Here is a 142,616-nt window from a genome sequence, read left to right as displayed (position 1 = left end):
GATCCGTCAGAACTTATGCGGGGGGGGGGGGGTAGTGTACAGCCTGAGAGCTGCAGAGTTACTCACCGACAGCAGATTGTGATTGGATGTGTGTTTGTACATGTGTATGTGTGTGGCTTTTTTTGGCTATATGTCCTACGTGCTGTCACAAACGCCCTCATGTCTCGAACATACGCCCTCAAACACATGTCCTATTAAGCCCTTCTAAGATGTGCAATTGTACTTTAACACACATCAATGTACAGGCCTGATCCTCCCACCCCAACTGCACCTTTAAATATACATTGCTAACATGATTTAGCATGGTAGTTCATCTTTAAACCCTAAAATATGAGTCTGACAACAAGTAAAAGAGAATTCCAGGTCCACTGTTGTTTTCAAGATTGTTCTACATTACCCAGGTGTGTCAGCATGAACTTTATCCCAATATGAGTTCAGTTGAAGACAAACAAGTCATCTAAATTGTCTGAAGAAAATTAAACAATTCTGAAAGTTCTAGGAAAAGTGATTTTACCTTAAACTTTTTGTAAACTACTTAATTATTTATGGAAGATGTTGTGGTTTCTGAGGTAGAATTGTCATTTGAATGTCTGTGCTCCAATCTAATCGTGTGTGAGTTAAACTAGTATGTGAGAGAGGGAGTAGAGAAAATCTGTTTACACGAGTCAGAAGAGTAGACGTAATGTATGTGAGATAGGGAAGTGAAGGGTGAAAGAGTATAAGAGAGGATAGAAGTGGATGTGACACACTGACAGGACTGTGTTAGAAAGTTTATACCAGCGATATGAAGCTTTATCTGTTTTGTTTGTACTGCACATGCAGCTGAAAAAAGCCCTGAAGAACAGGACTGCAGGTAAACAAACATCTACAAACAGCCTGGCTTTTAACACATCAAAAACAGTGGTTTTGCAAATGCAAGCTCCTTGAGACTCAGGAGAACTTTAACGTTGTCTCATCCAGACGCATGGTAACAGTTGGAACATGATTGCCCTTCTCTTGTTAATATTTGCAACGTGAGGTGTGCAAAACATGTCAGATAATATTTACTAAACTCTTACATCAGATGGCTGCTTTGTTGACAAAACAAATAGAGTGCAAGAAAAGACAAAACCTTTTAAAGGACATGTGTTAGTTAGACCTCCAAAAGTGTAAAATAAACACTGAATGTCAACATCATTTCTTAGACTAAAATGAACCCAAAAAAGAACAGTGGTTTGATCAGACAAGAGTGTTCACATTCTCCAGTCCTTGCAGATGTCTTCAAAGCAAATTGCTTGATAGCCTGCAAACAATCATCTTTTTCAGGCTCCAAGGAATTTAAATCAAGCCAAAGCTGCTTTTACAGATTGTTTGACGTTTTCTGAGAGCGGCAACAAGGTTGTAAGAGTTTCTGATCATTTAGGACCGTCGGCCAAAAAAACGTACATCATCCCTCTAACTTGACACAGTGTGACCCTTTCTCATTCCCACTTCTCTTCTCATGTACACAGTCATACAGTGTTGTTCAAAGGGGTTTAATGCGTATGTGTGAATAGTATGTTATAAATGGTTATGAACATCAGAGGGAAACATTGTACATGTACTGTAAGAATGTATGGATTTGTGTATTGTGTTGTTACATTATTATGGAGTGTGGAAGTTTCAGTGAACATTATTCAGACTCAAGACTGACACACAACACAGTTAATCTGATTTATGAATCAGATTGTAAGCCAACACAGCTAATGATAAATAATGTTTATTTTGGCAAGCTGATCAGAGAAACACATTTGTATGCAGGGTTAAACTGTAATGGCGTTACTAATAGCGAAGTAAACAGTTTAACTACATTTTTCAGAAGCTCGATGGATGATTTCAGCAGCTTAGCTGTTTTATTGTCAAGTAGTGTCATATTGTTTCACTAAAATGAAGTTTTACCACAAAAGTTTGCTGCACAGCTTTCTGTTCCAGTCTGAACTCAAACTGCTATGACGGTGACATTGCTGTCTAACCCCTCAGTGTGTTGGTGAATGTGCACACACAAACATTTATTAACTTAAGAGAGACACACATGCAGGTCATTCCTAATCAACCCCTATTAAGTTACAGTAATTTTCTCCAGTGCTGTCTGCAAACACCAGCTAGCAACTTGTCACTGTTTGACACGTTGGGCCGATGGGTTAATTGATCCACCTCTGGTTTCAGTGAGCATATTTTCTGTTCTTACTTAAAGAAAGCTTAGATCACTTATTTCCAGCTGTGATGGACAGAGAAACAAGATTTAAGTATTATTTACACATACGAAGAAAAACAGTACTTTGGCTGTCAAGCATTTCATTATATTAAATGTCCAATACGTAAGATATTTACTGAATTAAATCAGTTAAATGTGTTGCCCCTCGCCCTTCACTTTGTCAGCTAACAGCAAACCAACAGGTGTTGCAGCAATGAAAGCGAACTGGTTCAGATATAACTTATTGTACCTTACCTAAAAAGCAGCGAGGAGGGAGCAAGGGGAGACAGCTCACTCCAATGTTTAGAATTTGGACTGCAGTACCCATTTTAAACACTAGGTGTCTGAGTTTCATATTGCTCCTTTAAATGAATAGTATGTAAAATAAATGTATCTAAGCCAATTAAACTAGTTGTTAATTTTACATTAATGGAGTTAAGTTTCTGTACTTGTCTAAAGGTATCTGCTTGAAATGTTTGTGAAGAAGTGCTCGCTATTTTTTACAAGTGTGCACAATACTGTTTCTGTGCCCTAGTACCACTCAGTGTTTGCATATACAAGCTCATCATTATGGGTGCAAAACTGTTTTTTTAATCAGCAAAGTTTATGATTTGGATAAAGTTTGATTTACTTTGAGAAAAGATAGTGCTCCACTGGGCTCTGTACCAGAAACCTTCAAAACTGCAGGCTCATGTGTTGGTTTTACCAGACCCAGATGGCATCAGGAGACCTAATCTCCCCGAGTGTACAGACAAACATGGCAAGAAGACAACATTGTCTGGATCCAACTCTGTGTTTGAATAAGAATCCCCAACCTCAGCAGAGCACTCAATCCTGTACATGGAAACCAAATCTCTGTTATACAACATCATTGTTTATGTTGTTGTTTTTTTTGCTAGTTTACTACTTTATGGAGAAAAACATTGTCAAAGAGAACAGGAATCCATTCTTAACAAGAACAGATTAACGTTTTGGAGGCTGACATTTTCCAAAGGTCATTGCAAACATTTCATGGTGTCTGCTACAACCAGTTCCTTCCTATATGTTCCAGAAGCAACTAAAATGTGGAAATCTACCATTACCACAACTAAAAGATACATGCATAATTGTGAGGGAGGAATCACATTAAGTGCCACTTCAAAAGGACATTTTGCCTTTCAACCAAAAAGCTACTTTCCTGATGAATACACAACCTTTATGTAATGAGAGAGAACACGGAGAAATGTTTGAGGCTGAAAACCGACACTGTTCAGGCTCAGCATGCATTATGTGATTGATGAGAATTTACTAAACAAACAACGTAGCACTGTTGGGTAATGATTTAAATCTCAACTCAATTACAGCTCCAGACTGATGACTACCATGGTGCACTTCAGTTAAGTCAGATTTAATACTGTGAATTCATCCCCTTGAGGTGTACAATGTATTAGCAGTCAAAATTCACTTTGAAGAGAAATGGTACTCTTTGGACACATTTTCTCTACTCTCTGCAAATTCTGACAGTTAAACTGATCATGTTTGACGATAACACTTGTTAATTATATATTAGCTGTCAGTCATTGAGAAAGTGAAAGCGAGTTTTGTTTTATTTTATTTATTTATTTATTGCACAAAAAAAACCATAAACATAATAGATCAATGGAAAAACGGACAGTACATAGACAGTACATAATGATTAGTTAATTAACAAACTATACATTTTGAAAGAAATGTGCTGGAGGAGGCTTGTCGAGTGGCCCTCTTGATGGTTGATATTGCAGCTCTTGTAGTTGTTTTTTTAGATACAAATCTTTCACAAAATTTTGTTCCTTTAAATAAAATAATAAACACATTTGACTTTTATGACTATAACAATTTATAAAAGAAAATCAATTTTTTCAAATTCTCAATTTCTTTATTTTTTCTCCTGCCCCTTCACCTATTCCCCTATCCAGCCTGCCCTACAGCTTTTAGCTTTTGTCTTTCCCTCTATCAGTGCCAGTTCGTTTTTTAACCATTTGCTAAGCCTTTCAGACATTCCCAGTGTTTAACCAAAGTTTTTTTCTTCTCTGTTTCCTCCAACAGACATTGCTTTTCTTGGACTTCAGATCTTCTTCAAACCGTGGATTTATTCACCTGCACTGAACTGTTTTCCTGGATTTGCCCCTTCCCTTCCTATGGTACGCTAACAGGCTTTGTATTTTTACCTTTTCATTGCAGAGGGGCCTTAATAGGCAGAGATTAGAAACAAGTCTAAATGATACTCTGAAAAGTCTTCCACTAAGAACGAGTCATTACCATCTCAGTTGTCTTTTTCTTTCCCAATGGATAACCCTTACTGCCTAAAGACACATGCCAGCACTCACTATGACGCATGAAACCTGCATAGAACAACCAGGGGGTTGGCAGGCTGATGGTTTCCAGGCTGTAAATGGAAGCCTGTTGTTTTCATAGCACAAGATATTTTTAGTGGCCATCCGTTGACAAAGTGCGTAAGTGTGAAGATTGAAGGGAGAAGATGTAAAAAAAAAAATAAAAAAAAAAAGTGTGCTTCAATCTCATGTGCTGCTCTTGGTTTTATCCAAAACCCTCCAGGGTGGAATGTTAAAGAAACACTAAATTAAAAATAAGATGGTTCTTAAAGGAGACAAAAGATATACTAAATTGTGGGGAAAGCCTCTTAAATTGAACTGTAACCCACAGTTTTTTTTCATCCTGCTCTCTGTGGGGCTCTGGGGTATGCAAATGATATTTTATCCAAACACATGTTGATTTTACACAGTTCTTTCTGCATATTTGGCTTACTGCCTCATCTAGACTGACGTAAACGGAGCAAATCACGTTAAAATTGAGTACCCCAATCAATGAGCAAACCGAGTTGTTGTGTATCACGACTTACCCGCCTTCATGATGCTCTTAAACCAGTCGCTAATAGGGTGCCAGTGATAAAATCAATACTAAAGTTTGTCCAATGTATTGACTGCAGTGAAAAGTTTGTGAGGTGTTAAGAGGTCAAACTGAAGTATTGGTCCACTGCATATGACTGTACCCTGAGACCGAAAACCAACTAAACTTAAGAAAAAACTCAATAAATATGTATATTCATTAGTTACATCGTCATCACATCAAACAACACATCAGCCTCTGTCAATAAGTGAACAAGTGGAGCTGGCTTCGAAAACACTAATTACTTTTTCGACTTTATTTTCTGTATTCATCCCCTAAGAGGCAATTTGGAGGAGGCTGAACAAAACGTAAATACACACCAACAACGAGTACAAAAATGGACATGGTCTTGAATTAGAAAATGTGGCAGTTCAGACTTGTTCAGTCTTCTTAAATACATTTGAAATTCAAATTATAGGTTTGGAGAATGAAATGTATAGGTTAACTACGACACTTTGCAGTTTGTTCTTCATACACCTATTCATACAACATGGTGACCGGAAGATTCACTGCCTCACCCCAGAGATAAACAGTCTTTATCAGCACAGTGATCATGCACTGCAGAGAAAATGTCCTCGCTTCTCATTGTGTCCATGTGCTGCTTTCTGATCATTAATTGAATCATCTCCCTGATTACCTCTCCCTCTCCCTGATTAGAATAAACTTAACTGGTTGTGCAAACCTTACCACTTTGAATGACTTTAGATGCCTATAGGCTGTGCCAGGAGTGTGCTCACTTTTTTAATAATTAAGTGCAGTTAGGTTGATTATGGAAATAGCATGTACTTTTAACAGATTCACAAAAGTATAGACGTCACCTTTTAAAACCTTACATTTATTTGTAGCAAGAGATTAGTTGAAATCAAATTATTATCATGAATCTATGATCGTTTACTAGATTGTATTGCTCCCTGTAACGTTAATGTTTCTGTTTTCACAAAATGTACTGTAGATTGGGATCTGTAGATTGATTTACATGAAGACTTTTATTGTTTAAACCCAAATTATGATTTGCTTCCCAAACCAAGTTAGCCATGTTCATTTAACAAAGAGAAAAGTTAAAAAAGTTATTTGTAAAAAGAAAAAATAATTTAATGCTCTGCCAATAATTAACTGAAGCTTGGGCTTCTTATCTTGAAAAGCCCTGCCTATCCAGGGTAAGTAATGCTTTTTTGTAGAATGTCCAGTCAATGCAAGTATGAGTTTCTCTTCAAATTAGAGGCCAATTGGTAAGGCCTTTTGTCCACTGAGGCTGGAAAAAACATTAAGTGTGAACCATTTGCAAGCCATTTACAAGCAGGGTCGATTAGAACGTACTTATAGGTGGCCTGTCGATATTTTCCTGGTTTCAGTGTTTGAGTATCATATCATCTCAGCAGACATCCAATGTCCTAATGCTAATAGGGGGGAAATGCTAAGTAGCCTTTTTGATCAACAATTCAGACTCTCCTGCTTTGATCCCCGGGTTACTGGCCCTCCCTCTCCTCCCTGTGGTTGATCTAGCTGCCCTCCTTGTCCCTCCCTTCCCCTCCTTCACTCTCTGTACTTCACCCACATTGAGAGTCTTTTCTCTCACTGACCTCGGCCTACATGTAAGTGTGTACGAGCGGAAGTATGTCCAAGTGCCTGGCCGGGTCAGGATCAACAAAGTTCACATGGCTGCCCACTCTTTGTTATTAGGTTTAGTTGCTGACCTCCAGGCAGCAGCAGAACTGTTGGGTCCCTCTGAGAATGGCCGGACACGGCAAGCTGAACAGCACCACTACTTACTGAGAGAGACTAACAAAAAGCGGTAGAAAGAGAGGTCCCATTAGAATTGAGGGAACGAGGTAGAAAGAGGTAGTGAGACAAAGTGTTATTCACTCCGTGCCTGCTCTGCCACTATCATAATTAAGCAGGAGAAAATGGCATAATAAATACAAATTGCAGCGGAATACATTAAGCCACACTGAGCATTTGCTGAGCAGACAATTACACACACAATAATTGTGGTGATGTGTTTTGTTTTGGGAGCATATATGGCGGTGTGGGAGTCAGACATTAGAGAGCCTGTTGTGTTTTGATCCATGTGACAAAATTGCAGTCTTCAACAAACTTCTTTTTCATTTAAATGTTGTCTTTGTGCCCACCTCTTCTCCGTGACTGTGCTGTTGAATACAAACTAAATGCTGATTAGACACAAATCTGGCACTGTTTAAAACCGTAATATCATGCAACTTGTGTCTACATTTCATACTGAGACCACATGGTTGTCAGATATTTTGTTGAATTATTGAATCTGTTTAGTGTCTATTCAAATGAGTACAATCTGTGAGTTCAATCTGAAGAAATCAGTCTCTAATATTGTAATTAATAGCTGCCTTATTTTCTCTAATTAAGAATCCGTGCCATAATCTTTTAACACGTCCAGCAATAGCAAAGAAGACTTTCCCCCAGTCAAACAACACATCCCACACTTCCTGGTCTTGATCCTACATTTTAGTACGTTACCCCAAGTCATCTTGTTTATTACCACTCTTAACATACTCTCAAAGATTCTCATCTTGTTCTTGGACCACCTGCTCTCACTTCTTCTCTGTTGAATTCTGAAGTCTGAGCAGGCTCTGCGGAGAGCTTCAGTAATTAACAAAGGTTAAAAAGTATGTGTTGTGTGTATATTGGCTGAAAAAGTTTTGGTTATGAGTGTAACTCTGAGCATAAATGTATGCAGTTTTGAAATTCAGTGCAAGATGGAACACAGCAGAGGTCATGTGAGTCAGAGATTAGCTGTGAAAATGAGGAACTATGACCAATTTAGAAACATACGCAGGATGAGGAGGGAATTGAACTGAGAGTACTGAGTGCTAGTCGGGGGGAGGGAAGGGTGTTTGTTCTGCAAGTGAGTATGAAGGGTGAGTTTACCGGATATGCAAAAAGGCTATGGTCACCAGGAACGTGTTGAGTGTGAAGGTCATGAGGGAGTGTGCAGATGTTACAGTGACAGACTACATGTACCCCTTGTGTTTTGGCATTTTCTAGAATTTGAGTCTTTCATGACTTTCAAAGGTCACATAAGCATTTCTCAAAGGAAGCTATGACAACTGAATGTTTTTTTTAATGATCTTTTTTGTTCATGTGCATCAAAATCCATTGGATATATTAAGATTTGAGGAAGGAAATACAAAACATGTACAAAAGCAAAAACTGATGTGTAACAGAATCTCTTTCACCCAAATCCCTTGGTAAACTTGTTTCCAGTGTTCAGTTGAGACACAAAGTCAGTAAGACTTAAGACATCTTGTTCCTTGATGAAAACATCTAAATGTTGGATCTTTGCTACTGCAAGGTGACACACAAGCATCTCTTTTTAGAAAGATGACACCATCCTATTTGTCTGAAGCCTGACCTAATTGAACCTAAAGTTCAGCATGTACTTTGTAGTAGAAAAGGTCATATAAGCAGATAAACAGTGCGTCACATCTAGTGTTCAATAACCAAAATGTATTTCTCCCCAAAGAAGGTTGGCAAAACTGCATACCACTGCAGTATTAGTCAGACCAGCTGTCTCTGTGTGACAGTGTTGGCCTCTGTTGTTTGTGTTCCTGCCTCTCTTCAGCCACATTTCGCTGTTACCCAGCCCATTCAGTGTCATACTCACCTGTCCACTGGATGTTTTTAGACTTCCCTTTCGCATCCTGTCATTCAAAGTCCACATAACATTCTTATTCCCCGTCCACCTGATCTTTCCTACCCATTTCCCCACCAGTGCCTTATTCCCTCACCGATCACTACAAACAGGAATATCATCTCCTTATCCACAGTGAGTCTGCAAAAATGTTATTTTAAAGTTTGTTTAGTCACCCGAGCCTGTGTCCTGGGCACCCATTTGACCTGTTTGATTGTTTAGACTTGGAAATTGAATTACTGCCGGCTCCTCGTTTGGATTTGCCTCTCTGGTTGTCGTCCTTGTCATCTTAATGCTCTTGTAAGCTTTTGAATCGTATTATAAATAAAACCTCGCACTCCCCTAACTCTATCTCCTTCATCTGCATTTGGGATGTATGCCTGTCTACGGTGAGATACTGTACTTCCTTTCAACTCGTATGAATCAATGAAATCGCAACTGCATGGATCAATACATAAATATTCAGCTGAACGTTTTTGAATCCAAACTTAATTAATGCAACACTCTCTAAATTAGCAGATTGTTTAATATTATGTGTTGCCGCCCAACATTTCTCTCCTGATAAATGACACTGAGATTCATTTCAGAAGTTAGGATAAGCTCTGAGGCTTAAAATGGTAATCATCATGCAACCTTACAGAAGACATAAACACTCTTCTTCCATCATTTCTTTGAACCTTTCAAGTCGCCTGTGGAAAGAACTGAAGACTTAGCAGATTTCACTGTTTACAATCACAAACAAGATAGAATAATTGCCTGAAAACACTTGTCCCTGACAAAAGCAGTTTAGAGAACTAGCTGCCCTGTAGCTTGTTGGGATTATCATTGATTCCAGAGTACAGAGAGCCTAAGAGTTGAAGTCACATTGTGCCGTCAGGGGATTTAATTAAGAGCGACACACTCGACGACACAGGTTTCTGAACTATCAAAGGGACTCTTGTCCACCTACAGATGCCCTGACTCAATTGTCAGAGACCACAACTCATCTTTGAGTAAGCAGTCTGTGATTACTCTGTGGAGCTGTTTGATGAGAGGTTTAAAATCCCATTTGCACTTTCAGGTCCTGCATAAAATGTTAACAATCACTGTCCACAAAGAAAAGGAGGCAGGCAGAGAGTGAGCAGGTTGGGTTGATAAAGAAGTAGAAATTGATGAGTTAGAATTGTTTTTGGATAATCCCTGTCTCCAATATATCCAGTGTCCCTCCTCCCTATTAAAAGTATGTTACTTATTGATGACCAATCACAAATTCATTATTTTAGGCAACAGTTATTGATTCAAGATAATATAAATGACTCCTCCAGAAATAGTCTGCATAATACTGCAGCCAGTAAAGTAATCGGCATTCAGCAGCTTTCATCGTCAGATATCTGGAACAGACAAGTTGTTAGGAAAGCAAAGTCTATCTTGTCCATCTCTGACCGTTCTCTCTTAGAGGAATTTGTTCTTCTCCCCTCAGGTCGGAGGTACAGGCTGCCCAGGGCTAAGGCAAACAGTTGTAAAGTTTCATATGTTCCTCGTGCAATTAATGCTCTTAATCTTCTTTAAATCCTTGACTGCACTTTCAAGCAGAGCTATTGCACTTTATATTTATTATATTTATTTATTTATACCATTTGAGTGAAACTTCTTAACGAACAGTGAGTTTTATATTTTATATATTTTGGTTGTATTTCATCAGGTTGTGTTGCACTGAAGATCTGTGTTCTTATGTCTGTTTATCTGTTGTGTTTTTGTGTCCAAATTTCCCTACCAGGTACAATAAAGATCTGAACTGAACTGAACTGAACTAGTGCTGAAAGGTTTTGTGACGCTTAAGATCAGAAAATCAAAAGCTGTCTAGACTGAGCTATTATTTATGAGGATTGCATCTTTATTTGAAAAAACACAAGGCTTCAATTGTTCAATAACTGGCGTTAAGTGGTCTAATCAGAGCAATGAGAATCTCTCTGTCACATCATCGTCCTCACACTACGATCATAACATGACTAAAGCTGGAGGGCAAGCTTTCCTTTGAATTGACAGGAAATAACATATTGCTGTGTGGCTCAGGGACTCGGTTGACGCCATTCCGACGCAGGTGCATGGCGTTGCCATGGCGATAAAGGGATTTCCTGTTCATCCACTCGGAGCAGAGCACACATCACAATCTGAAGAGCTCTGCACCCACACAGGTGATCCCTTGAAAAAGTCGCCCCCCCACATTCACATGAAAAAACAAAAGACACCCTCAACTTATGGACAGTCCCGGTTAGCTGCCATGGAAATTATGCTGCCAGCAACAAACAACTTCTCTTTAAATGCAATGCTTTACCTCCTCTTACTGCAATCTTTGTGGCAGAGCAAGGTCATTAATCAAACAATGATTTAGTTACTTTGCTTTAGTCATTCCTGACAGTTTAGTCATTCAGCTCTTCACCTGTAGAGCTCGCTTATAATTATAAAGGCAGAAAATGTGTTGATGCACTTTAAAAGAAGCCACATGTGACTGTACAAAGCAATGCATACAGATAAACCCTGAACAAGAAGCCCAACAAAATCCAGGTCAGCAACATGGTAACTATTAATGTTCACTTTCTCGAGTATAATTTTGAGATTCTTGTCAGGTACTCTCCTGTCTGACAGCTTTTAATTATTCTCCAAATCAAGGTCCTACATAATCAAACTAATGCGATCTAAAACATCATGCATTGTGGATGAATAAAGCGGGGTTATGGCCTGTAACCATGTATAAAACAGACTTTGTAGCTGGCTCTCCTTGTGTCAGATCAACAGTTCATGAGTAGTGAGCCCATCTACAATCGACTTCCTCTCAAATGGTTTAATTAATAAAGGTTATTCTAAATTTTAAAAATCCTGATGACAGTGAAGCAAAATTAAGTAAACTATTACTTGGTTTCCACACATTTTGTATATATTCTACCCACTTTAGTTTCTCCATTAAAGTGTCTTTAATTGTTGCATTCAGGGTTGACATTCTAATAAATTATGTCACTGTGCAATTTTTTAAGATAAATGAATACCTTAAGGTTTGAACATTTAAGTGCTCTGTGGGGATGTGATACCGTTTATTTTACAGTATGTGATTTCAGTGTAGTGTTTCAGCTTTTATTCAGAGAGGTTTCAACATTCTCACTGTATGCAGGATAACAAACATGTATCATTTCGGGCTGCCTCAGTCTACAGTAAGTAATTGGACAGTTTGCTGTTCAGCTGTTCCAGCAGGTGTGTGTTGCTCCGTCATTAGTATATGAGCAACTCAGCTGGTACAGAGGCTCGAGTTGTTTTTGTGTTGAGCTGGAGTGTTGCATATTTGTTTGGAATCTGTTTCTGGTATCGGCAGAGTTGACAAATGAGCTGACAGTTTCAATAGAGAAGGCCATTTTGAGGCTGAAAAGTCGGAAAACAATCAGAGAAATTGCATAAAATTGCATCAGGCATATCTTGGAAAGCATCAGTAGAGCAGGACAAAAAACACCTTATGTGACATGCACTGCAATTGTCCCTCACTCTAGACAAATCTTTTTTTTACATCAAATAATCTCTATGCATATTTGTGTTAAAAACCATGGTGATCAGACAACTTCTTCAAATTATATTTTGAGTTAAATGCAATTTTACAAATTACTTTTTTTTCATATTGCTGTTATTTATTATGAACCTAAAAAGACACTGCATGTTGGGGCGCGCTGGTGGCGCAATGGTTAGGGCACGTGTCCCATGTGTTGAGGCTCTCATCTCAAGCAGTAGGCCCAGGTTCACTACCACCCATGGCCTCCTTCCGCATGTCATTCCCCGCTCTCTCCCTGGTTTCCAACTCTATCCACTGTCCTATCTCTGCATTAAAGGCACAAAAAAGCCCCCCCAAAAAATAAAAAAGACGCTACATGTCTGGGCTGAAAGCAAAAAAAAGTTAAATTTTTTCAATCCATTGGGCCGATGTACAGAACTGAGCTGACTGATTATAAGTGGTACTTATTTTTTTATGCCAGGCTTCAGCTTGTAATGATGCATATTTTAGTACTTGGTTTACTTTGACTGAAGATCTGAGGGCTTTTTTTTACACACTGGCAGAAAATTAACCTTGATCCACAGGGAAGTATCTCGACTTATTGCATCACTTTAATGGTCATGGATTTTAATCTTTACGTAACAAAGTATTTGCATGCCAAGATGTTTTTTTGTACTTGTTAAATTATGTCACAGTAAGAACGCTCTTTTCCACGAAAATGTAATTCTACTCATTATACTGCTTAGCATAAACTTAGTCGGTCATCATGACGAGAGAAAAGTAACCGGAAGAGAGTTATTGCATGCAGCTGGATGACACATGCAATATTTTTTCTCTCCTTCCCTGAGCCCTTTATTGAAGCAGTATTTCATTTATGAAATAAGAGTCCACCTGAACACTGAAATTGGATATATAGTATTCACTATTCACATCCTTCTCTATGTATGTCATATTTGGTGATCAGTCCTGCAGTCATTTCTTGCTTCTGCCCTCATTTTGCAACAACCATTAACATTAGACAGAGAGAAAGAAGCTTCTTTTGACATTAAGGGGCATTGCATAAGACTAATACACATCCAGGGGGGTGATGTTGTGGATTTTTATCAAAGATGTTGACTTCGTGCCGGCCAGGATGTAGGTGTCATAGTGGTACATCGATACACAAGATCAGAAATGCTGAAAACCAGACAGTGATAACAAACACTTGTCTGCCCTGTCTTGCAAAGGGGCAGACACTAATGACCCAGCAGAAGCCAGGCCACTCTCTCTTTGTTGTCTTCTCATTAAAGGCCTTCTTGGACTGCTTTTTGTTTTTTTCACTCAACATCTTTCATCTCTCATCACTTCCACAGTGAAACTTATATTACGTTGTCTTTCCTTGGTGTAGATTCCCCAGAACACATTTAAAATGTCTCTGTGAGAGGGAGTTGACTTTAAAGCATTGGGTTCTTTTATTCACAACAAAGTATGTTCTCTTCTACTCATGCACTGTGGTTTCATTTGCAGAGTTTAAGCATCTGCAATAAAAATACAACAGAGAGGAAAGAAATTTCATTTTGTACGGCTGAACTCAACAGCAGGCTGGTTCTCTCTGGAAATAAAAAAGGGTTAGCGAAAAATCCCTAAACTTTAACAGTCATATATCACTTCCTTTCTAAATGTAAGCAGAGGTCTCTAGAAGTATATGTGAAGAGTTGCAAAATGCACCAGAATCACTGTTGTCATCGTATGTGTTGAGTTAATGCCGCTCACATAATTACAAATGTACAAAAGAAAAAACTTGGAGTTCAAAACCCACTGAGAAATATCAGATGCCTGCAGTATTATTCATTTTTATTAGAAACGTTACCATCTTTCAGTTAGCCCCACTGAACACGACCTGCTCATTACTAAACAGCAGACAGATAACACTGACATCTAACTGGTGAACATAGTGGCTCATTTAGCTGCTGACTAGCCGATCTATATAACCTATAAAGCTTAAGAGCAGTAGAATATAGGGGAATGTAGAAAGCAGACTTACATTAAACCAGTGGCCAGAAACTTAACTCAAAAAAATATCTCAACTCTTAAATCTTAATATATTTCTGCTGAACCTGAAAATAGGCAACTATTCATGCCATTTGAACATTAAAGGGATGCTTTTTCATTTTTTTAAGATTTAATTTTGGGCTTTTTGTGCCTTTAATGGATAGACAGGACAGTGGATAGAGTCAGAAATCAGGGAGAGAGAGCAGGGAATGACATGCTGGAAAGAAGCCACAGGTGGGAAGTGAACCTGGGCCGTCCGCTTGGGACGACAGCCTCAATACATGGGGCGCGCACCCTAACCACTGTGCCACCAGCGCCCGGGGATGCTTTTTCATTTTTATTTGCTGAAATAAAATTTATAATTTTGAGTTAAATAAGACAATGTAAATGACTATCATTAATATAGTGTAATAAAAAGATATAGATCATAGAATTAACCAGTAAAGATTGCAGTGAGGGGGCACACTGGTGGCGCAGTGGCATGGCGCGCGTCCCATGTGTTGAGACTCTCATCTCGAGCGGTAGGCCTGGGTTCACTTCCACCCGTGGCCCCTTTCCACATGTCATTCCCCGCTTTCTCTCCCTGGGTTCCAACTCTATCCACTGTCCTCCCTCTGAATTAAAGGCACAAAAAAGCCCAAAATAAATTTAAAAAAAGCCCAAAATAAATTAAAAAAAGATTGCAGTGAGAATAATCAAACTGGTTTGGATGAAGATATCAATATAACGGGACGGGACACTTGATTGCTCCAGGATGCATCAAATAATTTGATTACATCTGGTATCTGGACATATTACCATCCACTGCCTTACTTAATGGGACTGATCACAAGTGTCAGCTGTCAAGCCCCTAGAGTGTACTATTTGTTCAACACCATGCTGACTGGTCACCATCAGCGTTATCTAAATGTTTTTCCTGTTGACCTGACATGAATGTAATTTGGTATACATGACTTGCAGTAGCCCGTTTTAACCATATCGGAAACTGGACAGACCCTTTGTTATTTTTCACCCGTCAGCAAACATGTTTACCTAAAGTGCTCGTCTGAGAGACGACGTGATTCTTCCCGTGTTTTGCAGAAAGTTAACTTAGCTGTTCCAGGAAGCTCTCCTGCTGACTCATATCGTCATCAAGTTTTATTTTTACATTATTTTTGTTCCAGGTTGTCTTAGCAACTGGATGAATAACATCCCAGCAGTTATTTTTAATGGACTTACCCCAGTAGCATTATCATGTTGCCAAGCGAGAGTTCATAAAAGGGCAGATCACCAGATGAGCTCTCTCAAAAGTCTCAAGTTTCCAATTGTTGAATCTTTTATATCAAGTAGTACATCTTACCAGCCCTGTTAATGGAAACCTCTTTATTAAAGGACATTTTGGGACACTCTATTTACGCAAGTTCCAAATTTAAACACCAAATAGAATTATGAGGGCTGAAATGAAACAAATATATTCATTCAGCACTTACTGTACTGTAGAGCAGCGGTCCCCAACCTTTTTTGCGCCACGGACCGGTTTAATGTTAGACAATATTTTCACTGACCAGCCTTTAAGGTGTGGCGGATAAATACACAAAATAAAACGATACGACCGGCATAAAAACTGTGGTATTTTCTAAATATAATAATAAACGTGAATCCACTGTGTACTTTATTAGCAGCGCCCTCGTTACATCGCGCCAACAACATAACATGAGTAACATCCTCTCTGCCCCCTAACACTCTCTGGTCGCTATGGTAACGTTTAAACATGCCTTCAAAATAAGACACAACACAACTCACAACTCACCATATCACTAAATCAGTGGGAGCCCTGAGCTTGTTTCTCTGCAACGAGACGGTCCCATCTAGGAGTAATGGGAGACAATGACACCCGAAGTGTGTTGCTTATGTCCAGTCTACTCCGTAATTTTGTTTTGGTTGCTGTCACTGCAGAAAATCCCGCTTCACACAAATAGGATGTCGGAAATGGCAACAGGGTTTTCAGTGCTGTTGTGGCGATCTCAGGGTATTCTGCTGTGACTTTAATCCAGAACACCGGCAGAGTTGTTGTTTCGAACATACTTTTAAGGCCGCCGTCATTTGTGATCTCCAGCAGTTGATCTTCTTCTTGCATAGACATGCTGGATTCCCCTGGTTTGTTGACAAATGGGTCGCGGATCCATTCCTTGGCAGTTCGTGGGTCTTTTGTGGTTGGGAAGTAGCGCTCAAACTCGTTTAAAAGCAAAGACAGGTGATCGTGCACTCAGTCTCTTCCAAAATCCCCGCGAATGTTTGAAACATGTCAAATATACCTCTGTTCACGCGCCGTCCCCACAAATCCAGTTTGGCTTTAAATGCAGCTACTTTATCTGCTAACTTGAAGACAGTTGTCATTTTCCCCTGAAGTGACCGATTGAGTTCATTGAGCAGGTTGAATATGTCGCACAAGTAAGCAAGTTTTGCGACCCATTCCTCGTCACTGAAATGTGCTGCCAGCGGTGACTTTTTTTTCTGAGAGAAATCTCTGCAGCGATCTCCCTCGGGATAACCTTCTTATTTCTGTGTGTAAGAGAAGGTGTCTGTACTCCGCGTCCATCTCCTCACAAAGCTGCTCGAACAGGCGCGAGTTAAGGGCGTGTGCTTTGATGTGGTTAATAACTTCAACCACATCATTCAAAACGCTGTTAAGTTCCGGTGGTATTTTTCGGCTAGCCAGCATTTCCCTGTGAATGACACAATGCATAGACTCACATTCAGGTGCAACCTTCTTAATCCGAGTAGTTAAACCAGACAGCCGTCCGGTCATGGCAGCAGCTCCGTCTGCGCATATGCCGACACAAAAGGACCATTTCCTGATATATAATCATCCAGCGACTTGAATAGTTCTGAGGCTGTGGTTTTGGTTGGCAACGATAGTGCACATAACATATTCTCATGCACATCCTCCTGATAAAGATATCGCACATAAACAAGTAGTATTGCCTTGTTGTCAATATCTGTAGACTCGTCAACCTGGAGTGCGTACCACGGTGATGTATTAATCCTCTCCAACAATTGTATCTCAATGTCCTCTGCTATTTCCTCAATGCGCCGAGTGACGGTGCTAGCCGAAAGAGGCACCTGTGCTATCTTTTTAACCGCAGCCTCTCCTAGAAGTTCACAGCAAATGTCTTTAGTGGCGGGCAGGATCAATTCTTCACCAATGGTGAATGGCTTCTTAACCTTAGCAATACGATTAGCCACCAAGTATGATGCTTATGTAGTATGATGTCAAGTATGATGTCGCGATAAATCCATATTTTAAGCAGGACTCCTGGTATTGTCTGTTAAATGCAGCTTTCCTTTTCTTGGAAGTCGTAGGCTCTTCTTCCGTCTCCTCACTGGGCCTTTTCCCCTTCGCAAAGAAACTTTCCAAAGACGTTTGTTTTTTACTCATTTTGCTAGCTTGTGGGTTTAATTTGAGCGGCAACGTATCGCGTTCAAAATTAAAATATCAAAATAAAACATCGGTCATCGTTTAATAAATAAAACGGAAATAATGTAAGTTATTTATTCTTTCTCTGCGGACTGGTACCAAATGATGCACGGACCGGTACCGGTCCGCGGCCCGGTGGTTGGGGACCGCTGCTGTAGAGGACTGCCCCAGGATAAGACTCCTATAACCCCATTTCCTACAATGTGGGATGTTGTTTAAAATGTACATTTTTGAATTTAATGCAAGCAACATATTTACCACTCTGTTTCATCACTTTTTCTTTTAACAACACTTCGTAAGGGTTTTGGGAATTGAGGAGAAAACTGAGAAACTGAGTTCATGTCATTTTAAAATTTACCTGCTGGACCATTCTTGCTTACTGTGCTTTTTCCTGCTGTTCAACAGTTCAGGTCTCCTCTGTTCTTTTTTATGTTTACACTGCAGGAAGGCCAGTTTATCACCCAGACTCTCATACTAATGAGTGATTGTAATTGGCAAATGGACTTGAGTTTGTATATTTCTTTTCTAGGCTTCTGACTACTCAAAGTGCTTTTACACCCCATGTCACACCTACACATTCACACCCTGATGGTAGTGATCTCTATGTAGTATTATCCATCAGAAGTAACTAATCCCATTCATACACCACCACTGAAGCAATTCAAGGTTAAGTGTATTGCCCAAGGACACATCGGACATGTTGCCCAGCTGGGGATCAAACCCTCGACCTACTGGTTGAGACCAACTGAGCCCCAGCCGCTGTTACAATAGGTGCAGAATGTGGTTTTGTGGCTTTTCCCTGAAAATCAGCTGTCTGTGACATAAATATTACACATGCCCATTTACAATAAAGAAGGCTCATAACTTAAAGTAAAACAGGAAAACAGAGCAGTTAGGTACAAAAATGTTATTTACTTATCTATACTGCACACAGAAACAACTTGATGATCAATCAACAAAAACTGAAACGAGGCCACTGTCAGTCAAACATCAGACATGGTGGCATATCCATTATGATGAGTCATGATTTATTTGAAGCAAACAGGCCAATATTTGTCTTTGTGAATAATATGACAAAGAGTAAGATCCTAAATCTGCTCGTTTGTAAAGTGTCTTGAGATGACATTTGTTATGAATTGGCACAATAGAAATACAGATTGATTGATTGATGAAGATTGAAATCTGTATAAAGTTATACATTTAGCACTCCCATAAAGCTGGAATGGAAGGATCCCTGTTTCATAAACACGTGTTCAACTGATGATCGTCAGAATGAATCATAGAATATTCAATGATTTGGGATCACCCCTACTCTTAATATGGTCCTTAACTTTAAAACAGAAATATGAATGAAGTTTTCCCTTCACAAACCATGAACTGCAAAGACATCTACTGACATGTTTTCCTTAAATAGAGCCAACAGGCGCATTAATGCTCCTCAGTATGATATTATTTCCAAATTGTCATACTTAAATATATAACTGTAATCAAAACTGTAGGAAATCTGACAACAATAAGACAGTGCTGGTTGGGGACTGTACAGAGTATTCATCTTTCTAAATAAAGTTCCCTATTGGTAGACTGTATATCTGGGTATGTTCTGCTCTGGTGTGAATCCACATAATCGGTACATGGGCTTAAAGTGTTATTTAAAAAATCTTGCTACCCTTCTAATAAATGAGCTGTGAAGGTTTCTTATTATTGGATGCCATCTGTCCCGTTCACACTTCAAGCTTCCAAAAGAACATACATTTATTCATTCTTTCTGTAAGATTGCCAACAGCACGCTGTAGCCCTTGTGAAGTCGTCATGGTGACATAAAGAAAAAAATGAATTATTACATTGCATTTGAATTCAGAACATTGATGACATATCGGGGGGCAGGGAGGGAAGAAATTATTAATCACAAGGAAGCCCCCATTCTGCTGTGGGCTGAAATGGTCTAGAGCTGTGAGGGTGCATTGTGATGTCATTAAAAAAAGATGACATCACTAGGAGATTCCGTCATGATCAGCAGAAAGTGGTCCCTTCCCTCCCACTGCCTCTTTGTCTCTCTCTTCCTGTTCCAAGTGGTACTTCTGCTCCTCCATGCTGATTGCTACATAAGAATATAATCGCTGTACTTGTTTGTGCCCCCCCCCACCTGACACCAAACAAATCAACCTTCATTAATCCTGCATCATTTTTAATGCTTTCTCACCTGTATTACAAGTTTAAAAAAACATTTATTCCTAGCAGAAAAATGCAGAATTTTTTTTTTTACTTTCACTTTAATTCCCCAAATCTATTGTATGCACAATAGGTCACACCGCCTGTTCTCCTTGTGTGTGCCAGCCTGACCCCATCACCTCCGCTATTTCCTCCTCTTCTCCGCCTCCTGCTATTTGCTTCTGCCCGGTGATTCCCGCCCTCACACTGTACAGTGGCACCTCATGAAGGAGACCCACACATAAGCCACGATATAGTTAGCAGATATCTATGACGAATCGCACAGAGAGAAAAAAACACCTCATGACAAATGTATGAATGGAGGAGTGTGAGAGAAAGAAAAATAGATAGATGTCACCCTAGATTTGATAAGAATCTGTTGAAGCCGGATATTTCTTTGTATGGTGGGCTCTCCTACACACATTCTGCTTTTGAATACAGAATGACTCGCATGTAGCTGTGTGTGGGAAAGGAATCCTGAGTAACTATTTTAAGTATGTGTTTTAGATAAATCAAGAACTGCCTTACATTGAATTTAGGAAGAAACAGAAGCATTATGTAATGTAAATAAACTGTTGACCTACAGTAAGTAGGATGGTATGTTTGATATATGGCTGGTCCACATGGCTGTTTTTATAAATGCTAAATTTGTGCACTCTCGTAAACACAAACGCTTTGATTTCCTGGCAGTTTTATTTACATGTGTTTATATATGTTTTTTAAATAGTTGTATTTGGGATGGGACAGAATATTGATGACATTTCATTATCCTGACTGCAATGCAATTATCAAATCGCTGCTGCCAAATATTGATATCGAAAACATTTTTAAATATGGCCAGAGAAGAAGTTGACTGGGGGAATGAAGAAAAAGAAAATTTGAAATTTCTGAGTTAAGTGTGACAAGTCAAGTACAATGAATACATTTACTCTGCACTCGACCTTTTGAGGGGCATTTTGTATTTTTCAGTTAAACAGATATCAAGACTTATCATTATGTGGCTGTCTTTTAATGTAACACGTCACCATATATCAACATAAACTAAACACACTGTCAGTCACGCTCTTTGGAAACAAATTTCTATATTTTTAGAATTGATTTCAAACATTGATTTCAAACAGTACAGAATAGCTGCTCAGTGTCTGACAACAAACTGAAAAAACGAACAAGCCACATTTAAAGAGGAAGCCATTAAAAGTGAAACTGTAACATAAAACTTCTAGATGTGTGATGTCTGGTGTAGATTCTTTTTTAGCCTTACATTTACTAAGAAGTCCTCTCAACTCAGTACCTACATTTCTAAAACATCAATTTTTTTTTAAAATGGATTCAGCTTTTATATCAAATGAACGTAAGCAGCCTTCAGTAAAGAAATGCTGTCACACAATGCATCAATACACCAGCTTCGCTCGTAATCTGCATATCCTCAGCTGTCTGTTTTTGATGCACTCTCCCTTGTTCATTGTAACGTCCTCTGTGATGCATTTGATACAGTCAGATCCATTGTGAGTAATTAACCAATCACAGACGATGTTGAATTGGCAAGCACAAGTGAATTCTCCCAGCACTCAGTAAAGGATTGACTCATCATGTACTCATAATGTCACAGTGCGCATTTTACTGCTGGTTAAAGCAGACGGGAGAAGTAACTGTCAAACTGTGCTTTTGATGCACGACACACTGCGCAAGCTTACCTCAAACTGTTACGACCTGTTCTCTGCACCCACAACTCAGGAAAGTGTGATCTCTTTGACACATAAGGGGGGTGAATGTTTCACAATCAATGTCGAGATTGGACTCCTACCAATGCTGCTTTAGACAGGGGCTTAACATTGAATTTATTTACTTTTAGGAACTGTCTGTGTTGATACAATCCATCTGATATCGTGGATACAATCAAATAAAAATGTAAGCTCGGGGCACTGGTGGCACAGTGGTATGGCGGCTGAAGCCTTCCAAGCGGGCGGCCCAGGTTCAAGTCCGGCCTGTGGTTCCTTCCCACATGTCATTACCCACTCTCTCTCTCCCTGATCTCTGACTCTATCCACTGTCCTATCTCAACATGCCCAGAAATAAATCTTAAAAAAAAAATGTAAACTGACAAGATACACAAATCTGGATTTCATCTGGAAACATATTTTTTCAATAAAATGGACACAAAGTCTAGCCCGTCAGTCTAATAAAGCTCTGTACACCTGGTTAAACACTGTAATATCTGTCCACAGAGCTGCTCCACAGAGGTGGAAAATGCAGTTAAAGATACATTGGGCTGTGGCTGCACATAACATTGTGTGTAAACGTTATCAATTTTTTTATGTTTGGCCACCTCTGAGTATTCAAAACCATCTTCAAAGATAAGTCATGTCAAACAAAACACTGAAGTAAAGAATCTAGGGTTTCTGTCAATCAACACAATGAACACTGAAATTGCAGTTTAGTAAAGAAAGTTATCAACAATGAAGTAAATAAAGTCCTAATTCTACAATTCCAAGTTGCAGTGCTTTGTTACGGCTTGTTCTCTGGGTAAAGTTGCATCAATTTTGAACAGTATCATAACGAGCTGACAGAGTTATTATCCGTACATTAAAATTTGAGTCCCAAACTGAGAGTGAGTCAATAAAGCAGCAGATGTGGGTGATTCATTTATTTTATTATCAGGTTTTCTAGCACTGCACTTCCTTCCCTCATTAGATCTTGTTAGGTAAGACTTGTTTTGTCGGTTGCACAGGTCACATCACAGCACATTGAAAGTGTTGAGCGTCTTGTGCTATTGGTGCTTTTATAGAAGATATGTAAAAATAAAGCAGCAGTGATGAGTAGGTTGGTTCAAACATGTGATGTCAGGAATATATTGCGGTATGTTACAGACCGAAGATGCAGTTAAGAGAGTACAATATTGCCGAAATGTAACACAAGCCCCGGAATAATGGATATTAACCCAACAATTTCCCAATGAAAAGCTAAAATCAATATCAAAGACTTAAAGAAACACTTTAATCACAGACTACTTAAGGCAATTTTAAGGAAAGTACTTCCCGTGGAAAAGTGGATCGTGATTCTCGTGTAGAAAAAAGCAACACTATCACAAAAGGATCATGTGGGCATCACAAAAAAAGACTGAAGTCACGAGTCCGGGGGCGAGTATATAACCAGGTGTCATGTCAGTACAGGTTTTGATAACAGCAAGGCAATCTGTAATTCAAGCACACAAAAGCATCATTACAGGTAATCTTGGTTTAAAGCTCCGGGAGCCGCCCTCGCCAAGTCGACAATCCACCAATTTGTACACCTTATCTCCCAAGAAAAGAAAGGTAATCATCAGAGCTATTGATGCTGAGGTTATTTGGTACATCAATTTCATAGTACCGCAGGAAATTCAAGAGAAGAATACCTGATATAAGAGTTTAAGAAATAAACATATTTTTTAGGCTCACTTAACTCCCATTAGCATGCTTCCTCATTTTGCTACTCAAAGTTTTTTTTATCCTGTCCTCTATCTTTATGGTTTCTGCAAACTTGACGATCTTTTGTATAACATCACTGTAGCCTACTTTGAGAAATCAACTTCCATCCACACTTCAACTATGATTCTGGAGAGAGAGGGTTTGTGCAAGGGAGAAAACAGAGATCAAGCGACAACGAGAGACTGAGCAAAGAAGGGCAGCAAGCTGTGGAAGGAGCAGAAAGGATTAAAGGGATTACAGTGCTAAGCGGAGTCCAACTGGTTCTTCTCCCAGTACAAACAACTCATCAAACTAGCTATTGCTTTTGAATTTCAAGGGCCACGTTTTTTTTGCATGAGTGGGTGTGGGTGAATGTGGTAGATAGAACATGTACGGAGGCCTGCACAGGTGTGGGTGTGCAGGTAGGTTTGTTTGCATGCATCAGCTACCCTTTCTTTAATAGAATAAGATCAAAGCCAACTTGAGAAAAGGGGACGGCTGATCCTCTATGTGTACTACTCTTCAGTTAGATCATTGTAATTTATGTAATGATATATTTCTAAGAATTAACCCACACTATTGGGCTACCAGACTGTTTTGAATGCACTCACAACAGACTTGGTTTTGTGGTTGTCGTTTTAGTACATTTATATGTTTGTGAATCTCTGGTGTATTTTCAACTGCGACATGAAAAACAACTACGGCAGCCTGTATTAAAGAAATACTCTCGGGCTTCCAGACTGCTTTGAAGGTAGGTTTACAAGTGTAAGAGTCAGAAGCCTGTTGAAAACATCTAGCTTAACTGTTCCCACCATTTACAGTGTTAATAAAAAAATTATAAAAAATAAAATTGCAGTTAAAAAAAAAAAAGTCAGTTTCTCAAAACAGAGCAGAACATGTTAGAAATCAACTAGCACTGTGCTGTTTCAGGACATTAACTAAACAAAGCTAGATGCTTAGCTAGCTTCTTAAAACAGTGTTCCTGTTTCCAGTAGTTATGGTACTAAAAAGATGGCTTCTAAAACAGTAAGCTGTCTCCCCCCTATTTTCAGTGATATTGTTAGAAAAAAAGTATCTGCTAAAAGAAAGTTTGCTTCTAAAAAAAAAACAGCTGGCTCTCCTGTTTCCAGTCTTCATAATAACAAAACCCTAGCTGCTAAAAAAACATGCAACTAAAAACAGCTAGCTGCGTCTTACTAACTGTTTTAAATCTAAAAGAAACATCTCGCTTCAGGGGAAACATAGGTTAGCTGCACTCTGCAGTATGCTAACTGTCTGGCTTAATTCAAACATGAGTGTGTGTGCCATTTCAATCTTGACAAGTAATAGAATAAGAGCTTTATCCCAGACACCATGTTTGCATGTGTCCATTAACACCATGATAAAGCGTAGGAAACGCACAAGGTGACTCCCTGTGACGTCCTCTCTGCACAAATATGTCCATATTGGGACCATTCATCGTAACAGTGTGGGTGGGAGATCCTGCCATTATGTGCCAAACCAACTGATGATTCAAACCTTATGGCACTTTCTACAAAGAGGGAGACTAAGTTGGTTAGACCTGCCAGCCATTAGCGTCCTGCTCTGGGCAGTCGGCCGAGTTATCACTCACAAAGCATTTGCACCCGTTGTATCATACAAGTGGTTCTCTGGCTGGGATGGACAGTGACAGTCAGGCTTGAGCTTTGTGGGAGGAGGTGTAAACTACATCATCATAAACTCCCTGCTGTGGTGTTTAATCACCACACAGCGTCGTGGGGCAGACATCTTCGTCAGTGGTTGTCTGAACAACAGTCTCAGGACGGACATGTTGTTATTTTTGGCAGTGATGAAAGCTTTATCCATTTACATACTGCACAAATAAAAAAACAACAGTATAGGAGGAGGGAAGAAGCAATGTGATGATCAAACCACCTGGGACAGCACATTGTGGGGAGGACAGATCCGGGGTTCTGGAATTGTGTCTGAAAAAGTAACTCAAATTTAATTTGAAACAATACTCATATGGTTCAGTTATGTTTGCTTTAAAACTGCAAAGATGGGGCAACTTGTTTTTGTTTTTTGGACAAAAAACTAGCCTGTGAACCAGACAAATCTGAAAATCCTGGATTTACCTGCTATGACATTAAGTGTGACTCCCTTGCTGTTCAAACATATTTTCATTCCTAGATCAGGTGAATTTCAATCTCGCTCCATGGGACTTAAATATGCCAAAGGCAATCTGAAAGCTGGTTTAACTTATTCGACTCACTGAGCAGCTTTTGTGGAATTGAACTGAACCACTGGTCCAAGTCTGCATCCAGTTCTCCAAAGGTCCATGATCCAAATGCATTTATACTTCAACCTTTTTGGTAAAGGAACAGACCTCTTCCACTACATTATGATCAAAGATGTATAATAAACACCAGCCGAAGGAGTTTCCTCAAACTGCTTGCCTAATATTCATTCTTATTAAGGCTTTTATGTGTATTAGCAAATATTTTGTTAAAATCTATTAAAAGTCTTATTTGAAAGTTCAACTATTGTATCAATGGAGGTCGGTTTGATGTAAGGTTGCTAGTTGTTACACATGTCTGTAAAAAAAAGAAACCTAATAATTCCTGTGAGAGTAGAGAACCTATTATACACTAAGAAAATTTCCTGAGATCGCAGGTTAATTTCTTCATCATTTAAACACAGCAGCATAAACACTGGAAACAATGCACAACATTCTTTGTTTATATATATATATATATATTGATATATATAAACTCTGTGTTCTGAAGTGGTCCATAAGCCTCCACATCAGGTCCAAAAGTACTCAACACCTGACTGAGCTGAGAGAAATGTTCCTTTCTCCCACAGAGAGCAGACTGCAGCATCCTGATTGGAACCACTAGACTGATTTTTCCAAAACACAGAAGGAACAACCCATTCATTTTTGATATCAAATCAACTCATATAGTTCAAACAAATAGGCATGATATTTTTATGATTACAAGCAAAGAACATGAAAACTATATCTTTATGACTTTTAAAATACATTTAGTGAGGTGGCTGAAGAAGATATTATTCCCATTAGAAAAAGTCTACACATAGTTTTGAAGCTTGCAATCAACGGCTCCTCCAAAACATACCAGCTCAAAGAATGTAAGATTGTGAAATGTATCTAACATGTTGATTAGTTCGGTCCTTTGTACATTTCTATTGGGAAGGCAATACAAGATGATATAAATTACACATTGCATTTATAGAATACACTAAATGCTTGTCGTCATGCAGTAACAGCATGGTGAGTAAAGTGTATTTTTAGGAATACAGCTTGATATTGTATTCGTCGAGTAAAAGCAGCAGACAGATCTCCCTCTGAGAAACTGTATGAGTGATATTGAAGCAGTGCATGTGTGTGATATTGACCCACCTGTAGCTAGACTACTGATCAATTCTTTGGCCTTTTAAAGTGTCAGAGGATCAAGGTACCTTTACAAACATGTTTGGCTGGGTTGTTAAGTGTTTTCTCTGCATGCGTCGGACTGAAAGTAAAGAAAGAAAGTTAAAGGACTAAGTGCCATCTTTACTCTTAACCCCATATTTTGATTTCATAGAAACAGGTTTAATATGGAAATAAAATACAATGTGACAGGAATGTTAACTCAGTTATTATTATTTGTTATTAAATGCTTTGGAAATACATTAACACAATCATGTCAATAAAGCTTACTGAACAGAATTGACAGGAATATTTAGACCTGAAAATAACACCGTCTGTAAGTGCGTCCATCCATACAAACATATGTCAGTACAATATGTTGATCATTTCAAAGTGTTATATGATTCAAACAACCCTACCCACAGTTACCAAGAAGAGCACTTGTGGATTCCACCTGTCATGTACAGGCAAAGAGCTCTTTCCTTTTTAATAACAAAGGCTCTGACGCATGTCTCAATGAGTTGATGATACCTTTTAACGCAGACTGTCACGGTGAGGAACACCTGGAAGCTGAAGTTAATTCCCTTCCTGGCTAATTTTAAGATGCTGTCGCAGTAGCTCTAAGTTCTGCCTCATTGAAGAGGCTTTAATGGTTGTAGTGACTACCATTCTCTGAGAGAACATGTGAGTAAGGGAGTAATTGGATGAATCAGAGAGGGAATTTGAGAGCTATCAAAAGGGGGAAGTACACTCAAGACTATGACATTAAAAAGGTTTTATGGGTATATTATTGGTCTCAAATGGTTTTTGAATGCATAGAGGATTTGTTTGTGCACTTGCTAACTGACTCACCTTTTTTCAACCAAACTTCACTGGTCACTTGTTGGTGTAAGTTTTAATAGTATACAGTAATAAATGGTGGTACAGTAATAAATAGTATTTCACAGTTTTCTTAGTTGTATGATTATGACATAATGAGGGACGCAATGGATGGGGTGAATTCTTTCAGGTGTCCATTTGCTTTCTTGGTCCTTGACGTTAAAAAGGCGTTATAACCTATGACCTTAATCCTCCTGAAAATAAATTGTGGTGTGAGTGACCCTGTTCAATGTAGGCCTAATTAAGCTGTGTTTTTATTTTATTTTATGTTATGTTAATAGAAAGGTAACAATGTGCTAATATTCCAGGCACTAGTTGTTGCAGTTTTTTACTGGGAACTTGAAGGTGGAGGTCAGGTGGAGCCTATCAGCGTAATTGATTTGCAGCCTTAGATCATTCACACATGTCGATATTAAACATGTCGGTGTCTACAGAAGATCAGAAAAAATAAGTCCGACTTCAAGCCTAGTTGTCCATTGAAGATGTGTTTGTAATAACAATGCACGCTTGTTTCTCCATTTTCTCTTATAGTCTGCATGCAGGCTGTGTCTGCTTTTCTTAATCATAATTATTAATGCATCATGACATGGTTGAGTGATGAAAAGCTCTATTGAAATCAAGGAACAGTGGCCTAATAAATGCAATTATACTCATTTCAACAGATGGTCGGCTACAACTGTAGAGCTACAGAGCATTTTTCAAAAGATGATTATATGTATTTTTTTTTTTAAAGCATCAGTCCCAAATTGTAAGTTTTAATAAAACACTTTTCTTTTTTAAAATTGTATCATCAACATCTAATATTCAAGGAAGGCTATGAATAAAGTTTTTTTTTTTTTTTTAATTCTGTTGTCTCACACAACACATGGGAGTTGCCATTGATTTACAGACAACATGCTGAGCTGGGAACAAACACAGATGTTTGTCTGTAAGTCCTTGCCCTGCAACATCCTCACATCAAGTGCTTGCTGATGTAATAGAGAACTGTCGCAGCCTTGTTTTCCCCCCGTTTGTTCACTTGACATTTTTGCATAACAAATACTGTTTTGATACCTTGACAGTTTTGTTGTTTACTTGGCGTTGCGTCTCCTCCAACACTGAACCATGTTATCAGTCTTGCCTGTTTCAAGAAACAAGTCCCTCTGAGAAGTATACAGAATAATTGAATTGCCACCACTTTGTGCCATCAGCAGTAATGTTTGTTTTCGCTCCTGAAAATAGCCGCTTTATAAGTCGGAGGAACATTACGGAGAGCGGTTGGCTTTTCAAGTTCACTGTGACTGAAGTGACCTTGGTTCAGCTATTCAGCGGTAAACAATTTGAATGAGTCCAACCTTACTTTTGCATCTTAACCATATCACTCAATTTATACTTCTTAAAGCTATCTTTTCACAAATATATGGGAAAAGCTTGCAAACAACCATCTAGGAGATCCTTGAAGGATTCACAGCACCTTTATGAGTTTTTTTATGTTTTCCCTTTTTAACCAAGCTATTTTCATAGAGTAGAAATGACCTTTATTTTTGTCTCAGAACAATTGCAAAGACACCCCCAAGCTATATGAGGCATTACAGTGCTGTCAAATCAATTAAGCAAACAGTTCAAGTCACGATAACCTCAAGCCAAGCTGAGCAGGAGAAGCCTGTGACATCAAATAGCAGCAGCCAGTGAGCAGGGAATGAGAGAGACCAAGATTGAGAAATAAATAGTTTAGCTCAGCGTTGAAGCAGTTTCTCTTTTTCCACACCGACTTCACACTGGTATCTGTGAGTGGGTTCTGGAAGTGACCAAGACACAGCAAATTATATTTTTATCACACAGACGCAAAATGATCTGATGACTACATGTGATACAATCATAATCAGGAGACTGATGAGTCTGATTCCAGGATTAAGACTTTCTCTCTGTTATTATGTTGGCTATGGAAGGCTTTATTACTTCATGAAAAGTGTTGAAAATACACTTTTTGTCAAACAGAGTTCTACCAAATAGCCTCCACAGCCATGTCACTGGGGACAGTGTTAGAGTCCGTACTCAGAAGGCCGACTGCAGGTCATCAGCTGTCTGTGGGGTCCATCAGCTTATTCACAGTGTTGGCTTTAGTAGACCCTTTTCTTCAGCCTTTGAATCCTCGATCACAGCCAATCACGGGCCGGCTGAGGCTCATTTGGTAGAGTTGGTTGTCTTCTAACCGGAAGGTCGAGGGTTCGATCCCCAGCTTCTGCAGCAACATGCCTGATGTGTCCTCGGGCAAGACATTTAACCCCAAGTTGCTCCTGCTGCTTCATCAGCGGTGTACAGTATGAATGTGTATGAATGGGATTAGTTACTTCTGATGGTTACTTTACATAGACACCTCTGCCATCAGTGTGTGAATGACATGTGGTGTAAAATAGCTTTGAGCAGGCAGTAGACTAGAAAACATCTTGATTGACCCATCTGTCACATAACTGCATTTTACTTATCATGTTACTTGAGCATCTTTTTCACTATTCACCTCTGCACTGTTTCATATTTAGTCATGTAAATATTAGTCTTTTCTTATTATGTTTATTTTTGATATTTAATGTTGTACCTGTTCATAAGAGAACACAGTTCACCAAAGTTAAATTCCTTGTGTGTGTAAGCATACCTGGACAATAAATCTGATTCTGATTCTGATTCTGAAAAGCTCTGTACAAGCTCAAGTCCATTAAGTCCATTTACCATCACTGACAGTTGTCAATCCCATTAAATCTTCTATCACACTTATCCGTCACTGGAAATACTAAACATACTTTTACCTTTATTACTGTCATTGTAGCTATAAATCTATTTTATTCAATGTTGCTCAATCTCTTCCTTTGTCTCCCTCTATCCCTTCACAACTCCTGCACAGTTTCTGCAGACGGCTGTTCAACATGAGTCTGCTTCTGCTTGAGGTCTATGCCTGTTAAAAGGCCATTTTTTACCTTGCTGCTGTTAAAAGGACTTGTTTAGCTCAATCAGTTGTTTTTTCTCTAATGATCCATGTGCCTTGTTTCAGAGAAAGCATCAAACTGCCGTCATAGAGGCTTCATTTAAACTTTCAATTAGTCTTTAGGAAACTGTTATTTCTCAAGAAATCAATGGAGTTAATTAAAGATGAGGTTTAAATCTTTGAATTTTTCCAAACCCTGTATGAGTTAATGTGGCTTAAAAGGTGATTTTAATCTAGCACTGTGTTTAATCCCTGACCTGGAGACTGGCCAAAAGTTAAAAAAAAACATGGAAACACGTGAGAACTAAGATTTCAGAGTCCTGATTATTCCTGTGCAGGGGGGCGTGGAAGATGGCACCTTTCCCTATATGATATGAACTCAAGTAGAGCCATGTAAGTCAAGTAATGTATGTAGCACAATTTAAAAATCATTAAAGTGGCCTCAGGGGTCTTTTAATTACATCATCTTCTTTTCAAAGTACTCTCATCTCATTTCAGCCCCAGCATGCCTTTATACTTTTTATACCAGAAAAGCAGACAAGATAACAAGAAAGACCAATGAAACATTTTTCAGTACAGCCCAAACCTTTTTTGCATAGCCACCATCCTACTGGGATAAATGCATCAATGAGAAGCACTTCATCAGGATCTGAGTTGAACAGATCATTTTACTCAGAAGTATCAGATCTGCAAAAATCCTGCTTCTAACTAGGAAACAAGAAAAGAAAAGGTAATAGATTGAAGCAAAATTACATTTTAATTCAATCTTTCCTACACATTTTATTGTCAACCTTCTCATGTAGCACAGTCAGAGAAGGCTGGTATCTGTGTCACCTTAGGTTATTTATCACCACAGCAGCAACCTCTCTGTTGGCTACATGTTGTGGATATCTGAAAAGCTCCAGGAACAGACGAGCTGCAGGAAGTAGGGCAAACCTACAGACACACTATTCAGAAGGAGAGAATCTTATTAAAACGTCACTCTGTGACACAGTGCCCTCCACAATGGAAACACCAGTGTATCCCAAATATAAAACACCCAAAGGGCTGATGCTTACATGACATCTGAGGAGGTAATGGTGCAGGCAGAGGAGGTCTCCAACCATTCAAGACTTTTAATATTTGTTTTTCTATGTATTTTTTTTTTTTTCTGTTTTTCTTACATTGTATTATATATCCTGTATGTGCACAAACACAATTAGTTCATCATATGGCCTGTGTGTGTTTTGATATGAGAAATTAAAAGTACTCTTATGTCTATGCATATATCTGAGCATATATCTGAGCCTGATGGTTTACAAATATGTTCCCTGACTAAAGAAAACTCCAAATTACCCATGTAAAAAAGGCTCATTTTCTGTCCTTGTGACGATGAAAACATCTCAAGGCTCAGATTAGAGGTCCTTGTTTTCTAAAATGGAAAACACATAAAAGAAAACAGAAAGTAGAAAAGAGCTCATCCTGTTGTCGCTGCATTGCCTTCTCCTCTCCACTGCACAAGCACAGAGCAAAAAAAAAGAAAAAAGTGTTTCCGGGCAGCCCAAATATGGCCAGGCAACGATGAGGTGTGCAACAGATGAGTCATCGTTCAGACTCCCACACTCCCATTCTTCGCATGTGTGCAAGGTGGAGAGGGAGAGCAAACCGAACGAGACAGCAAGAGAAAAAAGAAAATAAAGAAATAAAAGCACTGCAAAAAAATAATGATAATAACGTGTAGAACTGCCCTGCAGAGCAAATAATGGTGCTCACATGTTAACGTCCACCAATTCCACTGAGGGTATAACAGCAGCATTGACTGTGCATTATATTAGTCATAGAAGAGCTTTTCCTCTCTTCAGATCCCTGCATTGTTCTTCCCACAAGCACTATTAGTACTACGAACAAAGGAACCTACTCTGACCGTTTGTTTGGTGTTATGTGTCATGCACTTGCATTAGGATGCAGAATTACAAATGATACGTCATTGTAATAATAGAGACTATCGCATGCTCCATGAATGAAAGGTGCAGATGGGTTATTTGATATGCCTAAAACAATCAGACGTTTGCAAACATGACAAATATTGTTCTTAACACACACAAAGCCAAAAACTTTCAAACAAAATTGCAAAAAAACATATTGTTTCACCATGAGGTTGTCCCCGGTTTATTCCTTGGAGCAGTAACTTCCTGGAGTCTCACTGGTTGCCTGGCAACATCACAGTTATGGCATTGCTCCAGGATTTTGAATGCCTTAAATAATAATGATAATTATCCTACAGTCATTTGGTCTGCTCTGAGCAAAACTAAAATATAAGCAGGTTTATCAGAATCTTCAGCACTTGCATTATTATAAAACCCTTTTTAGTGAAAAAATCACAGCAGCAGCTGAATGAAACAGTCATTTGTTAGCACAAGGCTTGTTCAGTTTTATCATAAAAAGTTTTTTACTTTAATGTGGCCGCGTGTCTTTAGGTTTGCACTGATTGCCTTCAAGGAGTATTTTGGGTTGAGATTGCCAGTTTTTTTGTCTATCGAGAACTTTGTTTATTTTTACCTGTCACAAGATTCATTCTCTGGAAATCCCAGATGTCGTGTTATGAACAGAAAGGTAAGAATAAGAGAACATCAATGCAACTGAGCCCAATAGGTAATAATTAGTTGCTGTTCTTTGAAAAAAAATACAATCCTCAATTTGAAAATGGCCACTTATTCTTTTTGACAGCTGAGTCACATAAGTAAGTGTGCCTCTTTTTGAGACAGGAATGAATGTTTTCCCTGTAAGCCAGAACAGCTTGTCTCTGCTGTCTGTGTGTCTGGAGGCAGGATGTGTTACTGTTCCCAAAATGAAACCAAACGGGGACATGTGTCCTCAGGGTGCATTCTCTCCCAAAAGAAGAATTCTACTACAAACCGAACAAAAACAACATTTAGGTAAATATTTACAACATCCCTTTAACTCCACTTAAGTGCATTGTTATAAATCTTTATCTTATTTTAATGTTATAAATGTTCTCTCTTTAACTTTGTAAAGAGTTGCTTTATGTATGAATGGTGCTCTATCAATGAGCTTGCCTTCCTTGCCACTGCTTTATAACCCACGCCTTAGTATACAGATATGCTATTTAAAAACAACAACATGGAAAGCTGTCATCCTGTTATTTCTCTTGTCTGTCTTTGAAGAGGACAGTCACTCATATCTTTTTATAGATAGGTGAGGCTGAAGGGGCAATTCTCACTAATGACATTTATTTCACACATATACATCTAGATATGACTATTTTATATTGTAAGCATGCTGTATGATATGCATTGCCAACTTATAAAAAGGCCTTTACTTTCCTGAGTACACACTGTAAAAATGTAATTCACATGTTCCCAACATATAACACATTGCTAACAACACTTTGTCAAAGTAAACTCCTACACATGTAGACAATGTGTGATGTTAGAGTCTCCTTTTCTTGTAAGATCCTCTTCAAATGTAGTCATTCATAAACATACAAGGCTGCAGTCTCTCATAATCATCTTTCAAGTTGAACACTTAGAAGTATGCATAGGTCACGTTCTTGAGGACAGTTAAATAAGAAGATTTCAGTCTAATGTATGGAAAATATGTACTATGTTAGCTTGTGTTGTTATTGTAATGTTAGCTTAGCATTAACCCTCTTAACAGCTAGAAATAGCTAGCCTGGTTTTTTCGAAAGGTAGGACTTCAACTTTTAACTTTATTGTCCCCAAGGGGGAAATGTGGTTTGCAGCCAGGTGAAAATAATACAAAAACCATTTGGAAACAGAGACACATAGACTTAGACAATATAAACAACATGATGTGAACAACATTAAATACGTAAACACAAGAGTTCATCAGGTAACAACAGGAAACGGAATGTTTTTAAAGGCCATAAAACCAGAAAAAAAACCCGTCATCAGGGTCAGGAATACTGCACCACCGCCGTCATTATACCAGATTTTCAAACTTCAATATGATTCTAGGAAAAATCCAACTATACTGGTGATGCCAAGGCAACACAATTAGAAGTCCTAGGTTCCCAGTATTGGGTGATTTTTTTGTTTAAAAAAGAAAAATGCAGGTAAACTCCTTCACACTGTCTGAATTGTACAAACACGTTCAAATTTTGACAACCTTAGTAACTACAGCACCTATGAAAGCTCACCCTTTAAAATATATGTTGTTAGTATAGTCTTTGCAAAAGCAGAAGGTAACATAAAATCATAACAACAAAGACAAAATCCATCACTTAACTCCAAACAGTAAATGTGTTGTTTGTTTTGGTATGGATTAGACAAAGTAGTTACAATGAGTTGATTAGTGAACTTTCACAGTAGATTGTCTTGTCCTTTGTATTTTGGTGACTTCTTGTTCACGTGCTGACAGTGACATGTCAATTCATTTTTCCTATTATCTCTGTTGGAGTACAAGTCAAAACATTTCTGTGTCAGTGAGTCTTTGATTCCCAAAAGCTTGTGTCACTCCTTTCAAAATTCTTAGAAATGACTCACAGCATCAAGGCCAGCTGACTTCAGCTTTGTCCAGATTCTCGCTGCTTGCTCCAGTTGTTTGAGAGTTACGGAGTACCCACAGGTAAAACCATGTATGTCTTTCCGGCTGCTGTGCGAGTGAATTTCCTCCTCGGGAACCTGTTGTAGAGAGGCCTTCCTCTGGCACTCAGTGCAGCGAAAACTCCTCTGAGTCACTCTGCCTAATGCCTACATCTCTCTGTCTCAGTTGTTTATTTAATTCACACCACCTGCCCTGTGGATTACTAATGAATTTCATCCCTTTTACAGACATGATGATGAATAAGAACATTGCATGCTGTTAGCTTGTTGTTGTTGTCTTTGTTGAAAGTGATGGAACAGCAGGGAAGCCTCTGCTGGATTAAAACAGGCTTTGTATTCTTGGCAACCCTCAACACAAACACAAATCAGTAAGAAACATTTGTCTGTCTTGTTACATTTTACTCTGCAAAATCAACTTCTTTCCCAACAGCCGAGCTGTGAACTTCAGCTCCACATGGCAAGGTGGCCTCATTCCAGTGCTTATGAAAAAGTCAGGGGGTTCATCCTGCAGAGATCTTTGCTTGATGTTGCTTTGGAAAAAATCAATTTCCTGCCTCACCTCAAATGGCAGCATTTCAGAATGGGCAGACTTTTCCTTCTCAAAATAATTGGGCTGAAACCAAAGGGTTTGGGACGCAGGGATGAATGTATGGCCTTTTGATGATCTCTATCACGATTAATCCAAGCTATTTGGTCCCTTATTGTTTCCGCAGTGTCTCCTTGAAGAACGACACTGCTGCTTTCTTTGAATGTGTCATTTCACTTTCAAAAACTCCCAGACAGCACAGTTGAAGAGTCAAAAGTAATATCCACCATATGACATCACACATATCACTTTTTTTGCTGTTGTTTTTAGCTACTTTGATTTACTTTTTTTTTAGTTCCTTTTTCTTTGGATAAGTTAATGTCGTAACCCAGAGGTGCTGACTTTATTTAAAAATAAAAGCAGGTTCGATATCAATCAGCAGGTAAGCTTGAGGCAGTACAACATTTGAAAATAAAAGCCTAACATTTTTTTTTTTTCAAATGCAAAATAACCAAATTTCAAACATGCAATTTTTAAAAGGCAATTCATCGCAATGAATAAAATGAGGCGACGCCTGCAAGTTAGTTTAGGCAAACAACTTGAGCTGCACTGATTTCACACTTGACACGCTCCATTATCCACAATCACTTGACAACACCTCCTTTCAATTATAGCCGTCTATTTAAGCTGCAAGATTTCCCGTCTCTCCCTCTGCTCCTTCACTGCCGGCATCCCAGCATCCACCTGTAGGCTCCGACTCGGGGGACGGGGGAACAAACATATGTTCTGCTGCTGCAATAAATATTTAAACAAATACGAACTTCAGTTGTCTGGCTGAACTATTGAAGTGTTGTTATTAATCAGGATTGTAATTTGATAGCCCTAACAAATCCATACAATGCAAAAAAAATAACAAAGTAAATTAAAATGTGATGGTAATAGAATCATTTGTCTTAACAATTGAGACCTGCGTCTAGCAGTGTGTTAGTGTGCACCATGTTGGGACCAGGAGAGTTTTAATTGTGGGAGCAATTTTTTACCAACAGAAATGACTCACAGGCTTTCAGTTCATGTAAGTGTTGAAAGAAGAGAGTGTGATGTTTCTAGAGAGATTCATTTGAAGCTAAAAGACGGTCTGCCTCACACATCAGATTCGTTTTTAATCACAACCCAGTACCTGAGCTTTTTTCTCTCATGTGTCAATCACTAGCTGAGAGATGAAAGATGAAGGAGGACTAAAGAGGAAAACACAGCGAGAGTCCTTTAAGAGGAGGAAGGTGTTCCAGGATAATTGGGAGACTTATAAAACATTATTGTCTGTCTTTCACATCGTCTGGCATACGGTCTCTGTTTTTTTTTGTTTAAGTTTTTTTCCAATATTACGCTGACTCTAGCCTGTATTTGTAAAAACATTGTGTCTATTGTAGTTTAATCTGCAGTCCCTTTTATATGTATTTATTAGTTAAATTATGTCATTGGTTGACTTCTGCTCTTTCCTTTCATCTTCAATCAATCCATTTTTATTTGTATAGCGTCAACTCCTAACAAGTGTTATCTCGAGACACTACAAAAAGCAGGTAAAAGACCTTACTCTTTGTCTGTTAACATTACAAAAGAGCAGGTAAAAAGACCTTACTCATTGTTATGTTACAAAGACCCAAGAGGTCCTTATCTTGAAATGAAGATCCAGGGCAGCCTGTACTCCATACAATACTCACCTATTACTGTGACTCCTGCCACCCTTGAAGCTGGCTGACTTAGGTTGACCACAGGAGGAAGAAGTCAATAAGGCAAGCAGGAGGTCATTTAGTGAAATCTTGACATTTGGCAGTGGTTTATCGTGTTCTCGAGTTTATGTAACATAATTTGTCTGCACCATAACAGTTACTTAAACCATTCAATAAAAAACATAATACAACATATTTTTGCAGTGGCTAAATCCATGCCAGGTTGGAGGACTAGTGAAACACCTGCACAAACTTTAGTTTCACATTCTGTCTTTAAACCATACTTATGCATAAACACAAACTACATCCGCCCATGTGAAAAGAGAGAGCTAACACCCTGTCAGTCCTCAAGCTACAAGTCCTGCTAATGCTAGAAATGAAATCAAGTTAATGCTTAACAAGACTACAGGCTCACATTAATGATGTTCTTCTAAAATCTCAGAAACTATTTGCATGATTGACTGTCTGATTAAGGGGAGATGGATTTCTTTGTTAATATTTCCATAATGACGAGCCTTAGATTCATTATGATTATGTAACATCGTTTTTAGACTTCTTAGTAAGTTAATCAGGATGACTTTATCAGGAAAAGGTTCAGTATCTTAGGGTTTAAAAAAGAAGTGGACATAGCTTCCAGGTCTTCAGGAAAGGAAGCCAATTAAGATGCTCTTTAATCCTGCATTGTGTCTAATGGTCAGCAGGGGGAGACTGTATTGGTTTAACCAGTAAGCCTGTCTAACAGTCTATGATAAAATGACAGTACTTATTGTTTTATATTACCTAAGTAAGCACTTTGCTACTGCATTGTGCTAGAAGCTCATTTACAATTTTCTTAAAGGCTTTATATGCGATATGGTATATCCTCTGAAAATAAGTCTGTGAGTCATGACTGTCTACAATGGGTGTAATACCCGTGTCCCACTGTCTGTGATGCTTTCAGAGTCCTATCTTCAGTTTGTTTACATCGCCTGGACGGCCGGCTGACTCCTCCCCTCGTGTATACAAGTTGTTTAATTGAGGGACTAGAGAAAAGAAGAATAACATACTGTACTCACTGCTTAACTGTGTTTCTAGATCACGCTCATTTCAGGTAAATTTACATGCAGTGTGAAGATACGAGCATAATGAAGATCGCTAGCATTAACATGCTAACACAAACAATGCAGCGCAAGTTGTTTTGGTTTCATGCTGGTGCTCAAGGGCGACATCTGCTGGATTAAAAAAATCACATAAAGCCTTTAAATACATATGGCAAGCCGTTCAGGAAATTAATATATTGAATAAAACTCTGAATATATTGAATGAAACTTTGAATATATTGAATGAAACTCTGAATATATTGAATTAAACTTTGAATACATTGAATGAAACTTTGAATATATTGAATGGAACTTTAAATATATGGAATGGAACTTTGAATATATGGAATGAAACTTTGAATATATTGAATGGAACTTTAAATATATGGAATGAAACTTTGAATATATTGAATGAAACATTTAATATATTGAATGAAGTCTGAATATATTGAATGAAACTTTTAATATACTGAATGAAACTTTTAATATATTGAATGGAAGTCTGTAGTGTTATTTCAGCTAACAACTCAGAGACTAAAAAAATCTGTAAAGATGGATGTACAAAGTGCAGCAGCAATGTTTTGTTGAACATTACTACTCATAAGCAGTAAAAGTGTTTCAATCATTGAACTATGATCTTCAAGTTGATGCATTCTACATTCCATATTATTCATATCATTTTGAATATGACCAGCAACTTTTCAAAAAAGTTTTGACGTTCAAGAAAGTATTGTTATATTTCAGCTGATGTCATTTTGCAAAACCAGCATATTCAGCAGGGTGTCTTTTGGATGACAACAATGAAACTGGTGGATTTGGAGAATTTAAATCAGCTTCAATTCCGTATATTCAGACGTCATTCAATATATTAAAACTTCATTCAATATATTCAGACTTCATTCAATATATTCAGACTTCATTCAATATATTCAGACTTCATTCAATATATATTCAGACTTCATTCAATATATTAAAACTTCATTCAATATATTCAGACTTCATTCAATATATTCAGACTTCATTCAATATATTCAGACTTCATTCAATATATATTCAGACTTCATTCAATATATATTCAGACTTCATTCAATATATATTCAGACTTCATTCAATATATTCAGACTTCATTCAATATATATTCAGACTTCATTCAATATATTCAGACTTCATTCAATATATATTCAGACTTCATTCAATATATTCAAAGTTTCATTCAATATATTCAGACTTCATTCCATATATTCAAAGTTTCATTCAATATATTAATTTCCTGAACGGCTTGCCATAAATACAGCATGAGGTTTATTTTCTAATTTATAGTCCAGAGTGAATCAGACATTTAAGTTAGGTATGTTGGGGCGTGGCTACCTTGTGATAGACAATCAAACCTCTCAATCATGTTAAACCCCTGGCTCCAGAAAATAACTACTAACAAAACAAAACAAAAAGATGGTGACACCCAAAATCTCAAACTTCTGGCTTGAAGAACAGTTTAGTTTTTGATAAGTATGAAATGTCTGGTAACTTTGGTTTATTCAGAATCAGAAATACTTTATCAATCCCAGAGGGAAATTCGATCGTTACAGTTGCTCCAACATATACGATATAGCAGTATTATTTAATGAACACATAATAACTACGGCCACTCTACCTTAAAGGAAAGGATGAGCTGCTGCAGTTCATCAACAGTTTACAACCACCATGACTGAAAGCCTCTTTAACAGACTTGTTTGTTAGCAGTGATTTGCAGACACAGGTCATGGGTAATTGAAGAAACATTGACCCTGCCGTTTCTTCTCTGTAACTGTGTCTGCCCTACTTCTGCTCTTATACCGCTGAAAAAGCAGAGAAACCCAGAGGCCGGGAGTGGGAGCCACCAACATAATATAGTGAGATGAGATCAGCTCTAAACCACGTTTTCTGTGACTTCTTCTCTCTCTTCTGCAGGCAGCAGGTGTGTGGCACAAAACACACATTTTCAAGAGGCGCCTCATTCTGTTTGATATTTCGTTGTTCATCCCACTCATATGAATGACTTTGAGATACACAAGCACTTGTAGGGTACGCCGGATGTTCTACCATGAAAACCAAAACTAATTATCTTTATCCAGTTTAATATGGAGACATATGAGGGTCATCAGTTACATCACATTGTAACTACTTAGCCTCTTTAAGCCTCATTGTGTTCACTCAACAGGGGCAGGTATGAGTGCTTTAACATATGCAGACATCAGACTGTGCAGGATTTTGGGGCAAATTCAACCCCAAATCTATAAAGTACATTTGCAATAAAAGTGAGAACACAAGGGATTTGGCATGGAATCATTTATAAACAAATCACACTCTTTCAGTATCTTCATCCATACTGTGATAAAAACTGCCAGCTTTGTGTCTTGTTACACTGTTATTGTATGCATACATTATAATAATTTACAGCATTATCTCTCTCTCCTCTCTGCAGGTTTATTCATGATTTAAAAAAAAACTGGCATAACTTGCTGCAGCCTTGCCACTCAGAGCATCTTCAAAACAGCACCATCTATGGTCCAGATGGCCACATAGCTGCAAAAAGATCATGCTACAATGAAGGGAAATCAGGTATGAGAGATTGGTCGTATCACTCATTTTGGTGAAACTCAAGAACAATGTGTTCTGAAGGAGTCATACAACATACACAATGAGGCGGAATGCAAAAAATAAACTGATATCACGTGGAAACAAATAGTCATGGTGGTTAAAATAGTAGCAAAAAGGAAGTCTGTGGCAGCTTTTATTCCCAAATCAAACCATCCCTGAAACTCTCACCCACCTCAGCCAGAACACTACATCCTGTGATTCAGCTGTGTGCGGGGATTTGCCTCTCTTTGAACGTGATATACCTTTTTCTGGGCCTAAGGGTGCTTCAACCTGCCTCTGAAATACCTGCTGTGAGAGGGCTGTCCTGGATACAGGAGTGTGTGGAGGCGACGGGTGCAGAGGTGCAACGGTGATTCCTCAAAACTTTGTTGTTTCACATTCACTTATATGGGCATTTGTTTATATAACTGTGCATGCAGCTGCCCACGCCTGCCTCTTCAGTCAGTTCTGGCAATGCACAGACTCAAGGTTTACATGAGCAGGTACAAAAACTTGATCATCAGTCGTTTTTTTTTTATTACTCCTATATAAAGTCCATGCATGCACGTGTGCAGACAATTGTAGAATAATGAACTGAATGTCCTTCAGTTTCATGTTTTAAAAAAGGGACTTTAAGAGATCAGTGAATGTTGAAAATCCCCACATCGTCTGGAAAGTGCACGTCTTGTTTGTGCCTGTTATCCACTGTGCAAATACATGGGGGGGGGCTTCTAACAGGTCATTTGATTACACAGTCAACCAGTGAGAAGCTCTCTGCTCAAACACGGGTTTACAGAGTAGTGCAATATGAGCTAAGATTGCCTTGAAGATTTCCTCTTGTCCAGTTGAATGATGTCCACTAGAGTTGAGTTACAGGACCTACTTGAAGAATTAAATGTCTTACTTCTGGCATGAACCCCTGTCATTTGTTTCCATTTACATTATTTATGATTATTTACTATTTTCAAAAAAAGTACAAGTGTTCTCTTGTTAGAACTTAATGATTGTTTAAAAAAAAATCTCTAACCATATTTTTAAATAATGTGATTTCGGGTCTGGTATTGGCCCCTAGGGAACTCCACAATTCATATCCATTCATCCATGCGATTTAAGTCAGTTTAACAGATTTGACACATGTTGCTCATTCGTTTATTAAACCTGATCAAATATCTCATGGCTGATAAGTTTTTTAATGTAAAAGAAGAAATCATGGTGAATGTTTTCACACTCTAAGCTGCTATAAGCGCACCATGGCATCTGTGACAGCAGCATGAAACATCCTCTTCACTTACAGAAACTGGGACCTGTACATTTACAACAAAGACATCAAACCAAAGTTTGTGATGTCAAGAGAGAGAGAATGAGAAGCCAGCTCGAATACCCAGCATGCCCAGCGCACCCAGGAGCATGACATCAAATAAAGTGGCTGCACCCCTCTCTACCTTAAAGGCAACCGGAGGAGCACTGACACATTCAGAGGCCATTACATCATGTACATTCTGGATCAATATAAAGAGTCACAACAGACTTAATCTAAAGTATGACAGAGTAGAGGTGTGTGTGAGTCCTGCTGTGTGACAAGCAGCTCTTCTTATGTGTGACATGACTTGTTGTTGTGATGCACAGGAAGTTGTTTTGTAGTGACACATTTCTCTCTGACAGTGTGCACAAGCGTAATGTTACACTAAAGGCTGTCCTTGTTTCATCGTGATGACAGCGTCATAGACCCTGCTTGTTTACTACAGTCCAAACAACTACACACCTGCTGCAGCTGCTCCCATAACTGCTTGAAAAGTTATTAAGAGCTCACGCTGGTTCGCTTAGGGGATCTGTGCCTTGTTCTCTGCACGATCAAATAGTGCAATAAAGGAACAGGACAGAGCACAGAAAACTGACTTTTCCTTTTTTCTGATCCTCTAACTGTTTCATTTTTTAAAAAGTCAACTTTGTAAAATTAAAGTAATATAAAATGAAAGTCTTCCCAAAGAAAAGCATCATTTGACATTTTATCATAGAAGTAATGCATTTAGGTTTTTTAGGAGATTGAGTTGACACCTACATGGCTTATTTGTTAAATTATATAAAAAGTCTCAACAGCAATCATCCAACATAACTTATACTATCCATGAAGCATTATTTCAAATGATTTCCTACAAGAATAGATTTTTTGTTTTGAAATACATTTGTCTGTATCTTGACAGAGGAGAGTTTTGGACACTTCTGTGGCCCTCTGATTGAAAAAATAACAAAACGTTTAACTTGTTAAGAAAATAGAGCATGTTATGTCAGATTGCATACAGAGATAAATATAACCCCTGCAGGTCATTTTAACCCCCTGAGCTATAAGGTGAAGTTATTCCCAGCCCTGGAAGAATACGCAACCTGAATCTGTTGCTTTTAGTGTAACAGGCAAACTAATTAAAGTAGGTGCCAATTAGATTGTAATGTTGCATGGTTGATCATGTACTTCGGTGTCATGGTAATTACCCACAAGAAGTAGTGGGATCTAAAAATTCCCAGGGCACCACAACACATCACAGTATGACTACCAACTCCCACCACTTTAAGGCTCTGTTTTTCTTGAGGAGGGGCAGAGAAAATGATGAAGATGCTCCCTCATAATCAGCTCTACTGTTTTTTACTTCCTGACTCATGTTTGGACAGATATTACATTTCTCTCTCTCTCTCGCTCTCTCTCTCCCCCCCTCTCTCCCCCTCTCTCTCTCTCCTCCCCCCCCCCCTCTCTGTCTCTCTCTCTCTGTCCTCCCCTCTCTCTCTATCTCTCCTCCCCTCTCTCTCCCTCTCTCTCTCTCTCTCTCTCTCTTCCTCTCTCCTCCCCTCTCTCTCTCTCTCTCCTCCCCCTCTCTCTCTCCCTCTCTAATCCCTCTCCCTATCTCTCTCTCCCTCTCTCCCTCTCTCTCTCTCCCTCTCTCCCTCTCTCTCCTCAACCTCTCTCCTCCCCCTCTCTCTCTCTCTCACACACACACACACACACACACACACACACACACACACACACACACACACACAGTTAGTTGAGGAACAGTGCCAGTACAGCAACAGGCACACAACCCACGTTAGGTTATCCCTTTCACACTTTTCGAGAACTACCCAGATCCACCCACGTCCCCAGAGAGAGAGAGAGAGAGAGAGAGAGAGAGAGAGAGAGATTGGGAGGGGAGGGAGTACGCCTATTCGTGTGTGTATCTGTGTGTGAGCGTGTATGTGAGCGTGTGTTTTGTGAGACAGACAAACACACACACACCGGCTGTGTCATTTCTCTCTCTCCTGCATTACTGCACTGTCTGCCCCTTGCTTCAACTTTTAATTGGTTGTGTGGAGATGCTGTTACTATGACAGCAACCGGAACCGGTGCGCGCGCACGATGGTTTCTGCACAGCTGAGTTAACTGAATACCCCACGTGCCGATTTAATAAGTGCGATTGCCTAATTGAAGCTTCAAAGGAAATGATCCCTCCACGTGCAATCAGTGAACTTGCGGGAGAGCCTGCATCGATGCATATAAGATGTTAATGAACAGTTAATGTATTAACTAACATGTGGTTTATCATAAAAAGCTTCATAATTAACGTAGCCTATGTCCACGTTGCCATGGCTTAACCCATGTGTGAAACGTTAGCACACTTAATATTCAGTTATTCATCTCTGTCTTTCATTCCGCTGATCCTCTTTCCGGTACCTTTGGCTCTGCGTTCATATCTGCGTAGTTTGGTGTTAATAATCGTTTGTCTCTGTCTCCCTGAACAGACCCCTCCCCTCTCCTTTAGACTCACCCTCGTCCTTCCTCTGCGCACACACAAACACGTCTCCCCCGCACACTCCCCCCCTCCCCTTCGTCTTGGTTTGCTGTCTCATTCACTTCGGTACGCCATCCACGCACTGACTCCGACTCGGCGCAGGGAGGGGGGGGGGGGCGGGGTTGGGTATATACCTCACAGAGCAGGCCACGAGCTACACTGAGACTGGACCCACTTGCAGTGCAAGGACCACAAGCAAGAAGACTCCGAAGCCGGGAGTAGAAGTACCAACATTTGATCCTGGAGCTTTGAAAGAAGAGACAAGCGAGAACAGCGTTTCTGTTTCTACGGACTGTCTGCTGGAGCTCCCATTTTATCCGATTTGTCACTCCGCTATACGCCAGTTTCTCTGGATATAGCAGCTAAACTAAGTTGGTAGTAAACTCTTTGGAGTTTGGTAAGAGTCACTTTATAATTTTCTTTGCTTGTGAGAGTGGACTGCACTGAAACTTGGGATCGACCCGTCTGGGTTTAGGTCGGTTTTTGGACCTGACGCATCCTTTAACGGCGAAAGTTTTGAGCAAGAGCGTCGAGTCGACGTCAATCAGCAGCTGCTACCCGAGTACAGAGCGGATAGACAGCCACTGACGAGACTTTAAAGAGAAGTTAACAGGTAAGAGAAGACTTGTATTTTCAAGTCATTTAAATGTGTGTGAATGAGTTTCCGCAGCCCGTGTCTCTGTGTCGCTGTCCGTGGTGCTGAAACTTTCAGCTGACTTCTGCTTAGCGGCAATGTTTGAGCAACGTGGATCTACTGCCTTGTTTCCTACATTTATTTCAGCAACTGATCGGTTCCATGATTATGTATTTTTTCTTCCGGATTAACTCCAGAAAGTCTGCATAGTCTGCAACCAATCAATCTTTATTTTGATAACACTTTTCATACGGCGATGTAGCACAACGTGCTTTACATAAAAAGAAAACAAACAGCAACAATATGACTCCCACCCATGTCCCACAATCCATAAACAAAATAGGAAATAACTGGATTAAAACAGGCAGACTACTGGCGGACAGAGAAATGAAATACAGTGCTGTACTGTCGTACTTGCAGCGTCATCAGCTGAAAGTTAGATCGCGACAACAGGTTGCTCGCTGGAACTTTCTTGGTGCATTCATTGCTGACATGGCATCTTGTTACTGCGGGAAAAGAGACAATATTATGACATGCATGGTGAAAATTGCACTTCATGCATACACTGCCATATGTGAATTCCTTTGCACCTATGTCTTCACCATTGCATAGATGTGAGAGATGCTTGTACATGTTTAAATGAAACACTGTCTGCCCTCACAAAGTTGCACAGACTGGGTTTCATTTACTCTTTTTACTTCTGTTCAAGAATGGGAAGACCCTAGCATCAGATATTCCAACAATCAACCGTCAATATAACTGCATGACTTGTGGAAGCTTTGTACTGAATCCTTGTCTGAATCTTAAACAAACTCAGTCTTAAGACTTGCCCCAGTCCCAAACTGCAGGGAGTTGCTGTCAGCAGTCTGCAGTGATTGTTTTAGTTTTGCTGCCCACTGTTTTGCTTTCACTTAGATTTTGCAGCAAAGCTACAAAGTGTTTCAGTTCTTGCACACATGGACAAGTTTCTGCACCCAACAGGGCAAAAGAAGAGGCGTAAGCAATTTATGGAAGAAACATGACTTACTCTGTCTCCAAAGCTGAACACAAGCAATGGTGATCACAAGCCTTACCTGCATGGTTAATTTGGTAAAACATCACATATTTATTGTCATTCAGGGGGGAAAAACATAATTGTTAAAGTAGGTCTGGCTTAAAAATTAAAAGGCTACTCTACCAGCCTTCAAGGTATATGCATTAAATGAAAGAAGGCAGATGCATGTATATTTTTTAAATCTTTTTTGGTTGTCATGCAAGTCATGCAAATGACTTTGTCTGCAGCTACTGACAATATTACGTCACATTCAATACTTGCACATTTCATATTGCTTTACATATTAGTCTTTCTTCCCTTTGTCACACACTGAAGCAGAGTTATGCTAAGCTTTTTGTATCTGTCATGAGATTAAATACTTCAAGTCTGTGCACTCCAGCATAAACAGAGAGCATCTCACTGATGGTAATTTTGTATTTTTCACACTGATCTGCAAAAAAATAAAGAGTGTCTCCATAACAACTAATGTCCCACTCTTCAGGCTGCCTGCTTTGCACAAATGTTGTTGACGACAGCAAATGGGCAGGCAAGGAAAAGGGGACCGAAAGGTTTTGGGAGGGAGGGGGTTAGGAAGGACAGCAGAGTTCTGCTACTTACGACAGCTGGACCTCTTTCTTTTCGCTGTGTGCCTCATCAAATGCCCATTCATGGAGCTTCCGGTTGAGAGGCAGAAGAGAGACACCCACCTACACAAAGAAGAGGTCTTTGCTGTGTTGCTCACAGATGGGGGGGGGGGGGGGGGGTGTAGAGGGAGGCGGCATTATGTGAAAGGAGATGTGAGGAAGGTAATTATGAGTACTCTGCCTGAAAAGTGCAGGTGCTTCTCACAGTGAGTGTCTCTACAGGCATCACATCTACTGCCCATTTCTGTGTGATTAACTTTTCTTTATCAGTTTAAAGTACAGGGATTTATTACTAAGATGAAATATTCCCTCCACATAGACATTACATCCCTTATCATGCCCTTGGCTTGTATTAGCATTAAACAAGAGAAAATGAGAAAAAAGTCAAATAACCCTGCATGCATGTGAAAGATGTTGCTGAGCAACAGTGTCCTCCTGCAACTTACAGACAGACGGGTTTAGTTTTGTACCTTGATATGTATCTGCACTCTTTCTCAGGGCAGTCTGCAATGGTCAGTCTCCACATATTATTATTGCATTTAGTTTGCATGATGAGTACCTTTGTTAAATCTCAACTTAGTTTTGATGAATTTGAATGCATGCAACACTTCTGCAAAATATCATTCAAATGCAACATTTGAGTAGTTTAGATGTATATGCATGCATTTGCATCAACATGCAAAAAGTCTCATTGGTACATTTGGTTGGAAATATTCCAAGAGCAATTTTTGATGCCACAGAGGTGTATGTCATCACACTTAGCCCTGGACATGCAAGAACCATTCCTCTTGTTTGGCACTCAATAAGAGGAATGCATTGCACAAATAACAGACTTAATAAGCGTCTGTGGTTGCCAGTGGCAATGCTTCTATGGACGTCAGACTGACGCACATGAATTGCTGTTCAGTGCGGTGTGTGGGAGGAAAGAGCAAGAGCTCTGAGATACCAGCCTGCTGTGAAGGACTGTAATTGCAGAGCAGGAGCAATTATGTCCCAGAGAACTGGGCATTTTGGATCATTGAATCTGCCCTGAAACACTATGATACTGATCACAGGCAAATCCCTGATGCATGAATGTTGGGTCAACAAGGGGTCCAATTAAAATGCATCACATGAATACAGTGAGAAAAATGCATCTCATGTGGAGAAAGCTTTTATCCTGCATATTGATGTCTGATCTTTTTTTTGTTTTTTTGTAGATGTTTTAGCATATTTACAGAGTTTTGTCTCTCTCTATTCTCTTTTTTTTCTGCAGCTCGCTCCCCTGTGATTCAGACATGACAGATTGTCTGAGGCACTAAAGTCAGAGGGATCAATTGAAGTCAAAAGATCAAGAACAAGTGTAGTAACTTGCAACAAAGAGCTCATCCAAACAACTGCATTAAACCGCCGACCAGAGAATAAAGAAGAACACCATCCTAAGCCGACCCAATGGCGTGGTCAGCTCTCATCGGCCCCTGTGTGGCCCTCGTGCTGCTCTTCTTCGGTTTGACCTCCTGCACTCCCTCAGGCCCCGCCTCCGCCACCTGTGCCACCCTGGAACAGAGTCGCTTCTTTGGCGTTTTCTCCTCTTCAACCACCCTGCACTCGACACCATGCTCCTGGACTCTGCAGAATCCCGACCCTCGCCGCTACACCGTCTACATGAAGATCACCAAGCCCACTGAGTCCTGTGTGCCTCGCCAGATCAGAACCTTTCAGTTTGACTCCTTCATCGAGACCTCCCGCACCTACCTGGGTATGGAGAGCTTCGAAGAGGTCGTGAGGATGTGTGATGCGTCGACCACAGTCACCTACTTGGAGTCCAGCAAGCAGTTCCTGCAGATGCGCAGAGTGGCCCCGAGGAATGGCCTGGAGGTCGTGGCGGAGCATCACGATGTCAACGAGTTCAAGGCCGAATTCCTGGTCGTGGGGAAGAGGAACCCGAGCATGCCCGCCTGCCAGATGCTGTGCCAGTGGCTGGAGAAGTGTCTGTCCAGCAGCACCCATGATTATCCCTGTGGCATCATGAACACACCCTGCCAGTGCTGGGAAGCCCCAAAGAGGAAGCCAGGAAGCTGCTACAGAGGCGGGGTCTATGTCGAGAAATGCCTTCCTGTTCCAAAAGACAACGGACGTGATGCTGAAATTATCAGTAAGTGTGCAACTTTATTAGTTGAAGGGTAAACTTTTTAAAATGTAAAAGAAAGCATAAGAAAAAAGGGGACTATACAAACATCTCGCCTCAGTAGAAACAAACAAAAACAGTGTGTTACCTGCTGCTCAGTTGTGTTGTTTTGTAATGTTCTTCAGGCCTCTGCAGGCAGTCTGCAGCCCAGGAGCTGCTGAGGCTAATGATCCACGTCTGCAGAGCCAGTGGAGAATGTGTACTCTTCTGCTGCAAAGTAATGAGTAGTAAATCAAAGGTGTTAGAGACATTTGTCAGAGCATTATTGGCAAGACTGCCTTGAGCGCACACCTCGGCAGCTCCCCGTTCTGTGTCAGGCAGGCATGTTGGGTCTAATGGTTGGCTAGGAGTGGGGGTTAAGAAAGAGGGCATGGCATGGCTGGTTTGGGTGGGGGGGGGGGGGGGGGGGGGGGGGTGCAGACTGAAAGGGGCACAGAGACCTCACAGTCAGCTGGTGTCGGAAATCGAAGTGCAGTACTTGTGGTCGTCATAGCAACTCTCCTGCAAGCTTCACCATCATTCACACAGAGCTTCTCTGAGGTGCAAACTGAGTGATTAAAAACAAACAATCACCATTTAAGAGAGAACATCCAACGGTCTCTGCTCACAGAACTCGTCCTTGCTCAGTCGCTGCACATTCAATATATATTACTCACTTCCTCTTCTCATATATGAACTCTACAAAGAAGGGCAAGGTTGGTTGAGTCATGCTTTTGTGCACTTCTTTATGCACAAATAAGCTCGACCTTCCTAAGTTTTGACTTGTTGCACAATTTTCTTTTTGTCCAATATTCCAACATTTCTCCTCTTTTTGTTCCTACAGAAGGCTGGGCTGGATGGGGTCGCTGGTCTGTGTGCAGCCAGGAATGCGGTGGTGGAGTGCAGGTGCGCAGCAGAGGCTGCCAGCCTGAGGACAGTGTGTGTGAGGGAACGGTTGAAGAAGGACGGGCCTGCAACCCTCAACTTTGCATTGGTAAGCCCACCTTTCATCTCGTCCTTTAGTGTGGAGCTGCAAGGCGGCTCAGATTCCATGCTATAATCATGCAATCTGTCAATTCTTTTAGGCAAAGAGCGCAACAGGAGCCAGGGTCTGCGAGCTATTGTTGGTTTGAGGAGAGACAGTGCAGATGATGCCACTCATGGAGTTGTTGCAACCCAAACAGGTGAGACAGGAAGATGACACACTGCAGTAAAATCAGCTTATTATTCAAAGTACTACCTTAACCCTTTCAAGTGTTTGGAGCCTTGTGTGCTGCCACTCTAAATCATTATTATTTCCACAGTAGATGCCAAAACAGACGAGTGGTCCACCTGGAGTTCTTGTTCAGTCACCTGTGGAGAGGGCTGGCAGAGCCGTACCCGAGTCTGTGCTACTTCTCCCTTTACCACCCAGTGCACCGGACCCCTGCGTGAGAACCGGCCCTGCAACAACACAGCCGTCTGCTCTGGTGAGTGTACCTCTCTATTGTGAGAGTGAACGGGGGAGATAAGAGGAAAACATCAGGGACACTTTGTGTTTTTTAAAACAAACAGTGAGACAAGTTACTAAGTTAGGTATTACTGAACTTTCACACACTCAGATTTGAACGGGTAAGAACAGCTTTTGCATTTAGTGGCATTTATGTGTTAGGGATTGTGTAGAGGAATGATCCAATTGCTGCAGGCAAAAATAAAGCTGCACATTTTAAACAAATAATTTTTCATTAAATCATCCCTCTGTGTTTCCAATGTGTAGTTGATGGTGCTTGGGATGAGTGGACCCCCTGGAGCCTGTGCTCCTCTACCTGTGGTCGGGGTTATCGTGACCGTACCCGCACGTGCAAGCTGCCCCAGAATGGAGGAGAGCCTTGCCGTGGCCCTACAAGACAAACCAAGTTCTGCAACATCGCTGTCTGCCCAGGTGAGACAAGAGTTACAAATACACACACAGTGTGGCAAGAGAAAAAGATAGAAGAAGAAGATAAGAAGATTTACTTTATTGATAAAGTTTTTACACTCTGTAGTCATGCAGAGTGTAAAATTTCAGCTGAGTTCTGAAGTTTCAGTTTTTACACTCTGTAGTCATGCAACACACACATAGGCTGAAGTATATACACATATGCACACAAACAGGATCCTATGGACATGCAGTAATGGAGAGATGTCAGAGTGACGGAGCACAAGACGCACAAAGCCTTACAAATATATCTATATTCTTTTGCTTCTACACTTTAAAATACTTCACAGCTGACTCAGGCTGAACCACTTGACCCTTCAGGGAAGTGATTTATATATGAGAGGTAATTAAACCTCTTATCGGCATCCCCACCAGCCCTAAACAGCAGCTGCAGTGACAGGATGACATTAATGTGACGCATCCAGGGAATAAAAAGCCTCTGTGGGCATTAGTCAGGGGCTGTACAACAACTACCGGTGACTCACACACTGTGCGCATGGTCACTCTCTATATATCACTCCTTTTCTGCCACCTACTCGTGTGCTGAAGCTCACTTTCTTAAATATCAGCTGCAACTTGCACATTACATTTTTCACACCCTTTCCACATTGAGTTTAGTGGAAAGTATAATTTCAAAGAATTCATTAAGTGCTATGTATGTATGGCTTTTTGCAATGCCATATTGCCATCAGCAAGTGTCTCGATGCTCTGCTGCTAAATTGCTCTTAATGTCTGACAGAAGAAAGGCTGTGCTGTTAGGCAGCCATTACTGAGAGATGATTACACATTTCATTTGAAACATAAGGGCTTGGAAAATTGAGTCAGCCTTAATAACCCTTTTAGAGTTTATCTTTCTGACTATTCTAACTTAATCTTAAAAAGTATTTTAATTAGTCGATTTTTTTTCTTCAAATCTTTACAAGGCAGTTTTTTATTGCACAAATGAATGTTTTCTAAGGCTTTTATTCCCCAAATTTTTGAGGATGAAAATTGTTTCCATGAAGTCAGCCATTATTCCCTCACGATGCCTATATGCACTTTATTTTTTTTTGAAAAGCCTCATATGGAGCACAAAAGATCCAGATAACTGAAACTTTTATGTGAAAAAACTTCGCAAATACATTCAACACTGCTCAAAATGTCCTTTAAGACATAAACGTGTGTGAGTTTTTTAAGATAGTGAATGTTTTCAAGTAGAGGCAGACTTCAGAACTCAGCTGAAGAAGGTCATGTGAAATATGTGTATCATCAGTGAGGGTGGCATCAAGGGTGTTTGCACGCGCTGTAACTGTCTCGTGTTTCTGTGCCGCCCTCTAGTGGACGGATCCTGGAATGAGTGGTCTGCCTGGAGTGTTTGCTCTGCTTCCTGTTCCAACGGCACCATGCAGAGGACCAGGGAGTGCAACGGGCCCTCCTATGGGGGCTCTGAGTGCCATGGTAGCTGGAAGGAGACCAACAACTGCTTCCTTCAAGAATGCCCAGGTATAAAAAAGACGCTTAACTTGCACATTTTAGATTCTTTATCCCAACAAAAGAGAAATGAGTTAGACTGAATATTCTCTTTCTTCAGTTGATGGACGCTGGCATGCATGGACATCCTGGGGAAGCTGCAGCAAGACTTGTGGTGGAGGCATACAGCAGAGACAGAGAGTGTGTGAAGGCCCTTTCTTTGGTGGAGAAGCTTGTCCCGGTGAAAAGGGAGAGCAGAAACGTTGCAATGAGAAGAGATGTCCTGGTAAGTTACCTCAAGAGAAACTGAAGATGGTTAAAAAAATATCAGTTAGGAAGAAAGCTTACTCATCCTTTTTTTCTATCCTTGTAACTTTATAGAGCCCCATGAGATCTGCCCTGAACAGAACACAGGAGATGTTGTTTGGAAGAGAACCCCTGCAGGAGATGTGGCCGCCATCGACTGCCCTGCTGATGCGTCAGGTACAACAACAGCAAAAATGTTAAAACACCTTGTCTGTTTTTACCTTGCATATCTTTGACTTTTTATCAGCTCCCAGTCAGCTAAACGAAGGAAATTTATCTTAAAAACAGGATTGATTCTGCGCCGATGCACCCTGGACGCTGTAGGCCTTGCCTCCTGGGAGACCCCAACTCACATCAAGTGTGTCTCCAACAACTATGAGAACATTCAGACACTGGTGAGCACCATCTATTTTGTCCTCATCAGTCTAATTTACCAGAAGTAGAGTCAAACAAGCGAATGTCAAAGATTCACAGATTAACTTCTCGACTCTTCTTCTGTAGTCAAGGGACTACATCTCCAAAGCACAAACAGGGCAGAGTGTGGATGGGATCGCTGAGGTGATTTCACGCCTGAGATTCTCCTCCGATGAAGGGGCCAGGTACAGTGGTGACCTCTTGGCTGTCATGGAAACCATGAAGAACACCACCGAACTGTACCACGGAACCAGGCTGAGGCTGAGCAGTGCAGATATTGAGGTAAGATGAATTCTTATCGATGAGAGGCCCAAATGCCAAAAATTATATCTCACTGGTAAAAAACAGTTTCTAATCAAACTGTGTTTTGTGACTTCTAACACCTTTGCCTCCATTTAATGATGTGCAGAACTACGTCCAGACCATAAGCAACCTTCTGAAGGAGGAACATCGTGACAAATGGGAAGAGGCTCAGCTGGTATGTGATAAGAGGGTTTGTGTGTGTGTGTGTGTGTGTGTGTGTGCGTGTGTGTGTGTGTGTGTGTGTGTGTGTGTGTGTGTGTGTGTGTGTGTGTATATATATATATATATATATATATAAGTGCAAGTGGCCCGAGGAGGGAAAAAAAGGGTCTTTTGTGCTAATGTTCTTGTGATGGGATGAAGTGTGCAGGACAAATTCAGGGTGTAAAGTGTGAGAAGTTAGTTTAATAAATGTGAAAGTGAGGGTATGAATGACTGGTGTGCTTGCACTGATTAACACTCCAAAATGCTTTTTTTACCCACCCAAACATCACATAAGAATTTAATAAGTTTATTCTGCCAAGAGCCAATAATGTGTGAGACCCTCAAAACAGGAATAAAAGCATTAAAAAGATGTCTTGAGAGGGAATTATCATCAATTTTAGACTCATGCATGGATTAATAGAACAAACAGAACAGTGATTTATCTTCAAGAAAAAAGTGAACACTTCAAGGTGACAGAGAGAAAGAGGGTGCGATTGAATCAGGGAGAATCACTACAGCCCACTTAGCAATCTGTGATTGTCCATGTCATCCTACATACCGACAGCAGTTGTAAGGGGACACAGACAGCACATAGCATACACACACATTGCGCCCACATCGCTGCAGTTCTGCGTCAGAGACACGCAAGTCATGCAGCCCTCCCTCTCTGCCCAGCGAGAGATGGAGGACAAAAAACCTGAGTATGAATCAACAGCCTGCCCATTTATGGTCTTAAGGAAGTTCTGTGGTTGCATAGCAGCAAGAAGTGTTTTTCACTCACATGCTGAGAGCTCTGAAAGAAGAAGTACAATCTGCACTAGCATAGGAGCAAGAGATCTATAAATGAGCCTAATTGTATTCAAATGTAAAGTGTATTTAATGAAAGTACATGAATGTGACCCCTACTCTTTTTAGCTTCTTTCTGACCCTTCTTTTTTTCCCCTCCTTTTCTTATTGTCCTCCAGATGGGTGACAACATTAAGTCGTTCCTCCGCCTCGTCGAGGACTTTGTGAACATGATCGGTGTGCAAATGAGCGGCTTCCAGGACATTTATGAAGTCACCGAGAATTTAGGTGAGTCCTAATTCCCTCTGCCAGCTGCTCCCTGCTCACACCGAGCAGTCAGGGATGATTTGTCCTCTCTCCAGCCGGAGTGCATCAATCTTTATCGTGTTGTGGATTTGAGTCCATATAAGCAGCACAGTAGAATATATCACTTTGACAGAGAGTGTCAAGTCCTGTGACATTTTCCATCCTCAAGCAAATATATCTGGCACAACACATATAGGGCTTTCATACTAACTTATCAGTCAAACAGGGAATAAATGTAATGTCGACAGTGAATCAGTCTTTTTGTGACTTCTGTGAATGGTGAAATCCAAACATAAATTAGCACAGAATGATCACTCCGCACACTCGCATGACGAGCGAAACCAAAATGTTCTCTGCATTTTTGATTATTCAACCAACTCAGAAGAAAGTAGAAACATGCAGTGTATTATATGACTGATTAAATAATAAAAACTCCTCTCTCTGTCTCTCCATCTTAGTCCTGAGCATCCACAAGCGCCCTACAACCACAAGCTCCAACTTCACCTTCCCTGTGAAGGGCTGGAGGGGCATGCTGGACTGGGTTCGGACCTCTGAGGAGAAGATCTCTGTGTCTCGAGATGCTCTGTCCGTTGAACAGACTGGTAAGATTAAATCTGTTTTTATAGATCGTCCGATGTAGAATGTATCTTGGGGATTTGAGTCTAAGCAGCTCTCCTGTTCTTTGCAGATGGAAACGATGCTTTTGTGACTGGCATTGTCCTCTACAGAAACCTCGCCTCTTTCCTGTCCTTTCAGAGGTAAGAACCTATTTTCAGCTTTTCATGCAATGTGATTCCTTGCCACAAGATGGCGCCCTTTGTTGAAAAACTCCTTGATTCATATTCTTACTTGCCAGCATGTTTTCATTATAAAACCATACCAGTATGTCACATGAAGCCTTGACTACAATCACTTAACTATAATGTGTAATTTTCTGTCTCCATAGCAACACGACCCTCCTCAACTCCAAGGTCGTATCAGTCATCGTCTCGCCAAACCCAACCCTCCTGTCGTCCCCTGTTGAGATTGAGTTCCCCCACCTCCACAATGTAAGTCCCTAATGCATCCCCTATCTAATGGAGCCTTACACAACACATCAGTTCCCCCCTCCGGGTGTTTGCTCAGTGCCAGTGCACAGAGCCTGACATTTTGTTGACATTTTCAGCGACACTGTGACTTCACTAAAAAAAACGTGTGTGAGCTGCTAAGATCACAGCTGCTGAACCAAGCGGTCAGTCGACGCTGATGAGGAATCACGCGCAGTAATTAAGTCTCTTGCAGCTGAGAATGAGCTGTTTTTAGTTTTGTTTTTTTTGCACATGTATTACGAGGGAGGGGAGTGAGAAAGTGTGGGCATGTGACAGGTCAGCAAGCTGTTGCATCTCACACGTTTTACATCCCAGCCCTACATGTTGCCAATTTTCTGTGCAGATATTCCTCATGCTGATTCTCTCTCTCTCTCTCTTTCTTTTTTTTTTTTTGCAGGGAACCATGAATGAGACATGCCTCTCATGGGACGAGAGTGAAACGTAAGTGTTGACCACAGTTGTTCCTCTTGTCAAGCTATCACTCACATCTAGTTCTTCTGTCCCAGGTGGCCTTGTTGTTGTTTATTTCCTCACTTGTAGCCTTGTTGTAATTTCAGTTATGCATCTGTCACTGCATATGAACATTCAGCCCCCCCCAAACCAGATATATACACTCCCCAAAAACAAACTGATAATGTCTCCCAGACAGAAGCAGCAGGCCTCTCTGCTGTCTGACACACTTAACTGTACTCAGAGTTAAGAAACGACAATCTCAGTGATCATCAGCTGAGTGACACTTCACAAACCTCATTACATACATCAGTGAGTAAATTCACTGCAGCCTCCCTACAGCTCACACCTCAGAGTGTCAATCCGGAGACAATGACATCTCCAGCTCCCTCGCCTCAAGTCATGCTCATGTGTCAGCGCCGAGGTTAATGGCTGCGGTACGTGGGACTTTTTAAAGATGCCTCTGAGTGACTTATGAAAGGGGCTCTGGCTGGATCAATCAGCCTCAGGCCCCCTCTGCCCCCTCCTGAAGAATACACAGGTGGACCATTTGCATTTAGATAGATTTGTACACTTGTGGAGGGCAGATAAGAAAATGAAAATGCACCTCAACACTAACACACACATTTTTTGCATTAGCCACAAACAACTCGAGTCGTTGCATAAGCAGAAAGAGGAATATATCGCAGGAGAGAGTGAAATCAACTCCTTTACTTTCAGAGGAAGATGTGCCTCCAGTCAAATTAGATTTATTTCGGACAGCAAATGTGATTAACTGCAGGAGAGAGAGACAGCGCAGTGGCAGAGTGTGGGGTCAATGCATGTCTGCAGTGTCTGATCAAAGGAAGTGCATGAGCATCTAATCTGACAATTAACTTTCCTATATGCATAAGCTCAAATTTTCAGCTTTTGTGACAAAAACTAACAAACTAAAGGGCCTTAAATGCCCCAACATTAGATCTACATGATATGACAACTCAATCAGAGCACATATGAAACTCTGCAGCCAAGCCTGCTGATTGATGCCATCCCAGGTGGTTTTACCCCACGGCCGTCCCCTCCATGTCACTCTGCACCAGCCCAGACCTGCTGGCTACGATGAACCCTCTGAATACACCGATCAGTCAGCGCCTCAGGGTGCTGCTCCTTGCCTGAAGCTCCTCCGTGCTCCCTGGCATCTGCTACTGATGTGGCTCTGCTTACACACAAACATCTTACATTCGTCACTGAACAAATCTGATCTCAATCCTTAGCAGATTTGTTAAAGTTGATTTGTCATATCATTTGAAACATTGCCCTTGTAAAGCACTCATTATTGATTTTACTTCTTGTTTGTACTGTGATTGATTCATTGTTTGTTTGATCAAGCATGGCGTGGTATAAAATCGTTAAGGCTATGACACCATCCAGTTTGGTTAAAATGTCATTTTTGTTTTTAGAGAGGACAGATACAAGTGGAAATCAATTAGAGGAATAGGATTCCTCACTTTAGATCAGTTCTCTGGATTCATATTGTCCTCATATTCCCCCCCTGTTCCAAAAGAGGGAACACTTTGTCCTTTTGTCCCTAATGCTGTGGGCAAAGGTTGCCAGTGATCGTGTGTTTTATTACAGAAAGATTTTCCCTTTACTAGAAATGACACAGATTATGATAAAATGAGATTGAGGGAGGCATATAATTGTTAATCATGGCACAGATGGCTATTAATCACACACACACATGTAAAGCATCATTAAGGCTTTTGTGAAGTTAATCTGAGCACCTCAGGATACATAGAAGGTATAATAATTAGTTGATTCATGCTGCTGGGTCATAGAACTAGTGTTTGAATGTTATATAAAATGCAAAAAATGCATGTAAAGTTTCTCTGGGTTTTGCTGTTTTAAAATGCAGCCCTGATTGACTCAGAAGCAGAAATATGTTAATGTTTTATTTTCATCATGAGTTTAAGAGAAATCTCATTAGAAGGCATTCAGATGAGACATTTGTCAGATCTCTCCTCTCCTAACCCGTCGCTGCATCCTTCTCTCCTCCTTCCTCCTTCAGTTCGTCTCTGCTCGGCTCTTGGTCTGCGCGTAGCTGCAGAGCTGTGCCCGTTCATTCATTCAGGACCAAATGCGTGTGTGACAGCCTCTCCACCTTCGCCATTTTATCGCGCGTCAACTTCGACTCGGTAAGTTTCCTGTCTTAATGCAATGTTTCTTGTTTTATTTTAATCATCCATTCTTGGGGTTTGTGTTCCGTGCAGTGTGTGTGTGTGTATGTGTGTGTGTGTGTGTGTGTGTGTGTGTGTGTGTGTGTGTGTGTGTGTGCGTGTGTGCGTGTGTGTGTGTGTGTGTGGTGCAGTGTGGAGGTATCGATAGGCTACTTGTTGTTTTCGAGCGGTCTGCTGCCTGCCTGCATCTCTTTGTCTCCGTGCAGGTAATCGGAGAATTGCAGGCTGTTTTTATTGGAGAGAAATAACCGAGCATTGTGTAGACATGCGGAAATTGCATTCAGATTTTAAAATCGAAAATTCGCCTATTGGCGTTTCGATTGTGCACGAGCGTGTTAATTGGATGCGTTTACTGTCAATCTGCTGCGTAATTGGCAAAATAAATACGATCGCATCTTTTGGAGAAAGCTAATGTTTTTTTTGTGTGCAAATATTGAACATTAATCACAAATGATTCATTCTTTCACTTTCATTGACTTTCTGATCGTTGTGTAACCTAGTTTTGCATCAATCTTTCGATCGTGCACGATGTATTTAATAATGCAAATAAAAGTAGGCGTAAGCAGAGTGGGTGCAGAAACTTGTTAAAAAACACTGGATGCTTTGATAACCAAAAATCTGTCATAACGCATCGAGTGTATTTCATGCGCAAAGACTGTGTGTATTTTTCCTCCCTGTAGACTGTTGCCTCCAAAGCTGCTCGCTCTCGAGTTGCCATGGCAACGGCTTCTGCAGCGCGAACCGGCCTGTGTGATTTTTGATAACTGAGAGGGAAAAACACATACACACACACACACACACACACACACACACACACACACACCCCTCCTCCTTCCTCTGTTCTCTGTGTGGCCCCCCTCAGGACAGAGGAAATGGCCTGTCCATCTCTGTTGTTCATCAGATTGCTGCTGCACGTTAAAGTGCAACCAACAGATGGCTATAAATATAAAGATTTGTTATTTTATATGTGCATTTATCTTAGTTAGTTTTTTGTGTGATTGCAAAAGAACTCATACATTTAAACTGCAGTGATCTTCGGTTTTGTTTCCTCTCCTGTCAACCTGTTGTTTACATCCCACATTTGATTTTCAGTGGCCAGTCTTAATAGCTCTTTAATAAACTAAGTAATATGCTGCACATTCTTTCAACCTCCCGCACACTCAAAAAAAAAAAAAAAAAAATAGGCTGCTGCGCCAATCATTCTGTCTGCCAATATCTCTGAATTCTCGATTATGTCCATCCCCCACTACCTTCTCCTTCCTCTTCGGACACAGCACAGAGTCTGAAAATGCCAGAGAAAGAGAGGCAGACCAATGAGAGACAGACGTCTGGTCATGCATAGATGCCCCCGCTCTTGTCCCCCCCTTCCTCCTCCCCGCCCGGCCTATTCTTTGATGTGTACCGTGGACATTTTCAATAACGTCTTCCTGCTCACCATACGAGATAGAGAGAGAGAGAGAGAGAGAGAGAGAGAGGAGTGAGCAGATGTGGGAGAAAAAAAATACACAAGATACTGCAGCACTCATTCGATGTGCTCTGATTTCAGGAGCACTCTAGCATCCTGTGTGTTGGAACATGAAGGTCCAGCAGAAGAACACCATCATAGTTAGAGCAGCATTTGCCCTTGACGGCCGTGCTGATAAAAAAGATGGGGGATTATTTTAAGGTTATCTGCATATGTTTCTTCATCTGATGCATTTGAAAGAGAACAGGTGATTGTATGAAGGACAGGCAGGAGACAAGTGTCATATTTAGGTCAAAGTGGTTTATTCGATCTCACTCAGAGGCCCTGGGTGCAAGCATCAACCCAGATCTAGAAACTGGGGAAGAGAGGGAACAGAACATACTGTATCGCTTGTTATTTTTTTGCTCTCTCCAGATTCAGTATATGCTAAAGCTAAAAAGACAGCTCACCACTCTGTTATCTGCCATCTGTTTTTGGGGCGCTTCTGATGTAGCTGGAGAGATTTTGAAACAAATTTGCCACACTGAATTAGTGTTTGGCTGCTGTAGGCCCGGACTCCACCAGCTGTGCTTTGATTTGAGAAAAGCTTGTGTGGAGAACATACTGAGATGGAGACGCACAATCCTTCAAGGCTATTCTGAGACCCGTTCCACAATGGCAAACGTACGCTTCACATGGGATTGAAATATAAGAATTTACAACCATCATGAATCAAAACGGAGGCCGAAGTGGAGCATTTCTTACCCTCTACCTTTAATTTAATACCTTTAGATTTACTATATTTCAGGACATTTTCTGACTCACCCTCAAGAGCAACTTAGCTTTCACTTGCCTTTTTCACCTTCAACACGTAATCAAAAATGTTATCACACCATTTGTCAACGCGTAGCCCAAACTCTTCTCCTCCAGCTCACACACTTAGTGGTGATGACAACTTGATTGGAGGTGCAAGAATAACTCCGAGACCTTATTAAACATGAAGGTTTTTTCAGATGGACAAACCACACGATGAGCTGCTTGGCGGTTCATTAGCCCGGGCAGCGAAGGCAGCTTTGTGGCGCCTGAAGGAGGTGAAGATTTGTGTGTGCAGCAGTGACCCGTTGGCCCCCGCAGGTGAACAACCAGCAGGAGAGGCAATCTTTCTCTGTTTCCTCCACCTGAGGTCTGATGCCAGGGCGGGTTTGAAACAAGGGACAGTCGTGCCGCTGGCAGTTTGGGCACTAAGCTGCTGTCACAGATCAGATGGGCAGGTGGCGGCAGATTAATGCACAGGTGATAATGGTCCACCTGTTCATCGCTGCAGGGACGGGCAAGGAGCGGCAGGTTGGTTCAAAAAACATCAAAATGCTGCTAAAGGGGCACAGAGTACAGGTCTGCCGATGATTTAAAGCTCAAACTGATGACAGACCACAGCCTGAACACTCCACTGGGAATTGTACACCCCCCCACCCACCCCACCCTCGCTTCATTGAGCGAGATATATGTGCAGTATCCTCCTCGCCTCATTTGCTGACTCTAACACTGGATGGAGAAACGCACTGACCCTGACCGTTTGTTTGGTTTGCCACTCCATCTTTCTGACACGTTCACCTTGGGGTCACCTTGCCTCAGCCGTGGCCTGATTGTGCCATTCAACCATTCGCCTGCAGGGAGCTGTCTGCTGCTCCAGATAGCGCACACACACACACACACACACACACGCGCGACCAGAGGCTTCATCTTGTGCGTGCATGTGTGTGTGTACTTGCTGGTCTTCTGCAGGAATATGTCTGTGTGTGTGTGTGTGTGTGTCTCTGTAATCAGCTCTAAAAGGCATGTTCGGTCTTGTCTCCTCTCTGTAGATCATGGACAAGGCACTGCTCCCGTCCGTGACTCTCATCGTTGGCTGTGGGGTCTCCTCGCTAACCCTGCTGCTTCTCATCATCATCTATGTCTCCGTCTGGAAGTAAGTAACTCTACCAGCAGAGTCTGCCCATGTCAGCTTTACATTTCATGTTACGGCTTCTATTTTATCGACTTTGTTTTCCACATCTCTAAATCTTTATTTCCTCTTCTCCTACATTTCCAGGTACATCCGCTCCGAGCGCTCCGTCATCCTCATCAACTTCTGCCTCTCCATTATCTGCTCCAATGCTCTCATCCTCGTTGGACAAACTCAGGCTCGCAACAAGGTAAGACACTCTTTTTCCGCCATGATTGCAGCCTCTCTTAAACTCACTGCTTTTTGGTGATTTTGGAGTAGATGCATCTCAGACTCAACTTCTCCTTTTCTCCTCTTCCTTCTGCTCTATCACAGGTGGTGTGCACTCTTGTTGCTGCTCTCCTGCACTTCTTTTTCCTCTCCTCTTTCTGCTGGGTGCTGACCGAAGCTTGGCAGTCGTACATGGCTGTCACTGGTCGTCTCCGCAACCGCATTATCCGCAAGCGCTTCTTGTGCTTAGGATGGGGTACGAGAGTCTGTCTTATTGTCATCTCTCCTTTTATTCCCACCTTTGTCGCTTCCCTTTCTCCCTTTCTTTTTTTTTGCATCCTAAATGTTCCTTCTTCTTTGTGTGTTTTTCAGGCCTTCCTGCACTTGTGGTGGCTGTGGCTGTCGGTTTCACAAAAGCTAAAGGATACGGCACTGTCAACTAGTAAGTCTCCCCTGTGGCTGCCATATTTTGAGCCTCCCCCCCTCCCCCTGCAATCATCCAGAAAAGCTCCTTTCTTAGCTCACACATTAATATTCTTTTTCTCCTTTCTAGCTGCTGGCTGTCTCTTGAGGGCGGACTCCTCTACTCCTTTGTCGGCCCTGCTGCAGCTGTTGTTCTGGTACATATCCTGCCTTTCACATCCCGATCCATCACAATACTTGGTCTGTTTTTAGATGCATTACCCGCTGTTAGATTGTCTCATCCATTTTTTTTTTCTTGCAAACAGGTGAATATGGTCATTGGTATTCTGGTCTTCAACAAGCTGGTATCCAAGGACGGCATCACTGACGTGAAACTGAAGGAGAGAGCCGGGTAGGTCTTATTGATCTTCTCTGTACGCCCATGTGTTGTGCTTATCGCCCTCATCAGCACCATGACAGGCGTATCGATGATCTGCTTTGATATCAAGACTCAAAATCAAACAACAGGAGTGAAGAGAGAAACAGAAGTGTGACTTTAGTCTGATTTCTTGTTTGTCTTTCCTCTGCAGGGCGTCACTGTGGAGCTCCTGTGTGGTTCTGCCCCTCCTGGCCCTCACCTGGATGTCCGCTGTCCTTGCCATCACCGACCGCCGCTCCGCCCTCTTCCAGATCCTCTTCGCAGTCTTCGACTCCTTGGAGGGCTTCATCATCGTCATGGTTCACTGCATCCTGCGCAGAGAGGTAAGGAAAAGGATTCATTCAGGGGTAAAGTAACAGGAATATGAATAAAGGGGAGTTTTTTGTTTTACTTAATAAGGTTACATGAGCTGATTTTTTTTTTTTTCCCCATCTTCCATTAGGTTCAAGAAGCCGTAAAGTGCAGAGTAGTGGACCGCAAAGATGACGGCAACGGAGACTCTGGCAGCTCTCATCACAATGGCCACTCCCAGCATATGGTACATTTCTTGGCATAATGCCTTTTTAATGTCTGGAGTGCCTCCTACATTATATCCATGAATGAATATTTACATAGAACTGTTTTCTATTCTTTTCTCAGCCGTCTGATAACGAGAAGGATGGAGATTCAAACAGACAAGGTGAGACCCTTTTACTCTGGCTCCTAACCATTTTTCCATTTTCATTTCCATTTCTTCCTTCACTAAAACGTCTAATGGAACATTTTTATTGAACCAGTTGTTTTAGATGGTGGTGGGCTTCTTTCTTGTTTTTTTAACCGTTTTCTCTCCAAAGGAATGAAGAGCTCCTCTGAAGAGAAGATGCCTCCTCCTCAGATGCCTCTCCCGATGGGCTCCAACTTCCACACCCTCCCATCCAACCCCAATAAGAGCCACATGCAGGCCGTCCCCGAGTACTCCAGCCACACCCTGACCCTGAAGAGAGAGAAGAGCCGCCTTGCGATAGGAGTCGACCCGTCCTGCGGGAAACCCGTGTACGTCTGCGAGGGCGAGCTCTTCCAGCAGCTGGACGCAGATCTCGCTCGGGCTCAGGCTGAGTGCGGCCTCTCTGACGGCAGCGGCTATGTCCTCATGCCCAACACCACTTCCACCCTGAGGACCAAACCTAAGGATGACCCTACAAAGTACAACATCACCATGGAGCAGCTGCCTCAGGCCCGGTTGATGCACCTCAGCGGGCCCTTCGCAGAGCCCCAGGCTGCCTTTGGGATGAAGTCCATCCCCGCCGATCAGGTCAGCGTGTCGTACTCTGAGAGAGACTCGCCCATCCAGAACATCCACAACATGTCCAGCGAGTCTCACATCACGCACAGCAGCCTGGAGAACACTTTCGAGTCCATGAACTCCATGATGTCAAAGAGTGAGACCATCTCCACTCTGTCCATGAGCTCCCTGGAGGTAAGGGAGGGACAGGAAACGGGACCTCAGAATGTGTTTCATGCATTCTTCTACCAGGTTTATTAAATGTATCTAAAACTAAACCAACTTCCCTTTTCTTTCTTTTTTCTAACAGAGACAGAAATCTCGTTACGCTGAGTTGGACTTTGAGGTAAATGTTGCTTGACTTCTCTTTTTTAAAGGTTTTATATGAAACTTTATATATATTTGATGTCACAACACTTACACTGCCCATCTTACTTGTATGAGAGTTTTTGTTGTTTTTAGCTATGGATAACTGTATGTGTGTGCACTTTAAGGTGAAGCTGTATAATTTTGTTGTACGTTGTATAATGACACTAAAGACTTTCTATTCTATTCTAACATTTGATTTTGAGTCTAAACCTTTTTTGTGCGTCTTTGTCATCTCCACAGAAAATAATGCACACAAAGAAACGCCACCAGAACATGTTCCAGGACCTGAACAGAAAGCTTCATCACGCTGAGAAAGACAGAGAGTCTCCGGCGTCTGACAGCAAGGTAGCTTATTGTGATTTGACGCTCGTCATCCATTTCAGAAGATGCCATTTTTTAAAGAAATTAAGAGCTAAAAGATAAAGTGAAAGATAAAAGAGGCAGCTTTTTGGATGTAAGAATGACCCTTCAAAACAACCAGTGACCTGTGTATTGAACTTTGGTTGTGTTTACCTGGAGGTCATTTAAATAAGGCTGTATTTTCTTCCTTCCTTCTTACAGTCTGTGAGATGGAGTGTGTCATCAGGAGGAAGTGACAAAACGAACCACAGTGTGAGTGTTTATATACAACCTCACAGTCTCAAATTTTACTGCCTATAGACGAGACACACCCTCAGATATTACACTTGCCTCAAGGAGGACTAATGTCCCCAAATGACAAAAGTACTTTCATTATTAGAAAATCACCTCTGATGTAATGAAAGCCATTTCATTTTGATTAAATCAGAATTGCTCAGGGCCAATGGGTGGCACCAGCGCTAAAGTGGCTCCTCTTTTTTTATCCCACCAGGACAAGCAGCAGGCACCGATGGAGAGGCCGTGGGAGGGAGTCCGGGGGATCCCGCAGTCGCCCCCTGCATGGGTGCGGAAAGACCTGGAGCCCCTTGCTGCCTCACCTCTGGAGCTTCACTCTGTGGAGTGGGAGAAGACCAGCACCACCATCCCTCTGGTGGGGCAGGACATCATTGACCTGCAGACGGAGGTCTGAGTGGGGAGGAGGGGGGCTCGAGAAGCCGCCTGATTTCACCTTGGTCACCTTTTTTGGTTTAGGAATGGGATCCAGGATGGATAGAGTAGAAGAAAAAACCAAGAGAGTGAAGAAGTTGGTCCCAGAATCAATGTCTTCAAACCCTCAGCCAGAGCAAGAAGAGAGATGGAGTAGGAGATGATGTGAAAGGGATGATTAATGTAGCTTCTCTGTGTGGACTTAAAGCATCTTGTGACTGAGTGCTGTGAAGGGCAAGGGTTAGTGGAGCGATTAGTGGTTTCCATGGACCAGGACTGGTAAATGGTTCCATTAATGCTCCATTGGGAGTTTCCTGAACCCCCTCAGTTTGGGTTCAGAAGATGTGGTCGACATGTCTGTGCTTATTTTTTTCCTTCAACTCAACTTTGGAGAAAAATTAAATAATGATGGTGCGTCCTCCCTGCTTCTCGGGAGGACCAATCAGAACCTTTGGCTGCTCCTCTTCAAGCCAAGCTCACTTCCAAACTAAGACAAGGCAAAGGAGCAGAAAGGGGCCAGTTTCACACTTGGAGTCCAACACTCTGCAATTTTTGCTTTTGTGCCGTGGGTTATTTTATTTTTTCTGCTTTCTGCTTCACACTTGGAACTGCTTCAAAAAGCCTTAAAAGAGACTCTTTGATGAGAGAACACATCTCCTTTCTGTGAGTGCAGGCTTTTTCACGCTGATAGTTCTCACTGCTGTTATCAAACCTGGTTATTATTATTCCAGTAATTAATGCTATTATTGTCATTTTGGATTTATTTTTACTTTCTGTTCCCCACATGACTGTCAGGCACAAGATATATTGATTATTTTGCAGTAAAATTTTACATTAGGCTCCAGAAATGACTCAGTGCATCTATAATGTGTTGCGATGGACTGCATCGGGACAAACACGCAGAGTGGTGATGGAGGGGATCGCTACGTAAAATGTCCTGGTTACTCCTTGATACCAAAACACCAGCACCAGGAAAAACACGAGACTCTTACACAGGAAGAGCAGTGCACTCTGGGTAAAACGCTGGGTTGGAAAATGTGAAGAAATGTGTGATTCCTCTCAGCTGGCGCAAGATGCAGGCTCTTCCATGTTGTACATGAGGATTGGAGGGTTCAGCGAAACCTTTTAATCATCGCTCCTTATGTTTTTGCTCAGCCTTGCAGGACTCTTGGACCGATCGGAGGCTGCCTGGCGCCGCTGTGACTTCCAATGCAGCGCCAGCTCCTCGAGAATTCAACACATTTGTGTTTTCAGCCATCAGTGTGAAATAGTGCAATATGATGGGCGCTTGATGCTCAAGCAAGACTGATTTGATTTTGGCAGTATTTTTCTTACAAATGTTTTCAAACTTTTGTACCATCTTCCTCATATTTACAAAGCAGAAAGATGTTTTAAGGGAATATTGTTCAACAAATCTGTATTAGTAATTCAAGGAATTTATTCACTAGAGATTTGTTAGCACAGGACTTCATATTTGGAGCTCTAAGTGACAGGTAGATTAATGTACTTCTATAGAGCGCACATTATATCGAATGAATGGTATCTAAAGTCTGCTTCAGGATATTTGTGATTACTCTTCGCTGTGTAGCGAGGCGTATTCGAACCTCATGTCTTCTGTAACAGTGTGTTTTTGATAACCTTGTCAGTGACTCAGTAGTATGTACTACCAGCCAATCCCCACTTCCCTTCAGAATCCTGCGTCTAGCCTGATTCAGCCCTGGAGTTACTCGTGTCAGAGACCCATTTGTATTCTCTTGTCACAGCTTTGTTTTTATTGTTCGGTTTTACCTCCTGTAAATGTACAGTTTTCACAGCACAAAATGAATGTGACTAATTTCTAATAAAACACATGTATATTACATTAAGAATGTGGTCCTCCTGCATACATTGTAATGAAGTGACACAACTTTAAATATCTTATTCTTTCCAATCATCCGGCTCAAAACGACCTCCGCTGCAGAGTCAGACTTGCATGTTGTCTGACAGCGATATCTAAAGCCAAAGCAAACTAAATCGCCTCCTAAAAATAAAAAGTTTAAAAGTATAATGACTCACCAACATACTGCATTGAGTCGAAAGTGAAGCAGAACATGGAGAAATGGATTTAGAGTCCATGCCACATTAAAGCCTCCGGCGAATATTTCCCTCTCTAAATATAGACGTGAATTTGCAGGTCTAAATAAAACAAAAAAAGCCATCTCTAAAAATGATAAAAGTACAAATCTCCTCTGTTCTATTTTCATGCTTTGCAGGGAGGCGAATCATTGCCGAGAAAAAGATCTATGAAGTTGAGAAATGAGAAAACAAACAAATTTGACAGGGGCCAAAATATGATTATGGCCTCTTTAAAAAATAGGACAAATGTTTCAACAGTTTAAATGTAGTTTTGCCTGCTCAGGCTGCATTGTTGGCTCTCACACTCTCTCTGTTCTCCATATAATCACTTCTTTTCTGTTTTAATTGGACCAGCCTGCTGTAATTCTGCTGCAAGCTATAAGCGAAAGGAGATTTACATCCTCCATTTGTGAGCGCTGCTTTTTGTGGGGTCAGCTGGAGGAGCAGGCTGGCTTGTGTGCAAACGGCGCTTTACTGTAGATGCCTTTTTTATTCATTGCATTTCATGTTTGTCTCCACCTCACATGAAATTCATAGTCTTCCTTTTTCCATCTTTCTAATTTTTGCTTCGTGGATCATTTTGTGCTCATTTATCTTCCCACCAGACGTCATCTTAGTCTGCTCTTGGCAATTCAAAGCACTAATGTTGGAGCTAATTTGGCAGCATTTGAAATGTGTCTCCAAAAATATACTACATGAATCACTGTGGCCCTCATTATTTGTGTTTCTCTTCATGTCATGACCCGCAGTTGGTTGCAATGAGTGAGCAAGATGACAGATTTGACTGAACAACAGATCGAGATCTTCAAAGACGGACAAATATTCAAAATAAACATGTAGAATATGGGACAATGTGCAAGACTTGTCTCGTGTGTAAATGCATAAAAATTGGTATACTTTATGCTACTTCGCATTAAAATACATTTTGAATGTTGCAAACATCGCTTAAAGATCAGATACCAGTTCAGTATACACAATAAATATATTCATGCAGCTATAAAGATGCTGCAGCCATTTCTTATTAAATCATATCTATAAGCAAGCAGCTCTGCCTCCTCATTAGCCTTTTAACAAAGTCCATCCAATCATAAACACAGTAATTAGTATATGTTGGTGCTGTGTGTCTGTGTGTGTTAAAAAAAAACATCCCTATACTAATAACCTCCTGAAGCTGTCGATGAAATACCTTCCCCCACCCTCCAACACACACTCATACATACACAGTATTCCTCTTTTTCTCATCTCAGCACCCCCCATCCCTCCTGACGAGAACCCAGTATCAATTAGCACCTCGGTGGCAGTAACACTAAGTTCCTGGCTGTGTCTTAATTGGAGGCGGTTGTTATAGAAACAGCAGATGCTAATCCGGGAGAGATGCAAAGAGAAGTGAAAGAACAGAGAGAGCAGATTTCCTGTCACAGGCAGTACTGTCTTTGTATGGATTTTAAGCAGTACATTACATGATTATATTATTAGTGTAAAGCTGCTGCAAGGTTTGTTTTTATATCTTGTTTGTTTTAAAAAGCTTCAGGAAATCGAATTAAAAAGATACATTTTATTCGCTTTACAATTTTAAGCAACTCTGAGCAGCGAGGTTGTAAAATAATCAAACTCAGCTTAGTTTTTTTTTAAAATATTTGTTTTAAGGTATAGTCATTTTTATTTACAAACTGGCATAAATTGTGAGACAACAGTATCCTAAAAGATATTACAAAAGTTCAACCTGAGGGACTTGAAACTGAAGGAGATTTATAACAATGGGACTGGAACAGAAGTTCTCATATCCTCACCCTAGACTTTGGCTGCCATTACTTCGCTTTTGAATCCATATTTGCATCCACGTTCAGTGAGTCGGAACAGCTGAAGTGATTCCTAGAGGACAGCTAATAGCATGCCACTCATCCAAAGAGACAATGCTCTTAATTATGCACAACTTTAAACCTTAATATTTCAATAGGTGAGTCATATTAAATTCTCCTTGTGCTCAGTCGTACAAATGGCAACATCAGTTAGAGGTTTATGTTTCAACTTGTAAAAATATGAGGATCATAACCAATTAAAATGGTCATGAGGTCTTTTTTGGAGCCTGCATCTTGTGGCTGACGGATAAACTGCAGATTTATCTAATTCATGCTGGCTTCAGTTGTCAGCCCTGGAGAAGGCATCAACATCACATGTTAAATTCACTAGTGGAACTTGATAGCAGATAGCTGCTTATTTGCACATCCTGCAGCCATGGATCAGAAAAGTATTCACTTGGAGTCTTGTTGTACATTATCTTCAGAATCTAGGATTAATATTCACTCTCGTGTCTCTCTGCTTTTGGTCTCTAAGAACTCCACCACCAAGTAGTTCTGAGCAGGTGGTTTACAGTGTTTCTTCTAATTAGATTCATTTTTCTGTAAAGCTTCATAGAAGTGAGCGGAGCTGCAGATTCTGTTCATAATTTCCTTCTTTAATTGGTGAATAACATTGCAAAGCAAACTAGGGACACTAAAAAACACCAAAGAAAACACAAAGAGAAAAGTTATACAATAAAACAGTGGACAGATTACCAATAAGAGAAGGATGGTTTATGACAAATGTGGAAGTAGAGATACTATCAAAGGTAAGAAATACATAAAAACAATAGTAATCGTAAAGAGGGAGAAGAGAGAATGGAGAGAAGTTATAACACATAACATATTGAATGAAGTAAAGAATATTGGGTTGATAGATTTATTTGTGTTATGTGATCTCAGAAAGTTTGTGTGAAGAGTGAGGGTCATGTAGTGGTGTGGGGGTAAGGGGGTAAGGGGGTAAGGGGGGGAATAAGGAAGCCTCCTATAGCTTCATCTGAACATGTGACACCTTCTACATTGTCATTGATATTTCCAGCTGTACTCTTTAGTACATGACATTTTGTACTGACCTGAAAGGAGGATGTCGTAATCACAACTCTACCATGAATCAAGTTGTTAAAAGAAAACCAGATTTTCTAACACAGCTTAACATGTTTATGATTATTACAATACCAAAATCTGAAACCCTTCTTCCTGTTCCTTTAAAACTGTCTGTGTGAATATAATAGATCCACATTATATGAAACAACAGAGAGATCAAAAGGACTGATTAGTGGAAGTAAAAGTAGCTTTGACATGCTGTCACCCAAAGCGGTGTGACGTTGTTGTGGTGACATTTGATCTGAGATACTGGTAAGGAGCAGTGATTACATGATATATAATGTTGTCATTACCATGCAGGAGTGGTCACCTGAGAAGCAACAGTCTGTACAGTGTAGTACAAACCAATACACAATTCAAGCAGTAACACTTGGAGAGAGCGTAACAATCTCATCACAAGCTCCATTTAGTTTCTGTTTCAGAGCTTTCAGTCACATCAATTTGAACATTTATCCCAACACATTGGGACAAACTGCATCTGCAGAAAAGGAGGTCATTCAATGTGATTGAACTTCAAGAACTTGTTGTAAATGAACAGACTGTTGATATTGTTTTCTTTGAGTAACAAATCTCACAGATGCCTCTTTTCTTAGACGGCCCCCAGTGGCAATAAGTGGTAACTGCAGCCACAGAAAAATGTACTTTCAACATTTACAAGAGAAACACCAACAGACTGTACACATAAGATATGTGTCTGCTGTCTGAGCTTTGATTAACCTTGTGGACCGACCAGGGGCGGCTGTGGCTCAGTTGGTAGAGTTGTTGCCTCTCAACCAGAAGGTCAATTGTTGGATGGGCAACATGTGCGATGTGTCCTTGGGCAAGACACTTAACCCTGAATTGCTCCCTCTGCTTCGTTGGTGGTGTATGAATGGGATTAGTTACTTCTGATGGATGATACTACATAGAGATCACTACCATCAGGGTGTGAATGTGTAGGTGTGACCTGCTGTGTAAAAGAGCTTTGAGTAGTCAGAAAACTGGAAAAGCGCTATATAAGCTCAAGTCCATTTACCATTTACCAACCACTTCAACCAGCATGTGCATTACTTGAGTCTTAGCACCTCCCAGCGAGAAACTGAAAGAGAGACGTGAGAGAGAAATAATGCCACAATACTTTGAAATGAAATGATGTGTATCAATATATATCATCATTCGTGGATTTAACCGTGAGAATATCCAGTGTGGAGAACAATAAGTAATGCATGGTGTGGAGGTGCAGCATTTCTCCACACCAATCTTGTCCCGTCTTAGGTCACCTGATTACCACCCTGGGGAAGTGGTCAATCTGGAAACGAGTGGTAAACTAGCCAGGCATGTATCCTGTAGAGTGTGTAGGTGGCCTGATTGCAGATGAGTGGCATGTATGTTGGCTTGATTGGCTGCAAGGTGTGTGTATCCACACAACCACCTCCAGATGAACACACACTCACACACAGAAGAAAAGAAACACAGAAAGTCATTTTGCATTCATTTCAGTCTTTTTCTTAACCAGTAAAAATTTCCTCACATACATACTTAAATAATTAGCCAACTCCTTAAACGGGGGATTTGGACGATGTGTATCTTTAAAAAACAGATTTCTTTGCTTCCAGTTGAATTTTTTAGTTGTAAGTCATTACTGGAGAAACACAATAAGATTAGCTACATCCAGTGTTTTCAGCTGCGACACAGCATGTCCTTCAGCTCAAATGATACTCTTGTTTTTCAGAGCGTAACAGATCTGAAAGCATGACTCTGAGACGCAGGAACCCCCAGCTTGTCTGTTCCTGGTGGGCAAATTTCTCTCGAATGTCAATACAAATTTAAAAGCAATCACAGGCCACTGAGGGAATCAACACACGAGCAGGGGGTATGAGGAGGACTTTTCAATATCTTTCTTCACAAACAGATTTTCCGCCTGATTGGGGTTGATGGAGGTCCATTGTGGCATAAAAGAAATGCCCCCCATGTGGATCTGAACAACAACAAAACAAGCCAGATGTGATGGGTTACAGCTGTGTTTGTGCGTCATAGCAAAATGCCAGCAGTCTTATGAGAGTGGTTCCCTGGAGGGTGCTACTTCCTTATACTTTCAGACCGTATGCTAACCCCAGGAGATGAGTAGACGGACGATGGCTAATGACTAACTGTGATGGTATACAAATGGATTTAATATTGAGGTGTGTTGGACATTCTGTACAATAAAATCAGCTGGAACATGGAAAGAGGCTTAAAGTGTTTACAAGTGAGTGAGTCATTGGCAAGACTGCAAATCATTGTGGAGACATGCAAAAGTAACATTGCTTTATGAATAGAAAATGTAATGATCTTATATGCTCTCTGCACAAATCTATGTCTGAGTCTACAATGAAGTATCTGTCAAAATGATAAATAAAGGAACTTTGTGCTGACATCATCAACCCGAGAAGTTCAACCCTTTTGACTTTGCTGCTTCTCAGACTTGGGCTCAGACTAGGGCTGGGCAATATGGACCAAAACTCATATCTCAATATTTTTTCACTGCATGGCAATACTCAATATATATCGATATGTCTTTTATTAACAGTCAGTTGCACAAGTTCAACATGTACATGAAAACAAACTACCTGTTTGTGAAATTAATACATTTTCTGCATAACAAAATAAACACAGTTGTGTGTTTTGTCATCCATTTAGTTTTTTGAGTTTGTCTCAGAGAGAGAGACAGAGAGAGAGAGAGAGGAGCAGGGTGAAGAGGGAGAGACAGTGAGATGAGAAATAGGTGAACTGGCAGCTCTACAGAAGAAACGTATAACGTTATTTTAATGCAACATGAACTATATCGATATTAACGATATTATCCTACCCTATATCTGGATTGAAAATATATCGATATATCTTAAAAACTTGATATATCGCCCAGCCCTATCACACACCACCACAGGGTCGAAGTTATTATGTTGGAAATATCAAATGTCTACAAAATTGGTCTGCACAAAGTTTTGAAAAGATAAAGATGATCCACAGATGATGTATCTTGTGATTTTGGATATACTTACACTTTTCTTAGGACAGGAGTTCTAGGCCATATTTTCAGTTTTGAGTGAAATATCTTAAAAACTACAGTATGGCCATGATATTAGGCAGACATATTAAAACCCCTTCAGATTCAGTTTTTTTGATGTAGCTCACATCATAACTCACTTTGTCAAAGTAAAGCCAGAAAGCAGCTCGCCTTGAATCTCTCAAGCCAACTCTATGGTAGTATAAAATGTTCTCTTCCCCATATGACAAAGACATATCCTTTACATTATAATGCAGCTGATAGTGAATGCCACAGCAGCACCCTGTAAAAGCAGTCTGCTCTTCCAGATTGAGAAAAAAAGTGTCTGACCTCCACTGTCCCTAAAGAACTCATTAGAGTTTTCCTCACATTGTAATCACTTTGCTAAATGAGTCAGTTTTCCTTTGATTATAGCCAAGCTTCCTGTAAATAATGTCTGCAGCTGTTCTGCCAAAAGACCTTGTATGTACAGAACAGACAACCTGAATCCCTTTATTAACCCTGGTGGTCACCATGGAAACACTGGAAACAGGGCTCATGAGGAGAACTATTTGCAACAAGCAGTCCCAGCACAGACTGATCTGGAGAATCAGACAACCTGAATGCACAGAAAGGAAACCAAGAGGTCGCAATTCTTTGTAGCACAAATAAGATTTTAAATCTCCTGCAGTACAGTTCAGGTATTTGACGTTCCTGTGTGTTCACTGCATGTTTAATTCACTACAGTATGTTGCATAAGATAGTGGTTTCTTTAAAAGCAATAGAAGTTATTTCAGTAAGTCCATGCCAGAAGTATTCTCATACCTCTGTGTTGAAATCCTGAATAAAAAGGGTTCATTTACATTCCCAGAGGTAGGCCTATGTTTTCCCTAGAGGTGTAAATGAATTTTAGTTGGAAGCTCTGCGCTGCATGCACTGATGGTGCACGGACAGAAAAGAGCACTTTACAACATTATGCATATCATCCAAATGTGGATTTTTAAAATACTGCACCAAAATGGCTGCAAGAGGGACAATGCAAATCTAAGAATCACACGCTTTATATATCATACAATAAGCAAAAACACTCAAAGGATATTGTTAAAAGAAATGCACTGAATGTCCTTGCAAGCAGGCGTTGTGAAAATGAGTTGCAAACACAGGAACATTGTACCACATCTTGTTGTCTGCATGACCTTACTTTGTCTTTGCTCAGGTTAGTGCTGTTGCCTGGATACTATTTCCTATGGCAACACTTGAGCTGGCGAGGTGAGCAGCTCTGAAAGAAACCAGATAACTGGCCGTTCTGCATCCTTTGGACCGGAAGTCCGTCCATGACCATAAAAAGCCATGCAGACTTTCACACGGAAGAAACGCCCTAAAAGTTCAGTTCTTATCCTTTCTAAATATTTATCAGTATCAGGGTTTTTTTGTTACAGTGTCCCAGTTGATTTATGTGATACATGCAGCAGAATCAGCTTCCTCTGTTAATACTGGAGCCTTCTCTTCAGTAATGATTATTGCAATGCAATATCCATTGTTTCTTATGAAATTCAATTTCCATCCTCATTTGGAATTAAATAAGCCTCGCTGCGGTCCATTACAAGAGAAGGAGGAATTGGTATATAAGATTGCTATATGATGGTTTATTACATATTCATTGCAACACATACCAGATGCTCTCCATCAGAATGAGCACATACTGCCACCATTTGTTGCAAGGGTGTAACTACTACATAGAAAATAATGTAGACAAGTGCATCAAGTCTTAAAATGTAACCTAGAAAAGCAAAGACACTTTTTGTTCCTGTGGAAAAACTGTGCAAATGTTTCCGTTTTGACCTTGTTTTTACTCAGTTGCACAACCTTCATCTTACCTTCCTTTTCTGTGTCATCTCCCTACAGAGTACCTATGACTCAGGGATGTTGCATTAGAGAACATAGTGTGCCTATCAAGTTCCTATAATTTTCTTTTCAAAGGCGCCTCAGCATCATTGAACAGTTTGACAGAATGCAGCACGTCATTACAGCAGCACCACGCCTACACCACTCATTGACCATCCACCATGCTGGACTCAGACGATGAGAAGGGGGGAAGTGTCAGGGACGGTGAGATCATACGTAACTGTGAATGAGGATTGTCTGACGGAGAGGACCCTTCATTACTGGGACTCCATTATGACTCATCTGTACTACAACACCCACAACCTGCTTCACTTTGTGCCGCTGAGTGTCTCATCCAGCACTTGGCATGAGCACTGGGTTCAGTCTTTTAAGTGATGTGACCATAACACAGTCAACACAGCGATGTCACACAGGTGTATAATTGTAGTTACAAAATGTGAGCTTGAAATGTCTTAGACCGGCCTGTGCAGCTACTTGGGAGAGATCATCACTTAAGAGGTGAAAACTGTCTGTATTTTTTAAAGTTGTGTAACTTTCTGTATGAGTGCTTCAGACAGGTTTTCTATCTGTTGTTCCTCACTCCATTGCAGGACAACCATATAATATAGAAATAAATTCATGAACTGGATTTAAGTCAATGTCTTAAATGTTTGTATAATTTGTTTATAAATGTTTGTATAATTTGTTTACAGAGCAACACAAAAGTTTGAATGACCTATTGCATCACAAGTGCATATTTTTCTTGATCCCTGACTTATTTTAAGTTTCCTTGCATGATCGCATATGTTGCTAATCACAGAGAAATCACAGGGCAATGAAAGCTGTGTGTCCACTGCACACACACTTCCTGTTAACTAAAGCAAATGATGAGCTTGTGTAATCCAGAGACAATACTGTCGGAGCACAACAGGTCAGATAAAAGTCAAAGGCCACCTTTCATATAACATTAAAACAATTCAGGTTCCAATGATAAATGAATGTTGACATTCTGTTTAAATGATGCAGATCAAATCTATTTTGTCCATGACTGGTACCAAATGACCTAACATCTAACAGTTTATTTCTAGGAAATAACGAATTCATTATAACATAACATAAATGTGCTGAGATGCTTCACAATCCATTAAATGATCCAGTTTTTCTTACAGAAGTTTTATACATCTTATGTTGTTGGCAGTTTTGAATGTTTCAACAAAGCTGCTGTGTGAGCACAGGTGGTGGTCCACTTACTGTTAATCCTTTGCACACCTACACAGGGTGTTTATTATAAATATACTGGCTGACTAGACCAGGAAAGAATTGTAAATAAGTGGAGCTATGGAGAGATTAAAATAAAGCAAGATAACAGTCCTCCTTCTTCTTCTATATTGTGAGTTATATCTTGTGCGCACAAGATATATAAAAATGTATATATAATTTTTTTTAAACAGTTTTTACTTTTGTGATAATTATAGCGGCTTTCTTGAAGATGAAGTTGCTGAGAGGCTAAAGTTGGGCCTAATATCTTTGTCTGGCACACTTTCAAAAGAATACTGTGATAAGTAAACTAAGTTTGACTTTTTTATTGAAAAAAAAAGATAATCAACTTAACTTATGATCACAGGGAGCGCTAGTCAACAAAAAATACGGCAATCCAGCTCACCCCCCTCTCTTCCACTGAGAACAAAAGGTGAACAGGTGAGTTAAATCAATACATCTCCACCCATACCCATGTGACCCGACATCCCCTCACTCAATATAATCCTAATAAATTATATAATAATCAATAACCCAAAACACCAAAATATAACAGACTACCTTAACCTTAAATAAATACCACAAAGACAATTATATCCATCCAACAATAATAATACATATTTCTTTTTAACTTTTTGGGACTTCACAGGCTCAGTAATATTTGCATTGCTTCTTTTAAAAAATGATTTAAGTCATAATTATTTTCAGTTATATTTAAATAAACAGCTTGAACTCAATCAAATGCAACAGTAAAAACAAATCAAGCTTAAACTCATAAGAATGAATCAGATACGTGTAGAGAACATAATAATAGACTATAATATTTACAGTCTGTGGTAGAGAATAAGGAGCGATGGTAGTGAGTGTCACCCCTCACCGCATGGGGGCAGCAGCGAGCCTTCATACCAGAGGTGTTTGTATCACAACTATCCACGCCCATGTGAGGCGTTTACTTCAAATTTCCGCATCTTTTATTTTGATCAAGGAACAGTAGAAACGTTTACACTTTACTCTGTGCTAGGCAGCAGTCCTTTTTCATATCCTAGTGATAATGTCAAGGTTTCTTCTTAGAGCAAACCTGAGGAGAAGCATCGCCTCTCAGATCAGAATGGTATCTGATCAGGTAAACTGTGCTGCTCTGCTGGCAGATGACGTTTTGAAAGTTAGCATTAGCATGCTATATTAATAAAGCTAGCAAGACAAGCTGGTTGCTAACCCGTTTTGACAGCTTTGCTGGATTGTATTTGTGCATTGATTAGTATAAAAAAAAAAAAAAAGATGTCTGAAGGAAGTTTGTCTCAATGTAATTATTGACCTGAGATGTAGCTTACAGGAAAGTTTTGTCCTGCTGCACTAAACAGACAGGTGCATCTCCAGGTGTTTTATTTATAAAACAGGACATGAGGAGTGTGTCAGGGAGGTTTCCTGTTTGCTGTTTCACACTTTGGTCATTACATTATATTTGTTTGTCTTCACTCATGTTGAGTCTGAATTAAGGAACATTGTGTACAGTTCACTTATGACAGGGCTGGGTGATATGACAACAAACATCACAATACATCATTTATAATCAGTCGATATCGATACTAATAAATGACGAATTAATTTTTCTTTCAAATTTTAAGGCTCATTTTTGCTTCTGAGTGAAAGTTGAAGACCCCAGATGGTTAATTATGGTTTAATTATTCTTTATTGTAAGAACATGACAAACTATACTTGACCAGAGGAACATGATGAGCAGCTCAGTGAAAACACTGATATGACAGTTTGCTGCTGTGGAGAAACACTAACTGGTCTGGTTCTTGCTGAGGATCCACTCACACTTGTTTGGGTTTGTGGTGTTTCCTGTTTTAGCCTCACATGTCTGCTGGTGTGTATGTATAAATCTATCAAACATTTTCTATATTAATAATAATATAAATTCATTATATCGCGATAATTACTGTTTTATAGCCCAGGCCTACTTATGACTTTTCCCTAACAAAGCAAGTTGAAAATAAAACAATTCATTTTTAGATAGTATAGAGTGATGCAATGTTTCTAGTGTTTTCAGATTAATTAGATAATGTTGTAAATCAGTTAACAACAAAAGACTGGTCCACATTGCTGTAGGGACCAACAGTGGATAAGAGGCTCATTGATTCTATGTAGGGTTTACTACGGTGACAACAATTAAAATATTTTTATTACTTAGGCATTTCTTTCATAGGTATAAAATATGAATACATTAATAAAACATTCCCTCTGTTCCAGCTTGGAGAGTTGGGCAAGGGAGCAGGCAAAGGTGGAGGTGGAGGGGGCTCTGTGAGAGAGGCAGGTGGTGCATTTGGAAAGCGACAAGTAGCAGAGGAGGAGCGGTATTTCAGGTGAGAAGTCACACTGCATGAGGTTAATGCCCTTGTTTTACAAAAGATGTTTTTTCCTTTAACTTTGTTTTGACCTGCAGGCAGAAGGAGAAGGAGCAGATGGAGTCGCTGAGAAAGCATCATGCAGAAGAGATCGATCACCACAAAAAGGAGATTGAGCGCCTACAGAAGGAGATCCACCGCCATGAGGGCAAAATCAGAAAGCTGAAACATGACGACTGAGGCCTGTTGTGATTTCATCTTGTTAGAGTCTGGCCATTAAATTTGTCAAGTCAATAATTATTATATATTGATTGATTGATTTACTGCTGGTCAAGGCAGGTCCTGTATGACACTTCATACTGACTCTATGAATACTAATATAACAATAAAGAGCATTTTTAAATAAGTGTAATGTGTTCCTTATTGCCATTAATGTTTCTTGTTGATTCCAATTTAAAAACTGTTGGCTAGAAATGTAGCTTCTAATGTTTTTGCCATGGACTGTGTGTCCTTATATACCGTCTATAGTTTAAATGTGGCATGTGCACAGATAGATATCAGGGGGGACTTGAGCTTTTTCCATTTTACCCTTAGACCTAAACATAACCCTCTTTGCTGGTGTTGATTGTTTTTAAAATAATGTTATTTATTTTATTTCATTATAATGTAAGATTTAAAACAAGTATCAAAAAAATGTCAGATTCCTAAAGCTAGGTTCCTCCAGTTCTCCTATCATCTTACTTTGTCATTAATCCAGCACCAAGGTGTGTTCATACAGAAAGAACAGAAAACACCCTGATGTCATTATGGGCGAGCAAAATCAATCTAAATACCTTTCTGTTGTCACAATGAAAACTTTTTTTACATTTAAGTTCAGATATTTACAAGAATTAATTATTCTAATCATTGTAAATAATTACAAATAATTATCCCTTAAAATCATTATTTTAAAAAGAACTGATGACCATTATAGTCTATCAACTAATAGTAGAAGCCATATATTACAGAAGTTGTATCTCCAAAAACTGTGAGTAGTTTAATCAAATACTTGGTATCATTGGATTCAGAGCTATTTAAATTGCATTAATATCCCTGTGTGTACTGATTCAGTATGCATATGGATATTTAGTGTGACAATTGCATGTTTAAGTTATTTTTGTGGAATTATGTGATTTTCACAAAACCTTTGTCAACCAATAAAGACATGCTAATTAAGTTATATTACGTGTGTGTGTGTGTTTGCAGGAGCTGGTCATTAATTGGTTAATTAAGTCATTCTAGTTGAGTAGAGTTAAGCTAGCTTGTCCCATCTAATTTTGTTAGTAACTAGTTTTATACTTGTTTCAAACTAAAGCTACATTTCATATTTTTCTGTGAGCTTCTGTTGTCGACTAAAAGGCTCTTTTATGGCTTTGGGCGGCAGAGTATATCGTTGGATTAAGAGTTGTTCAGTTGGTAACCTGTTCAGGTACCTGTTGGGTATTTTCAGGAAAGTCTGAAAATGTGAATTATCAAGGTAATATACTTCGTAATCTTATTTTCTCTGTTCTGTTATTTTATAAACAGTAGGCTACAGGTTAAAAAGAAATAGTTTTCCCTCAGATGCTGATTGTTTTCTGGACTGTTTGTTTGATTTTTATGATAAATGCTGTCACAAATAGCCTTTAGCCCAAAAGTGACAATTCCCTGTGCTTGTAAAAAGTTCAGTAAATCTCGTTAACTATCTTTACTAATCATGCTTTATTTTTTTTCCACGTTTTTTTTTTTTTATCAAGTATAATACCTAATAAGCTTGGGCTTATTATGTATTTGGTGAAGTGACATGTCCCTAATGTTTTTGATATAGTTAGGCTCCGGTAAAGGGAGGAAAAGAGTCAGGTAAAATACAGGAACATGTCATTGTACCGACTAAAACACAGCGGTACCCCTTCACCAGTGATAAAGAGAGATAATTACTGTACAGGCTTCATAAGAAGAACACGTATTACTTAAACGCAACAGTTGGTGGCGGTAGTGCACCTAGCTGATGCAATAATGTTTGAAAAGAAGGCGAAAAAGAAGACGAAAAAACGAACACACCCGACTCGGCCCAATGCGAGTTTCATCGTCCAAATCTCGCGATGGTTGCGGAGCGGTGGCGTTGTTCGGGCGAGCCGACGACGAGACCGTAGCTGTCTGGAAATTTGTCTCGTGTGTCAGCTCAAACCTTTTCTTCAAATAATAGATATTTGTTCGTCCAAAAATTTAACCCATTTGCATTTTAACACCCGTTGTCAGCAGAGTCTTGAATTAGAGTGGTAAGTTTCGCTAACTATCTGTTTGCACCTTTCACCGAGCGGCTGTTTGATTTGCGAAAGGTGTTTTTTTCTGCACGGCGAGGCCTTGGTATAAGCTTGTAAGCTAAGCTGCTGAAAACAATAACTATCAGACCATGATATGAAAATAATGCAGATATTCAGTTTACTCCGAATAATGCAGAGTGTGTCAGGCTGCTGAGAGAGGCGTGGGTCCAGTACTATCAATGTGCATGTAAATGTTAAAATGAAATGTGTCAACCTCGTTAGCCAGCAGGCTGCATGTGAGGGGGGCGGGACGGTGGTTTCCACAAGTGACCTGTTTATGTTACAATAATCTTTTCATGTCTGCTCCTATTTCTAACAGTATTTCTAACAAATGACAATCTCCACTGACTGTTGTTTGATCAAGTGGATGAATACTCTTTATTCTAATTTTAATGACAGTATAGGTTTTAGGTTACACGGGCCATTATTTAATTTTCATCGGGGTTTTTTTTTTTTAACAATTATGAGGATTACAATTCTTTTCTAAATTGGAATATTCTTTCATTCTCAGATAAAGACATCGAAATATGCATTCATTATGCATGATAAAAATAAATAAAGCCCCTCCTTTTTAAACATTGCTGTACATATAAACAACACAACTTCAGAAGGTCAACACTTTTTTTTAAAATTATTTTTTATATTCAGGTCTAATTACAGATCTTTTTTACCTCAACTGTTTATAGGTTCTTGTTTAAATTACAGATATATTTTTATCCCTGCACGGGTTTTGTACATTTCTCGTATAAGTCTATTTTTAATTGCACAGTTTAAGTTTGATTCATCTAGGGGTGTTCTTCAGGTTAATATATATGTATGGGGGGGGGGGGGGGGGGGGGGGTCCGGCTTTGTGGTTAATTTGTAGCAAATGTTTCATGTCATGTACGTCTTTGTAACCTGCTACTGGATGCTTTGAATTTCCCTCAGGATCAATAAAGTATCTATCTATCTATCATATGTACTTCACTGGATAAACTTTTTTCCCTGTTACATGCTTTCAGGAAAATGGCTGCAGCTGAGGTGAACGGAAGTTCTGCCCCGGTAAAGGAGGAAGATGAGCCCATGGATGTGACAACAACGCACACAGAGAACTACCAGACACTCATAGATGCTGGACTCCCGCAGAAAGTGGCTGAAAGTCTAGATAACATTTTCCAGACAGGTGGGTCTTAGTTGCTTGGAATATGTTGAAGAAAGTTGGGCTGGACTACATAATGTGTATTTGGCTGAGCCTGAATGTGAACCTGCTTTTTCCAGGCTTGGTGGCATATGTAGACCTAGATGAAAGGGCCATTGATGCACTGCGAGAGTTCAATGAGGAGGGAGCACTTACTGTGCTGCAGCAATTCAAAGAGAGTGACCTGTCCCATGTGCAGGTTCGCCCACAGCTTGATTACATCTTTTTCTGTCTTTTAGAGGCATCTTGTGGTGTAGATTAATAGAAATTATAATATCCATTTTGTTTTTTAATGTAGAATAAAAGCGCTTTCCTTTGTGGAGTCATGAAGACTTATAGACAGAGAGAGAAACAAGGAAGTAAAGTGCAGGAGTCCACAAAGGGCCCAGATGAGTCAAAAATAAAGGTAAACATCTACACTGTTCTATCTACATATATTCACCTACATTGTTGTAAAGATGTCAGAAAGAATGCAGTTTATATATACATGCCCCTGCATTAAGGCATCTTAGTAAATGTTTTGTTTTTGTGTTTTTCAGGCTCTGTTGGAGAGGACAGGATACACCCTGGATGTCACCACAGGGCAGAGAAAATATGGAGGCCCCCCACCTGAGGATATGTTCAAAGGAACACAACCAGGGATTGGAACTGAGGTAGAAAGTGTTGTTTTTGTTATGGCCTGTTTTGCGTAGTTCAAGGCACTTATTTGAAGTCACTTACAAGTCACTCTTTTTATATTTTGTATTTTAAGTTAAGTTTAAGCTTTAGGTTGTATTTAAATTGACACTTTATATTTTAGGTTTAAAATGTTTCATCTACCTGCACTGTTGTTAATTTACTGCTCTGTGTGCCTTTGAATTGCCCCCTGGGGACAAATAAAGTTTTTTGAATTTGAATATATTTGAAGTAGCAGGAATTTATCAGAGCATGCTGTTGAATCATTCATGAAGATATCATGCTGCGTAGAGTCCTTTACGGACACTAACACCTGTAGCTGTCCTCTTGCTCATCAGGTGTTCGTTGGGAAAATTCCGAGGGATTTGTATGAAGACGAGCTGGTCCCGCTGTTTGAGTCTGCTGGTCCCATCTGGGACCTCAGGTTAATGATGGACCCTCTCTCGGGTCAGAATAGAGGTTATGCTTTCATCACATACTGCAATAAAGACGATGCCCAAAAGGCTGTGAAACTTGTAAGTATTTCAAAAACATATAATAACAATATGTCAAAATGATGAGGAAACTCTTTAAAATCCCAAAAGATTCATAAAATGTTTCTGTTTGTTTACAATGTGTTTCATAACATCTTGGGCCTTTCCTTTTTTGTTTTTAGTGTGATAACCATGAAATTCGCCCTGGCAAGTACTTGGGAGTGTGTATATCCGTTGCAAACAATCGCTTGTTTGTCGGATCGATTCCAAAGAACAAGACAAGAGAAAGCATATTGGAAGACTTTGGCAAAGTTACAGGTCAGTTCAGATGCACAGTGATGGATTTGTATTAGACTCTCATCACCTCTGTTGTGAGGAAGGCTACACATGACATGTTATTGTTTGATCTCAGAGGGTCTCCAAGAGGTGATTCTGTACCACCAGCCAGATGACAAGAAAAAGAATCGTGGCTTCTGCTTCCTGGAATACGAAGATCACAAATCTGCTGCACAGGCTCGCCGCCGCTTAATGAGTGGCAAGGTCAAGGTGTGGGGAAACCCGGTCACTGTAGAGTGGGCTGACCCCGTCGCTGAGCCTGACCCTGAGGTCATGGCCAAGGTAAGTGATTCTGATGTCATTGTTAAATAAATTGGTTTATAGATTTCTAATTCACTTCTCACTTTAAAAGGTAGGCTGAGGTTTTAAAATGAGATTACCAACATTTTCTAAAATTCATAGGTCAAGGTGCTCTTTGTGAGAAAGCTGGCCACAGCGGTGACTGAAGAGCTTCTTGAAAAGACGTTCTCTCAGTTTGGAAAGCTGGAGCGCGTCAAGAAATTGAAAGACTACGCTTTTGTACACTTTGAGGAAAGGGACGCTGCTGTGAAGGTGTGTTGTTTGTGCTTTGAATAATTGATTTTGCATGTCAGTGGGTCTGTGTATGCAGCAGTGATGCATTGTGTTTGCTTTGTTAGGCGATGGATGAGATGAACGGGAAGGAGCTGGGGGGTGAGGAAATTGAGATCGTCCTGGCAAAGCCCCCGGACAAGAAGAGGAAAGAGCGCCAGGCAGCTCGGCAGACCACAAGGAATTCAGGGTGAGGGACCGAGACGTGTGATTGGTCGGTTGTTAAATCTATGATTTCACTCATTCTAACTCTGTCCTCCCCTTTGCAGGTATGATGACTACTACTATTACCCACCTCCACGCATGCCCCCACCAGGCCGTGGCAGGGGCCGCGGTGGCCGAGGGGGCTATGCGTATCCTCCAGATTACTATGGATACGATGACTACTATGATGACTACTATGGCTACGACTATCATGACTACCGTGGTGGTTATGAAGACCCTTATTATGGCTACGAAGATGTGTACAGCATGAGGGGCCGTGGTACTCGTCCAAATAGGGGGGGACCTCCACCACCTAGGTCCCGTGGAGCACCACCAGCACGAGGCCGTGGTGGGTATGCCCAAAGAGGGCCGCCCCTCGGTGGTCCGAGGGGTGGCCGAGGAGGCCGGGGAGCCCCTTTCCAGCCGCAGAGGGGCCGTGGTCCTCGTGGGGCGAGGGGCAATCGTGGGGGCAACGTCGGCGGAAAGAGGAAGGCAGACGTGTTTAACCAGCCTGACTCCAAGCGCCGCCAGACCAACAACCAACAGAACTGGGGGTCCCAGCCCATCGCCCAGCAGCCCCTGCAGCAAGGGGCCGACTATTCTGGTAACTATGGTTACAGTAATGACACCATGGAGTTTTCACAGGATTCTTATGGGCAGCAATGGAAGTAGATCCACCAAAAGGTATTTGACAAAGTGACAACAACAAAAAAAAGAGAAAAACAACAAAAAGAAAAAAAAATGGAGATTGGCCACAATTTTTTGATTGACTTTTTATTGTTCATCCCTCATGAAAAAAAAATCTGTACATATATCTAAAAAAAATGGACAGACCCCAGAATTGGCTCGTGATTGGCTGCAAAGCCTTTTGGCTGAAGAAGTGAACGTAACCGTTGTTGTGAATCATTTCTTACTCCTACGGTTACATTGGGACATGTGTCTTTAAAAAAACCACACAAAACACTTTTATTGTTACATTTTTTTCCTGATTCTTTTAAAGCCAACCATGAACATTTACAAAAAAAAGTGGACATTCATAAGTCTGAGAGGACATTAAATAATGATACTTGCCTTGCAGGAAGTTTTGTTTCCATGCCCCTTTCCTCCCTCCCCTTCTTGTACTCCCTTTATTTGTGGTTTCTCATAGTTGCTTAGGGACTTGCTTGTAAATAAATGCATATGGTTAGAGCTTCATACTTCATTTTTTTGCAATGGTGGAGAAAAGAATCCACAGGAAGGAAGAAATCACGTTTTGTAATGTTTAAAGTGTATGCCTAGCATTTCTAGAGTTAGACAAATTGTGTTTTTTTAAACTTATACCATAACTTCCTATGTTTTCTTTGAACTTGCCCAATAGAATTTGGTTTGGCTTACCTTAAGAGCCATAGCAGTTTGTTCTCTGATGTTCTTTGTATTTATAACTTTTACGTTTGTTCCGTTTCAATAAAACGCAGCTGAGCATCAGTCAATTGTCAGATACTCAAATTCAGTGTTGTCATTAAATATTTGATTTGATTTCTATCTCAATTCTCTTATTTGAGTGAAGATCATCGTTTTCAAGTCAAATAGTTTTGCTTCATAAGGCAATCAAAAGAATAACTGAAATTGTGCAATCAGACAACGGTACAAGGATTTTAACCCTTTAATTTTCAGCGCATGTTACATCAAGCTCCAGCCATTTACAGCTTTGATATAGTGGATATTCAAGGACCAAACTTAAACTTGACTTCTTGCGTTGCACAAGATTGTACCTGTTTTTACATGTTTTTTGTGCACAGGTAAACTTTTGCTGTACATTGAGTGCTTCCTATAATTTATCTCCATCTTTTAGAAAATAATATTTCATGTAAAAAAAACAAAAAAACTTTAACTAAGACTTTGCTTCATGTGGCTCCTGTCATAACTCATCCTTCAGATCTAGCCACAGAAACATTTTGTTTTTAATTTACAGTTCTGGACCATGAAATGATCCATTTTTAAAGCATACTTATATGGATTATTATTATGGATGATGCATTATTTCAGATATTAATCTCATGCAGCTTGTGTGTTTGCAATCCACTGAAGCATAAACTTTGTTTACCTGTTCACAAAAAGACTTTGACAATCTTGGATAATGGAAAGATGTCACCTGCTATGGTCTGGTCCTGAAACAGATTTGACTTCGAAAGGCTTTGTATTTTTCAATTCATTATTTTTTTTTAATCTCCATTTCATTTTAACCATCTGTATCTCCTTGTTAACGGCACCAAGGATCTGACAGTCCAAAGGGTTAAAATTCTTAAAAACATAGCAAGTGACCACCTGTTAGTTTGTTTACTAAGTGTTTTTAGCATCCTGCGTTTTGGTGCCATGGTATCATTGTCTTTTGTTTCATGTGTCTGTCCTCTTATTCCAACCTGCCTAGGTGGAGAAGCATTGAGAGCGGCACCCCTAGAATGAGGAACTCACCTGAACTGTACTCAAGGGTGAGCTAGCCTTGCACAGAGTACTGTCTCCTCTCCTCTGGCTATTTGTAATCACTGGAGAAACATAAGCCATAATTATACTTTCTTCTTTTTATTGTTTTCTCAATAATTCAAGAAAAATCAAGCTTTAATTTTATTTTGTAGGAGTTACATTTTTTTTTTCCAGGCCAGAGCAAAATTACCAAAGTTGACTGAAGGATATTTAGAAATAGCAAAATTAGTTCTGTTGCCAGCACATTTCTTGACAATTCATGACTTTGTTAGCCCTGCAAATACCTGCTGCCTGTCTTGGCCTGCTGCACCAAATCAGCTGTCTGCAGAAATTCTGTGAACGGAGCGGTGGTTCCCCCCCTACACCGCTAGAGGTAGCAGTTCCACACAAGCATGACTAGTAATCCATTGTTGCCTTACTCGACGATGCATTCATTGGCCATTTTCCATTTTCCGAGTTGGGAAGGTGTTTATAAATTGTAAGATATTAAGTTGGGGATCTGTGTTTCAAATAAACGTCAATAGCTGTGGGGATTCTGATTCGATATTGGCTTAATTGGCTGATGATGGAACAAAGACTGCCTGAAAACTGATGTTAGTACCCATCAAAACCACAAGATGGCAGTAGATGGGCTTCAGTATTTATTATGCACAGGTAAGAGTGAAATAAAGAGCACTGTACTGAGCAGAAAGCTGATTGAATCAATTGACACAAGAACTTTGTTTTATTTTGAAGTGCCATTATATGCTTGAGTATTTTTTTTCCTTTTCTCATATCAGAACTGTGTCTTTTATATGTTGCCTCTTGTCACCAGGCAGTAAAGGAGCTGCCCCCATCCATGTGAATGAGTTCACACAAATGGAGGGGACTGATGGGTAAGATTGTTCTTTATCTGAACTAATGCTCAGAAAGTGTCGACCTGTTACTGTCATTTAAGTTTTACATAGATATTTTTTTTTTAAGTCCTGCCATTCGCTGTGATTCCAGTAAGTAACTTACAGTAACTTAGCAGTAACTTCTGTGAGTTGTGTTATTCAGCTTTAAGTCACAAATCTGGCCTTATTTTAATCACTGATGTATTCCATCATAGGCATCACTATTTTCCAGTTTGGTCCTGCTGTTGGTGTAAATACTCATTGTGATGAGAAGAAACTGCTTGACCCATATTTATTAACATGCCCATGTCTGTGTGGCCTTTTCTAGCTCTAAAGCAGACTGTTTTCCACAAGGTTCGAGCCGTTCCCATCACAAGGTGTTACAACCCTCAGAATGACGAATGACCTACTTACAGGACCAGACAGTTGAGGTCCAGCTCTCAGGGGAACTCTAGCTGTCTACCCGGACACAGGTATGAGATTAGTGTTGATTAGTGCAGCTGATCATATCTGAAGATTCTTCGGCTAGTATTACTCTCACCAGTTTGTCTTATTATTTATCATGTCACAATAATATTCGATGTTTAAGATTGGAACAGAAACGCTGTAAACAAATCTAGCTTTAAGAAATGTCAATATTTAAATGTTTCTTGTCTTTTCTGTTTCATGCAGAAGCGCAGGAGGGTGCAGATGATGGACATGTGATCCAAAGCTCCATCCAGCTGAGTGCTGCTTTTTAACTCCGTTTAAAGAAATGCTACTGTGAAGGAGCATATGTTGCATGTAATTGTTAAATACAACTTTTGTAACAAAGACAATCTGTGTGATTTTCTGTATATGTAGTTTAACAGGTTTTTTTATAAGTAGTGCTATTTTTATTAACAAACATTACAGCCATTTTCTCAAATTTACATCTTCAGCACTTTTTATTAGTATGGGTCTTCACAATGGAAGGTTAGTTTACTCTACAGTCACTGATAAATCGTTTCTTATTGCAAACTATATAACAAGATGAAATGAGTTGAGGGTGTAAATATAATGGGTCGACGTAGAGCCCTTCACTGTTGCAGTGGTCCCTCGGGGGCTCTGGATGGACGCCCCCTCCCTCCTTGAGGTTAAATGAAAGGTAAAGTTGAGTGCATGAATAAAGATCATTTTAGTAGCTGTCACACTTCAAACTCTCAAATCTGTACAGCAAGGAGACTGGCTAGTTATTAGTAAAACTTAAGGAAGTTTAACCGAAATTAGATGCAACTGAGACTCACTTCAAAGTTCCTTTTTTGGGATGATTTTCTATTATCAAACTAAAATACAGTCTTAGGAGTCCTTAAAAGTGGTTGCGGTATCATTAGCTCACTCTCTTTCTTTCTGTGTAAATAATGAAACTATATGGAATTAAATTCTGTGTGTGTGTGTGAGAAGAAATGGGGAAATACAAATAAAGCACCCCCCCTCCTTAACTGGCAATATGAATATGCTGCTTGAGCACATTCACACGATCTATTTCAGTTTCTAGCCTTTAAATTTAAAGCTTTTCCATTAATTGGCTCAGTATACATCATTCTTTACAAAGTCTCGCGTTAATATATTCGTTAGTATTTTGTTTTCGTAGTTTTCGGAGCAAGCACTGATAAACTTGATGTAGCAAAGACAATAAAATATTAAATTGAACTTGTGTGGTCACGTGATGCTTCTACGTCACGCTACTACGTCACATGTAAACCAGGGGGAAGATGGCGGCCGCCGGAGGAGAGCCTTCCACTCCGAACATGTCGGATGAATTATTTAAAACCTTCATCACGGAGGTACGATAAAATGGATGTGATTTGGTGTGTTTGAAAGTGTGTGCTGCTCTTCGTCGATCGGCTGGACTCGGTGATTAAACGAGTCCTGAGTTTATCACCTGTAAGGCCTCACAGACGTTAGCATGGGCTAACGAAACATGCTAACGTTTACTGGGATGTTTTTTTTTATAAGCTCTTTCGACCTTCTCGAGCTACCAGACCCCCATTAAAGACCATCTTTTGGTTGCTAAACGTCACCAAGTCGCTTTGGCTGAATCACAGTTTGATAATGATGAATTATTCACAGAGCAGGTGCTGCTAGCTGTCTAACAAGTGCCTGAACCTGAAAACCTGCAGCTAAGATGGATGTTTGGATTGAATGCTGAACGTCTTCATGTGTTTGATAGGTGAAGCAGATCGAAAAGAGAGACTCTGTGTTAACATCTAAGCAGCAGATTGAGAGACTGCTCAGACCTGGCTCGTCCTACTTCAATCTCAATCCTTTTGAGGTGAGTGCAGCAGCTGTTGTCAACAGGACTGAGGTTAACTATTAACATGCTATTTGAACTACAGTCAAATACCTGTACAAGTACACACATCTTTAAAGCTGTACAAGGGTCTGCTGTTGGTACCTATATGTTTTAAAGATGCCTTGTGTATACACTAATTCAGTCGATGCACTATAACAGTTTATTTATTGACCCAGTCACTGCACAAATGTTTTTATTTATGTCTGCTTTTTTATTTATAGTTTTTAGTTTAGTTTAGTAGTTTAGTTCTACTTCTCAATCCAGAACAACCTTTATTGTATAAAGGTTGTATATAACTTTGCATATATATATGACCAATATGCTGCTGTACAGGATTGCTGCCTACAAAGTTTTGTTGTGTTTCTAAATACAATTCTACAATTCTACAATTCACTTAGCAGACGCTTTTCTCCAAAGCGACGTACATCAGAGAGTAAGAACAACACAAGCAAGGATCTAGAAGAAAGGGAACAATGTCAGTAAGAGCAAACGATCAGCTTTGAGTCTGATTGGACACACAGGTGCTGACAGGAAGTGACCAGAGGCAAAGCACAACATTGAGGGCAGTTCTTGAGAGCTCTAATCAGTATAGAAACCATCTTATAAGTCATTGTTATCAAACAAAAACCATCGTCACTACCATCATCATCATCAATAATATGGAGACCATCATCATTAAGTTAGTAGGTATTCATGAAAGAGCTGGGTCTTTAGCTTTATACAATGACAATAAAGCACCTATCTATCTGTATTTAAAATTCAGAGATGTCTCAATCAGCACTTTGGATAAGATACTCCTGTGAAAGAAGCCTCACAATGTTTGCATCATTTCAGGTGCTGCAAATTGACCCAGAGGCAACAGATGATGAATTAAAGAAGAGATTTCGTGCGGTAAGAATTCAAAAGAAAAGACGTGACTTTTGTTTGTATGCTGTGTAGAGCATTTGTTTGTGTCTTAATATCTAAACCCTGTCCTCTCTCTCTTACCATGCAGTTGTCTATTTTGGTCCATCCAGATAAAAACCAGGATGATCAAGAACGAGCACAGAAAGCTTTTGAAGGTAATTGCTGCCCAGTTTGTGTTTTTTTCACGATGTCAATAAAGTTATTTATAGTCATTAAAGCGACTGTCTGTGTGCATTTGTGTCAGTCGATGAAAAATAAATGTGTCAGGTTTTTATTCCAGTCTTGTGTCTTGACTGTGTTCCAGCTGTGGACAAGGCCTACAAACTCCTTCTTGAACCGGACCAGAAGAAGAGAGCCTTAGATGTGATCCATGCAGGAATAGAATATGTGGAGCATATGGTACAAACATCATGCCTCTGTTACTGAGCTCTCCTGGTCTGTATTTGTTTGGTAACCTTTTATTTTCTGCCATTCTCCGTCAGGTGAAGGAGAAAAAGAAACAGTTGAAGAAGGATGGGAAACTACAGGACGTGGAGGAGGACGACCCTGAGATGGTAAGTCAAAGTCGTAGAAACATGTCGTGAAATTGAATCTACACTCGCATAAAGATACAATATTTAAATTCTCCTAGAAATCGACAAATATTTGGATTGAACAGATCTTTTAGTTATAATGTTTTGAATGCAGTGTTATTTGACATGCAGTGGGATCAATACTCATTTGAAAAGAAAATATATATTTTTTCTTTTTTTACTTAAATCCCTTCAATGTGATTGGTTTTCAATTTAAATGTTTTTCACAATGTTTATAAGGCAACTTTGTTACAGATATGTCCATTAACGTTAGGGTTATGTTTGATTTTCTTTTTTATTTCTCAAGTTCAGGCAAGCAGTTTACAAACAGACCATGAAGCTGTTTGCAGAACTTGAAATCAAGAGGAAGGAAAGGGAAGCAAAGGACATGCATGAGAGGTAAAGCCCTTCACTCCTTTTGTAAAAAATGGATTTCGCCATTTGGTTTTCATTTTCAGTGTATGTAAACTTAAATTCTGTCTGATCAAAGTGTCATTACACATCTCACAATTCAAACTGAAAAAGATGCTTTTATTTTGAAAGACATTGATTTTTTAAAAACTTTTCTCATAATACCAGGAAAAGAGCAAGAGAGGAAGAAATTGAGGTCGCCGAGAAGGCAAAGCGAGACCGAGAATGGCAGAAAAACTTTGAGGTGGGTTCCTCCCTGTCGTCATGGTCACAGGATTTTCAATTAAAAAATCAGATGACGTGTATTGGCTTAATTTGATTTATTTTTCCCTCAGGAAACAAGAGATGGGCGTGTGGACAGTTGGAGGACCTTCCAGGCTAAAGGCAAGAAGACCAAAGAGAAAAAAAACAGGTCTTTCCTCAAGCCTCCGAAAGTCAAGATGGAACAGAGGGAATGATGTTGTAAAACAGAACTTTTATTAGATTGAACTCACTGTTAGAAAACAAAACAAGTTCTCTATGTCCTCACCTTGTCGTCTGCAGTCAGCTGTGCAGTTATCACCCAGTCGTCAGGATTCACAACAGACCATATTTCTTCATGTTGTCCCTGGAAATCGTAGTTTTGTACTCGGTTTTCTATTGTACATATCTGTGATCTGGACCCAGAGATCAAGAGACACACCATGTATCTTCCACTTCTGTAACTGGTGAGGAAAATGTGATTTGTCTTTATTTTTGTTGACCTTTTTTTTTAACTAAATAAAGCTTTGTGTTTGAAAGCAAGGTGGTTTAAAAAGCTGAGTTCAAACTAGCAGAAAAGGACAATAGGTGTTGTTGAGGATATATTCTCAGATATGTGGCATTATTGTTTTTAAAAGATCTGGTTGTAGTAACATTACTTTACCAAAACAATAGTACACTGTCTTAGATTTACACAGGAACATGCTGTCAGAGCACAACTGGAAAACATTGAGATATTTAACATGTTTCAATATCCACCTTAGTCCTGCATGTCTTACGTGTATTCATTAAAATGTTGCCAATAAAACACCAAACACAGGACCGGTGTTTGATGCAAATAATCACCTAGTTTTGTTGTTTTGAAAGAATAGAACAAAATACTTTTACATACTTAGTTTTGAACACTGGATGAATACAACTGCAATCATAGAGGGAGGTGTCAGCAGAGATTTAATCATTTTGATATCATTCATATACAACAACAAATACAGAAAAAAGTGCAAAGATGGATACAAAGAAGAATCTGAGAAACAATCAAAGAGTCAAGTGCAATCAACGTTAACATCTCTAAAAAGAACAAGATCTGAAGAAATAACAGTAGAATACTTTTCTTTGGTTCTGAAAGGTTTCAGCCTCTGTCTCGTCACTTTTCCTTCATGAGCCTTTTAATCCTCAAGTCTTTAGATGTAATGGATCATTTAAACAATCTGTCCTCCAATGAGGTCTCACATGACTTTGCATGCATCTCCACCTGCAGCAGAAGGAGCAGCTACGGCAGAAGATCCATTACTGCCTCCCATCAGGCCGTCCAGGCTGAGGCCTTGGAAGGCTCCGAAGAAGGAATCGTCCTTCATTGGGGCTGCTTTTCTGGCTCCTGTTTTGTGCTGCGTATGGAACAGAGAGGGAGATGATATGACGTAAAAACACTAACAGACCAAAATAAAAGAATTAAAAATCTTGTTTGATTTTCCAGCTCACTAACTCACCCTTGGGAGGCAGTGGTGGCTCCTAAAGTGAGTTCTCCTAACTGATCTTTCTGCGTTCTTCTTGGCCAGGATGGCTTGTTGTCGTTTCCTTTGAAAAACACAAACAGAAGCAACATTAGGTACAGCACGTGGACAAGCAGCTTATTCATGTGAGGAACAGCTTTATCCTCATTAAGCCCAGTCTCTCTGGCTAAAAGCGTCAGCTGGATAATTTGTTTTCTTTCTTTTTTTTTTTTAAGTCATTCACTTTGAAACAAATAGAAAAACAACAGTAAAGAAAAAAGTCTGTTTTTCTTTTTGGTAGGCGATGTCGCCTACCTCTCTCTCTTAAGATCAGCCTGGTACATTCGCAGCCAGGAGTCCGGCACTTTCTGGCTGCTGCAGGGAAGGCTTCTCCTCCTGCTGACGCTCTTCCTGCGGGTGAAGCTGTTTCTGCGGACAGACTGGCTCCTCTTGGCGGCGGTGTTTTTCCCCGACACACAGCTGGTGAACTGCTTCAGGGGGGCACCGAGTGACATGAGCGAATCCATGACGAAAATCACAAGTTGTTGCCAGTCTTATTTTAATTCTCAGGAGAAAAATTAGGCTTTAATCTGAAAATAGAAAAAGATTAACAGTGAATTTACAGCTCGTTATTCTCGTTTTTCTTAAATATGAATGAAAAACAAAAGCACCATCAAACTGTCTACCTTTGCTATTAGTCAGACCAGTTAAACCAGGAACAAAATATACTGTACATGCATTAAAGAAAACAACGGGACTCACCTGTGTTTGTTTTAGCAGTAGAAAACACCAGTTGATACTGTCATTTGTCAAAGCTGCGAAGCGTAGTCCGTTTGTTGCATTGCTTCTAGTGCTTCAGGTCGAGTACCTGTAAACACCTCTGCTTTGTGTCGGTCTGCTCTTATGGGGATCTGAGCGCTGACCTCTCTGGACTTCAAACAGGATTAAATGACGACGCACGAGTCGTTTATCTCATTAACAGCAGAGGGTTTCCAAACAAACCTGCACAGGACAACAGCTGCTGGTTTAGATTTGAGAACAGAAACAGCTCATACACACGAGTTTGACTTCTTCAGATGCTGGACTTCAGAGACATTGTTAAAAATCACACAGTTCAGCAGTAAATCACACATATTTGGTGTTGAAGTGACACCTTGATGAGAGCATTGGAGAAACAAATTGGGGGCAGATAGAGCATAACAGACTGAATTGGTGCGGTTTCTGTGACGCAGTGAGGATTTCTTCGCTTCTAAATTCAGTGCCATTCACCTTCCTTGACTGGAGACACCTGATTCACAAACTTAATGACTCATTTCATTCAACTTGGAATTGAATCCAGGCCTTGAGATGCCCAATCCCTCTGCACTACCACAAACCCCCTGGCTTGAATACTTAAGTGAATTCTAAATATAATCATCAATCCTACATTTGTACATTTTAACTGTACTGCAACTCTGCACAATATTCTTCAGTTGTACTCTACCATATCTGCTCAAACATCAGATCACACAGTTTAAGGTTAGTTTATTCAGCTGGCAAAGAACCTCCAAGGTCCCTGCACTTGTGTTTGTCAATTCAACTTCAACTTCTAAGTTGTAGTGGTCCCCCAATAATTCAGTAGTCCTCGTGTTGCGGAGTCCTTTTCTGCTACAAGATAGAACGGGGTCAGGGTTGAGTAGTGACTCAAGGTAAATGAAGTACACTGGCACCTTACCAACAGGTGGGGGAAGCTTGTGTGACGAAGCAGGGACACACCTGCACCTGTGTCAGCAGATCATCCGTCCTCTTCCTGTCCTGACAGCATGACAGCTGAGCTTAGGGGGTTGAAGGGATATAACAGCAGTTAGCCAATGTTGGATGCCCATTTCTGCCAGTGGAAATAGAAGATGAAAATGTAGCGTAATTAACTTGATAGAAATAAACCAATGGTGAGTAGCTCAGACATTTTAAAATTGGGGAGGTACAATTGATAAAAGTCAAAATTGTAAACAAGTCATGAGTTAAAAAGTCATGTTTGTGACTTTTGGCCTGGTGACCAGATCCCCATGTACAGAGGCTATAGTCGCAGAAGAGTCTGCCCTTTGCTGCATGTCAACCCGCCCCCCAAGTATTTCACATCTCCACTCAGCTGCCCTGTCCAATAAAGGCAAAAATGGTCTGTGATGAAGTCATGATTCTGAAATTGAAGTAAAATTAATCATAGCCATAATATGAGATTCAAGCTTTTTCTCCTAAATATTAACCATGGCGTTATTTTAATGACCTGATCTGTCTTCTTACAATGGACTTCCACTAATTGAGCTAACATAAAATAAAAAAATGTAGACACCATGTTTGACTTTGACTGAGGCTTTTCCAGGTCATCAGATTTTGCACATCTTCCAGCAGTATTACAAAGTAAGCTAAGAGACGCAGACTCAGACGAGGTATTTAAAGACAGATCACCTCCCTTCACCTACCAGAGGCCCAAACCGATACCGAGAGCACCATAAGCCTCTGGCAAGGAGGACTTAACTTTAATTCTACACAATGTTACATATATACAGTTTTATACGCTTTAATTTCATACAAAAAAAAGTCATGTACAAGGTGGGGGGTGGAGACTATGACCTACTGCAACTCAAAATAAATACTATCAACAGGAGCTGTGTGTGGCTCGCTGACTACCACCAGAAGCTGTGTGCTTAACCTCGAAGGAAAAGGCAGTTTATGTTTTCATGTCTTTAAAAGTGTGTGAGAAAGTTTCCATGTCTAACCTGAACTACAAAGAAGCAAAACATGAACATAAATGTGTCACCCACACCATCCCACCCCTGCACAGACACATACTCACTCACACCCAGAAAGCATATCGTAACAAACATATATATCTATGAATAGGACAGACCAAAGAGGCCTGTGAGTGTGGAGTGTCCATCACCATTATCATCTCATTGGCAAGTTATAGCAGGCCTGCAGACCGGGGATTAAGAGTCTCCACATCAGAGATAATCCTTTTATAGATAAAAAAAGAAACAACAAAATTTATATGCAATGCAAGTTCTCACTTTGAAAACTTGAGACACAATTTCCAAGATAATAAAATATTCAATTTGAATTATATAATGTAACATAATCGAGTATTTTGCATGTCTCCATGTTCAAAAGGACTTGGGTGAAGACCTACATTGCATATACAGCTCCATCTCCGTTTTACTCTTTGCTTACATTTCAGAATTGGAGGACATTTCCTTTAAAAAACGTAGTATAACTGACTTTGCAGTTTGCTCATTTCCTCAGAAAATGAATAATTCTTTCACATGCTGATGAAACAAACATATGGACGGATGGAAGGAAGGTGTTCAGAAGTTGAAGGAAGACAGGAGCTGCATAGAGGGCTACTTTGAGGCCAAAATAAAAGATTCCTTTTTGACTCTTCTCAAGGTTAGGTGGCGGTCTCTCAGCTGCAATAACATGCCTCGTGTGGCTGCAGAGGTGGATGTCAGAGTGGCAGGGTGGCCGAGCAGGAAGTTCAAGTGTCCATGCTTTAATGAGAAACATTTCATCTGCTCCGCTTATAGAAAGACTTTATTTCCTCTGTCATTCAGTCTTAGGAGGCTCGTGGGTCACCGGCTGATGTCCCGGTTTCCCTCCCAGCTCTTGCTGCCTGCTGCCTCACTGGCCCCCCCATTCTCAAAGAAAGGGTGTTTTAGGGCGTCGGCTAATGATAGTCTCTTAGTAGGCTCGTACTCCAACATGCTTTCAACGAGGTCAAACAGCTGGTGGTGCTCCTCTGCCTCCGACAGCAAGTACCGCTAAGAGTGGAAACAAGAAGCGATTAAGATAAATACTGGCAGACTTCCAAGAGAGCTCAAGTTTAAAAATAGAACACACTTAAGTTCCAAAGGTGTTTCACTCTTTTCACCATAAGCCCTGCTTATTTTAGTATTTCCTAATTTCAAATCCCCAATCCACCTTTCTTACCCGTAAAGGTTTGCAATTTTCTCTGACATATTTCCCTGCTGAGGAGCTCTCGTCCCAGTCCAGACGACCACGGTAAAAATACTTCTGTTTCCTGAGGGGGTTTGAAAAGCAGCAGTCAATTGTGTGCCTTTTCTTTTCAGACTCATGTGTATTGATGTGTGTTTTTATCCCTTTACTGTGTTTGTAGGTTCTCTCACCTCGTCTTGCGAATCATCCTAGAGGGAACTGGCCCCAGGATTCTCTCCATCATGGCCAAATGCTCCCTGTTGTCATGAGTCTGAAGGAGGAACAAGACAGTGAGGGAGAGACAGATTCAAACGATTATTAAAGTTAACTGGTGCTGCTTCTGTCAAATAACCACACAGAGGGTTTAATACCCATCCAAAGTAACACATTGTACAAGGCATTTCTAATGTTTCACTAAAAGTGTGTTGGACTGTTGGCTTAGATAAAAACCAATTCAAATGTCACGGCTATCAGAGAAGAATATGAATAAAAGGTCTGGATGAGGTCAGGGTCTTTACTGAAGGAGGAGGGGTCTGATGTACCTGAAACAAGGTGAAGCCAAGGTAGTATTCAAACAGGATACAGCCAATGCTCCACACATCACAGGGATGACTCCAGCCCAGCTCTAAAGGAAAACACAGAGAACAATGTGTCATACTGTATGTGGAGAGAACTTCAGGTTTGGATTAATGCTTGCTGACATAATACAAAATTGTTCAAAAAATTTAGCTACATAGTGCAATTTAATTAAAAGTTTGAATGACATTTGCATCCAAGGAAAGAAAAAGAACACTGTGTCAAAGATACATATTAAAAAGTCATAAACTCAAACATGCCCCTGAAATGTTTGCTCCATTAAAGTGAAGTGCAATAGAAATGCTGTTCCTGTTGTGTATGTGGTAATGAAAATATGGACATGAACTTGATCAGAAGTGAATTCCTGTTTTATCATGTGATGCTGAAATAGCCACTTCAAAATGCCAGTCAAAGGAGGAATCAGTGCTGGGACGCCAAGCCCAGTCTTGTTCCACCTTGAACACCATAGCCTGTTTCTACAAGAACTTTCAGGAAAAGCCAAACGACGGAACATCTGAATTTTGAAACGGCAAAAAGCAACTGACTAGCTGCTAAACTCAAAACGATTCACTTTTGGAATATTTTTATGTAATTTTGAGTTGGAAATAATCCTAACTCCTTTATAAGAGAAAGTGATTTCCATATATTTAAGACTGACATCCTCACCTAATATGACCTCAGGGGCTCTGTAATGCCGTGTGGACACAATGGTGCTGTGGTGCTCGTGGTCAAAAGTTGCACTTCCAAAGTCCACCACACGCACTGCAGTGCTCTTCACCGTCCGCTCTTCTCGTTTCTGAAGGAAGAAAACACAAGGGAGTCTCTTAACTGTAATTTGCTCGACGTTCACACATACACACTATTCATAGAGCTAGTCTAGGGCATCTTTTCTGACTATTTAAAAAAAAAAATCTCATTAAAGTCTACATTCATAAATGTTTAATATCTTGTTTTAACATGTCTCTTACCTTCTCTACATTGAAGGACATTGTGAAGTCTGAGTTTACAAACAGGATGTTCTCAGGCTTCAAGTCTGTGTGTGTCAGCTTATTGTCATGGAGAACTAGGGAGAAAAAAACAAGAGGAAGTTGGTTATTAAGTCTTAAAGATTAAATTTGTCTCTTCTAAACATGGACTGATCTTATTAATGTGGCATCTTAAAAGACTTGGTACAACTTATGATAGTAAGAGTAAGTTATAAATGAGGACAAAATAAGGTTGTTAAAGAGACAAAAAAATAAACATTCATTATATTCTGACATTTGAAAAAGAAACTCAACAGCAGTTTCACTTCTCCCAGCTGCTCTTATTAAGTCGATAGGGTTTGTCTGCCTGCAGTCTAATGCCCTCGTGTGGCTACACGCTGACTACCACAAAGCGTTAGAGGCTTTCAGTAATGCTGCTCAATTTGAAGGCAACAGATGCAGAAAATTAGTAAGTGCGGGAATATTTGTTGGATGAAAAAAAACTTCACTACAAGAGAATTAAAGATGAGTGCTTCTTTGTCTAAACAGAATTTTCTGAATTGGATATTTTTATATAGTCATAGGGATAAATTGAGATTGATTCTTGTTGAAATTAATTTCATTCTTAATCTTACTAATTATACCAGTGTATTATGTACTCATAAGTAGAAGTTATCTTGTAAACTTACATTTCACAGAGAGACAAAGTTGGTAGGCCATGTGCCTGACCTGACCAATAGAGTACGGCAGGTAGTTGTTTTCCTTTAGAAAGTCGAAGGTGCTGAGAGCTAGCAGCTCAAAGGAGATGCACATGTGACCGTGGTAGTCGAACCAGTCATACATCTGTACACACAGGCTGCAACACAAACAGGAAACAGCAGGTTTGACACTCATGTAGTGGATGCTTAAGTGTTAATCACAGCTAAAATAAAGATGGTTACTGATACTAATCTTATTCCAAAAGAAGTTCAAGAAACTCTTAAAAGCTTACAGGACTGTGTAAGGTCACCTATAGACATGATCCAAAACTAGTGGACACTTCATTTAAGGTTTATCCCCCAGCTCTAACAAGGAATGTGGTGGTGATTCAGGCATTGTAACTTATAGTTATTAATTTGTATTTAAACTGAATATGAAGTCAAAACTCACAACTTGTTCTCAGGGTCCTTTTCGTTGATCTTCTCTAATACATTGATCTCCAAGCGAGCTGCTTCTTTGTACTTTTCTACATTCTTGATGATTTTCAATGCAACGTGGGCTCCTCCCCTGAAAAACAAAGAAGCTGAAAACAGAGGCAACAACCACAAAACATGCATTACAATTTCAAAATAGCCAGACAGAGGTGTTTTTTAAATAAAATCCAAGTGAGTTGATGTGAGAACGCAGCAGAATATAATCAGAGTTCACCTCGAGTGAGTGGGAGGGGCTGGTGACATTTATTCACTGCAATTGGTGCATGACCAGAGGCTGTATACACGTGACTGTTACAATCTTTGTTCTCATAATTAAACTACTGCAGGTTTTCTGTTCTCAGTATGTTGTTCTCTGCTCTTTTGTTCATATTGTGATCGTGTTGATCTACACATAGCATTGATATAAAGACTAATATTATCTTTAATAGCGGACTCTGCTGCTTAGTCTGCCACTTCTGCGTCTTTTTTTTAACATCATGTCTTGTCTTAGGTGAGCTCACATCCCCGTGGGAACAACCAGATCAGGAGGATTTCAGGAGCAGTCCTCCTGAATTAAGTATTCCCTACTGTGGGTCTACAAAAAAGCCCCTAAGAGCCTGACAACTGTTTGACTTTTTTCATGAAACCAGATACACACCTGCGATGGTCGATGCATTGCATCACCCTCCCAAAGGTGCCTTCCCCCAAAGTGCTGACAATCTCATCTGCAACACAGCACAAAGAGAAAAAGGAAGAGAGAGGGGGTGTGGGAAAAGAAAGAACAGGAGAGTTAGACGTGTGGACCTAGGCAGGAATACATAATTCAAAAGTGTAGACAGGCGGATCAAAATCTAGCGCCCGTCTCCTTTTCAAATGGCTGCCTATTCACTCTGGCAGGCTTGAAACCCCTTGAGCTAATCTATGTAAACTAAATGCATAGCACCCTGACACATGTAGAGAAAATAAAGGAAGTAAATGTGCTCCCTTCCTCTGATGACCAATTAGCAGCCAACAAAACAAAGAGGAACATGCCCAAAAAGGACACAGGGGTTATGTGTAAAACTGATCTACTAAACAGTGCATGATCATTACAATGACAAATATGTTACTATAAAGTGGCTTCTAATATGTGTCAAGGTTGAATGACAAAAAGTCTACATCTGTGATATGTGTCTTACTGAGAATAATAAACAACAAATCCCTAAAACACTCATTGTCAAAAAGCTAGCTTAAGTCAAATATTAAAACTGTGACTGAGATTTAATCTGAAATGCGACAGAAACAAACAGCTGCAAATGGGATTCTATGTTTAGAAAACTCAAGTAACCTGTGAAACATAGAAAATGCTCCACAGCTTAAAATCCTAGAACAAAAAAGGAGAAGGAACCTAAAGTCCCTCTCAAAATCTTCAACATTCTTGCAATCCACCCTGCTATTGCAGCTAGAGCGAAGAGCATTCTAGCAAGGCATCATCATCATCAGGCACTCCCATGTCATGTAAATGCTCTATGCTTTAATACTCATATGGAGAAGGGTTACGATAGAGTAGTGGCAGTGAGTACATCTCTCTTGCAGGACGTCCCCACTCCGACAGATCAGGTGCCCTTCCTCGTCGTCCCTCACACTCAGTGCCCTCGTCCGACTGTCACTCCGCTGTTTTCACACCAAAACCGCCATCAGCAGGCCACGACCAGAAGGAACAGGGGTTTTTCATAGGCAGCCGCAGCGTCAGACGGCACAGGTAGACGAGGAGGGAGGAGGAGGGTGGTGGTGTTGATGTAGTTGTGGTGGTAGGTGGGTTTGGTGGTCATGGGGCGATTCACGCATGACACCACGTGAAGGAAATATATAACAATAGGGATATAGTGCAAGGGAACAAGTCAAAGATCACATGTTGTCCTCTGCTCCTCTCCCCCCTCTACCTTTCAACCACAGCTGCTTACAAACAAGAAAGCAACTGGCACATCCATTCATCAACGCATTAACACGTTGTAACAATAATAGAAGTAGTATAAAACTTATCATCTTGGCTTTTCAAGTTAAATTAGATGGTAATAAAATGAGAGAACCAAGCAAGAAAAAATTTAACATAACCCCAACATATATGCTACATCAAATTCAACCCCTTGCTTATTTAGATTTATAATACTACTCTGTGTGGTAAACATAAACCACACAAGAAAAGCATTTCTTTTAAATCCAAGACATTTAAAATTCCCTTAAATTCTTAGAAAACCTCCGTTCAATTTCACTCTAAACTTTGAATAGAGTTTGGCAGAATATTTTCACTCTTTTTAGCCTATCTGCACTTAAAATCACAAGTGGCTGACCAACTGTAACCTCAGGCTTTTAGGCTGAGAGGTAGCCCCAGGGATACTGGATTAAGCTTGACCAGGTAAAGCTTGGCTCCAAGGAGCAAAAGTTTAGAAGTTGTGATTGGTGAAAAAAAAAGCAACAACTTAATGGTTGACCTTTGCTAAACTGCTGGGGAAAAAAAGGTGTCGATAAAAATGAAAATGCTCTGCCAAAAAAGAAATGCCAAATGAAGCAAAAACCCGCTGACAAAACGAAAACAAATCATAAAGATTGTACTACTTACCTATTACAGAAGCTGGGGATAAGAAATGGTTAAAAGAAAGACAGGGACAGAGAGAGCAGAGTGACAGAGAAAGAGATGGCAAAGAGATGAAGAGATGTAAAACAAAATCTCGGGCTTGGCTGTACTCACCGAGGAGGATGGGCTATAGGACCTGGTTCTACGCCGCCTTCGTTTGTGCTTACGCCTGCTGCCTTTCCGCCGGTAAGACTCATCCCGTTCACGCTCCCTCTCGCGGCCACGCCGGTAGTCATACATGTTGGGCGAGAAATCACGTGGGTAGTAACTTTCTGTTGCTCCATGTGGTTCCCGTTCTCTGTCCCGGTCTCCATCTCGGCTCTGATCGAGGCGTCTGTATCCCTCGCAGTACCTTCGGTCAAATGGCCGTTGCTCCGTGGAGCGATTGTCATAGCTACGACTGAGTGATTGGAAAGGGGGCATACATTAACAACACAAAAGGCTTAAAAAAAATTAAACCAATCAAACTTTGAGTGAAACAACAAAAATTGTCATTCACACAAACTTAACATACCTCCTTGAACGTGCAAAGCTTCCTTCCTGTCTCTGCCCTCGTCCCCTTCTGTCTCTGTCTCGGTCTCTGTCTCTGTCTCTGTCACTGCTGGAGGAGTAAGTAGGCGATCTTCTGTGTCGGTGTCTTCGACCTCTGTCTCTGTAGCGGTCCTTGTAGCTGCTTCTACTGTCTCTGTCCGAAGATGAGTACCGTCTGGTTTGAGGCATCTAAAAAAGACAAATAAGATAAAGATAAAACTATTATTAGGGGTTTAAAAATAATAATAATAAGGGGTTTAAATAAGCTTGTTTTGCAGTTGGGATAGCTAATACTGTGCAATGAAAATCTGTCAATCAATCGTTAGAAGAAGTTATCATAGACAAATTTAGACACAAAACAAATCTAGCAAAAAGCCTACAACAGTATTTTCAAGAAATACATACTATATTACTTTAAAGTTGTTAAAATGTAAACGTCTTCACTGTTAAATAAAGCTTCTGATGGAGGTAGGCGAGGACAGGATAGTAAACAAACTTGATCCAAAATCAAACAAAACATTGACCCATGGTTGTGTAGAGGAGCCTATGTTTTTGTTTGAAACAGCTGGTTCAATACCACAATTTGCATCAGGGGGGCGGACAATTAAACTGGGAAAAATAGATGCATCTGAAAGACAACTGTGTACGCAGGCCCATAAAAACATAATGTGATAAATGAATGGAGGGCAGGCCCGGGTATGCATGTTTATAATCCTGCTGCAAGATCCTACTAAACTATTAAAGAAAACAGCCACAGACTAAAATAACCTTAGTGTTGCTTCAAATCAATTTGTTACCGTATATACTACTAATCAAATATACAGCTTCATGTAAACTAAACGGCAATAATGCTAGTTGTGGATATAAACTAAAGTTCAGTATATGATCTGTTGTTTCTGTTTTACCATGAAGCTGTAATCATAACACTGCCGTTAAGACGGTTAATATTAATAATCATGGTTGAAATAGGACCACACAATGTTGTAACAGTCTATAAGCTCTGACAGAGTTATACTGACATTAAAAATGACTTTCAATCCAAACCAGCGAACTGTTTCATCAACCAGCGACTTATTGCATTATAGCATGTCCTGTTAGCAACATTAGCTAATGTAAATAATTTGGCCGCCATCTTAGCTTAGCTACGTTTATCCGCTAGCTTGACGGCTACTAGCATTCGTTGAATGTTTTTTTTTCGGGAAACGTCTCAATTAAAAGCACATAACGAGTCGTGTGCTGTATTTACCGTTTTAGCAGCGAGGCCTGTTCGCTTGTCCCACAAGAAATCCGTCGTGGCGTTCCAGTGTTCTCGTTGTATGTTCGTGCTAGCCCGATGGTAAAGGCTGTTCAGCTAGTTCTGGTTCAGACTGGAGCTGCTAACGCCTCCCTGCGCCCACAGTGTATTTTTACTGTGTGTGACACACCGAGCTGCTGCTTTAAAATATAAACATAACATGAGAGTTAAACTATTTTAAGATCTTAGCTGTATCTTTAAAGTGGCTTTATTTTTATTATTGTTATTATATATGTTATAATTTTTTTCAAAGAGATAATTTCAAACGCAACAAATTTCACTTACCTAAAACCTTTATTTTTTCCTAAACTTTGAATGCTTTTAAATCCAGGCTGAGAGCACTTGAGACGACCTCCTTTACTTGTAACTGTTTTTTATCATTTTAATTTACTTGTAACCGTTTTTTATCATTTTAATTGCTAACTGTTTTTATCATTTTAATTGCTGTCTGTATGTTGTGAGTGTAACTGTGTAACTTTTGCTGCCTCTTGGCCAATCTCAATTGGGACTTTCCTGGATAAATAAAGGTTAAATAAAAAAAAAAATTCTTTACTTAGGACCAAGGGGCAACCTCAGTCTATGCTTAGGACCAAAAGATCTTGATGATGGCTCTTATTGTCTTGTGCTGGTTGGGTTAAAGATGTTAGGTATTTTGTTGATTTTTTGTCTGTTTGGTTTCTCTTGCTGTTCTTTTTATGCATTATATTATTGCTGTATGTCAACGCACCTTGTTACCTTGTATTTAAAGGTACTATAAATTAAATACATTTTAAACTCTAACAAATTAGTCTTAAAAGTAATTTTTGAATCAGGACTGAAAGAAACCTATGATTCCCCTCATTAAAAAATTAAAAAGTACTTCCTAGGAACACAGCCAAACATTTATTTGATTAATTGAGAAAATTATCAACAAGTTATCAATAAATAACATTATTTTAAGTTTCAACCCAATTCATAACTATATGTAGAAGAGATGCTACTTTTCAGCAATTCAGAACAAACTTAAGAAAACATGACCACTGATTTTTATTTAAGAAACCAAAAAAACTGTAAGTAAAATACAATTAAAAAAGACTATACATTTTATAATTTAAAGATACCATTGAGCCATTCAAAAAAAGATAAAACCAGCTGGAGCTTTCACACGTGTCCCATTTCAGCCCCCTTCAGCAACAGGTGACCTTTGGCGTCATGAACAAATACTTAACATACTGTGCTCCATGTCCAAAAACACAGATCCTGAAAAAGCCCTGGGGAACAACTTTCACTGAATAAATATCTGGCCCCATCTTGAAGCACATTGTTCAGTTTTCTTAAGATGTCCGAGATCCATCAATCCGTTTGTTTTGATGATTCTGTAGTTCACAGTACCAGAAGAAGAGGAGACAAGTAGCATATTAGGAATAATAAGAATAACCTTTGTAATTTCCAGAATCAATTTTCACATTTCACAGTCGTATTTTTTTGCTCACCCTTTTGTAATCGCATGTTTTTCATACTAATAATGTGTTCCAGGCGCATGGAGCCTCGATAGATCCACTCCTTGTGTTGATCTTTCTAAGAATGATGATGCACAAAGTAATTTGAGTCATACAATCTTAATCAATATGACAAGGAAAAAACATCACAAATCCTGTACATAAAAAGTTGGGGGAAAAAAAAACGTGTGTGGGTACCAACCTGAAAAAGAACCCTTATTAAACTGTTGTCAATCTGCACCACCTCACACTTCTGCAGGAATCCTTCAAATTCTGCATTAAGCGTCTGTCCAACTCTGTATGATGTCTGAACTGGGAAGGGCAAAGATGCCATATATTCCTTAATGAAATCCTTGTGGACACCATCTGGAATATCATCCAAGGGGTCTTTCACTGACACAGAAAAAAACAAACAGTTTAAATCTACAGTCTTGACCTTTGCTTGCGCGCTAATTACATACCAAGTCAGCATTTTTGCAGCACATACATCTTACTTAAAGAGCAGAAAAACCTTGTGTCTGTAAATTTGTACACAAAAAGTCTGGGTGTGAAATACAAGAATCAAACCTACTTTGTCCGAACACCTGTCGAAACTTAGGCAAGCCAACATAATGGGGCGTGCGATCATCAGCAAAAACAAGGAACCTGGAAAATGAAAGCACACACAGCCACATTAGGCCAAAGTACTTTATCTGATGTTATCTTGAAAAGTTATCCATGAAACACACACAAACCTCATTCTGTTTTTCCTGTTGGGGAGCTCAGCCAGGATACCAGGTATGAAGCGGGAAGGATTATCTCCACACTTAAGCACAACACGATCACCAACTTTCAGCTCATCTACATTTGGAGTGCTGGTTAAGGCGATGTGGTGACCGGAGACAATTTTCCTCCCCTTCTCAAAACCGACCTTGTATCTGAGTTTATCATCTGCAGAATAAAAAGAACAACGATTAAAACAAAAACACTTCAACAAATGTCATCTCTGCATCCAGAAATGGTGGTGACTACATTACATGAGTTAAATCTTTCTCCCTAGTTTCGCAGCCATATGCTGAAGTGTCCTTGGGCAAGACACTTAAACCCAATCTGTTCCAGCTGCTGAGTCAGCAGCATGTCCTCAATCCTCTGCCATTATTGTATGAATAGGTAGGTGTGACTCTTGCTGTGTTAAAAAAAGTGCAATACACGCGCCACACACACACACACACACACACACTTTGGTAAGTTCAGCAGACCCATATGATCTGAGGGATCTGATTGGGCTGTTTTTGTCACATATCCACTTCTTACTATTTGACAAACATATGCATAATAAGTCACCCTTTACAGATTTGTAAACAATATGTTGCATTATACAGAAATGTACCTGTTTGTATTAATTCCAGGATTTTCCCCTCCAGCCATCTGGTGGGTTTCTTTCTAGCCAGGACATTCATGTTGACACAGAGTTTTCCTTGTAGAATGCTTACAGGAGTATTTGTGGCAACAACTGATGATTGGCATAAAGATTTTTTGCTTGAGGGGGTCACAACTGTGTGTAGAGAAGAAACAGAATGTCAATGCCAAAACTTGGAGTCAACTCAGGTCTTGTCATGTACATTACAATATCTATATTATGATTCTCTTACAATGTATTTCAAAAGTTTCTCTAAATGAGTTGTCTCAAATGAGTTTTAAACATCAACCCAGGCACCATAAACTGTCATGGCGTGTCATGTTCAAGTGTTATTTTTCAAAGAAGATGGTATTGTTCCCAACTCAGTTTACGAAACATGAAAAAGAAAACGGTTTGCTCATTAAAGTTTCCATAAACCTTTCTAAGGTAAGTGCCAAAAAAAAGAGGTGTATTATTTAAAAGTCTGGTACACAGCAGCCAAAACTCTAAGAGAGCACATTAAACTAACCAAAGCTGATGCTACTATCGCTATTTGACAGCAGCCAAAATACAATGGTAAGACAGCAAAAATGCAGTAAGAATGTTTCGATAAAAAGTTTCCAGCTGTCTCTCAAAATCAGCAGAGAAATAAACCACATGCAAAATCTTAAGAGTTTCTACTTTTTCACCTTACTTTTTGTGTTTGCTGCCGGTGTCGATGTTACTGCTGTGTCCTCCTTAGTGTTGCTCTTTGCCTCAGCTTTGACTGCTGATGATTTCTCCACATCGTCCTTCTTAGTGTTGCTCTTTGCATCAGTTTTGGTTGCTGATGATTTCTTTATGTTGTCCTTAGCATTGCTAATAGAACTGGCTTTGGGTGCCGATGTTACTTTGCTTTTAGCATTCGTAGATGTACTTTCTTGGGGTTTTGCAGGATGTGTTTCTTTTCGTTCAATCTTTCTCCTCTTCTTTGATCCACTGTTAAAACTTGAGATTGAACAATCAGAATCACTCGAGTCCTTTTCTGGTTCCCAATGTGTATCAGAATCAGCATCACTGAAGGATTCAACATCAGAGGAAGGACCCTGAGGAGGAGGCCGAAGTAAAGGCTTGATCTGGGTATAAGGAAGTTTTTTCAAGACCACCACTGGTTTTCTCTTCAGCTTTACAAAGCCCCTGATGCTACTGTTCTCCCTGTCCACAAGGTTTAGTAACAAAGGTTTAGCAGCTGGAGAGCTCAGGCCTTGGACTGGAGAGGTATTTCCTACAAAGGAAATAAAAGCACAGTTCAAAACGATGGTAGTACACAATAAAGCCAGCTTGATTCAATAATATACATCTCACCTGGGCCTTCAGTTTCATCATCTTTATCACCTTGGTTGTCATCTTCAGAATCTATGTCTCTGTATTCCCATCCCAGCAAAGAGTATTGTTTCTTCACAATTGCTTCACATACTGCCACAGACCTGAATAAGTTTAACAACAAAGACAGATGGTTTTTTGTTTGGTTATTTAACAGGGACACACGCAAGGAAGAGTGCTTCATATGTCACATTCAAATTAGAAGTCAGAAATGACCAGAGAAAATCATTGAAGTATATATCATGTATTGCCATTTAGATAATATCAAGATAAGATTTTTGGTCCATACCACCTACATTGGAAACTGGTTATCTACAGCTGTAACCAAAAAGAACAAATAGGTTTATAGGCTAACAGGCTTTTAAAAGAGGCAAAGCCGGGGCGTAGACATAACACTCACTTGCAGAGCTTCAGGAGTTGAGTTGCCTGATCTTCTCTTTTATTCAGCAGAGACAGAAGTAAGTTGTATTTCTCTAGGACACCTGTAGAGAGCAGCTGCTTCTTCACCCTTGCACTGATCCACTTCTGGAGCTCCTCTTTGCACATCTCCATCTCATCCCCCTCCAGTCCATAGTCACTACAAGATTTCAAAATACCATTTTGTTTTTTGAGCTTGAGAGGTACTTGTTTGTAGATTTTCATTTATCCAAGTCCCTAGGGAGCTGGATACTATTGGGAGACAAACAGCGGATCCCTGTAGCCCCAACTTTAACAGACATACGGCAAATAAGTGGAATCAAACTTAAAAACAGTGTTCTCATTTTCGAGGTCTATACATTTCACATCCTATATCATTATTTAGTTGTTTGCTCCCAAACTCATTAAAACCTCAGGTAGTTAAAAGCTATGGCACCCTTTTACCCACACGGGCTAAAAACAATAACATCTAAAGAGATACATATTTAAAACACCACCGAGTCTTTACCTTGGCTAAACTGGTAACATTAAATTAATCTATAGTAACCTTGAGCCAAAGATGTATCTACAGTAAGCGTCCATGCATCTCCTATTTCAGGGACAGGCACGGATAGAAAAAGTAGCTTTCACTGTGATTTAACAGCGAAAGGGATGATATACGGTAATTATTAAAGTTTTGTAGGTTATTCTTCACATAGCAAGTATTGTATCTGGCAGAAGTGACTGATTTAGTTGAAACATACCTCAAATAAGGCATCAATATTGATTTTATTTGGCTTGTCGACTTGAGTTCAGGAAGTTCTTCTTCTTCGCGTCCTACTGCTGCGGACAACCGTCTCTCACTGCTGCCCCCTGTGTCCGTATAGACCAGGTACACACAAACATCTCTCCAATTTTTTTTAAATTAAAAATTTAATTAAATTAAAAGCAAATTAAATTCCCACTCAAATTAAAAATATATATATTTATGATGCGAAACAATATAAAAAATATTAAAGCTTTCTGTATACTAAAGGGTACTTGCTTACACAAATGCAGTCAAAATGAATCATTACAGATAAATAATCAGTCTTATCAATTATGGTTTTGATAGCTTTTGTCACATGCATCAGTATACATTTAAGCCTGTTTCATATCAAGTTAAAGTTCACACAGGAGCTTTAAAATGAGGCCTTTGTAAAACGAAAAACTTCCCCCCCCCTTGTATTTTTTACAATATAACAACAAACAGAATCCTTTTCAAAGCTTTTAAAGAGATACAGCACACTAACAAATATATATCAATAACTAAACCATCAGAGCATTTTTATTATGTGGAGTTTATTCTCATCTCAAAGCACATTTATAGAAGAATCTGCATTTTGTGGTTTGAAAAATGCTCCACATTCTGACTTAGGCCTGCCACTAAATGTGCCTAGCATTAATATCAAGAGTTGGGGCAAACATAACGAAAATAGATGAGATGTTGCACTCTAGTGGTCTCGCCTGGAACATTTTCAGAACCAGACATTTCTTTCCCGGCATTCTGATCAATTTAGTCTTTTTCCTGTTTCTGCAATATTTCAGCCTTGCAGATTTTCTAAAGCTATAGTTTTATACAAGTAGTAATATTAAGTTTTGTACGGTATTAAAAGAGTTAGTTTAGTTTGGTCATGCACTTAAAAGATGACAAACATTTAAGTGTGTTTTTATGACACAATGTCATGAAGTGGAGAAGTGACCTTTACTTTCATGTCCTGGAATCTTTATTTCTCTTAGAATAGGGGTCTGGGACAACGTCTTCATGGCAGACAGAGTACCTTCAACCATAATAACCAACATGTACCTGCCTGAACTGTGTGTGCGTCTCTGTGTGTTTGTGTTTGTGTGTGTGAGAGAGAGAGAGAGAGAAACAGAGAGCTGCTTTGAGTAGCATGCACAGAAATAAATGACACCATCCTGGTTATACTGTTAAATAATGGAAGATTTTACCCAAACAACACATCTCCCTTTCAAGTTAACAGTTTCACCTGTGATTCCGTTATCACAGCTGTTCAGAGAGTTCAGAGTAACATGGCAGCATTGAGCTGCACAAACAATATAAACAGCATCAAAGCAATGAATTGAATTTAAGAAGAGATTTTCCAACAGCTCTCTCTCTCTGTCTCTCTCTGATCACCTGCAGTATAGTATATAGATGCCTCTAACAAACATGGGCTTGAGCGGAGTGCGTGTGCAGTTTGTCTTTCTTAGATGCTGATTCTATGCAGATTAAAAAAGTAAAAATGGTGGAAAAAGTATCTACAAGGCTGCCAGAAATACACCTGGGCGACACTTTCAGAGACAGCTTATGGTTGTAAAACACCGTCATGGACAAATTAAGTCTGGTCAGAAAAATGATAATTCCATATAAATCCAGAAGAATCACATCCCTAAAGAATATTCTGAAAAAATGTCAGTGGGCTTTCAGTCAGAACTATCCCTTTGCTGCTCCTCCTCCGATTCTCTTACACTAAATATTCGTCTCATGTGTTCAAGTCGCGTGGAGCCTCGATGGATCCACTCCTTTTCTTGGTTTTCCTGCAAGGGGACAAAAATAGATACATGTACATCAAAATCTTTAAAAATATTAGAGGACATTTATGTGCGTAGTTTCTTTTATAAAACAAAAACAAAAAACAGCACCAATTTATACTGACCTTAAAAACAACCTGCATTAAGCTCGAGTCGATCTCCTGCACCTCACACCTCTGCTCGACTCCATTCAAGTCAACACTAATGCTCTGTCCAGCCTTGTACACGGTTAAATGTGGACGCGGCCAGTCCTTCAAGTACCGAGTCATAAAGGTCTTGTGTGGGCCGTCTCTAAGGTCATCTAAAGGGTCTTCCACTGCACAATCAAAAACAAAGGGAAGAATATTAACACATTGTTTCTTTCAGGGGTCAGCCATGCTTGAATTAAACACACTTGTTGTACCATCACGTTAGATGTTTGCCTTCAATAGTAATGTGTGTTTGCACTATACATTGTACACATTGAGCAAATGTTGCCCAAATGTGGGAAAAGCTCATTTGCTTGTGGCTGTAAAATAACTCAAGAATGATCCTGGAAAACGGAAATGACACATAAAATTTTAAAAAGCACATTTTCCATTTGTAGAGTATAAGTGAGACAAACATCTGTCTTCTTAGAAAAAAGTACTGAGGTATGATGTAACTGTTAAAACAGTATAACATCAAGTATGTAGTTTAAAATATACAGAATGAGTCTGTTTTATGGCAAGCCGTTTAGGAAATTAATATATTGAATGAAACTTTGAATATATTGAACGAAGTCTGAATATATTGAATGAAACTTTGAATATATTGAATGAAGTCTGAATATATTGAATGAAACTTTGAATATATTGAATGGAACGTTGAATATATTGAATGAAAATTTGAATATATTGAATGAAACTTTGAATATATTGAATGGAACGTTGAATATATTGAATGAAAATTTGAATATATTGAATGAAACTTTGAATATATTGAATGGAACGTTGAATATATTGAATGAAACTTTGAATATGGAATAGAACTTTGAATATATGGACTGTTCCAATAATTGAACTATGATCTTCAAGGTGAAGCTTTCTTTCTTTTTTTCAGCAACATTTCAAAAAAGTTTTGACGTTCAAGAAAGTATTGGTATATTTCAGCTGATGTCATTTTGCAAAACAGCATATTCAGCAGGGTGTCTTTTGGATGACAACAATGAAACTGGTGGATTTGGAGAATTTAAATCAGCTTCAATTCCATATATTCAGACGTCATTCAATATATTAAAACTTCATTCAATATATTCAGACGTCATTCAATATATTAAAACTTCATTCAATATATTCAGACGTCATTCAATATATTAAAACTTCATTCAATATATTCAGACTTCATTCAATATATTCAAAGTTTCTTTTAATATATTCAAAGTTTCATTTCATATATTCAAAGTTTCATTCAATATATTCAGACTTCATTCAATATATTCAAAGTTTCATTCAATATATTCAAAGTTTCATTCAATATATTCAAAGTTTCATTCAATATATTCAGACTTCGTTCAGTATATTCAAAGTTTCATTCAATATATTCAAAGTTTCATTCAATATATTCAGACTTCGTTCAATATATTAATTTCCTGAACGGCTTGCCATACTGTTTTGCCTGTTTGATATCTGCTAGTGGGAACAGCTACAGGGACCTTTACAGTAATATCTTAAACAGGAGTTTCTACTTTCACAAGGTGTTTATGCTTTATGTTGTTTCCATTCACTGTTTTTTTTATGATATTTAGGTTCTTTTTTAATGTAATGCACAAAACTAAAGTCATCGAGACAACAACAAATAGGGAGGATATGTTAAGCTCCCATTGACAGCCAGAGAGCAGATGAAAATGCTGAACTGTTCTTTATGTGTAACATTAACGCCCACAAAAGACACATGACAGCCAAACTCACGTGGTCTGCATACGAGGTGAAGTAAAGGTAAACCAACATAGATGGGCACGTGATCATCAGTGAAGACCAAGAACCTGGAAAGTTCAAATATGCTTTCATTCAAACACAACCTTGTGTGATGTTAAAGACAAAAAGGAGGCCTCTTGGAAGACGTTTTACACAAAAGGGGGAGGAACCCGTGAACTCCGAGCAAGAGAAATGTAAAAGTGAGGAAGAAGATACTTAACCCTCTTGCATCATTATGGACATGTTTGTCCATTTGGTCAAATGTTTCCTCTTCATCTGGCCATCATTTTTTCTGTGTTAGTGCATATGGCACCATTTTTTGTAAGAAAGTCTCTCTCTTGACACATTTTGGAATGCACCTTTTTTTTTTAATAGATCAATAGAACTCTGTGAAACATTTTTGCGACCCTCTTAAGTCAGTTTGTAAGGACAAAAATGTCCACTTACAAAAAACTGCTATAAAAATAGAACAGATTGATTTTTTTTTCTGCATACATCTCTTAAACAACTTCAGCCCTGCTCAAAACTATCAAACATTTTTAGGAATTTAACCCTTTAAATGCCAGTTTGATTACTTGATGTCACTGTTGTTATTTATGAAAAAAACACAAAAACAAGTTATTTTCCATATAACAAATATTTGGTGGCTGGGGGATTTTTTTTAAATCAATCTTGGATATGTCAAGATTATCCAAAATATTGACTTTGATGCATTGTTAGTTTTTGTGTAGCATCAGATTTAAAATGTAGTTCCCTGTTTGGACAGTGGAGGGCAAAAATGTCCAATTTACATAAACTGCTATCAAAATAGAACAGATTGATATTTTTTTCTACTTTTTTTTTAAATTGCTGATAATTATTCAATATTTGATAGCTTTGAGCAGGGCTTGAGTTGTTTAAGAGATGTATGCAGAAATAAGTAGAAAACAACATCAATCTGTTCTATTTTCATAGCAGTTTTTTGGCATGGGCATTTTTGTCCCTAGTGACTTAAGAGGGTAGTAAATTAAACTGATGCCTGAGGGTTAATGGGTTTTTATTATAATGGCTAAATCATTTAAAAAGCTAACATGTGTCGACCACAGCGATCTTAATCAGGGCTGACAACTTACTTAAAAAACATGATTGAATGATGTGTAGAGATTAATGCTGCTACAAACACACACCTTAAACGGTTCCTTCTGCTGGGCAGCTCCACCATGATACCAGTCTGAAAGTGGGACGCGTTGTCTTGACAATTGACCACCACACGAGCACCGACATAAAGCTGCTCCCGCTTCGGTATGGCGTCAAAGGCGATGTGATGGCCAGATACGAGGCTCTTCCCCTTTTCTTCAAATTGTACTTTGTACTTTACGTGTCCATCTTCTGAAAATAAAACATCTTTCATAAATGATATTGGGAAAAAAAAAATCACCCATAAATTATTTGATTTGCTTGATTGTTGATGGAAATCAGTCAGAAAGTAACAAACAGTGTTCCCTTCTTATTGTTTCCGCAAAAACTTTGGAGGTTAGCGCCCGACCGATTAATCAGCCAGCCAATAATATCGGCCTATATTAGGATGTCCAGTGACTATCGTTATTGGCTAACTTTATCGCAGATATGTGCTGATAATAGTAGATTTATTCACCAGTCAAATAGCATGTAATTTAAGTTTAATTGTATTACACTAGCAGTTCTCTTACACCAGCAGAGGGCGCTATTTGGATTACAACGACCATCATCACTCTCCAGAAGGTCAATCAGTGATGCCCGTACATGTGCAATTACTTTCCAGGTGAGTGACCATCTTGTCTTCATTAAATATCTTTTCCCAAGTGTTCGATAACTGCATTTGAGGGATCAACACAATAAATGTGTATATCTTATATCTACAGAACCACATAGATCTAAGAAAGATGCCTGTTACTGATTTCCTCCCAAAAATATGACATTTCTTACCCTTTGTTATTATCTCCACTATTTTTCCCCGCTGCCATCGCATGTGTCTCTTCCTGGCCAGGACCATCATGTCCACAGTGATCTCATCGTCTGGCAGGTCGGGTCGGACGTTTCTGGTTTCATCGGGGGAAATGCCAAAAGCTGTTGATATGATTATAGGGGATGGTTGTGGTACTGTGGAAAAACACAACATGGTTGAGTTAGAACAAAGGAGCAAGAGGGAGTGTTAAATATGAATGCCTGGTCACACAATTTACAGGGAAGTGCTGTAAATATGTTGAGTAGGAAAATAAATCTTCTCACTATAATAAAGAAAATTTTCAAACGCAACCACTGCAATAAGCATGATAACTTACATTTTTATTTTTTTTAAAGTTAATGAATGTAGTATGTCTTTCCTCATTTCTTCTTGTTGTGTGTTGTTGTGTGTGATGTTACCAGATGCAGATGCTCCACTTGTTGAACTCTTTGGGCGTTGTCCATTTGTTTGTGTTTTCTTCGACTTTGACTTATCAGAGCCACTTGAATCGTTTCCTGGTTCCCACTGCAAATCGGATTCAGAGCTGCTGAGGGATTCGTCTTCACTGTAGAACTGTGGAGGCGTCGGTGGTCGCAGAGCGCTGATCTTATAGTCCGGGAGTCTAGTCAAGACCACCACTGCTTTTTTCACATCACCAAGAGAGTCAGAACAGTCCTCCCGTTGTCTCTTCCTGCTCAGAGTTTCATTTGAGGAGGAAGAAGACTTGCCTGTGGAATATAACATATGTCCTGTAAATAAATAAATAAATATGGAGCTCAGCATAAGTTCAAGCAGTTTAGTTTAGTTTAGTTTATTTGTTTATTGTTTCGTGGACAGTCCCCTTTAATTTACTGTACAGTAAAATAAGCAGCTTTAGCCTTTATGGCTAATTTCCAGCTGTAGTCCTCGGCCAGTTGTCAGTAGGCAACCTAAAATGCAATCGTTAAGATTTAAAATACAATAAAATACATTACATTTGTAACTACAACAGGCCTAAGCAAAAGGAAAATAGACATACAACATATCACACACAATTGGAGCAGGCACAAACAAAGCACAATCAAAGCACATCAAAGCAGTTCATGCAATAAAGACAATACTGGGGCGACAAGGGAAAAGAATAATCATAGAGGCCACATTGAAAGCACATACAAGACATAACATGGAGGCAGACAGCAGCGGCAGCAGCAATGACTATGTCACATCAAACACACATATCCCATCTGACAGGGATTAATGTGTGCAGTTATAGTTGTCAGACAGCCATGTTTTAATGTGTGTTGTAAAGGTGGAGTATCTATCTTTGATAGTGGTGGGCAGTGAATTCCAGTTTTGTATTGCTCTAACAGAATGACAGAACAGAACTTTAATGACAAGCTGCTAGTTTGACCCCAGCTTGTCATACAGTATGTTAGACGTGACATAATCATGGCATCCATAAACAGTTTGGCAGCATTAAAAGTTAGTGCATTTCTAATATATTTAAAATTGTTAGGCTAAATTTGACCCTATTGAACACTTTTTTTAATGTGCGCTTTAAAAGAGAGATTAGAATCAATAATAACGCCCAGATACTTAAATGGCGGGACAATACTAATGTTTTGACCAGAAATTATTATATTCGAAACAATGTTACATTGTCTTTTAGTGAAAAACATTCCTACTGTTTTATTTACATTAAGTTGAAGGCATGAACTGTTTAGCCAATTGGTTATCTGATTCATGGCTTTGGTGAGTTGGGCAGCAGCCAGATGTTTTGTCTTAGCGTGCACATATACTACGGTGTCATCTGCATACATTTGTGTTTTGATGTCAGGGCAAACCGACGGCAGATCATTAATATATAAACTAAACAAAAGTGGGCCAAGTATCGATCCTTGTGGTACCCCAGTGCATAAATTAAGTGCTGATGAATGTTGGTTGTTCACAGAAACATGTTGACTTCTACCAGTTAAATATGACTCAAACCATTTGAGTGCCAATGCGGAGAGAGAGGTTAAAAGCTGACAGTTTGGCAGGAAGACTGGTTAAACATTCATTCATCTCTTCATTCAACCAAACCACTCCCCTTACTACTTCCTCTTCCTCCCTGCTCTGATGATCAGCTGATTATGGGCATTTTTTCTGTAATTAACCAACCAGATTCTGCTGCTGCCAAATGCTAAAACAGTTCTCTCTCTTCCAGTCATTCTGTCTTTTCAGTGCAACCGCTACAACCCTCCTCCGTCCCAGTCACCTCCATTCTAGCTCAGCAGAGTCCAGATTCAGGCTCAGTAACCCACTCCTCTTCACAGCCTCCATTCCTCTTCACCACCACGGCCGCCACCACCACCAGTGTCTAGACTCCATAGGGGGGTATCCTATCCTGCTGTCTGCCTCATTAACCCTCCGAGTACATGAAGTCATCATGATGGAGTCTAATCCCCCAAAGACTTTGCATATTTATTTCTAAATTGTTAAATAAAAAAATGTTTATTCTCAATTAAGTCTCTCCTGATTGAAATCTGATTAGCTGTGGCATGAAATGAATATAAAAAAAATATACAGCTGAGAAAGAGCTTCAAAAATAATTCCATGAAATACGTGCTGGATTATAACAACTGCAACTAAATATTTACCTTTTAAACACACAGCTTTAAAATTATATTTTGATAGGCCTGTTTGCCAAAAAGAAAACAGCCATGCAGCAGATAGGAAAGCAGTCTGCATCACTGAGGACCCTTCACATCCTCTTGTTTCAGCTGTTCACTTAGGGGTGTACTCACTTTTGTTGCCAGCGGTTCAAACATTAATGGCTGTGTGTCGAGTTATTTTGAGGGGACAGTAAATTTACACTGTTATTTAAGCGTGTCAAAGTGTCATTTCTTCAGTGTTGTCCCATGAAAAGATATAATAAAATATTTTGTGAGATACTGTAAAACCAAGTTATTATTATTATTATTATTATTATTAAACACTGGTGCTTTTCTGTCACTATGTGATAGACTGGCACACGAAAATATGACCACATTTCCCCCATTTTAGCCTCACTCCACTGGTTGCCCATACAATTTAGGATCAATTTTAAAATTATTTTATTTGCTTTTAAATCTCTTAATGGTCTTGCCCCGCCCTACCTCTCTGAGCTTCTACACCCGTACACGCCCACTCGCTCTCTCAGGTCAGCTGATCAGATGCTCCTGAGGGTGCCTAAAACCAAGCAGAAGCTCAGAGGGGACCGTGCGTTTGCGGCTCCAAAATTATGGAACGATTTACCTGAGCATGTTAAACAGGCCTCTTCTCTGCCTGTTTTTAAATCTCGTCTTAAGACCCATCACTAAGACACACACTAAGACATTGACTTATTCATTTATTTTATTTCTTTATTGCGTGCCTATTCATTTTACTTATGTTTCATGTCTTTTAAATTGATTCTGTATTTCACATGTAGTTTTCTTTTCTCTCATGTGAGCTGTTATGTATTTTATTTATTCTTCTGTACAGCACTTTGGTCAACTGTGGTTGTTTTAAAGTGCTTAACAAATAAAATTGGATTGGATTGGACAATACAGTTTTTTGAATCTTAAAAATTAGCCTTTTTCATAGTTTGAATGAATAACTGACATATTCTTACCGTCATCCTTTAATTCACCTTTGACCTCGGAAAGTCTTATCTCCATCTCATCCACCTCCATGACCTCTGCAACACACACATGCCATCCAGAGTTCAGGTTTGAGCTCCAGCAGAAGCCTCAAAACAGAGATAGCAAACTTTAGCCTGTGTATAATAATTATGACATAGCCAGTTAAATAACTGTTCTGGTCCTGTATCTTTAGAAAATATCAAATGACCTGCTTTTGTTTTTCATGACTATAAGAGTGTTCATGTGGCATGTATGAGGTCCACCTGTATACTAACAGGCTACAATACAAACAAACAACACATAGTTTTAGACAATTTATCAAATAGTTGGAAAAATATGGTTATGATTACGTAAGTGTTTGACAATATATTCAGACATTCATTTTCAATCAAAAACAGTGAAAACAAGTGCTGGATGGATATCTTAGTGGTCCTCGGGATTTCTAAAATAGGTTTGTAAAAGTACTATGAATCCACCATATTACCATTTTGTAGATTGAGAAAGTAAAGTAAGCCTACCGTTAACGTAAGTAATTTAAAACTAACCTGTTGTGCACTGGTTATCCGCTTCAAAGTGATGATGTTACAGTCGCACAGATGTTGAAGTAGTTTGACGGTCTCTTTTGTTTGGCAGCTGTTCACTAGCTCCACTAGCCGACTCCTACTGCTAATTAGCTTGCTAATAGAAACAGAACAAGTTTAGGGTCGTCTTGGTTTCGCGTTACGACTAGAAAATATTATGCAAAAGACTTTACAATGTTTAACCCCGCCAAGTATATTGTTATTAAGCAGAATTAGCATCAACCACGTCCACCATTTTGATATTGGGTTCTTCTTCGTTGATGTATTATGTTTTACTTAACCAGCAGAACAGACAGTTGTCGCCACCTACCGTACCGGAGTGGAAACATCACGACTTTTCAAAGTGGTGTCTGTTTCTCTCTATATTGGAGCCTACATTAACCTTATTTCGGTTATTACATCAATAACATTTCAATACGCCTCCCTTGTTTCTAGTAGAACTTCAACTATTCCCTAATTTCCAATGTTTACCACCATGTGCCTCAGTCTCTCTTTTCTACATTGCACTTCCTAAGGGTGATGAGTCAGCAAACAAGTTCTTTGCAAAGAGTCAGTTAAGTCCAGCCCTGGTGATGTTTTTGCTACCCCTTTTTCCATTAGATTTTTAGTAAGCCCATACTTTGAGCAATCACAAGTTGAGAATGAAGACTTTCAACTCAGGGGCATTTGGTCTTAGGGGCCCAAAAATCATCTTTAACGAATGCTTGGGTAAAGGTAATGTAATTCACAAATCAAGTTGTAAAAATCGATTGCTGCATCTATAGTCGTACAAGTATAAAATGTGGCCCAGAGCATCCTGAAACATAAGGGAAAATAGCACAATCAGGTTCAGGAACTTGTATTTTAAGCTATCGTTCTCAAAAAACTCAGACAAAAAATCTCCTCTGTAATAAATCTCCCTCATCATTTTCTTCTTTAGATTGCAGTAAAAGCAGAACACATAAGCACGGACATGCTACCCCACCTGGGAGGCTGGGGACTGAGAATTCACTTCTCTCTGATTTGAAGTGTATGAAGTAAGGCCATAGAAAGTCTAATAGTCAAGTTTCAAAGGTCATCTTCAGCTCAAGTTGCAGAATATAAATTTATGAAGTTTTATTAATAGACATGAGACAGTGACAATGGACATAAATTGCTTAAAAATAATAATTGTTCATAATATTTTATGAGGGTTATACCTGGTTCCTAGACTACTAATCTCTACCAAGACAAAACATCTTCTTTCCTACCTTTTCAACAAGTTCTTTTTTCCCTTCTTCATGTAATTGTCCCCTTTGTTATTTTTTGTATCTTTGCTTTAATACAGTGTATAACTTCTGTACAGTTTATTTTAATTTACTTAGCTGTTACTACAACTCCTTTTTTAGTACTTTTCTTCTCTTTTTTTTCTTATAATGCTATTCTATTTTAGATATAATTTTAACTTTTTTTTGTAGAAGCTGACTCAGGGAGAAATTCCAGTGTACCTGTACTGTCCTGTACCTGTGCAGATGGCAATAAACATCTACTCTATTCTAATTGAAAAGAACAATTGAAGCATATAAAGGCTGACTCAACAAGTTGTTAAACAATATATTCCCTATTAATGTGTTATATTATTAGCTGTAAGCTGTTTATTGACCCCTACATTAAAAAAAAAAAAAAAAAAAAAACATATGGGCTACAACATCTCCAATAAAAAACATTTAAAAAAGCAATGTCATTTATAAAGTTTGTTTCCGATCTTGATTGTAAAATTAAAAATTCAAACTGTATCAACTTTCGTTGAGTTGAGTCTCAGTTCTGTTCTGTACTCGGTCTGAGCACTGAAGTCCCAATATTTCCTCTCACAAAGAGGATCTTTAAGATCTCTCATCACTTTGCAGTATCATGTCCCATCACAACCTAACGCACATTACAATAAAAGTGTAATGACGACATGTTGTTTCCATTTGGGACTGCATGGTGTCAAATATGTCTTTCTAAAGTGATGAGAGTACGTCCTCTTTGTCAGGTGATCTGCTCCTCCTGGTAGGTGGAGGTGGAGATGGAGCCATAAGGATCCATCACAGTCTGAGCGCAGCGCACCACAGTCACCAGCAGGAAGAAGCACAGGAGGACGAGGAAGAAGAGAGCGAAACCCAGATCCACATCCACCTCAAACGGCAACGCAGGGTGAGGAGCCTGGTCCATGTGGGCGAGGAAGACTGTTGATCCTTCTTGAACTGTATCTTCTCTTTGGCTTTTCAGCACCACGTCCTCAGAGTTAGGACAGGCAGGTGCTCTCGCTCTTTTAGGATGGTGGTGACTTGATGCCAGAAGACGAAATGAAAGTTCAGACAAAGATAAAATAAGTTAAAGCATGCTTCTAAGTGCACATAACTCTTATTACTTTAAATTTGAGCATCCTGTTTGCCAGCAAATTATTGAATCAAACGTATGAAATGGTTCATGTCATTAACTTTAGTTGCACCAAAAAAAAAGTAAACTCAAAAACCCTCCAAAACAAGTAGTAGTCATCATGAAAGGTGTCTCTACCTGTCTGATAAGACCTTCTCTGTCCACCTAGGGGACTATTCATCAGAGACAGCCCCACTTACGTGTGGTGTCCCACAAGGGTCCGTGTTAGGCCCAATCCTGTTCTCATTATATATGTTACCACTGGGATCAATTTTTGCAAAATACAATATATCTTTTCACTTTTTTGCAGACGATGTACAGGTCTACATGCCTTTGAAATGCAAGGGTTCACCACAACCTTTACTCGACTGCCTTAAAGACATTGAAACCTGGATGACCCTAAACTTCCTCAAACTCAATCCCAATAAGACAAGAGGTCATTGAGTTTAGAGAACCTGGTGCTGTAGAAACGTTTGGTCCTCTTGCTGTTAATTTGAAAAAATCTGTAAAGAGTCTTGGTGTGCACTTTGATCATGTTTTTAAATTTGGCAAACAAATATCCACTGTTGTGAGATCTAGTTTTTACCAGCTCAGACTTATAGCCAAAATAAAATCATACCTCCCTGCCAATGATCTAGAAACAGTAATAAATGCATTCATAACATCTCGCCAGGACTACTGCAACTCACTATATGTGGGCTTGGACCAGTCATCCATCCAACGCCTGCAGCTTGTCCAAAATGCGGCTGCTCGCCTCCTAACAGGCACAAAAAAGAGGGACCAAATAACCCCTGTGCTCCATTCTCTCCACTGGCTTCCTGTTCACTACAGGATTGATTTTAAAATTTTACTTCTGGCTTTTAAATCATTAAATGGCTCAACACCTCATTACCTAAGTGAACTACTACATGTTCATGCTCCATCCAGAGCACTAAGGTCCTCCAACCAACTGCTCCTGGACGTACCCAAAACAAGGCTCAAAACTAGGGGCGATCAAGCCTTTTCTGTTGCAGCTCCGACACTTTGGAACAGATTACCATTTAATATAAGATCTGCTGCCACAATTGAGCAGTTTAAGTCATTTTTAAAAACCCACTTCTTTTCCTTGGCTTTTACCTCTAGTTGAGTGTTTTATCCCAGCAGCAGTGTCTATTAGAACTTTTACTATTGTTTTGTGTTTTAATTCACTTTTAATTTTTGCTTTTACGTGTTTTTATGATGTTTTGGATGTAATTTATTTTGCCTGATTTACTGTACAGCACTTTGGTCTGCCTCGGCTGTTATAAATGTGCTATATAAATAAAGTTGACTTGACTTGACTTGACTTGTAGCAACGCATTCAATCTCTTCTTAAACCTCAAATTCTTCTTAGAATCTTACAAGCTAAAGCTAATGAAGCCTTTAGCCACTAGTCTGAAGCCAGATGAAGAAATGCGAGTCTACCTCCATAACTCAAGATATTTCCCTCTTTTCAATTTTGTAGTCAGCCCTGACTCAGGTGACATCACTTAAGGCAATTTATGAACTTAAAGCAGCTCCTTCTGAAACCACAAATGGTTCTGCATTTTCTAAACACATGACTTTGACTTTTAAAACATTTGAGTTCTCCTTTATTGGTTCCCATTTTAAGGTCTAAATCAATTTGACACGTCGACTAAAGAGCCACCCTGTTACAGTGAAAATGTTGTTCAACTTTTCAGCACATAGATGAATGATTGCATCACTGATTAATCTTCAGGCTTTATTAATAACTCAATTTAAGCTCATTTCATCTGTTATATAAGAATTTCAACATACTGGGGAGCCAAGGTACTGTATGAAATGACTTCTGTTGAAGCAACACTTTAAAAACTGAGTCATTTTGAACACAACAAGAAAACAAGGCTAATGGTCAAACATTTTTTAGAAGCTCTTCTGATAGAGTTTAGTAAGAGTAAGAGTTTCTGACTTTTTTCACTGCACATGCAGGATCCTGTGGACATGCACTAATGGAGAGATGTCAGAGTGAGGCCATGTCCCCCGACAGCGCCCCTAAGCAGTCGGGGGTTCAGTGCCTTGCTCAAGGGCACATGGACAGTGCTCAGGAAGTGAACTGGCACCTCTCCAGCTACCAGACCAATTTCCAGATATGGTTCACAACGTGACTTGAACTGGCAACCTCCGGTTCCCAACCCAAGTCACCAGTTCAAGGGCTGAATGATTTGTCTTATTAAAATATTATAAACATCACTCTTCAATTTTAAATATGTTATTTTGGATTCATCAACTAATCCTGCTCAGCTCTACTGTATTTATTTGTTCATATTGGACAAGTTAAACACGTTTTTCCCCCACTAATGCTTTTAAAGACATCCTAAATATTTAAGTCTTAATCGCTGTCAGAGTGAATTCTAACGATTACACAGAATTTCAAGAAAAACAAACTTTTCAAAAGAACGAAGGAACTACTTCAAATGAGCTCTAAAGATATCATTTCAACTCACCATTGTGCGCTGTAAACAGTGATCCAGCTGTTTGTTTCGGTAGACTCTGTCCGACTCCCATCCAAACCTTAGAGGGGCTGTCATGGCATCGTGGGCTCTGTTCCCTCTGAGCTTCCTCTGAGTTACATAAGACAGTCATCAGTTACCAAAGTCTGAAACTGTCCCCTCTCTTCACATGATCATCACAGGAAAAATGAGCAGCCCACAAATTAACTCTTGCACACACACACACACACACACACATAGATGCACATGCTAGAAACACATGCGCACACTTGCACCTTGCAACCTCCCCCTGGCGTGTAAAGCCTTTATTAATACTTAAGCAGGAATTGAATATCGGTCTACACAGTTCACATGTGAATCAAACACCCCACAGCTTTTGTTGTCCTGTCTTTCGCCGCTGTCAACAGTTCGTCTTCACACCACAATTAACTCAAGCACCTTGGGCGACAATGAGGTTATTCATTACACAACAGAAGGCAACAGAAGAAGGAGGGGAGATGTAATGAGAAAGGAGAGGCAAAGATTTGAGGAAGAGGAGTGGACACAGGAGGAGGAGGAAAAAGGGGTGGGGGGGCATGGATAGGCAAGTCCAGACGTAGGAGGAGGAGAAACAGGAGATGCATTAGCAATCAAACTGTAGAGGATGGAAATTGACCCAGCCGCTTTAAAATGGAGATTGTAACAATGAGGTTGGCAGTGACAAGAACAGTGTAGAGGTAAAGTGATCCAGCTCCATATGTAATTAGCCAAGGAGGCCTTTTTACACCACAGCCAAAACCCTGTGAGGGAAAGTGGCAGAGGAAAAAAGGAAGAACAAGAACTAGTCTCTGAAAAAGAAGGATGAAAAAGTTCAGCACTCTGAATAAGGTCCAACTTTTTTTTTTAACTTTGAGATAATTATAATAACATTTTCTGGCAACACCGTGCCTCCCAAAAGTGTGCCAGCCAACTCACCATGCCACCTGATATTGTAATGGCTCCATGGTGCCTTCAGGTCTACTCAGAACAACTCACTGATGGATGGGGCTCATAGTGCCAGGCTTGGTCTGCTCCACTTCCTCTCTGATACAAAATCCCCAGGATGGTGTTTTTTAAGTAGAGGTACATTTATCAGCTCCTGAAATATGTCACCAAGTAACATTAACTTTGGACTACAGTTACACCATATATCATAAGATAGTTCCTTAAAATATCAAAGGGAGTGAGGACAATTATTCTGCATGGAGTAGAATATTGATTCATGTAGCACAGGAGTTATTTAGCTCAAGCTTTATAGTACAGGTAACACAGCTTGATTTATCTTCTAAGGCAAATGTAGGAAGTATTTGGGTTCAAGTCTGTAAGGATAATTATAACATATCCTTCATTTTTAAGAGTAATTCAAATATGGAGGGGGGTGCATCTTTCCACATTACTGGAAAATCTTGCAAATCTTTTTTTTTAGATGATTTTTTTTAAAGCAGATGTAAGCACATTTTCTTCAGGGGACATATTATAAAAAATCCTCTTTTACAGTGTTTCTGAACATACATTTAGGTACACTGAGTGTCTACTGACCCACAAAATGTGAAATAAACCCATCCAGCCCTTTGTTTGTGGTCTGCATAAGTCTTATAACACAGAAAAATTATCTGTTTCAAATGTTCTCTCCTTGTGATGTCACAGTGGGATTCTGGTAAAAAAAAAAAAGTGTGTGTGGGGGGGGGGGGGGTCATTACATTTAAAGAGACACACACACCAAAACGGAGCGTTCTGAGAGAGCTGGTTTATACAGGATCACAAACCTCCTCTGGTGCTTGATTCATGTCATATTTTGACCAAAGCACAGCACAGAAGTTTCATTTAGACTACAGAGGACTGTTTGAAAAGGTGGAGGAGGGGGTAATATGTCTTTAAGATCAAGACTTCAGTGGCAGCTTTTTTTCCTTTGGAAACATTATTTTTACACCACTTGTGTGGTAATTATTTTCTTTGTAATGCGCATAATTTGATTTCTGTATCTTCATCATGACTGGGGAAACAGATTGTATTCCTGTGTTTTTAACCCCATTATATAGCACAATAAGCTTACCCGTTATAAAATTATTATAGCTATCACATACGTACCTGTTTCTGAAACTGGAGCCATCACGTCCGTAAAACTGATCATTGCCATGTAATATTTTGTGGAACAACTATTTGATGAACTAACCTCTAAATCATGATCAGCTATAAATCAGAGTAGAAAGGATTTCAAGAGCTTCATTTCCATCATATTTTGATTAAAAAAACATTTAAACATCCTAATCGAAACATTGGATTTCCAGTGCAGTTTCTAACCAAAGAAATAACTGTTGAAAAACACAGGAGAGTCATTCACAATTATCTTTTTATCATCATGGTCATTATGATTTTACATCTCAGCAACACAGAACACAGAATAAAAACACTTCCTGTTTCAGCAGAGCTCTGTAGAGGGAGCTGCAGGAGATCTGTGGCTGTGAGCCAATCATAAAGCGTTTTTTTTTTAGGCCCAGAGCGTTACAGTGCAAAAAGTGTTGATGTGTTGGGACACAAAGATGTCAGATATCAAGACAGAGTGACGATTAACACATCAAATAATGAAGGCACTTGAAACTGAATAAGGCAATTAGAAAATGTAAACTTTGGTGTTTCATTTTTACCGCTTTCCTTAAATTCTTATTAAACTCTTCTTTTCTTTTTTTTTTACAAAAACACAAAGAGGAAGATCTTGGGTGGATAATAATTCTGAGAATAAATATAAAACAAACTTTAAATCATACTTCAAACCGTTCTGAACTAAACAAGGTTTGAATGTGAATCAAACACTGTTACTAAGCTTGTTTCTAAGATATGAAATCAATGACCATCGATGGAGTTAACCATAAAGTGCATCTTTGGATGGATGGGAAGAACAACACTGAATGGAAATGCTCCGGACTCTTCCAGCCCATGAAGAAGAATCCATTAACAGTCACTGATTGTTTTTGGGCTCCTCTCAAACAAATTGCTCCCAAATGGTCAACATGGCTGAAAACAAAACAACACAAAGCAAAATAAAATCATAAAAACAAAAAAATAAGATACAATGCATAAACAAAAATCTGTTTACACCTGAACAACATCAATCTTCTGTGTGCTCTGCTTCCCAAAAAGGCAAAGCACTTAAGACATACTCCCACAAAAGGCACGTTTGAACAACACGTGGCACCGATGTATCGCCGTGTTGCTCTCTTTCACGCTATTAAAAACCATATTATTTACCTCTTAATTATTATTTTTAAACATTACTGGAACAGTTACATTTTAGCAACTCCATTGGCAAGACCCAAAGTGACCATATGGTAGCTGCAACAACTAAGTTGCAAAATTTCATTATTAACTCTTGAAGATCAGTAAATAAATTAGATTAAAGGTCCATAGAAAAGACTCCTCCTCACAATGTGGCTGTTTGGTTATTAAGAGTGAAACATCAGTCTGATTTAAGAGCGGTAATACTAAGAAGGGTTTTAACTCACTGTGCAGGAAGGGAAGGCTCGTCCTGACCACAGCATGTCTTGCAAACATTTCTAGTAACAAACTTAAAGCTACAGGCAGGCAGGTTAGGCAGGTGGTGACTTGGTCAACAGCACAAACAAAAATGCAAAACCAGGCTAGAGGAGGGGGAGAAAAGAGGATACCGAGTAACCAGACAACCTCTCTGCTGCTAAGGTGCTTAGCAGATCATAGTGGTTCTTCATCGTAGTTTTAGTCTCATCATTATCCAGGGGTTCAGAAAGGATATGGGATAAAGGCAGGTAGGTGTGTGTGCGCGTGTGTGTGCTGCCCGATGCCTCTTTCAACATGCCACGCCCCCGTTCTTTGGCTTTCAAGGGAAGGCCACATGTGACTCTCCCTCACACAGCCTCCCCTCCAGCTCCTCACGGTCCCATTAGTCAATCTTACGGTGGTTGTTGTTGAGGGGAGTGTGGCCATTCTGCACATGGCCATTTTTAGATTTTTCCCTAAGCTCGCCGTCTTCTCCTTCGTCTTCAGAGTCGGTCTCGTCTTTGTCGCTCCGCTCGTCCTCTACGATATCCTATCAGGTAAAAACAAAAGGCATTCATTAAGCTTGTTTAAAGTGAAATGTGATGTTAAAAAAAACTTCAAGTGATGGTGCTTAAAGTGATGGTGCATAAAGTGATGGTGCATAAAGTGATGGTGCATAACGTGATGCTGCTTAAAGTGATGGTGCATAAAGTGATGGTGCATAAAGTGATGGTGCATAACGTGATGCTGCTTAAAGTGATGGTGCATAAAGTGATGGTGCTTAAACTGATGGTGCATACTTTGCCAGGCAGGAACTTGACGACCATGCGCAGGATAAGTGCGGCCCAGAAGATGTGCAGAACCTGCAGCACGAGCATCAGCCCGTTGAAGAAGTAGAAACCGGGGAAGGGAGAGTAGAGGGTCAGGGGGTACACACACGTCGTGTATATGATCCTAAGACGAGAGGACAAAGGCAGAACAGAGAGTCCAGTCAGAGCCACCTACACTCACCATCAAAAGCCCTTTTGAGAGGCGCCAGGACCGTCACACAATGTGTCTGTTGTTGCATTTACAGAAAAGTACAAAGTGCAAACAATTTAAACTAATTGCATGAAATCTATGCAAAATGAATCAGTGAATGTCTAAACTTACTACCTGTATGTTGATATGTGCAGGAAAGCATTTTGCTTAAAATGAAAACAAGCACACAAGTTATTCTGACACGGCTTTAACCTTTAACATGGATTTTTTTTGGTTTACTGATAAAATTCTGTTGTGTCTTTGTAACCAGCTGCAAGCAGGGAGAGCATGTTATAAACACCCCCAGATGTACAACCTTTTTTTTTCTCAGGATTTGTTGAGTGAAGGCATGTCATAGTGGGCGGCAGCATAGCATGAATGTGGTGTATCCAGTAGTAGAAGAAATATTGTGTAAAAACGATGATGAGTGTTATGACGAGCTTTTCCTCTTTGTCAACAAACCCATAAAAATAATAAATCAAACAAGTTCATATTTCCTTTCTGACTGTCCAATCCCGTCTATGTCACACAGCTCAAAGCTCAGCTGTTTGAATGAATAAAAAACAATAAAGAGGCTTACAAATATTTAATTCACTAAACTTTAAACATACTCAAGCTGGGGGGTTCAATTCCAACCTGTGGCTCCTTTCCCGCATGTCATTCCCCACTCTCTCTCGCCCTGATTTCTGACTCTATCCACTGTCCTATCTCTGCAATAAAGGCACAAAAAGCCCAAAAATAAATCTTTAAAAAAAACATTACTCCAGCTGGATATTAAGTGGATTTGTTTGGGACTCTTTTCAGAAACGCACTAATACTCATTTGACACAGAAGTCAGGTCCATGTATGTAGGATATTCAAAATATTCATGCTGATCATTATGATGATACGGACTACTCTATTTTATGTTTTTAGACAATATTTGACACAGAGGAATAAGACATTACAAACTTTGTATCCAGAGATTAACACTTATTGTTGAGAATAAATGCAAGTGTTGGCCTTTTCATTGGATTTGTTGACAATAAAAAATAAAACTATTGTTATGAGGCTTATGTGAAAATCATCCATCAGCCTTTATTACATTATCATCTCTTTCTATACGGCAGCTTTTGAGCCTGGGCAAAGCATGAAAAGTATTTTTAAGAAACTGTAAAATAAGGTTTTTGTTACATTCTGCATAACTGTGTTTGTGTTGTTGTACTTGTACTAAATATGTGCGAAGAAAGCCAAAACATGGTACCAATTTTGCACAAATTTCCCACATTGTTATTCGTGAGTCAGAACAATTGCAGTAATTCTGATCAAACAGTCAGAGTTTTTACCAGAAGGGGAGGATGACAAGGCGGGTGAAGATGAAAACTGCAGCGAACAGGGTGAAGATGAAGTTGCAGGTTTTCCTCCAACCTGCATAGTTGAACATTTTGGCTGACTGGAATGAGGGACACAGTGATTAGAGTTCAAATGTGAATTTGAAATGTTCCCCTTATTTGCCTCTAGGGGGCAGACGGTGAGTTGTACACGTGTTAGAACATCATAACAATTCAGCTACTAAGCAATGCTAACTGTTATTAAGACAGGAGGGAGGGCAGCACATTTATGTGATCATAATCTACTTCACTTTTTTATTTTTAATCAAGTATTAATCCTACAATGAGCTTATAACAACACAAAAATGTGTGTGTTAAACAAAAACATAAACCAAATGTGATTCATTGAAGCCATTTTTTTCCTGCCACGCGAGGACGCTATCAGCATGTCTTACCTCCATCAGATAGTCAGAGGCATCATGCACTAACATGACCAGAGTTCCTCCCCGGATGTAGTTGACCAGCCAGGAGAAACTGATGAGGGAGATGGTGGCTATATGGTGAATTATCTGCTCTTTGAAATCCTGCAAGGAAGGGGGGAGGGGGAGTGGAAACAAAATCCAACAATGTTGTGTCACTTATTGATCCAGCTGTAAAGATTGGTCACTGATCAAAGAGTGATTATTAACTCACCACACAAAACAGACTAAACAGTGGTTCTAAAAACAAACCAAACCCACATGAAGTGGTTAAAGAAAATGGAACCGAGCAGAAACTTACTAAATCAATCCCCACATTAGGAGGGCTGATTTCAACACAAGGAGTCTAGAAAAACCATTGTTTTGGTTTTAAAGATTTAAGTCCCTGCATTCATGTAAGCTGCAGTTATAAAACTAAATCTGGCACAGACGACGCCTCACAGATTTGTCACCTTTTACAATGTGTAGACCTGTTGAAATAATGTCTGTCTCCTTACAGAGCACTGGTCACATGCCTCTCTCTCTCTCTCTCTCTCTCTCTCTCTCTCTCTCTCTCTCTCTCTCTCTCTCTCTCTCTCTCTCTCTCTCTCTCTCTCTCTCTCTCTCTCTCTCTCTTCTCTCTCTCTCTCTCTCTCTCTCTCTCTCTCTCTCTCTCTCTCTCTCTCTCTCTCTCTCTCTCTCTCTCTCTCTCTCTCTCTCTCTCTCTCTCTCTCTCTCTCTCTCTCTCTCTCTCTCGGCATTTTAAATGCCAACAGCTCCACTCAATATGATGCATAAAGCCAGGGCATCTTAAAGGGAGCTAATCAATATCCAAAACCTCAAAATACACTCCCAACATACATATCATTCTCATTATTTTCAGTGAGTGATCTCTCTTGATGGATGGTTTATCACTTACCTTACGTTTGATATCCGAGGCTACGCTTAAAAGCAGCGAGATATAGAAGCCCAACTCGATCATGTAGTACCAGTACTGTGAAGGCAACAGCGGCTGTAAGAGAAGAAACATTTTCCCCCTTTAGTTTGTAATCTTGTGAAGAAAGGATTGAAAGAACTGTTAGGGAAGGTAGTTTAATATGTAATAAACAGACGCACCATTTTTGGGAAGTCGTCCCACATCAGCTTCATATCGTGGAACCATGGTTTCTGAGGAGAGCGATGCTCAATATTAATGAAGATTGAGTGTTCAACAAAACACCACAAGCACTCTACTGCACAAACAACAACAGAGTGGGAAGCACTGTCTGTCTGGCATCCAACTGTCTCAAGTGTCAAAAATTATATTTCCTACATTTCTTGACTTTGTGACTCGTGCGTTTAGCATGCAGCAAAAAAAAGATCATCCCAGGGTGACGACATTTACAAACAGAGTCAATAAATACAAGTCTAGTTATGAGTGCCAACCAGATTGTGTCATAGTACTCACATCGATAAGGGCAGCCAGGCCAGCAAAGAAAGCAACAAGGTAAAAGGTAAATCTCCAACTGTAAGAGACAACATAGCATCTCAGTAAATTCTATTTTAGTCAAAACATTTCCAAAACACAGAAACAATGTTCTTAGGTAAAGTAAAGAGGAGAAAAACAACAACTGTGCTCATGTGAGTGTCTTAAAGCATCAACCTGAGCACTGTGGGACAGTTTTGTTACTTTTTGTGTTTAACTTATTACTTCAAATAACAAGGAAATGATCAACACACCAACACTTAAAAACAACCCCTTTGAAATTCTGTCACTGGAATTCACCTTAGATAAACTCCCAGTGGAGGAAAACACTGACAGTTGACGGGAAACATCTGGATTACTGTCAATGTGTTTTTCAGTTTTCAACGGGTTATGGTGTGAATGTACAGCATGTATCCTCCTATCTCTGCACATTCTTTTGCAACGGACGTATGCGAGTCATGCTTGCTCCAGTACGTGGGGTGTCACAGTTGAACTCCGGTATTCATTTGATGAAATCAGTGTACCAGATACAGAATATTTCAATCTTTTTTGATGTTCAGCAGTAGAAACGTGTACAGAAGTGCATAATGCTGAAAGTTTTCAGCAACAGTGAACACTATAGCTGCAGAAATCTTAGATTTTAACCATGTCCATTTATGCAGTCATCCAAAGTTGTGTATGTTTACCAGATGTGAAAAATCAGCCATGCAGCTTTTTTATTGTTGTTCTAATTTTGTGAAACTTTTTTTTTTTGGGCACCTGGACCCCTAGCTGTACTGTACTTTTGCTTTGGAAGTATCTTAAATTTGTTACAGCACATCATGCTCTCTGCAAAACTCTAAACTGACAATTAAACATAATTAAAATAAAATAAAATGTAAAAAGAGGATTTTTTTTTTCAAACATCTCCTTTCTGGTTTGGAGGTAGCTCTTAAAACACACAGATTGGTATGAAAGATAACAGAGATAAAGGTTTGCGTTTGGGTTGTGCAGCTACCTCGCTTCCCGAAACTTTTTGAGCTTGTTCGGCCGCTCCTGGTTCCTCCGCCGCCTGAACCACCTCTGGACCTGTCGCACTGAAAAGTCCGTCTGTTTACATAAACTCTCTATGGAGCTCTGACAACAAAGGCAGGACAAGGAAAGTGGAAAGAGTCAGTACTAAGTTTGACGTTTGAAGTCTTAAAACGATTGGCAGTTGACTGGTCACATGATGTTTCTTTCATTCTCAAAACATCTGTGCATTCTGTGATCAGTCCCAAGCTGCTCTTGCTCCCAGAGGACACACAATATGTATGAGAGGCAGTTCTGCTTTGCTAACGCATGCAGGATAGTTACCTGTGTGGGATGCTTTGATGTGCTGCAGAAAAAAGACTCCAGGACAGGATTTGGAGAAGCACAAACACGCTTCTTGTCACTCACTCCCAGCAGGGAGGCGAGAGGAGTCGCTACCGTCCTGGAAAGAGAAAATCACAAGTAAGGGAAAATATTGCTTATGATTAATTTTTATACTTCAAAGGAAGAAACAAGAAAAATCTGAAAGGTAGTGAGGTGCATAGAAAAGGACTTTTAGTGATGAGTCACCTCTCAAATATCTGTCTGATGACCAAGAAGCAAAGGGCAATGGGTATGGTGGCCCAGAGGTCCCTTGGTTTAGGGAAGACTACATCGTCGTGGTCAGTCAGATCAGCCCAGCCGTGGCCTTCAGGAAACCAGATCCAGTCTGCCCATATCAGCTCATACACACGAGACAACATCCTGAACACAAACAGAGAAGGAAAAGAGATTTGATGGGCTTGTTTTGTATCATGTGGAAGGAAATTAAGAAGTATCCAAAAAAAAACAAAAAAAAACAGTCTGCTCTGTGATCTTCGTTTCAGATTTTCTATTAGATCAATTTAGAAACCCACTCAGCTGTGACAATATCCTGAGAGGAAGATGAGGAAACCAAAAGAGCAGAGAGAAAATTAGTATTGATTGGAGGCGATTAATCTCTCTGGGCATCTGCAACAGGCAACTGTATCTTGTAGCTGTATCTTTTATCTTCACTGTAAAATGTGTAGCTTAAGGCATTTTATAGTGGATACGTTTTCATACTCAGAATTTGGATTCTAATATAACTCGTGAAGAGGAAATATTGTGCACTATGCAGGGATTTATTTCAGGGGCATTTCCAACAGTTACCATGATATAACTCTCCAAAAAGGATGAGAACTCTTAACATTAATCAGACTGGTTGGCTAGTTGTATTGCTGTTGTATTGTATTGCTGCACACTCCATGTGCAGAGGCTATGGTCCTCAAAGTAGGCAGCCCAGGTTGGACTCCACCCTCGACCCCTGCCCTCATTCCCCACCACTCTCTCTGCCCAGTTTCCTACTCTGTCCTATCTACTAAATAAAAGGCAAACAAGCCCAAAATAGATCTTTAAAAAAAAAAAAAAAAAAGCACCTACCACACAAAAAAAGGTGTGCTTGTACAACCTTTTACATAGAAGTTGTCCTGCTGTTTCATACGCAATTTAATAAGTTCTCATTTAATAAGTAACATCTGCGCAGGCAAAAGGAAATTGCTCAATTTACATGCCTGTTGCTGATAATCTCTTGAGCAAGATTTCTAGTGAATTTCTGTACTTTACAACGAGCTGGTCATTTCCACTCTAATCTCTATAATAATAGACTTTGTTTGGCATGGACATCACGGATACATTGGACGAACCAGATGCATGGTTTAAGTGTTTCAGCATGCATGCTAGTTCTCAACACCTGTCAGGAGGCTTTTGAAAGGAAAATAATTAGGATAGGGAGAAAAGCAATAAAACAGAGAAAACAATAAGGAGAGAATAAATAAATAGACAATAAAAACCACAACTGAACAAATGTTAAAAAAAAAAGCAAACAACAGCCATGCTGAATTTATTTACCAAGTTATTCTTAGAAACAATGCTTTTTAACTAATGTGTCTTTTACCATAATGTTGGATTTCATCTTCTTGTGCAAGAGCTGCTACTGTACATCTGCTACTTGTTGATACTTTATCTTGGGCACATGGTCATTCTTTTACTATTATTTGATGCAAGATATGATAAGTGGTTGAATAGGAGGGTGCAACGTCACAGGGCATGGTGCAATGCAAGCTAGTAAATGTAACTTTCCTGTCATTTTGAAGGCGACATGTGTCAGTGTGGTCTGCCTTGTTTTCCTGTGTGTCTCATTGTGGTTATTGTGCCGTCGTTTGACGGAGGCATCAGTTACTTGTGATTGCAGCGTTGTGTGGCACTGTTTGAAAATTTCCCTCAGGGGACAATAAAGTTTATCCTTATCCTCAACTCTGATGATACTGATGAGCATGTGGAACCGCAGGACAAAAGTCCAGTTTATAAACTGATAGTGAGAACTAAAATGCATACTTCAGAATGTGTTTATTGCAAGTCAATATCAAACGGTGTTACTGCCAGTCAAACATTTCCATCTTATCCTGCAGCAGGCCTACAGCAGATGAATTCCCAAGACACATGTTTTAGTGTAGTGCCACCATCAGGTTTACATTTTCGTTTTCACCTTCTCATCTTGAGAATTATTTCCCACAGTCCATAAATGATAAAGATGTTTACTTTTTTTGAGTTGCTGCCCTTGATTATGAACTCTTATCAGTACTTTATTTCAACAGAACATTCTTGCAAAATTGATGACAGAGGGAGAACTGTTTTACTGCTTTATTCAAATCACCACAGTGTTTATGTGCCGGCTCCCAGATTTGTGGCTAGTTTCGAGGTCTTTGAGGGCCATTAGGGGTAGACATAAGGCCATTAGGGACTGAAGTTGAGCACTGACTAAAGAGGAGCAACATCGGACACCTGGTCCCAAAGCACATTCTTACTGCTTTGTTATCAGAGTGCAGAAACAGCAACTAGATCTGCAGTCATAGAACTTAGCATGACATCACTGCTGCTGTAATCACCTCTGTAAAGAACACTGGGTCACCTGTGGACTTTCACAATTTCAGATCAGCACATTCAGATCATCATAATGCCTCGTGTTACTGCTGCACCTTTGTCTCTGCAGTCAAAGTTTCCTGACCTCCCTCTGAAGCAAATCATTGAAAAGGGAAATTTATGCCGTTTCCCGACAGAGATCTTACAACAAGGCCTGTTTGTGTGTGGACTTTAACCCACTACAAGCGTATTTTGAGGGCGCAGTAACTCCTGCAGGCTGCCTTTGTTGGCAGAGGAGGTTCACTCTAACTTTAACAGGCTCTGTGTTGCACTTTAAAAGGCAGACCGTCTCACCCTGAAACCACAGTGGTGAAACATCAACTATCCAGTTCATGAAGTTTATCAGTGTGTGGGTTCAGGTCAACCTGCTCCCTCTAACTTTCATGTCAGAAATCTACCACAAGCTCATGTTTACATTCAGTCTTTGCTTGAATTATGAGATTGTGACACACACACACACACACACACACACACACACACACACACACACACACACACACACACACACACACACACACACACACACACACACACACACACACACACACACACACACACACACACACACACACACACACACACACACACACACACACACACACACACACACACACACACACACACACACACACACACACACACAAACTGGGGGAACTGGAAACAAACCTTGGGGCTATAAAAGTTCTCAGGTATATCCCGATTCTTAAAGCACTTTTTTTTTCTGTGCCTGAAAATGATCTGTTTCAACACATGAGAGAAAACCAAGAAACATCCCAAAACTGGCAACCTGACAAGAAACCAGATGTAGCATGTGTGCAGGTCCTACACAGTAAGCCTCCCTGTGCGCCCTCAGGTGTTGATTTGTGCCATTAGGGATTATAATGTTCGTTCAATAGGTGCAACTGCTGCAAGCTAAAATAAACTTCCTTTTTGTTTTGATAGCCAAGCAACTGTTGTAATAATTAGCATAAACTGTAACAAATAACAAAAGTAGACTAGTGGGAGGAGTTTAGCTTAAACCTTCTACAATTTAAAAATCATATTTTGGATCCTAAAAGGAGTCAACGTATTCTGTTCCACTTGGACATAGAACAACAGACTATGCCGACATTATTTATGAATCTGGGACATATTGTCTGTATTCAAATGATTGTAGTATCTGTTCTTAGGTTGACTAACATTGACTTTAGCATGACTTTATCAGTGAATCCAGTGCCACTCACTCAAAGCTGACATATAAGCAACTCCAGGACAGTTTTTTTTAGAAAGACTAAAGTGCACAGCAGGAGCATCAATGGTTTAGTGTTGTTCTTGGAGAGATACCAAGACGAGTTAGTTCACGTCCTCTTCTTCATAATGATTCACATTTTCCTCTTCAAAGCTCAGCAACATCAAGTACTGTAAAATGACTGTTAATATCTCCATAAACAGCCCGATTGCTTTATAATTGTTTGTTATATGCAATTAATTGTTTTATCCTCCCTTACCATCTTGGGCCTCTTCTACTGCCAATGTTATCTTCAATGGATCTGTATGCTTTAGATCTATGCATTGTTTAGTATATTATAATATATCCATTATATTCATAGAATTACTCATTTTCTAAAGCGCTTCCTGTATGATATCTAGGTTACCATCTGATCTTCAAAATAGGATGCTTCCTCTGCTCTTTATAAGGTTACGGGTCTATTCTTTTGAAGGTATAAAGTGATAAACCAGTGATTCTGTATTGCACTTCAATAAAACAAATAAGACGATCAAACTCTGTGCAGCAGAGACTGACATTTCCAGACCCAAGGTCCATAATGTGGATTAGACTCCAAAAACACACGATTACTTCCTGTAATACACCGCCTGCATTGTTACTACCACACCTCCAGTTTACAAGACTTTTTCTAAAAGGTCAACATGTTTAGTGTTTGACTACATGCACAAGCACAGGGCCGACTATATTCTGATAATAACTTAATGTCATTCCATCAGTGTACACAAATGGGAGTTATGTGCAAAAAGGGCTGAGAAGAAATAAAACACTGCAAACTAGTAGACACTGCAAACAAAGCATGATTCAAAGGGCCGAGGCCTGGCAAGCAGCGGGTTTAGTGAGTAAGACTTAAGGTAAATATAGCTTATGTTTGTTTCCAAGAAAACTCCCTGAGGCACTATTTAACTGTTAAAGGCTCAAGCCCAGGCCATGATAACTTTGATGACACCATTAGAGCCAAGTAGTACTGCTCAGGACTTTATGTGAATGTACACCTTGAAGGAAAGAGGCTGATGAATGTTGTTCACTTCACACTGCAAAGACAATCTAATAAGTTAGTGATGTTGATGTGTGTAAAGAACATACGAAGACAAAACAATGCCTCAAATTTATGTGAGAAAATGAAGTCAGGCACTCCTGGTTCCTCCATGATAACTGACGAGGCCACTGTCTCATTTCAACATTAGGATAGAGGTCAAAGGTTTTGTAGTATCCACAGACAGACTTAAGAACTCTTTTGTCCCCCTGGCCATACGTCTGTAAAACACCTCACGGTTACGGCAGGGGGAAAGCACACACTTGGACTAAATCTTCCTTTTTCCACTTACCATCTGCACAGCTGTCCCAAGAGTCAGCCTCTAGTTGGACACTAGATCACCTCAATTACTTACATAGCACCTTTAATTTAATGTTTCCATTGCCTGTTATTTAATGTCTGTTTTTATAATTATCTTCTTTTTAACATTGCTGTACATATATAAACAACACAACTTCAGTCAACACTTTTTTTTTAAATTATTTTTTATATTCAGGTCTAATTACAGATATTTTTTACCTCAACTGTTTATAGGTTCTTGTTTAAATTACAGATATATTTTTATCCCTGCACGGGTTTTGTACATTTCTCGTATAAGTCTATTTTTAATTGCACAGTTTAAGTTTGATTATTCTTGGGGTGTTCTTCAGGTTAATATATATATGTATGGGGGGGGGGGGGGTCCGGCTTTGTGGTTAATTTGTAACAAATGTTTCATGTCATGTACGTCTTTGTAACCTGCTACTGGATGCTTTGAATTTCCCTCTGGATCAATTAAGTATCTATCTATCTATCTATCTATCTATCTATCTAGTTAGTTAGTGTCTGTCACAGCTCTGTACGCTGTTTGCGTAGTGCAGCAGGGAGTGGCTCAGTGCATGATGGCGCAAGCGGGGAGTCTCCCGGACATAGCGGAACAGACAGCGAGATGGAGCTTTGAACAAGTTTGCTAACACCATACTTACTAAATCTATTTTCAGTGTGATAACAGAGAGATACAAAACTCCACGTTTGATGAATCAGACGTGTTAGGGCCAACTTTCCCTTGCGAACTCCAATTTACGTTTGAAAACTTTCTTTACGCATTCATATTTTTTTTCCGTAACAGGTAAACATGGCCGTTTTTCGGTTTGTTTTCACTTCTGTTTTTTTTTAGTTTTTTTTTTTTTTTACAAGCGATTGTTGTGCCTTGTTGTCTATTCTTGTTGTTTTTAATTACCAAACTCTCACATCGCGGAGCTGCTAAACAAACATCAGCGACACCAGGACGAGGCCTGTTAGCTCCAGTGAGAGTTTAAAGTACAGAGTTTAAAGCCTATCCCGCGGATAAAACTTCACATAAATCCCCATGAGAGGATAAGGTTCACATTTATGTCTAAAAATAACAGCCCAATGCGTCTTCCCGGAGAGAAGTCCTTCATTTACGGCTCTAACGGAGTCCGAACAGTGGTTTTTACAAACGTAGCTAACAGACGTGAACGCATCATAACTTAACGGTAACTTACCTTCTCTTTCACTGTGTGTGTGTGCGGGGAAGTAGCGTCGTCTCTAAACGCTCTCTGTACGGCTGCTTGTCCTCTGCGTGTTGAAGTTCAGGGGATTTCATGTAGTTCTCTCCATCGAAGGGACTCGCAACTTGTTGATCGTTTTCTCTAGTTAACCACGGTTTCGACACATTCTCGGGAGGAAAAACCTGTGTCGCACTTTCTCGCAAAAACTCCTACTTTACGAGGATAAAAACATATGTTACGTTTTTTCCCTTTCCGACTGAGTTTAGTTATCAAAGCAGACCTCGGCTTGTTGGTCTGCAGCCGGGTAATTCAATTGGACGGATGTAGTGGATAATATGGTAGTATGTTAAAAGTGGAGCTGGCGGGGGAGCAGACTATTTAAAGTGACATGCGCCTCTTCCTTGTATGAGGAGTGCTTAGTGCCACAGGAGGGCAATACCTTATTTCCATTCAAATAAACTTTATACATCCTTTCCAATACATTTCAGAGGTAAATATTAGGGTTTTCAGTGTTGGACTATATGAGGGACAAAAAAATGACTAAAGTATAAATAAATAAATAAATAAATGAATGTTGGGAGAAATGCATACAATAATGTATAAATAAATAAATAATTAAATAAATGCATCAATACATATATAAATAAATATATATATAAATAAATGCAACAATTCATGTAAAAATTAATATATAAATAAATATATTCATATATTTATTTATGTATTTCTGTGTCCATGTTGTACAAGGAAAAGTAAATATGTAAAGTAAGTGGGCCGCTCTAACATTACTGAAGTAGGATTGGTCAATTTTGAAAAACAGACAGAAGCAAATTTATATATACTTTTCCTCTTATGACCTGGACACAGAAATAAATAGATGTGTAAATGTAAAAGTACGGAAAAAAAATTAATAACTCAATTCATGTGGAAATGTATGCATTGATACATATATAACTGTAGAAATACGCTAATAAATGAATAAATACATATAAAATATATAAATA

General features: G+C 39.7%; 8 protein-coding genes across 16 annotated transcripts; 4 read left to right on the top strand and 4 right to left on the bottom strand.

Moving 5' to 3' along the window:
• The first annotated feature begins 45,194 nt into the window (after positions 1–45,194).
• Positions 45,195–68,025, top strand: LOC109988678 (adhesion G protein-coupled receptor B1). 3 transcript variants are annotated; one of them, XM_020640235.2, is made up of 32 exons: positions 45,195–45,642; positions 48,596–49,474; positions 50,331–50,480; positions 50,572–50,670; positions 50,794–50,955; positions 51,243–51,407; positions 52,761–52,925; positions 53,014–53,178; positions 53,274–53,375; positions 53,487–53,593; positions 53,700–53,894; positions 54,022–54,090; positions 55,085–55,193; positions 55,670–55,813; positions 55,900–55,969; positions 56,158–56,260; positions 56,697–56,740; positions 58,797–58,923; positions 62,272–62,375; positions 62,499–62,601; positions 62,727–62,877; positions 62,994–63,063; positions 63,175–63,241; positions 63,350–63,435; positions 63,614–63,785; positions 63,905–64,000; positions 64,102–64,141; positions 64,296–64,918; positions 65,034–65,069; positions 65,333–65,437; positions 65,654–65,704; positions 65,943–68,025. In XM_020640235.2, exons 2-32 carry the CDS (start codon positions 48,772–48,774, stop codon positions 66,138–66,140), a joined length of 4,581 nt encoding a protein of 1,526 aa, XP_020495891.1. In that variant the 5' UTR covers positions 45,195–45,642; positions 48,596–48,771; the 3' UTR covers positions 66,141–68,025. The 3 variants fall into 3 exon arrangements, with proteins under 3 accessions (XP_020495891.1, XP_020495890.1, XP_020495892.1); XM_020640234.2 differs by having other exon boundaries at positions 50,791–50,955; XM_020640236.2 differs by lacking the exon at positions 65,654–65,704 and having other exon boundaries at positions 50,791–50,955.
• Positions 68,026–78,296: 10,271 nt separating this feature from the next.
• Positions 78,297–80,114, top strand: atp5if1 (ATP synthase inhibitory factor subunit 1). The gene is made up of 3 exons (XM_020640240.3): positions 78,297–78,482; positions 79,613–79,725; positions 79,806–80,114. Exons 1-3 carry the CDS (start codon positions 78,411–78,413, stop codon positions 79,945–79,947), a joined length of 327 nt encoding a protein of 108 aa, XP_020495896.1. The 5' UTR covers positions 78,297–78,410; the 3' UTR covers positions 79,948–80,114.
• A 1,717-nt stretch (positions 80,115–81,831) lies between these two features.
• Positions 81,832–86,999, top strand: LOC109988664 (heterogeneous nuclear ribonucleoprotein R). The gene is made up of 11 exons (XM_020640219.3): positions 81,832–82,004; positions 83,051–83,211; positions 83,307–83,425; positions 83,525–83,632; positions 83,766–83,879; positions 84,240–84,416; positions 84,557–84,692; positions 84,787–84,992; positions 85,113–85,262; positions 85,349–85,470; positions 85,550–86,999. Exons 2-11 carry the CDS (start codon positions 83,055–83,057, stop codon positions 86,154–86,156), a joined length of 1,896 nt encoding a protein of 631 aa, XP_020495875.1. The 5' UTR covers positions 81,832–82,004; positions 83,051–83,054; the 3' UTR covers positions 86,157–86,999.
• Positions 87,000–87,928: 929 nt separating this feature from the next.
• Positions 87,929–93,805, top strand: dnajc8 (DnaJ (Hsp40) homolog, subfamily C, member 8). Its single transcript, XM_065948015.1, has 10 exons — positions 87,929–89,292; positions 89,492–90,624; positions 91,011–91,112; positions 91,968–92,024; positions 92,128–92,194; positions 92,344–92,438; positions 92,522–92,593; positions 92,919–93,010; positions 93,191–93,266; positions 93,358–93,805. Exons 2-10 carry the CDS (start codon positions 90,553–90,555, stop codon positions 93,478–93,480), a joined length of 756 nt encoding a protein of 251 aa, XP_065804087.1. The 5' UTR covers positions 87,929–89,292; positions 89,492–90,552; the 3' UTR covers positions 93,481–93,805.
• A 385-nt stretch (positions 93,806–94,190) lies between these two features.
• Positions 94,191–105,986, bottom strand: clk2a (CDC-like kinase 2a). Of its 2 annotated transcripts, XM_020640277.3 has the most exons (17): positions 105,826–105,986; positions 104,563–104,768; positions 104,163–104,448; positions 102,997–103,087; positions 102,093–102,159; positions 101,412–101,528; positions 100,952–101,118; positions 100,266–100,360; positions 99,964–100,093; positions 99,264–99,346; positions 98,913–98,992; positions 98,716–98,806; positions 96,467–98,546; positions 95,515–95,754; positions 95,068–95,342; positions 94,750–94,837; positions 94,191–94,647 (listed from the first exon to the last, which is right to left on the bottom strand). In XM_020640277.3, the coding sequence occupies exons 2-13, from the start codon at positions 104,766–104,768 to the stop codon at positions 98,358–98,360; spliced, it is 1,602 nt and encodes a 533-aa protein (XP_020495933.1). In that variant the 5' UTR covers positions 105,826–105,986; the 3' UTR covers positions 94,191–94,647; positions 94,750–94,837; positions 95,068–95,342; positions 95,515–95,754; positions 96,467–98,357. The 2 variants fall into 2 exon arrangements, with proteins under 2 accessions (XP_020495933.1, XP_020495934.1); XM_020640278.3 differs by lacking the exons at positions 102,997–103,087; positions 104,563–104,768; positions 105,826–105,986 and having other exon boundaries at positions 104,163–104,303.
• Positions 105,987–106,875: 889 nt separating this feature from the next.
• Positions 106,876–111,349, bottom strand: setdb1a (SET domain bifurcated histone lysine methyltransferase 1a). The gene is made up of 10 exons (XM_020640274.3): positions 111,252–111,349; positions 110,492–110,668; positions 110,074–110,195; positions 109,424–109,993; positions 108,721–108,885; positions 108,086–108,281; positions 107,923–107,996; positions 107,554–107,744; positions 107,346–107,430; positions 106,876–107,228 (listed from the first exon to the last, which is right to left on the bottom strand). The coding sequence occupies exons 1-10, from the start codon at positions 111,263–111,265 to the stop codon at positions 107,206–107,208; spliced, it is 1,617 nt and encodes a 538-aa protein (XP_020495930.1). The 5' UTR covers positions 111,266–111,349; the 3' UTR covers positions 106,876–107,205.
• Positions 111,350–111,810: 461 nt separating this feature from the next.
• On the bottom strand, positions 111,811–121,433 carry LOC109988703 (histone-lysine N-methyltransferase SETDB1-B). Of its 6 annotated transcripts, none has more exons than XM_020640283.3 (8): positions 121,127–121,433; positions 120,572–120,688; positions 117,378–117,707; positions 116,940–117,113; positions 116,162–116,378; positions 114,990–115,063; positions 113,187–113,377; positions 111,811–113,067 (listed from the first exon to the last, which is right to left on the bottom strand). In XM_020640283.3, exons 2-8 carry the CDS (start codon positions 120,630–120,632, stop codon positions 112,954–112,956), a joined length of 1,161 nt encoding a protein of 386 aa, XP_020495939.1. In that variant the 5' UTR covers positions 120,633–120,688; positions 121,127–121,433; the 3' UTR covers positions 111,811–112,953. The 6 variants fall into 6 exon arrangements, with proteins under 6 accessions (XP_020495939.1, XP_065804086.1, XP_020495938.1 ...); XM_065948014.1 differs by having other exon boundaries at positions 117,378–117,686; positions 121,127–121,432; XM_020640282.3 differs by having other exon boundaries at positions 120,572–120,637; positions 121,127–121,432.
• Positions 121,434–128,380: 6,947 nt separating this feature from the next.
• On the bottom strand, positions 128,381–141,958 carry cers2a (ceramide synthase 2a). Its single transcript, XM_020640233.3, has 11 exons — positions 141,607–141,958; positions 135,393–135,566; positions 135,147–135,264; positions 134,809–134,927; positions 133,794–133,851; positions 133,463–133,513; positions 133,266–133,358; positions 132,344–132,472; positions 131,904–132,010; positions 130,359–130,512; positions 128,381–130,108 (listed from the first exon to the last, which is right to left on the bottom strand). Exons 2-11 carry the CDS (start codon positions 135,563–135,565, stop codon positions 129,962–129,964), a joined length of 1,149 nt encoding a protein of 382 aa, XP_020495889.1. The 5' UTR covers position 135,566; positions 141,607–141,958; the 3' UTR covers positions 128,381–129,961.
• Positions 141,959–142,616: the final 658 nt, after the last annotated feature.

Source organism: Labrus bergylta, chromosome 19, assembly GCF_963930695.1.
Source record: "Labrus bergylta chromosome 19, fLabBer1.1, whole genome shotgun sequence".
Lineage (NCBI taxonomy): Eukaryota > Metazoa > Chordata > Actinopteri > Labriformes > Labridae > Labrus > Labrus bergylta.
Note: the sequence above shows the minus strand (reverse complement) of the source record. Positions and strands in the feature narration are given on the sequence as shown.

Bases quoted from the DNA above. Each gene is read 5' to 3' on its own strand.
- LOC109988678 (XM_020640234.2), top strand. From the start codon at position 48,772: ATGGCGTGGTCAGCTCTCATCGGCCCCTGTGTGGCCCTCGTGCTGCTC. The intron at 50,956-51,242 runs GTGAGTGTACCT...TCCAATGTGTAG, and splicing joins CAACACAGCCGTCTGCTCTG to TTGATGGTGCTTGGGATGAG. The intron at 55,194-55,669 runs GTGAGTCCTAAT...TCTCCATCTTAG, and splicing joins TGAAGTCACCGAGAATTTAG to TCCTGAGCATCCACAAGCGC.
- atp5if1 (XM_020640240.3), top strand. From the start codon at position 78,411: ATGTCAAGGTTTCTTCTTAGAGCAAACCTGAGGAGAAGCATCGCCTCT. The intron at 78,483-79,612 runs GTAAACTGTGCT...CCTCTGTTCCAG, and splicing joins TCAGAATGGTATCTGATCAG to CTTGGAGAGTTGGGCAAGGG. The intron at 79,726-79,805 runs GTGAGAAGTCAC...TTTGACCTGCAG, and splicing joins GAGGAGGAGCGGTATTTCAG to GCAGAAGGAGAAGGAGCAGA.
- LOC109988664 (XM_020640219.3), top strand. From the start codon at position 83,055: ATGGCTGCAGCTGAGGTGAACGGAAGTTCTGCCCCGGTAAAGGAGGAA. The intron at 83,880-84,239 runs GTAGAAAGTGTT...CTTGCTCATCAG, and splicing joins AACCAGGGATTGGAACTGAG to GTGTTCGTTGGGAAAATTCC. The intron at 84,693-84,786 runs GTCAGTTCAGAT...GTTTGATCTCAG, and splicing joins AGACTTTGGCAAAGTTACAG to AGGGTCTCCAAGAGGTGATT.
- dnajc8 (XM_065948015.1), top strand. From the start codon at position 90,553: ATGGCGGCCGCCGGAGGAGAGCCTTCCACTCCGAACATGTCGGATGAA. The intron at 90,625-91,010 runs GTACGATAAAAT...TGTGTTTGATAG, and splicing joins TTAAAACCTTCATCACGGAG to GTGAAGCAGATCGAAAAGAG. The intron at 93,267-93,357 runs GTGGGTTCCTCC...TTTTTCCCTCAG, and splicing joins AATGGCAGAAAAACTTTGAG to GAAACAAGAGATGGGCGTGT.
- clk2a (XM_020640277.3), bottom strand. From the start codon at position 104,768: ATGCCTCAAACCAGACGGTACTCATCTTCGGACAGAGACAGTAGAAGC. The intron at 100,361-100,951 runs GTAAGTTTACAA...TTTTCTCCCTAG, and splicing joins ACTTTGTCTCTCTGTGAAAT to TTCTCCATGACAATAAGCTG. The intron at 98,993-99,263 runs GTACATCAGACC...TTCCTCCTTCAG, and splicing joins TTGGCTTCACCTTGTTTCAG to ACTCATGACAACAGGGAGCA.
- setdb1a (XM_020640274.3), bottom strand. The intron at 110,196-110,491 runs GTGAGTGTTATG...AAACTTATTCAG, and splicing joins CAACTCCTGAAGCTCTGCAA to GTCTGTGGCAGTATGTGAAG. The intron at 107,745-107,922 runs GTAGGTTTGATT...TTTCTGTGTCAG, and splicing joins TCGACAGGTGTTCGGACAAA to TGAAAGACCCCTTGGATGAT.
- LOC109988703 (XM_020640283.3), bottom strand. From the start codon at position 120,632: ATGGAGGTGGATGAGATGGAGATAAGACTTTCCGAGGTCAAAGGTGAA. The intron at 117,708-120,571 runs GTAAGAATATGT...ATTTATTTACAG, and splicing joins AGGTGAATTAAAGGATGACG to GACATATGTTATATTCCACA. The intron at 115,064-116,161 runs GTGTGTGTTTGT...TGAACTTTCCAG, and splicing joins AGCAGAAGGAACCGTTTAAG to GTTCTTGGTCTTCACTGATG.
- cers2a (XM_020640233.3), bottom strand. From the start codon at position 135,565: ATGTTGTCTCGTGTGTATGAGCTGATATGGGCAGACTGGATCTGGTTT. The intron at 132,473-133,265 runs GTAAGTGATAAA...CCTTCCTTGCAG, and splicing joins CCTCGGATATCAAACGTAAG to GATTTCAAAGAGCAGATAAT. The intron at 132,011-132,343 runs GTAAGACATGCT...CCCTCATTCCAG, and splicing joins CCTCTGACTATCTGATGGAG to TCAGCCAAAATGTTCAACTA.